The following is a 144,179-nucleotide window of genomic DNA, read 5'->3' as shown; positions in this document are numbered from 1 at the left end:
GAATAGAATCGACTCATTTGGTCCTCGTCCAGTGTTGTTTCTTTTACTCCAGAATGTGTCTGGATGCCTTCAGAGTTTGATTGGATGGCCCCTTGTGAAGAATCCTCTGACCAAGAAATTCACTCTGGCTTGTTTACCCAAAACTGTACTCTTTATAACTTCAAATTCTAAGTCTTTAAAAATGCAACCATGCCTTTTATAAAGACAGACAATTTAAGCTGTGGCCTATCACTAAAAGCTCAGGGTGAAGGGGTTTCAGCTTCCTTAGCAAGCATAGGTTATAAAAGAAGGAGTGAGACCATACATAGTGAGACCAGAAGATCCCTGGAACCCTGGGCAGGGTATGGGCATATGGAATATGGGGAAAGGGAAAGTGAGAATGGGAATAGAAACCTGAGAGACTGGGTTTGACAGCAACAACGGCCGACGCGGTCCTCTGTGATTCTGACGGTTGCTTTTCCAGAGAGGAGATAGGAGAGCTGGCAGCAGGAGGGCATGGGGTAATGGTCTTATCATACACCCGACTTGTCCATGTGCTGCCCCCACCAAAAGCTACGCTGATGACTTTTACAGGGGTGGGAGGAGATAAGATTCCTCGAGGAGGGGATCAGTGGAGTCTCTGTGGGAGGGGACTAGCCCAGGCAGCAAGGGCTGTTCATCATAGACGTTTGACTGATTCTAACCCACAGTAGAATACAGACAAGACATAGAAAGGCTTAAAATCAAATCATGTGTCATGCTGAAGAATAATGGTACTTTCTGCTAGGGATATGTATATATTTTTAATTTCTGAGTGAATTAAGTGCCTATAAAAGGTGTTGAATTGGCAGCCTAGAAAGCTGGAGCCCTTGATTTATGCCCAGAAGAGGAAAGAGGGAGACAGTTACCTGAATCATTCTGAAGTGCTCTGAGCCACCCACCCACACCCATACACTCTGCCCTTTGTCTCACTAAGAATTGTGATTCGTTGCCCTCTGTGCAAGTCCTTCCTGCCATTCTGCATGGGCTTTAGATTAGGTTGAGATCAAAACTAAATGGTAGGGAAAGCAAATTAATGAATGTTGGGCCCTTGGCAAAGTGTTCTGTGACCATGATATATGAACAGATCTAACCACAAACACATGTATATCTCTAAGTTGCATTTATATTTTCAAAGTGCATTTACATATCCTACTTCATAATCTACTTATTAAATATGTGTTCATCAGTGCTTGTTATTGTCATTTTTGTTTTAGGGTGGGAGACTGAGGCATAGAAAATGATAGAATGCCCTGCACTTTGGGAGGCCAAGGCAGGCGGATCACGAGGTCAGGAGATCGAGACCATCCTGGCTAACACGGTGAAACCCCGTCTCTACTAAAAAATACAAAAAATTAGTGGGGCATGGTGGCAGGCACCTGTAGTCCCAGCTACTGGGGAGGATGAGGCAGGAGAATGGTGTGAACCCGGGAGGCGAAGCTTGCAGTGAGCCGAGATCGCACCACTGCACTCCAGCCTGGGCAACAGAGCGAGACTCCGTCAAAAAAAAAAAAAGAAAAAAAAAGAAAATGATAGCATGCTACATCTGGAAGTGATCTTAGAAAAGTAACAGGATGAAAAATAGAGGCTGGATTTCCTGACTTTCTCTGAAAAGTGAAACTCCCAGCCAAAAACAAACAATAAGGCAGCAGTGAAGGGGTGGTGGGAACCAAGGTGTCCTAACACCCTACCCTCTTCTCCATGTTCAGGAATCGGTCATCTTTATTTACTACAGAACATAAAAGAAACTATGCACAGATAACATAATGACAATGATGAAAGTATTAACAAAAACACCTTATGAAAGAAGAAAGTCCCCGCGGTTACTTTAGAGGCCTAGAGGCAGAATAGATGGCGTGGCCATTGAGGGGAGGCGGACCTGGCTTCTTCCCCCAGTATATGCGTCTCCGTGTATACGCAGCTTTTTCTCATAGGACACTTAAGCTGTCTGAGTCTCAGATGCCCCATTAGTGAACATGGGGAAGAAAAACAACCTCACAAGATTAAACACAGCACACATGTGAAGCCATTGGCACTCAAGGTGCTCAAAGCATATATTAGGTCTCCTACTAGAGGAACATTGTTTTTTTCAATTAAGTAGAGATATATGATTATTTTGGGGGAAAGTTTTTAAGGAAATAAAGACAGATTTTACGTTATAATTTTGATTTCTTTGGCTCTACCTTTGATTTCTTTTCTTTCTGTCTTTATTTTCTTTTGTTTGTAAATTAAGTGCAGGTTGTTGACTTAATAGATAAATTAAGCTTCAGTATATCTTCCTTGCATTTAGTCCAAAACAGCTTTCTGGGGGTGGTATATATTGACAAATATATTACAACTGGCTGCTGAAATATGGGAGAGGAAGTAATTCCAGGTGAAACGCTGTTCCCCACATCCATCTCATTCAAAAGGGAGGACTTTTCTTGGGAGAAGATGAGATTAGGGGCCCTCAATTCACAACTTCCTGTCAATGTCAAGAGAACTGTGCACACACAGACACTGTTTGTGCCGGCTACAATAGTCCAGAAACATCCTTGTGCCATTGCAAAGGCTTTTGGGGGGGAACATGGCTTTAATGAGGATGTCTGTGTTTGATGTTATTAGAAATGAAATGTTTATAGAAATGTCACTGCAAAAGTGCGGCACCTACATGGGGCAAGGAAATGTAACTCCTAATAAAAGCTGAAGGCACAGTCATACACACACTCACACCACAGTCTCCCTTTTTGATATGCTTTATAAGTTTGTCCCCTCTAAATCTCATGTTGAAATGTGATCCTCAGTGTTGGAGGTGGAGCCTGGTGGGAGGTTATTGGATCGTGGGGGAGGACCCCTCACAAATGGTTTAGCAGCATCTCCTTGATAATAAGTGAGTCCTCTCTTAGTTCACGTGAGATCTGGTGTGTTTCAAAGAGTCCGGCCTCCCCCTTCTCCCTCTCTTTCTCCCACTCCCACCTTGTGATGGGCCTGCTCCCGCTTCGCCTTCTGCCGTGAGTAAAAGCCCCCTGAGGCTTCACCAGAAGCAGAGCAGATGCCGGCACCACACTTCCGGCACAACCTGCGGAACTGTGGGCCAATTAAACCTCTTTTCTTTATAAGGATATTATAGCCTCAGCTATTTTTCTATAGCAACAACAACGACAACAACAAAAAAGACAGCCTAACACACTCTTTCTCTTCCAGTTTGTGTTCTGCACTTACTAAAGTAGTTCAATCAAAATCACATGTGAAAGTGAACGTAGTGAAAATACAACCAGAATGTTCACATGTTTATTGGTTATTATACTATGCTTTACTCACCTTAGTTTTCTTCCTTATAGGAAGGAAAAGTGAGCAGCAAAATAATCAAGCAGTCACAATATAATCAAATCAGAAAAAGAATGCCTGAGGCCTGCCCCTCAGCATTTACACCACAATTACTGATTCCAGATGATGTCCCCACTTTAGAAAAGCATTGTTCATATTACAGAAGTGCTGAGTGCTTTATTTCCTTTAAATATAGCATAGGATTTTGTTATGTTTCTCTGTCAAGTTAGAGAGACTTAAAGATGTGCATTCATAAATCAAGCTATCAACAAGTGTTATTGAGCTCAAGCTACATTCAGGCACTGTAGTCGGCTCTGTCTGGTCTAGATATTGTGACAATTCACCCCTGCCATCCAGGAGGACACCATGTATTTACTCAGTTGTGGTATTAGTAGTTCAGTACTTATTCAGCACCTACTGTGAGGCAGACACTTTCCAGCTACTAGAGATACAACTATTAGTATTATTTTTCTGTAAAGTTGTTCACAGTTGAAGTGGGATACTGATCAGCAGTTATAATGGTTATTGAATTAATCAAGATGAGTGACAATAACTGACACAAAAGAAAAAACTTTAGAATCTCAGTGGTTTAAGGGAAAGTAATTTTTGTTGTGGTTTTTGTTATTGTTGTTGTTTTCAGCTCATGCTAAGTCCCGTATGGCAGCAGAAAGACCAATTAGCAGGTCAAAAAAAGCTTAGGCAAAAAATGTGAAGGCCCCAAACTAAGGCCATGGCAGTGAGCTAACAAGTAGGAGTTGTGGTCTAGAGACACCTCCTGTAAGGTGCTATGCTGGAAGATGCCTTTCACCAGATACTGACAAATCTTGGGACAGTTTTATTGAACATAATGATTATTATAAAAAATAGTAAAGGAGACAGAAAGCATTTTCTAAATGCCAAAGTGATAGAGATAACAGTAATAGCAGAGTAGAAATAAACCAGTATTATTTATCACTCAATTTAAATCATTATTGATGTGATGGTTTTGTAAAAATAAATAATTCTTAGCATCTTAAACTTAAATGTCAGATACTTTTGACATGGGAGAGACCAAGGGTTTGCTAGGTGGACAGCAGTGGAACAAGAAAGCAGGAAGAAAAGACAAGCTAAAGAATAATGACTAGCTCTACATATTTTTAGAAAAATACATGAATTCCAGCCGAGCACAGTGGCTCACGCCTGTAATCTCAGCACTTAGGGAGGCTGAGGCGGGCAGATCACCTGAGGTCAGGAGTTCAAGACCAGCCTGGCCAACATGGAGAAACCCTGTCTCTACTAAAAATACAAAAATTAGCCAGGCATGGTGGCACATGCCTGTAATCCCAGCTACTTGGGAGGCTGAAGCAGGAGGATCGCTTGAACCTGGGAGGCAGAGGTTGCAGTGAGCTGAAATTGGGCCACTATACTCCAGTCTGGGTGACAGGGTAAGACTCCCTCTCAAAAAAAAAAAAAAAAAAAAAGTAATCCCACGTGTTAAAGATGTATAAATAATATGCAGAAAAATGGAAAGATAATAACTTCTAAACTATTGAGAAGGACAAAAGACAAAAACAGAAATACAGAGAACTTTAACAATACAGCAAAAAATCTGAAACAGGTAAATAAACAATTACAAAGAATGGAACATAAAGGCAGGTGACTAGAAAAAGTCTTCCCATTTTACTACTCCAAATAAATATGACGGAATGAATCTTCTCTATAAAAACAGAGATTTGAAGATTGGAAAAAATATATAATTTATGCTATTTGTTAAGGTACATCTTAAATAATGCAATCCAGAAGCTTTAATAATATGCAGGGAAAATAATAAGAAAACAGATACAATGGTGTTAATATCAAAAGGAACAGAAATCAAGATGAAAAGACTAACCATGAGAAAAACAGAGGTATTAATGGGATAAATAGTGTAATCCACTAAGAAGAAATAATAGTCATGAGCTTTGATGAAATGAACAAAAAGTTATCAAATTAAAAGCTTTTGTAAATGCAAGGAGAAATTGTCAATTCCTCAATTAAAGTAAAAAATACTCATGCAACTTTAAAAAACTGAGAGCACAAATCAGAAAAACACACAGGACACAGTGATATTAGTAAGAAATCAACATTCTGAAAATAATTAAATGAATAAGATGGATGGATGGGTGGATAGATAGGTAAGTATAAAAAACAGACAGAGGGAGGCCGAGGCAGGCGGATCACGAGGTCAGGAGATCGAGACCATCCTGGCTAACACAGTGAAACCCCGTCTCTACTAAAAATACAAAAAATTAGCCGGGCGTAGTGGCAGGCGCCTGTAGTCCCAGCTACTTGGGAGGCTGAGGCGGGAGAATGGCGTGAACCCGAGAGGCAGAGCTTGCAGTGAGCCGAGATTGCGCCACTGCACCCCAGCCTGGGTTACAGAGCAAGACTCCGTCTCAGAAAAAAAAAAAAGAAAAAAGAAAAAAACAGACAGAAACTTACATTCATGAATAGAAAATGCTCAGCCTTTCCAAACACAATGAAATTTTCACAAGCAGATCATCTTTAGGTCAACAAAGTCTGCATACACCTTAACAATCAGAATGCTCTGGGCTCATTCTCAGATTGAAATGCAATAATATAAATTAACAGAGAAATAAGGAAATTCTTTTTCTTTACGCCAAAAGAGAAAAATCCTAAACAGGGATTCAAATGAAAATTACAAATATTGATAAAAGAATGAGAACATTATATATTAAACCTTTTTTATTTTTTTATTTTTATTTTTTTTTATTGTTTTTCAAGGCATGGTTTCACTCTGTCGCCCAGAGTGGAGTGCAGTGGCATGATTTCAGCTCACTGCAACCTCCACCTCCCAGGCTCAAGCAGTTTTCCTGCCTCAGCCTCCCGAATAGCTGGGATTGCAGGCGCCCACAACCACAACTGGCTAATCTTTTTATTTTTTTTAGTAGAGATGTGGTTTCATCATGTTAGCAATGCTTATCTCAAACTCGTGACCTCAAATGATTCACCAGCCTTAGCCTCTGAAAGTGCTGAGATTACAGAGGTGAGCCACCATGCCCGGCCTTATATATTAAATCTCATGAAAGTGACAAAAGGAAATTTATAGGCCTAAATGAAGTTATTAGATGGTAGAAAAGATTATAAATAAATTCAGTAGGCATACATGTCTGTTATTATTTTGTTATATGTATTTCACAAGTAGCAAAATACATGTATATAGTGCCTTAAACAAAGAGAACTAGTTGTTATTGTTGTTTTTCTTCACTCAGAAGTCTGGAGTTGAGCAGACTGTCACTGGCTCAGCGGTTCAGTGGCTAAATGAGAACATTGCCAGTGTTGCTGCAATTCCCTTTGTCTTTGCCTTGTCTCTCAAGATGTCAACTGGTTCTCCAGACATTACATCCATAGTCCAAGCAGGAAGAAACAGAATATGAAAGGATTTATCAGCTTTTCTCCATCCTCTTTTATCAGGAAAGCAAATGTTTCCCTCACACATAAAAATGGTACCTTTTCTTGGCCAGAACTTGCCAAATGGCCAACATTGGCTCTAAGGAAAACTTGAAAATGAATAGTAAAGTCAATGAAAATAACGAATAGCCAGAAAAGAAGAAAGATCTAACAGAAACAAAACAGAAACCTTGATCAATAAAAGTAAAATATAGTTATTTGAAAAAAATGAAATACATAAAATTCAAGCCAGTGAGATCAAAGGAAATGTGTTATCCAAGCAACATTAGAAATAAGAAAGAAGACGTGAATTAAATGTTAAATATTAGGAGAATTGCTGGGTACAACTTTAAACCAAATCTTCTGAAAATCTATATAAAATAGAAGCTTCTTTAGGAATGTAGAATTGCCAATATTTACTCAAGAGGCAGAAACTCTGAGTACAATAATCTTCAAATATATTTCAAAATTTATCTATCAGTATATTAAAAGAATACAATGGAGTTTCATAATGTACAAAATTATGTACAGTCAAAATTATCTTTTACAATTTCTTAGGAGTCCAGGATAGACAATTTGTTTTTCTCCAGAATTGGAAGAGTTCACTGGGTTTATATTGAGTGGATTAAAAATGAAGTACCTTGTTGAATTTAGCAGCCATGTTGCATGAAAACATTATTTTTAGACATTAGAATCACATTCATTTTCACAAAATGCACACAGGAATGGAAGCCAATTGAATGAGCAATATACAACTATCTCGTCCTTACTATGATCTGGAAAATTCTGGAATATAGAGTCTAGAATAAGAGTTGTGCATCTATCAGAGTTTAGTTGATAGTGAAAATGGAATTTTAAATCAGTTAGGAAATAGCCTATAAAATAAATAGTGTTAAAAAATGGTAGCTGTCTATCTAAAAGGGGTAGGGGAGAGAGAGAAAGAGAGAGGCCTCTTAATTTCTTATCTTGTACAAAAAAATTAATTTGAAATGCATTTAAGAGCATAAGGTAAGGAGCAAAATTGTAAAGTGTTTGAGAAAAATATCAGAGAATTTATTTTTAATTTATATACTGGAAGGCTTTCTTAAGAAAGATACAAAACCTAGAATTTATAAAAGAAAAGATTGACAGGTTTTGCTGTACAAAAATTATAAATGTCTGCATGACAAAAGACTCCATAAACAAAGTTAAAAGACAAGTGAAAGAAACACCAGTGCAGTGGAATAATATTTTGATGTAATAACTGATTTTTCTCTAACTTCCTGTTACACCCGCCCCATCCCCACCAACCGCCCCTCCCCACTTGGCAGCAGCCAAGGCATTCTATGTTCATCGCCTTAGAGAAGAGATGACACAGCATTACACAGAGAACAAAGAGGCCATTCACAGTTTTTGAATTTCAAAAGACTAGGACTAAGTGTAGATAAACTATGTGGAAAAATGTGTTTGGAGCCACCTCAATGTTAAGATTTGATTGTCTTGATTCTCAGTCAAGATTCTATTGGCTTAGGAAGAAGAGCAGATGAAAGGGAAATAAAGAGAGCTGAGGAGAAAGAGATTCTGTCCCAGCCCTGGCCAGGTACTGTGCCTGGTTCTGCAGGGGCAGTGTGTTGGGGCAGCAGGGGGCAATGGGTAGCAAGGTTTGTTAGTGACAGAAAACTCAAAAAACAAAGAATCCGATGTCCCTTTTCCAAAGTGGAGCAGCCCAGGGAGGAACAAGCCACCAGTGTTTCCACTCCTTCCCCTCAGCCCAGTGTTATGGGAGAGAAGAGGGGTGGTGTGTCTTGGAGGATGTACTTGACACATTCTCACACATTTCCCCCATGACTGACATGCATAAAAATAGCCAAGTTATCCCAGTACATGCAGTAATGGCACTGAAGTAGCAAGTAAAGTCAACTTGAAGTGGGGCAAGGGCTGAGTCAGCTTTAACTTCAGCACCAAGATCCAGAGGGAATAAGTGTTCCCCAGGGAATGCCAATGTGGACAAAAAGTGACTGAGGATCCACCACATCCTGCCACCAGGACCCTCCCAAACCTGGACCCAGAGCAGGAAAGGGCTGATGATGGTCGTGTCTAAGATTCAGCTTCTGCCACCTAATGGAAAGGGCTGACATCAAAATTGGAGAAAAGGTAAGAGTTTCGCTTCCATGAGTTTGGCACCCATTACACTGCCAGCATTCACTTGGTATCCAGAGTGTAAAAGGTCCTGTTAGGCAAGATGATTATAGAGGCAGACAGTCTGCTGCGGGGCAGAGGCTCTGGGAAGCCGGCTCTGAGATGGAGCAATGGTGCAGGATGCTTGTTAGGGTACCAAAACCTGAAGAAAAGGGAAAAGAGGTAGGATTGGCCAGGGAAAGAGGTTGAGCTATGAAGCTGGCCCAAAAGCACCAAGCAGACCCCATGGGGATCTCTGGAGTTCTACTGTCCGAACAGAGTTGTCTTGCAGGGGCTGAGATGGCCAGGCCATGGCACCTACATCTCAATGAGTCATTGAATATAGTCAGATGTGGGAAGGGTGTGACCCTGGGCAAGGGGGTGATCACCCAGAAGGTGATCCCTGAGGGACTGACAATGCTCCCCTTGCCAGCCAGTGCATTGTCACACTCAGAAACACCCCAATATTAAAACAGACAAGCGACAGACAATACACAGAAAAGAAAAATAATCAAATACATAATTAAGCATTAGATGTTCAAGATTATCAGCAAGCAAAGGTCTTCAAACAACAACAAGATTCGCTACTCCACCAAGTGCCATAGATTGATAATATTTGTAGAAATATTGATAAGATCAAGACTTGTTGAGGATGAAAGAAATGAGTGTTTTTTACCACTATTGGGCAGTGTCAATCAACATTTTAAATGTGCATTCCCATTGAGTCAACAATTCTACTCTTAGGTCCTTTATTGTGGAGAAATACACGAAGACACAAAGAACCATCCACAATGTGTTTACTACAGCCTGTATGTAACTATAAAAACAAGGACTACCTAGATGTCCACAAGAAGAGATTTTCTTTCTTCATTTTGGTTTTTTTGAGACGGAGTCTCACTCTGTCACCAGGCCAGAGTGCAGTGGCGTGATCTCAGCTCACTGCAACCTCCGCCTCCCGGGTTCAAGCGATTCTCCTGCCTCAGCCTCCCAAGTAACTGGGACTACAGGTGCATGCTACCACGTCCAGCTAATTTTTGTATTTTTAGTAGAGATGGGGTTTCACCATGTTGGCCAGGATGGTTTCGATCTCCTGACCTCATGATCTGCCCCCCTCAGCCTCCCAAAGTGCTGGGATTACAGGCGTGAGCCATTGCGCCCAGCCAAGAAGAGATACTTTAAAGTACATGTTTGTTCTTCCATTCTGTGGAATATTATATAGTTGTTGAAAAGAACGAGATGTAGCTCTATGAATTTTGGTATAGGATATGTGTCCTCACATGGAAGTATCTCTGTCCTATTATTATATTTAAAAAATTAAATAGCAATGAAGATAGCATCCCATTTATTGATAAAAGTCAGGTATAAATGTACCTGTATATTGAGAGGGGAATCGATGGGGAATCAATGGACAGACAGCTGTGAAGAGTGGCTTTCATATTTCACTTTGGATATTTCCATATTTCCATTTTCATTTCTTTATTTGAAAATACAATCATCAAATATTTGTATAGAATTGAGAAGTTTGCAAGGAAAAAATAGGCAGAAAATATTTTGCTTTTATTTGATTTTCCTTTTTTTTTTTTTTTTTTTTTTTTTTTTTAGTACTGAGTTTTGTATGATTTCATCCCCTTTGCACTTGCTCCCAGATCCTGGCTCATCAGAATGCCCATCCTGGCACTGAGCACGATGCATGGAGGATGAAATTCCCTTTCTTATTCATCCTCAGGGAGCCATCTCCTGACTGCTGGGAAGGCAGGACAGGTGAAATGCAGGGATGCACCATGGGGACAGGGGAAGCAAAGAGCTGAGGAGTTGTCTGATCATTCCTGGAAAGATTGTGGGCCTGTTGGGCCTGAGAGAGAAGAGAAACAAACTAATAAAGGTGCCTGGTATAGCAGCCCAGAATCATACATGCCCTTCCACTTAGGATTCTGTCTTTTGTCAAGGATCCTTTACTAATATGTCTGCATCCCCATTTCCAGATCCAGTGTAACCTACCAAAGGACACAGTTTATGTTTTAATCTTTGGTATCCCCCAGAACATAAGAAATCCACTAATTGTGCGTGAATGGATTGGTCTATCCCCGCATTGCTTCTGTTGGCTGAATTCCGCAGCATGCCAGCTACCACTCAATTATGTAGTAGAAAGACAAGGGGTTCCTCCATTGGAAACACCTGCTCTAAGGCCCCATCTCAAAGCTAAAGCAGCTGCCGTTCCTAATGATCTTGTGTATCTGCTGCACTGAATTCATTTTAAGAAGTAGTTTTATAAAGGGGATGTTTCTATAAGGTGAGATCTTGTCTCTCTGATCTTGAGTCAGGGAAAACTTCCTAAAGGAGCTCAGTTTGAGAGACAGCAGGTGTTTGAGGAAGTCGGCATGTGTTCTGTGTGTAACGGATGCCTTACAGGCACTCTTTGAGGCATGAATTGGGAATGACATGAGTGGGAGAAAAAGAGGAGATGGACAAAGAGACATTTTGCTGAGCTTTAGCAAAAAGCCAATAGGGGAACACAGAAGAGGACAAAGAAGGAAATCCAGGGCAAAAGAGCTGGCTCTGATAGAGACGAGGAAATGCTAGAGAAAAGAGGATGGTGGGTACCAGTAAACCACGAGGGAGGTCGTTTAGCCCTGGCATGGAATTTTGAAATAATAAGACACAAATGATTGAGAGGCAACGTTGAGACACCCAAAAGATGATTGGGCCCTTGGAGCGATGCCCAGGCAGCTCTGAACATAGAACAGGCTGAATGAATCTTATCCAAGCCCACACTCTGGCCGTTTAAATATACCTTGGGTTTCATTCAGAGTTGCTGAATAAGGGCCTTCCCATGCCTGAGAAACTCCCTGACTATATTGTTGGCTGCTCTGAAAAAGCACCTCAGTCTTCCAGCCATTCTATACAATTCAGTAAATTGCTCTTTCTCTGCTAAGTGAAACTTTGGCAACTGGGGAAAAAACAATGTTTTTACATGGGCCACTCCTTTGCAACTATATGTTCCAGGTACCAGGAAATCGCTTGAGCCCCCTGAAATGCTTTCAGCTATAGAGATGGGCATACTACTCTAATGCTCCCTTCTGCAACCTCTTCCTCTAGACGTGAAGCTCCCTGAAGGCAGGGATGTTTAAAACATGTTGCTGTGCTCCAATTGCTAACACAGTATCTGGAATGCAGTCAGTGTTTTTTGAATTGATCTGAACTTATATATTTCTGTCCCTTCAACTAAAATTGGCTTCCTAAACAAAGGTTATGAAACTGGTGACAACATGACAACCAGTTTGCTTGTACAGAGTATTTCACATTGATCTCTTCTTCCATGCATTCTCTATTACCATTATTGCCTGTATCAAATGTTTGGAATGAAGTTGTGATCCCAAATTCTATCATCCCTGGTTATTTCAAATGATGTCTTGGCTCCATGATCGCCATGTGACCTAAATGGAGTGACTTAGCCTTTCTCAACCCGTTTGCTCACCTGGAACATAAGAAAGAACAATATATATGTCACAGGATTTTTGCTGAGATTAAAAGAAATAACACATGAGAGTCTAGCCATGTGCCTGGTGGAGGGGAGGAGCTTAGACATATCAGCTGATTTTTGCTTCCCTGGATTAGGCCCCCAGACTAGAAATACATGTCAAAACCTGTTCATATCCCACAGTGCCTTGCATGAGGCTCAACACAAAGTAGAAGCATCATAGGATTATGACAGAATTTCATGTGTAAGAGGGACTTAAAAGACATATATATCAATAGGTTTCATGTTGTTTTTATCACAACTCACGTTTTATATCAAGATACATTGTGAGGGGTGTGTGTGTGTGTGTGTGTGTGTGTATCCAAACTGAAATTTTTTATTCTTTTCTATCCTATTCTTTTTTTAAAAAAAATGCTGACTGTAGCTTAATAAGTTAATTTTGTGACCATTAATGTGGCAAGACTTGCAGTTAGAAAAGAGCAATCGAAATTCTACACCAACCAGCCAGGAGACTGTGCATGTCTTCCCTGCATCACCCACCCCATAGTGACGGTCCAGCATCCATCTACTTAGATACACAATACTCGCTACCAAATACTGTGGCACATTTGAGGCATTAAACATAAAGCAATGCGATGGCCACAGAAGACGATGTCAGAGAACATATCCTGCACAGCTGCATGCATGCACCAGACAGCCTGCACACAGGTCCCTCCACTCTCCTGCAGGAGGCACTGGTTTTGACCACTCAATTATGCATGCCTCTTTTGTGAGAGATCCACATAAATGAAGTGGCTGCAGCAAGAATACCCATGAATTCTTCATAAGTGCAGGCAAGGGAACGACTCCAGTCTTCACTCCACAACGCCTTCCAGATGTGTTCTTCATCATTCTTCATGCCCTCTCACTCTCCAACTCTGTTGGGCTGTGTGTGAGAATTGGGGTGTATCCATCACTGCCAATGCATCTTGCTGGCTGAGGAGTGAGAGCTGCCTTATGGAGGGAGACTGAACAGAAAAGATGGGTTTTTATTTCCCTAGAGAAAAAAGGACCCCCAGGAGGTCCTGGAGACAGAGATGTTCATTTGCTCCCAGAACAGGAAAGCAGAAATCCTTCCGGCAAAGACATTTTGCCTCTACAAAATGTAACCTGGTCTGATCTTTAAAACACACCTTCAGCCTTGCCTAAGGTGTAGAGGTTTAGTGATCTGCCATTGGAAACAATTTCAATTTTCCTTCTGAAGAGTGTCTCCCAACCCTCATCCCATTAAAGGCAGAGAGGAATCCAGCTAAAGATGCAGAAGTCAAGGCAGGTTCAGGTAAGATCCTTTCTCCTAGCAAAGGTGTTGCCCTCCTGGCTGACTGAGAGGGAAAGGCAAGCCCCACTCTTTTCTTCCTTATTCAGCCAAGAGTCTGAGGTTGTGACAGCTGGTAAAGGAGACTTACCTGAAAAGAAAAGAGACACCTTCCAAAGGGTTTCTTTTTGACCAGGGCCAAGAATTGCATCTCAGAAGTACCTGTTGGTGTTGCTAATAATGCAGCCAGAGGCCGGGCACAGTGGTTCACGCCTGTAATCCCAGCACTTTGGGAGGCCGAGGCGGGTGGATCACGACGTCGGAAGTTTGAGACCAGCCTGGCCAACATGGTGAAACCTTGTCTCTGCTAAAAATACAAAAATTAGCCAGGTGGGGTGTGCGCCTGTAATACCAGCTCCTCAGGAGGCTGAGGCAGGAGAATTGCTTGAACCAGGGAGGCAGACATTGCAGTGAGGCAAGATCATGCCATTGCACTCCAGCCTGAGCAACAGAGCAAGACTCCATCTCAAAAAAAAAAAAAAAAAAAAAGTATGCAGCCAGGATAAAAGAGTGAATAAGATGAGGCCTGGACTAGGACAGGACCTGGTTCCAGGAGGAGAAGCTCACTCAATTTGAGTTCTGGCAAAGGTTAATATAAATATCAATTAAGATTTTGATTTGATTTGATCATAGCAATGTGTAATTTTATTAACAAATTGTTTTAGTCAATACTTTGTGTTATTCATGGAAAACATGGGAAGATCCTCTAACTTCATAACTTTCCTGGACCCTACACCAGCTCAACACAGCTCCATTAGAGAAAAATATGCAGCTGGCATTAGGCATTTCTGGGGAGAAGGCTGAGTTCCTATGTGCTTCACTTGCATTTTGAGAGCCCACGTTTTCTGGTATGCATTTGCATCTTCACTGGCTGGACATGCGGAGGACATGGATGCAGGATTCCTGGAAGATTTCTAGACTCTGATTGACTTCATTCACCTGCTTTCCAAAATATTGAGCACTGGTTAAAGATGAAGTCTTCAAAAGGAGCATCTCACTTCTCAGCGACTTACTAGGATCCCAGTAAACTTCTAACAGCCAGAGCACCCTGGTCAAGGAGAGAGTTGGCAGTGTAGGGAGATTTTAGAAGTGGGGTTGTCATTCAACCAACATGACTCCTTCTTAAGTGTCAACTGTGAAGTCTGTTCTTGCCTAATCTATGTTTCAGGCATTCAGTAGCCCCCTTTGCTTGGGATAGCTTCCTTCTCTCTTCTTCCTACACAACTTCCTTTCCCTACACACCATCCTTCTTCCAATAGCTACTTTGCCTGAGTAATTAATAACCCTCCTTCAGGTAAGAATTTAAGGTGACTATGTCCAGGAAACCTGCCCTGCTTTCCTTAGGCTGAGCCAGACCTACCGCCCTTGCACCTCTACAGATCCCCTGCTTCTTCCCATCATGGTACTTACCACTTACAAATGTTATTGCAATCATCAGTTTCCTGATCTCTCTTCCAAAACTGATTGTGAACATTTTGAAATCAGGGTTCATGCCTCATTTGTCCTTTTACCTTGTGTGCCTGTTATAGTACTTGCTATATGATTAGTACATAAGAATGCTGAAAAAAGTGAACAAATTATATTTTTCCTTGAGCCCTATCATTCCAGAAGAGATTGATCATAGCGTTTTTACCCAATAGGGAAGTTTGGGGTTGAAGTGTACGTGTGTGTGTTTTGCTGCTGTGGTGATAGGAGAAAGGAAGTCTTTCCTACTTAGCAGTAACTGAAGAATCACTGGAAAGAAATTTCACAAATGAATCCTTGAGATAAGTTGACCAACTATCACTGATAGTGATAAATTTCACTGATACAACTGAAGCAGTCCTAGGCAAACTGGGATGATGGTCCTACCTGGAGACTACCTGATTCTCCACCTATAAGGCTTCTATGATAAACCCCTTCTTGGATCTTTGGCTCTGAGGCTCTCTGTAATTCAGCTACATGGACCAGGCTACCTCTGATTCAGCTCTGGTGGATGAAAAGGTAACCTCACCTTGCTAAGAATTTTCCAAGTCTTCCAGATGCCTAAAATTAATGTACCTTTGCCATTTTCTTACCCAGTTTCCCTTTCCCAGGGGTGCCTTGTTCTCTTTTCTTTCCTACCCATTACCCATTTTCCTCTTGTAGCAATGGAACTCCCTGTGAGTTTTAGGGGTGAATAAACTGGAGCAGTTGCCTTGGACTCAGAAGCAGAAGCCACACAAGCATGGCAGAGCTGCTCCACTAGTTCTGTGCCACTACCTGTGGGCCTGTTAGATGAGAGAGGGATATACTTCTATTTTGTTGACAGCACTGTAATTTAGTATCTCTTTGTTGTGGAGATTAGCACCTGTCCTAAATAATATATTAACCATGTATTATTTTCTAACTACAGAGGTCATGACTATTTAGCTGTTGGAAAAAACTCAGAGATTTCCCCACCTCAGAAACCTCATGGACACCAATAATTACAAAATCAACAATAAACACTACTGTCATTTAATGAGCACTTGCTTAGTGCCAGATGGGACCTCTGTCAGATGCCCTTAGGATACATGATTTCATTTTATCCTCACAGTAGCTTTCTGAGGTGAACTTTACTTTCTTAGTTTGCATATGAGAAAAAATGAAACTGAAAGATGATGTAATTAATCCAGCTCATATATCCAATAAATGGAAGAGTCAGGATTTGAATCTGACCAGTCTTTCAAACATAAGCTATAAGGCCTCCAATTCATCTTTCCTAATACCCAATTCCATAGACACAGAAAAGTTAATGAGAGGTCAGATGAACCTCTCACTTCTTCCAGTTTCCTGCCAAGACAACCATCTTGGCTGTGACATTCCCAGCCTCTCTGCACATGCAACTCAGTCTCTCCCACCTATGTGTTTTCCACATGACCACCAGAGCTATATATGTGTGTAAATGAAGACTTATCAAAACAAAAAACAAATGGGCAAACCAACAACACAATAGAATACCAATATTTATCGAACACTTATTCCATACAGGCAATATGCACTGTCTGTGCCATCTAAAGTATTTCCTTAAATATAGTAGTTGAATTTGCATATCTTATCTCCTTCAATCCTCATAAATGTTCCATGAGAAAAATGTTATTATTATCCTTAGTTTTAAAATAAGAAAATGGAGACCTAGAGAGAAGAATTCATCAAAGATCACAGACTAGTAAGTTCCAGAGTCTAAATTCAACCTGGATCTTGATTCTAAATGTAGACCCCCTTCCATAGAGCCATCCCTAAGCATGGTATGTAAGACCCTTGCCCGGCTGAGACTAATTGCACCTCCTGTCAAGTCCGCTCATTCAGCTCCATCTCACACAGGGCATGCCTTGCCTGCCGCCATTCATTAGGATGTGCAATGCACTGTGCCTCGAATTCTCAATTTCGTTACCATGAAGGCTGCTCCTTCCTCCTTCCCAATCTGTCAGTTCCCTTCTGTTCTTATTTCTTTCTCTATCTAGGCAAAACTCCATGGTCTAACATTTCAACCCTACTCCTGTCAAGTTCCCAAAATGTTCTTGCCCTCTTTCTTTCCATTATATTGACCCAGAAAAAGCTTCAACCCTGGATCTATCCAACTATCATCTCCCTTTCTATATGGGAGCTGCTGAGAGACTTTGGAGAAAATCACAACTCATAAACAATGCCATGGCCTCTACCTTCCCCTGGGGCCTTAATGTTGCATGGCAATACGTCTGTCCTTCCTTAGATATGTCTTTTCCCCATTGTCATACCGTCTTCTCCTCCCTTAGCTGACAACTTTGCCTCCCATTTCACTGGAGGAAAAATAGAAGTCATCATTCATTCATTCATTCATCCATTCAGCAGGTATTTATCGTGTTCCTTCTGTGAGCCCGGGATGCGTCTGGCTGTGAGAGGCTGCTAAGAATATAGTGGTAAACACAACAGACAAAAATCCCTGCCCATGTGAAGCTTCTATTCCACTGGGAATGGACAGACAGTAAACAAATAATCAAGTTCATTACCAAATAATATGTCTGATAGCGAAGCTGTCATGGAGAAAATTGAAGAAGGGGCGGGGAAAGGGCAAATCAATATTTTAAATAGATGGTAAAGAGAGGCTTCATTGATAAGGTGCTGAGTGGGGACTCCAAAGGAACATAACATGAACATTTGTCAAGCTCTTCTCCCTCTTCTAAGAACTCTGTGCCCACAGCCACCTGCCCTGTGTCCCCTCCCATTCCCATCACCGTGGGATCCAGGGTCTCTCTCCACTGTCATTCCTCAGTGCCCCAGATGGCATTTCTTCCTCCTCAGAGACTTCCTTCCATTCATTATATCACCTCTTTCCTCTTCTCCGACTTCGCTTTTCTTTGCCAGGCCTTTTCTAATACCATTTAAACATATCATGTTTTAAAAATCGCAAAACAAAATCCCATTCTCACATCTCTATACTAACAACTCCCAAGTCTCTGTCTCTTGCCAGATCTCCCCCGAGCCCCAGACTCAGATCCAGCATTTAAAGGATATCTCCATTTAGATGCCTCAGGGGCACCAGCATTGTGTGTCCCAAACTGAACTCACTCTCTTCTCCCATCACCCACTCCTAATCCTAATCCCTACACAATTTCCCTAGCTGAGATGACGGCATCATCATCCACTTACTGCTCCTCCAGAAATCTAGAAGTCCTCTTGCCTTCCCATCTCTCTCTTGCCTCTCATCATCTGCCAAGTTTTCTAGATCCTGGTCCCTGACTATCTCCAGACTGCACCCTTTTCTCTCTGTTTGCACTGTCTCTCTCATCTATATGACAACACCTTCTTACCTGCCTCCCTTGTCTCAGGCTTTCTATCTCTTCTTATCCAATCCTCCAAATGCAGCCAGAACGATCACTTTCAAATGCCAAGTTACTTCCCCTATCCCCTCTTCTAAATCGCTTCCATGAATATAGTTGAAAATATAAAGTCCAAACTGCTGGCATAGCACCAGAAGTCTTTCATAAGATGGTTTTTCTTACCTCTCCAGTCTTATCTCCCACTAGTCTGTTCCCCAGCCTGTCCTCCACACTCTCCCTTGTACATACATAAGCTCATAACCAATCTTCATTTTCCAGATGGTCTTGAATATATCATGCTAGCTATTATATTTGAGCCTCTGTATGAGTGTCCCACTTCTTTGATCATCTTCCCTCTCCTTCCAACTTCTCTTTACTCAGGACTTAATTTACATGCATCTCTTCTTCAAAGCAGTTTTTGCTGACCATTGCTCAAGGCTTGCTTTTGAACTTATTGAATGTTTCCTCACCGTATTCTCTGCTTAATTCTATTATACCACAGTACTAGGGCAGATTTAACTAGGATATACTACATAAGAAACAACCCCGAAGTCCCAGCAGTTTATGGGAAAACAAGAATATATATCATTTGTTACCCTTGTTGCATGTTTGCAGATTAGGCTGGCTGATGAATCTCTGCTTCAGGCTGTGGGTCAAGTTCAGGTCTTCTCCATGTATCCCCTTTCCTAGGACTCAAGCCTAAATGGAAGCCCCCTTCTGAGACATGCCTTTCTCATGGCAGATGACACAGGAACGTAAGAGGCTGAGTTGAACAATGCCATAGAATTTAAAGCTTCTGATAGGACATGTGTAGGTTGCATATACTCACATTCAACTGGCCACAGAAAGCTACATGGCCAAGTCCAACATCAATGAGGCAGAAAAACATACTCCTCTCTCAGGGAGGCAAGGCAAGAATGGGCATGCGCACTCCTACAGAGGATGAAACCAATGTTTGTAAACACCATTACAATCCACCACAAGTGCTTAGACTTGAATGCCTTATCATTTGTCTGTCTCTCCCACTAAAATGTAAGTTCCTTTAGAACAAAAATGATTCTGCATCTTTTTTTTCCCTAATGCTTTACATGACACCTGGCACATCATAGATGGTCAATAGATGTGGCTTGGGTAAATACATGCTCACGGGTCGCTTCTTATATGCTCTCCTGATGTTGTAAACCAAAAGAGTTACTTCTTTCTGTGTACTTTTATAGAACAATAGTCTAAGTCTATTCTAGCTCTTAAGACATTGTACTTTTTAAAAATTGTTTATGGGTGAATTTTCTCTCTGGACTAGAACTAGAGAGGAAAATCATCTCATCTCTAGCACCTAGTACAATATCTGGAAGAGAGAAATTCAATAAATGTCTGAATAATTGAATTAAATTATTCTCTAGTTGCAATCAGCATGTGTTTATTGATTGCCTGCTAGGTACTGGGCATTAACGGTCTGGTTAAAAGCTAGGAGGTCCCAGGGGCCAATGAGGTCAAGGGGGAAGACGAAGCAAGGGACAAGAGCATTCTTGTGGTCCGGTGTTGAAGAGCAATGCTTGCCATTCTTGTGGTCTGGCCTTGAAGAGCAATTCTTGCCTCCCAGTGGGGAGACTCAGTGTCACTCCACCCACTGGTCCCTGCTCCTTCCACACCCCCTCTGCCTGCCTGCACCTCTTACCCCAATGGTGTGGCTGTGATCTAATCTTCCCATCCAGTTTATTGCTTTACACTGCGCAGCTCACCAAGCACATTTGCGTTCATTGTGCAATTAGTGCTGAGTACACTGAACAAGATAATGACATGCAGCAAAGGCCAAGGGATGATGCCCTGGCTGTGTGCATTGCTTAATATCTCAGGAGAATGAGGTGCTCCTCTCCCATTCTCTGAGGCCCTGCTGCACTATGTATTCAAACCTGAACCATAGGCTCTCTTGAGAAAGAGCCCACCGGAATGCAGCCCAAGCAGCTCTTCAGATGCAAACCTGGCAATGAGCAGCACCAGTTATTTGGAGCAAAGAACATTGTTTCTTATTGAAATGTAACTGGTAAGGAATTTAGCGAGTGTGAACAATATGCTATGACCTTCTAGGTACTGAGTATGAGGGAGAGAGAGGTGCGACCTTGAATTCAGAGAAAAGTGAGCACTTAGAATAATATAATGGGAACAAGGGCCTGGAAAAACAATGGGAAATTCTGGGTTATGCCTTCCTGTCCTGGGTCAGGGGAAGGCGACTTCTCCTAAGTAGATGAAAAGACTTTCCTGTGATAGATCATTGGGCATAGTTTTCAAAAACCTGGGCCACTACCATCCTTCAAACTATCAATGCCATCTCTCCCCTAAAGGTAGGGTCTCGCACCCTGCCATCCTATTTACATCTGTATAGAAAAGGTAGATTGAAACACCTCTCTCCCTAAACCTCCCTAGCCAGTCCACCTATTTACAAAAAAACTAAGTAGCTTCTGGTGGCAGAAGGAACACCAATAAGCACTCATTCATTCATTCATTCATTCACTTATCTGTTAATTCATTTTACTGATAACTGAGACACAGATTCCCTACAGGGCGCTGGGTGTTCATCTTTGAACAACATAAACTGTCCCTGCTATTGTGAAACTTACAATCTAGTAGGGGAGAGAAATATTAAATAAGTAAATAAATAAATATATAAATATAGATTATGACATATGTTATGAACATTAGTATTTTCTTTTACAACAGGAGTCTTTTCAACTTGAAGCCTTCAAGGTTACATTATTATCTATATATTATTATTATCTGTCTACATATTATTATCTATATATATTATTATCTGTATATTACCTATATGTTATATTCCATCAATATATTATTATTTATATATCATTATTATTTATATATTATTATTATGTATATATTCAAGGGAACTATAGATGGGCTTTTGGGAGTCCATATGTTTCTTAAGATTGTATGTAAAATATTCTATGAATATAGGTCGATGCTTTTTTCTCTGAAAAGTATCCATGTCTTTCACCAAAGTCTCAAAGAGATCTATGACCTCCTAAAAGTCAAGAACTGATGGCTTAGAACCACACCAGACAGGATTTTCTTCTTTTCCCATTCCCCTCAGAACTGATCAAATTTGCTAGTGTTTATGGTTGCCGCTGAAGCAGCCAGCTCAGAAAAGCAGAGCTAGAGAGGCCAGTGCTGTCTCCTGCAGGGCATGCGGGCAGGCTGAGTGAGGGCTGTGCCCAGAGAGTGCCCACCGAGACCTCAACGCTGAATGCCTTTCAGGAGTGGGAAATAAGGTTATGTTTGTATCCTCTCCATATGTGTCTCTGTTGTCTGAATTGTTTACAATAAACATGTTGCGTTTATAATCAGGAAAACTAAGACATTAAAGCTATTTTTACTTGGGGAGAAATTATGCATTTTACTACTTGTACACATCTTCTGTTGACTAAGGCATAGAGATTTATTACGCAAAAAATAGAATATATCAGCAATGTGATTATATAAAAATTTCCCCTAACTAAAGTTAGCTCAGGTGAGGAGATAGATTGAGAAAAGGTTATCTGTTCAGCTATGGACTACAGGGATGGCAGTGGGCTCCTCACTGAAAGCGGGCATCTTGGGCATGTATGGTTCCTTTGACCTTGACTCCACCACATGTGGTTTACACGTCACCAATCAGGGAGCTCATTCAGGAACAAGGCTAAGAGAGCAGGGCCAGACTTCCCTAGCTCACAAGTCATACTGAGAAGACAGTCCAGGACTTAGAGACAAATGATAAAGTTTCACGTCCAACCTCTTCAAATTAAATTTCTTCCTCTTTTTTTTTTGACAGTGTCTTACTCTTTCACCCAGACTGGAGTGCAGCGGAAGAATTCTTGGCTCACTGCATCCTCCGCCTCCCTGGTTCAAGTGATTCTCCCACCTCGGCCTCCTGAGTAGCTGGGATTACAGGCATACACCACAATGTCTGGCTAATTTTTGTATTTTTAGTAGAGACGGGGTTTCACCATGTTGGCCTGATCAGGTCGAGCTCCTGATCTCAAGCGATCCACCCACCTCGGCCTCCCAAAGTGCTCCTCTTCAAATTTCTAATAGCTGATCTGTGCCTCGATTTACTTGCCTACAAAAAGGGCATGTCATATCATCCCTGCCCATCTCATAGGGTAACTGTGAGACATAAACAAGCTTATGAGAGCCAGGATCACATAAAGAGCAGAGAAGAAAGGCTGTGTTACTCACAACATGTCAGCCAGAGACATCATTTTGCATCTAATATGACAATACCTGAGAATAAATACATTATTGAAATGCATACTTTTCATGGATGTAAATAACAATGTAGATCTAGGTATCACTCCAGAGATAGCTCTTATACATTGTTCTTTAACTGTGGGTACATTAGGGAAGGAAGCATTATATACCTAGGCCAGGAGCTATGTTTTCCAATAGTGTATGTCCGGCCCGTGGCTCCAGCCCATCCATCTTATCTGAAAACTTTTATCCCCAGAAAAGTCCACCTGTCACATCACATTACACAGAATACGAGCTAATGATAAAAAAGGCATGAGCATGTAGTAGGTGGCTCATGGTGCAGGGGGCTTTGACGGCAGGAAGGGGGTCTAGAGAATGGCAGATCATTTGTCTGCAGCCCTCAGTCTGTGAGCTCTCCTGCACGGGAAAGCCATGGAGTGATTATTGCTGTTATTTATAGAGCAATTTTCCCCCTCATTTAGACATAGAATCTAGTGAGACACCTAGGCACAGGTAAATAATACCTAACAGTTCTGCCCAGACATTTGTTCTCAAATTTTTATTTTTTTCTGTGCCGTGAGATCCAAACTGAACAGAGAAGCTCAGTGGTGAAAGGAAGAGTATCCCTTTCTGCAAGAACAACGTGGGGGACGTGGCATGAAAACAGGCAGGGAAAGAAAGCCCCGAGTCCTGAACCAAGGTGGGAAGTGGGAGTCTGACAGTGTCATTAAATGGAAAAAGGGTATATTTTTCATGTTTAATGACTTTCTCTATTATGAAGTGAATAAGAAATGAGGAACTTGACACTGAATTTTGTCAAAGTTGGGTTCCAATATGACATGGTTAGACTGGGTCCTCACCCAAATCTCACCTGGAACTGTAGTTCCCATAATCCCCATATGTTGTGGGAGGGATCTGGTGGGAGGTAATCGGATCAGCAGGGCAGTTACCCCCATGCTGCTGTTTTTGTGATTGCAAGTGAATTCTCACGAGGAGATCTGATGGTTTTATAAGCGATTTCTCCCCCACTTCACTCTGCACTTCTTGCTGCTGCCATGTGAAGAAGGATGCATTTGCTTCCCCTTCTGGCACAACCGTAAGTTTCCTGAGGTCTCCCTAGGCCTGCAGAACTGAGTCAATCACACCTTTTTCCTTTATAAATTACCCAGTCTTGGGTATGTCTTTACTAGCAGGGTGAGAATGGATTAACACACAATCCTATACCGTTTCTGGGTCACAATGAACTGAACACTTAATCTCTCTGGCCTATGATTTAGTCTTCGATTAAATGTGAGGTTTAGACTAGCTCAGGATTTCTCAACTTGTCTTCAGCAGAACATTAGTTCTACAGTGTGTTAATGCACATTAATGTGAAGAAAAAAGAAGAGGGTGCTGTGGTCAATTAAGTTTGGGGGATGCTGGGTTAAACAGAGTTGAAAGATTTCTTTACTCCAAGAATTCTCGGAGGTTTTAATATGTTAATGTGACTTCTGAGTGTCCAGCAGCTGACTATAAATAGGAGAAACATTTTTCTCAACTTATCTGGCCACAGGATTTGGGGGTTTTGTATTGGTTTTGTTTTATTTTTGCTTTACTTTGTTTTGTTTTGCTTAGCATCAGCAAAGATACAGAGATACTTTGGGAAGACTAAACTAGATGGTCTTAAATATCTCTTCCAATTCTCCAAAATTATGGGATTCTACGAAAGACCATTAAGTGGCCATTATGCTATTTTATGCTTGGGGATGGGCAAGAGAGACTAGCCTCATGTTGAGTGACAGCTAGAAGTATAACACCATGTGTGTGTCTTTTTTATTCCATCTTTATAATAGTCTAGCAGGGTGAGCCCTATCATTCTAATCTTACATGGGAGGATATTGAAGTTCTAAGGGATTAGGCTAATTTCTCAATAAATGCAGCTTGGATATTGTGGATTCTCTAGTCAAACATAGGGATGTATGGATGCAATTTTAAATAAGATGACATTTAAGCAAAACCTTGAAGGTTGTGAAGGAGATAGCTGTGCATATACTTGGGGAAGAGTGTTCTAGGCAGAAGGAATAGCCAGTGCTAAGTTAAAAGATAGGAGTCTGCCTGACCTGCTTGAGGAATAGGAAGGAGGTCAGCAGCACTGGGATTGGAAGGGGTAGAAAGTGGGGCATGTCGGGCCAGAAAGGTAATGGGGCAGCAGATATCAGGCAGCACCATGTACTAATCTTGGGAGCTCTGGCTTCGACTCTAGGGGAATGGAGATCAGAAGAGTGACATCATCTGGCTTATGACTTAAAAAGATCACTTACTTGGTCTATTGGATTTAATACAGATTCTAGGAAGGTGTGATAGTCATTTGTACTGCCCGCAAATTATTTCTGGTTCTCCTGGAACATGAACGAGTTGTACTTTCTTTCTCCCTTAAAGTTAGGCATGGCCATAGGACTAACTTGGCCAAAGAACTGCAAACAGAAGTGGTAGGTTTCTCTTCCTGGTAGAAGGTTTAGGGGCTTGTGGGCAATTTGGCCTCTACTGTGTGATTGGTGACGAGGGCTGCTTTGTCAGTCTGGGTCCAGCGGAGGCTATGGTGAGCAGAGCTCCTCTTCCAACCAATGCCGAATGTGACAGCGAGTGAGAACTAACCCTAGTGGTTAAGTCACAGAGAAGTTGGTGTGACTTATTTCTGGAGCATAATATAGCCTATTCTTACCAATATAGGGGCAAGAGGAGAAGTATAAGATACTGCAAGAATTTAAGTGAGAGAAGATGTTGGGTGAGTCCAGGTATGAGTATTAGAAATGATAGATGTGTTTGGGTTGTGGATATATTTTTGAAGGTGGAGCCAAGAGTTTCCTGCTGGATTGGTTATGGGGTGAAACAGAGGGAGAGGATTGAGCATCAACTCTATGTTTTTTGGCCTGAGCAATTAGTCAGACAGAATTGCCATCAGTTAGCATGAGGAAGACTAGGTAAATGAGAATTAGGAGTAAAAAAGGTTTGTTGTGCTTTTTACGTTTAATTTTCCACTTCATTCTTTTGAAAATGTTTTATACTTTCTGGTTATCTGCTGACATTTTTCAGTTTAGCTTTTATCTTGTTGGATATAGTATGGGAAATCATAAAAGGTTTTAAGTAGTAGAGTGACAGGATCCAATTCATGAGTCCTTTAGAAAACTAAGTGCATGAAGATAGCATCTTGTTTTGTTTTTCTTTTTCTTTTTTTTGAGTGAACAGACTAAAGTGCCTAGAAAAGATATTAGCAGCATTTTATGTGACTCCCTTTTGGAGCCAGGGTTCAAAACAAACCATTTGGAACTCATTGATTTCAGTTTTCTCTTTATTTTTTTCCACCTTGATTGAGTCCTTTGACTCTAAAGAGCAGATTGATTCTGACTCTTCTAATTTTCTGCCTGCTTGATGATTCTCACCTATCATGTCTGCTTCCTATCTGCAGACAATCATTATTCCCCTTCTTCTGGACACACTAAAATTAGAGCATCTTGGGAGGACACCCAGTCTGATTCCAAATTCCTTTTCTTTTGGTGGTTTGCTCTGCGAGGTTCCACTCAGCTCTCGTGACAATGCCAACATCCCTGAAGCCCTTAACCAGGCAGAGGTTGCAAACTGTCACCCTCGTGGCCAAATCCTTCTGCATGATTCCCAAAGTTTTGTTTGACCCACATAGTGATTTTAAAAATTGTCACTATTTAAAAATAGGAAGACTTTTTTTGGGAATTCAGAAATGTTACCCACACCAAGAACCTTCTTTCTGAGTCTCACGCAAAGGTGTGTTAGAACTGAGTAGCTTCGGGTTCTTTAAAAGGATCAGGTACTCATCGGCACTCCCTGTCCTCACCTGGATAGCTGAACTCATCCATGTTACCTGTGCTGCTCTCTACTTTCAAGATTGCAGAGGCCTTCCATATACATTATTGTATTTAATCCTCACAACCTTGTAAAGTCAATATTTTATACATCAAGAACCCATCCTTCTCAGAGCTGTATTAATTGCACTTTTTATTTGAGTACATGTAAGGTTACTTAAGTGTTTCTATTTGGATTCTCTAAGGGCCAGAATTAAATATTTGGCATTCTTTATTTTCTCTAAACAGACTGCATCCTGGACTTTGCTCAGGAATATTCCTCCTTGGAGGTGTCAGGTGGTGCCATGCTGTGAGGAAAAGCATGAACTTTGGGCTCATGCTGTCTCACGCATGTGTTTGCTGTGTCTCCTTGAGTATGTCATTTAATTATGCCATGTCGTGGTAGTCTCATCTGTAAAACAAATATAGAAAAATAATCTTTAATATTCTCTCAGTGTTTTTTTCTACCTATGCAGTGTAAACTGGAAGACAGTAAGTGACAGGGAATGAGACTGGAAAGAAGTCGAGGCCAGGTCTTGGAGGAGCTTGCCATGGTCACAGCAAGATAGTCTTATTCACTAAGCCAATGACTTTCAAACTTTATGTTTGGGAGCCCTCAGGCTATGTAGACTTGTTTCTCCTGCAAGGCCTCTCCTAGGGGAAAGCAGTGAGTGGCCTGAGCCCCATACCCCCAACCTCATTCTGTTGAAGGATGTGGCAAGCCACTGCACAGTTTTCAGTGGAAATGCACTCTATGGAGGATAGATGTGAGGGGACAAACCTGATGACAGGCAGGAATGTAAATGGGAGACACATGCTTAGTAAGAAGAAGAAGAAGAAGAAAAAGGCTTATGAATGAAAAGTGAGCCTAAAAATGATGACTAATGATTGGGTAGCCATGAGCATCATGAAGAAGAAGGATCCAGGCTGAATTCCACATTTTTTATTTCATTAATGGTTATAAGAAATTAAGGAGTGGGGATCATTTGGGAGCAAGAAATAATTTTAGAGAAATGGGAATGAACATTAGAATTATGATGTACCCATGGAACATCTAAATTAAAGTATTGATCATGATATTGGAGGAAATGTTAGACAGTCAAAACAAGCAGATTCCCCCACACCCCTGCCACTTAACTATCCAAGAGCTTGGGAGTGAGGTGGGGAATGTTGCCTTCTGTCTCTGACCCGATTTCATCATTCACTAAGTAATGCACTTGTGCATTGAGAAGATCAGAGAAGTAATAGACATTCAAGTATTTAAACATCATTAAGTTGTATGTGAATGTTATGTTTTACTTACTGGCTCAGTCAGTAAAAATGAGAAGCAAAAGCAAAAACTTATGGCATTTTGAAGTTGGAAGTTCCCCAGAGGTGGGTCCACTCTACCTTGGAGCTTAGGCAGGACCCACACTATGGTCTGCAAGGGAATCTCTCCACAGCTGCTCAGCACTCTGGCCAGCCTACTCTAAAGGACCATGGGAAAAAATGATGCCCAACCATTGACTCTGGGGCTCTCTGTACTGTCCACACAGAACTTACCTCTTCTTAGAAGTCTTCCTTTGTCAATTAATCATTTCTTGGGCAGCTTCTTTATTCTCTAAAAAAAAAATTACTTAATTTGTGCCTATCTGAGATTTCCTTTTCGGTATCCTTAAGAACACTAAATGAGGAGATATAATATGTGCACACGAAAGCGGAGACTTTCCAGTTATAGAAAATGAGGGGCTATGATGTAACTTCTCCCACTGCTTCCACCCCCCCCCCCCCCCCATTTCTTGATTGCTGCCACACAGGTAGCTATTAAACAGTGTGAGATATGGTAACATGCCATGTTTTATGTTTTATTTTCATCACATGCAAGTGATTTATTAAGAAAGAGCTCCCGAAGGATCCATTGGAGGTAGAGGACAGGACAGGGAAGAGGAGAAACCAGACAAGCAGGAGACCCCAGAGGCTCGCTTTAGCCTTATCTCAGGTAAGGCATTCCTCAGAGCTGTGCCCACGGGGGAGCTGGGCTTCCCTACTCCCACACCTGGTAGTCACTCTCACATAGGTGAATGTAGGCACAAGAGCATTGTAAAATGACAAGCTCTCTCAGCAGTGCTCGCTATGCATGACGAGGTTTTAATGAAGATGTGTGGACTCAGGAGCAGTGAATACACTCGCAGCAGAAACCCAAATGCTGGTGGTGAGTTCACCTGCTGTTAACATTTCTTCCTCTTGCTCTGGGAAAATCTCCTGCTCATAAGGTTTATGCCACAGGTTGGTCAAATGAGGATGCTAGATGAGATCCTCTCAGCCTTGCTGTTCCTTGGGTAGGACACTTGGTGCACCACTCAGTACCTGCCAATGCTCAGCCCCTCTTAGCCCTGTGCTGCTGAAGTTGTGGCTGTGATGTGGCCCTCAGGGTAGAGTGTGCCCTGAAGAGGAATGGATGGGATATTGCCCTCCTTTTCAGACGGACATTGGAGCCCCTGTCAGGATCAGCCAAGCCTAGCAATCCAGCTCCTCGGGTGGCTAGGAGTGGTCCCTCTCTCTGGCCACCCAGGCTGGAGTGCAATGCCACGATCTTGGCTCACTGCAACCTCTGCTCCCTGGGTTCAGGCAATTCTCCTGCCTCAGCCTCCCCAGTAGCTGGGACTACAGGGGTGTGTCACCACACCCAGCTAATTTTTGTATTTTTAGTAGAGATGGGGTTTCACCATGTTGGCCAGACTGGTCTAGAGCTCCTGACCTCAAGTGATCTGCCTGCCTCGGCCTTCCAAAGTGCTGGGATTACAGGCATGCACCACCACGCCTGACCCCATCTTCTTCATTCTAAATGATATCAACAGGAATCAGGGGTTGGCTCTGGAGGAGACTGATTAAAAAACACCCCAGGAAGACGACAGAGTTCCTCCCAACTGCTTTCCTTGACAGCCCTGCTCCCTGTGTCTGCCATTTCTCTGCTGGCTGCTCAGTCCTTCAGCATCCAAAGGAAGATCTAGGGGGTTAGCTCTATAACCCTGCCCGCAGGAACCTGAAGAAAATTGAATGTGGGAAGAAAGGGGCCCAGATGTAAAAGGAGAGAGTTCAGGGGTGGGATTTCTTTCTTTCTTACTCTTCTTTGGTTGTTTCTGTTTGTACAAGATGTGTTTCCTCCCTCAACCTCATCCAGCTGTCCTCCCGGCACATTGAAGAAAGGAGGGAAAAAGCTATTTAAATTTATACTACTGAATTTCTGTAGGACACTGAAATATTTCTGAAGTTAATAGGGGAGTGCTGAATAGTTTGTTTCAAATAATTACAGAAAAAAAGTACATTGAAATAATTAGTAGTTGCTACTAGAACATTCAGCAAAATGAAATGACATCTTTGCATGTCTATTAAGCAGCACTTTATTTTCAGTTTAGGGTGTTTTGGATGAAATTAGATGGTAAACATACTGCATCGTTGAGTGATTAGATGAACTAGTATCATTTAGAGTTAGACTAGCATGATCATCAGCTTTTTTCTTTTCCTCTTTAATAAAAAAAAGTTACTGTGCTCTCCTGTTAGGCAAGATTTTAATAGAAATGGGACCAACTGCAACCCTTGAGACTTCAGCTTAAGTGGCTTAGGTGTAATCTCCCTGGATGCCAGGAAAGGCGTTAAACAGAATCTGATTATTCCATATTTTCTAATTCTGGGATTCTCTTCCTACTCTGCTTAGAGAATACAGAAAAGCTCCCACACCACTGGTAACTTTAAAAAAAATCCAAATTTATAAATTTAGAAAAGGAAAGGGAGAGACTTTATTTCTTATAGAGGGTTACAGCCTGCAAGAGGGCCATCCCCTGGGCTGAGAGACCTGCCTCGGCCAAACCCAGGCAGGCACTTCACAGGAGGATTTGCTGGAGTAACAGCTTTATGCTGAATGGGTTGGCTAAACATACCTGTTTAACAGGTGACAGGAGGAGCTATGAATATTCACGAAGGTGATCCCGACACACACGTACTGAACAAACATGCATGTAACATATGACCCATGTTCACTTTGGGGTGGAGACGGAGCATTTAAATGTATTACAATTAGGTCTTATTTGTCAAAAGGTCTCAGGACATGAAGGCACGCAAGTGCACAGTCTCTGTAAACCAGCCGGAACCACTGCATGGTCAGTGTTCTTACCTGGAGGAAGTTACTGAAATCAGTCCCTGTCTAATGAAAGGTGTGGTCATGGCTGGTGAAACAGGGGTCTGTTAGTCAGCCTCTGCGAGCTGATGAGTTGTGTATGTTTTAATTTTGCTTCTCTCAAGGCCAGGGCTTGTTTAACTGCTGGAGAAAAAGAAAGACCCTTGTGGCAATTGGAACCTAGCTTACGCTTTAAGTCTGGGGTGCATGATTTAACTGCTGCCTGGCACGGCCTTAGGTCCTGTTTATCATTTGAAATCTTGTTGCCACAGAGCGTCCGTTCCATCTGTCTTATGGTCTCTGCTAATGCTGGTTGGTGGTTGTATCTAAACGCAAAAGGGAGGGGACGCAGCACAACGTGCTTGACCTCCCATCTTGCTGTGGCTGGGAGCTAAGTTTTTAAGGTTTTTCTGGGGCCCCGTTTGCCAAGAAGGGGTCCACTCAGCCTATGGCAAGGGCTTAGGATTTTATTTTTAGCTTACACCACCCACCTCTTTACTTTCAAAGCAGAATCTGATTTGCCAAAAACAGAAAATAGTCTAAGTCTAATGAGAAAAACCAAATTTGCCTTTAGCTCCACTCCTAGCCACTTTTACATTTCTCCTCTCTATTAAAAAAAATTCAAAAACTATTGACCAGGAGTGTGATTTCAGGATTTTAATTTATGGCAGGTGTTTGAGCACTAATGCCCTTGCCCCTCTCCCCTCTGTGTTCTGTCTTCCTCTTCTCTCTTTTGCCCCAACCTGGTCCTTCTGCCCCTCTGTGCCCCTTCTTCTAAGTGCTCCCCTTTCCCCTCTTCTTTCCTCACTCCAATGAGAGAAGAGGAAACAGAAGGAAAAACAAACGGACAGACAAGGAATCCAGGTGTCACAACGGTGCCACGCACACTGGAGTGTGTGTACTGCATAATAAAGCATTGTTATTTTTTACTGTTTAATACACTATTTCGGATGAATATTTAGGAGGCAAAATGGACCGAGAAAAATCTATATGAGACTGTTCTACTTTTCTCTGATATTTTATTATTGTGCTCCAAGAAATTTGTCAGCTCGCTGCTTCCTCATTAAAAAAAATTAAAATGCTTGGGAGTTCTGAGATTCCATCTTGTGCAGAGAGGAAAGAGGAAATGGGGGAGAAATGACCCGTGAGAAATGACCCCTGATTCATGGTGGGAAACAGCAAAGGAATGAGACAGCTGGAGACCACGGAGCTCCGTAGTTGACTTGGGGCTGCCATGTTTCTTTTCTGGGGCCCAGCTGTTTGTTCTCATGATGCTGAGCCTCTTTACCAGCTCTGCCTGGCGCTTCCTTAGCCCAGCACACTCACCTCTCCCTGCCTAGGCTCGTTTGTCCAGGGTTACCCATTAGGAGGCGCTGCCTGCTACCATACCCTTAGACCCCCGGGTTGTGCCTACTGAGCCCCAGGAGAAGGGGATACCATCGGCCTTTCCTGCCCTGGAAGCTGAGCTTTCCATGTGTCCTCCAATGGGGCAGCTGAGCAAGGTTCTGATGCCCTCATAAGAGGACGCATTTGCACTCGTCACTTTTGCTTTGTAATATTTGCTATTCAAGTGGATCCCTTCCAAAGACCAGTTTGTTGTTTACCCCAGAAGAGTGACACCAAATTTTACATTTAAGACAAAAATAAAAGGAAGAAAGAGCAAATAAGCTATGGAATTTATGTGGGGGCGGGAAGGGCCTTCCAGGACGCGTAGAGCTGGCTGTGCCATCTGCCTCCCCTTAGCTTCGGTGCCTCCTTGACTCCTTGGCCTGCTATCAGCCTCACCTCTGACACAGGGGTGGTGATGACAAGAGCTAAGGCCACTTCTGCAGCCAACGCTTGGGCCTCCCCGCAAGGGAAGCTTTCTTTGCAACATTGCTCAGCTCTGTGAGTTAGTGGGGCCACTTTCCCCTTCCCTCCAATGCTCCATTTTCTCTTACAGGTCATGTTCCCTTCAACTCTGCCTTCCTCTCATCCTGCACCCGTGGCTTTGGTGGACTGTGCTCCTCTGCTTGTTCTTCCCACGGATAGAGCCCCATCAGCATACGGATTTGTCTTTTTCTTGCAGCGCTGCATGGATGCAGCCATTCCTCTGTATCTCCCCTTCCCTGATCCTACCTATGGTGACTTCTCCAGTTGCCCCACTTAGACAGTGCCTATCTTGTTGAACTTGATGCAGAGACAGTTCAAATCTTAATCACTAGCTTGCCTCCACACAAAAGGCTCTCCTGCAACTCAGTCGCACATTTCCTCCTGGGATAAGCTCTGGACCCAGTAGCTACAAATTCAGGACACTGTTTCCTAAATGGCAGCAAGGCCTCTTGGCCATGCTGGCCTGCCCTTACTGGGGCAAGAGGGTATTTCAGCCCATGATGCAAAAGAAACTGAAACCTAGTCATGGGTGATGCTTGGAAATATCCCTAGAGGCAGTGCTGCCACTCAAAACTGACTGCCTCACTCACTGCTGACTGCCTGCCTCCCCACCCTCAGCTCTGAAAACTCATCTCCACCCTAAGACAGTAGGAAGGTGTGAGCACTTGCCTCTGCCTGTTCCACGACCCCAGCCATGGCTCTGTGGGGCTTCTTTCCCAGCCCCATCAGCCTCGGCTGTGAGGGAAGACAGTGTGGCTCTGCCAGGTAGCAGGTGCTGCAGGAAGGAACAGGATACAATTTTGGTTTTATAGGGCAGCAAATATACTGCAAGCCCTCAGGGAAAAGCCACAGCCTCAGTTCCCAAACCAGGTCAGTTCAGAAGCTTTGTGCTCTGGATTTATAGTGTCTGTATTGAGCCAATTTAAACAATTTCAAGCAACAGGACCCATATGATAAATTACATGTAACTCATCCTGTAAGAGAGAGAATAGGCTTGGATTGAATTTGAGCTTTTAGGGGTGGAGGGTGATCCAAGGAGCCTCAGAGTGTTCTCTCATAGCCATTAAAACCAACAACTAGGCAAAAAAGGACCAGCCTATATGTAAGCAACAGCACCCGTGCCTTGGAAACAGGATAGAGGCAGGTGGGTAGTCCCATAACAAAGGCATGGCTGTGGAGTGCTTGGGGATGGCTCTGTGGATCTAAGCCTTACCAGCAGGCTGGATTTGAGGGAGTGAAGTAACCTCACCAAATGTAATAATAATAATAATAATAATAATAGCATCTATTAATAATAGTATCTGTGTGGTTTTGAGTATTAAAAGACATAAAATAAAATAATACTTAATATTTATTACATACTTAATATGTGCCACATACTATTCTAACTGCTTTATATGTTCATGATGTGATTCCCAGAATACAGTAAGTACTTAATAATTACTGAATGACTTTTTTAAATAATGACAGTCATAAAAACACTTTTAAAGCACACATCATGCGTCAGAGCTCTGTTCTAAATACTTTACATATCGACACACTTAATCTTTGTAACAGCTCTGTGAAGCAGGTACTATACTATCATCCCCATTTTACAGATGAAGAGACCCATGCAGAGAGGCTAAGTTAAAGGATTGCCCAAGGTGAAGAGCTGTTAAGAGGTGGACCTGGAATCTGAGCCTCCGAGATGCCCGTAAAGGCCGGTTCTTAACTACTGGATGTCCTCCAGTCAATACTGACTGAATTCCTTCTAAATGCCAGGCACTGTTCCAAGGGCTTGGAATACATTAGAGCTCCACACAGACAAAAATCTCTTCTTCACCTCCTCGAGAGGGAGACAGACAATAAACAAGTCAAGTCAGTAAAATATCTACCTTGTTAGAAAGTGGTCAGCAGTAAGGAATACAAATGGGGCAGAAGAGGGGAATGAGATGTTTCAACCTGGGGAAACTTTGGAATGTCGGATCAGGAAAAGCCTCGCTGAGGAAGTGGTGTATGAGTCAGGACCTAAGGAAGTGAGACAGCTAGCCCTGCATCCAAGGGCAAGAGCATCCCAGGCAGAGGCAGCCCGTGCAAAGACCGTAGGACCTAGGTTGTCAGAATTAATTACATTGATTGGATCCACACGCCCTCCTCATCTCAAATATCTGAGCTTAGCAAACATCTCAGCACCAGAGTTGAAGGCACAAGGGTTTGGAAGTAGACTTTGAAATGTCCCTTTTTACTTACAAATCCAGCTGGTAACCTCTGCAGGTTAACAGGACCCATTGCTGCCATGAGCACCCATGCAGGTGTGAGGACCAAGTTTGCGTCTTCTGCTTGCAGATGGAGGGTGCGAGAGAGGGTCTAAAGCTGAAGACAACCTTACTTAAAATCACTTTGATCCAAGGATTGTAGCCATTTAGTGCTTATTGATTTTTCTTTCCTATTTTTAGGAAGGTGGGAGCATGCTAATTAAACATTTTTGAGTAGAACTGGCTTCCAGGGAGGATGGCTTAAGAGCCCCAGAGAGCAGAATCTTTTATTTGCTTTCCACCAGAGGCCCGAGGAATGCAAGAGCCAGTGGACCTGCATGCTCCACACCTCCTGGCCGCCCAGGCTCTGCATCAGGGCGGAGGCTCTCTGAGCCCCGTGTGGCCTGTGCCTCGCCTTCTATCCCTGCCTCCTGTGAGGAGAGGCATCAAGAGGATGGGCAAAGAGAAAATGTTTTTAAACAAGAGATGAGGACAGCCCCTCCATGTCTATTGGAACATGGCTCTAGGAAATGTGAGTCTGTCAAGACCAGACCCCTCTAGAACCTCAGCTGACCCCATAAGCTCGACTGAGGGTACCTGGCAGATGGTCACAGTTAGCCCTGCCACCAGCTTCTGGAAGGACACAGGGCTGAATGCCAGGACACTGCTGGCTGGACCATCCCATCCCAAATGTTCTCAGCAGCACAGTCCAAGAAGGTGCCTTCCCCAGAGAACTCTCCAGGGTTCCCGGGCCGAATGAGGCCCTTGAGTGCTTTATCACAGAAGCAAACACACAACACACCAACTTACATTTCTGTCTCCACAGATTTCTTTCCTTTCCAATTTTACATGTATCTCTTATTCTGTTAAGGGTCCAATGGTATTTTATTATACTTTTAACGATAACAGTAACATTCAGCCCGACACTATCTTCCTTCGCTTAATGGATTATTTTCAAACTCTGAAAGGCATATATTATTATCCCCATTTTCCAGATAAGAAGGAAGGCTTATACATGTTACATACCTCATTTAAAAGCAAAAGTTAGTAACTGGCAGAGCTGAAGTTTGACCCAGCTCTGAAGACTCTGCAGCACACACTCTCAGTGTGATATTAACTTTCCTGTGTCAGCTATCCAAGATCTGAAAATGTATATACCTATATATGCACATCTATACATATCAATACAATTAATATACATGTATACTGTAGGAAAAACAAATACTTTTTCATGTTACCACATATTATAAAACAGATTGACAAGAGAAAAGCACACGTATGTATTTAACACAAATTTTATATAACGTGAGAGCCTTCAGAAATAAACACCTCCCAAAACAAGAGAATGCGTGCGTTTTTCTGCTGAGGTCTGATGAAGAGTGGACAGCCGCGGGGAAGTGTGATTGGACATAAGGGTTTGATCTAATGCCAATAAACTGGGGATGGAGTTAACAAGGCCCTGTTTGTTCAGATTCTGCTCGGTGTTAAGGTGTCTTCAGAGATAAGGGTGCTCCTTCCCTCCAGGTAGAGGAAGGGCATCTCTGGAATGAGGGATCTCATGACCTGCTTCAGGGGAAAATGACTTGGGGGAAGTGAAAGCAATCTTCCTGCTTCTGCTGTTTTCTCAAATGCCAGGGTGCTATGTTTTGGAATAGTGTGTCGTTAACCATAGCAGTGCTTACACACACATATACTTGCATGCATGTACGCGCACGCACACACACACACACACACACACACAGAGTATGGTCAGCTATAGGAATGATTGGAAAGAATTAAGAGTGCTATCCGCTGGGCAATGTTGTATGGAGCAGGGTATAGGAGGTGAATATGAGGCATGAAATGTACTTATTGTGGGTGGGGAATGTTAATACCTCGTGCTCCGAATGTCTCACGAGGACCCCAGTAAGAAGGGGTGGGGCTGAGCATCTGTTTGCTGTGGGCCTTTCTGTGCATGCGGGCTGACAATAAAGCTGTTTGCACAGCATAAGCTCACATTAGAAAATGCAGACCACTGGCTGTCTCTCCGAGTGTCTGTGTGGTGTTTGCACACAGATAAGTACGAGGAGCCTAAGCGTGTCTGTCCTGGAGGCGAGCAGAAGGACAGAGGTTGTGGGAACAGAAACATCCCACTCTGTGCCTGCCAGGCAGTGCACCTGGGCTCTGAGCATTTTCATCCAAGCTGGACTAGATGCCTTTGCCTCATCCATGATAGGAAAACAAGCTGGCTGTTGGATAGAGCACCCAAGGGTGGATGTTTCATTATAAAAAGATAAACAAATGGTTCACTGCTCTTGTCCCTTCTCCCTGGTGTTTCTCATGCCTGGACAGCCTTCCCCATCAATGTAAACTCTTCCATTCCCTCAGAATCTTGCTGAAAACGTCTTCGCTCAACCACCTGGGATGCACTGCCTCCTGATATGGCATGGGTTGGGGGTGTCTGTACATTTGTTTCTCTGTTCATCATAATATCCAGTGGACTCCTGCTTTCATAGGCATGTTGTCCTGTGGAATCCTCCATGAACACTCCTGTGTTCTATTGTCTCAAATGATAACATCTACAGAGCACATCACACTGCAGACTTCATCAACACCTCTCACGTCCCCTCCTATCTCTGTGCCCTTTGTCACACTTGGTCACACCACCCTCCACACAGACTCTCACACTTCCCCCTTCTCTTACCTCTCTATCAGATCAATTTCTCTTGTTTACTTATTCATTCAACAACAGAAGTTTACTGAACACCCTGTATATGAAAGGCACTGTTCTAGCACTACGGACACAGCTCAGAACAGAGCAGACAACACTTCTGAGGAGGCAGTCAGTAAGGAAGATAGCTGAAATACGTCAGCTTGTGAGAGGGTCAAGGAGAGACATGAAGTGGAAGGGGATAGAATGCATCGGAGGCACGGCAGTGCCACGTGGGTGTCTGGAAAGGACTTGCCGAGCTGGCAGGTGAAGACACAACTGCAAGAAATGAGCGAGTGAGCCACGCGTTCACCAAGGGAAGAGCCTCCAGCACCAGCAGACGGCAAGGGTCCAGGCCCTGGGTGGGAGCACACCTGGCCAATAGGAGGACAAAGGAGGTGCAGGTGCCGTGCCCAGAGCGGAAGGAATGGTGGGAGAGAAGACAGGCAGGAGGGGTACGGAGCAGGGGAGCTGTCAGTCATGCAGGCTTGAAGGGGATTTTGAGGACTTCGGTTTCTACTGAGTGAGATGGGGAGCTATGGGGGATTTTGACTGGGCATGTGTTAATAGGATCTCTGCATTCCAGAGAATAACCTGAAGGAGGGGGAGGGGAGAAGCCACAAGACCCACCAGGAGGCCACCGCGACACTCTCACTGAGAAACACTAGCAGTGAGGTCCACAGTCCTGGCAGTGGAGGTGCTGAATCCTAAAGGACAGGCCTCTCTATTGGAGAGAAATGGAGCCAAAGGTGACTCCAAGGGCCTTTGAACTGATCAAGTGGAAGAACAGAGTTGGCATTTGCTAAGATGATTCATGATTAAAAATCACTTTCCAATCCCTGCTAGTTTTATCTCTTAGGGATTTCTAGACTCTTTTTCTTTCATCCCTAAGACAATTTCCCTAATTTATCCACCCATTGTTTCTCACCAGGATTAGTGCAGCAGATCTCTAACTGATTCCCCGTCTGCTAATTGTTCCCTAATGCGGCCTCATCACAGAGTGAGCTATGTCAAGTAAAAATCTGGCGAAATTACTCCCAGACTAAAATCACCATCCACCACCATCATCCACTCTGCCTACAGGGAAAGTTCAAGATCCTTCACATGGCTCATAAGACCTCCCTTATCTGGCGTCTACCTATCTGTTCACTCTTGTGTATCAATACAACCTTCTTAGGAATTTGCGCTTAAACAACTTGAGGTCAACCACCCCACCCCAACACAAACACACATACAGCTGCCTGGGCCGTGTCTCATCTCTGTCGTTGCTTCTCTGTGGCTTCTGCTACAATGCTCTTCCTAACTAGTGTTTGCCTGGCTAACTCCTACAGGCCCTTGACAAGACATCTGAGGCTTCACTTTCTTCAAGAATCTTCTTTAATTGCCCCATTACCCAATGTGTGCATCCATACTCCATGCTGCCATAATCACCATGCAGCCTCCATGGTTAGGCTCGCCACATGCTTGCTAAGATGCTATTTCCATAGTTGTTGCTTCCATGGAAGCTGGGCTTGAGGGTAAGGGTCATGGCTTATTCATCTGTTTATCCTGAGTTCCCAGCCCAGTACAAAGTCAGGGATTGATACATAATTGAGAAATGAGTGAATCAAAAATGATTGGCTGGACTATAATTTTGAGAGGAAAGTTTCATATTTGATTTTAATAATTTTGCATTCTGTAATGATATAAAAAATAAATAATTTAAGTTTCAAAAACAAATATTTATGAAGTGCAGCTTTTGAAAATATAATTTCACTTAGCTTCTCATCCAGGAAGTCTCAACAAATCGCCTAATATACTTAAAGGATGTATACTAAGTTTGAATTCTATTTCATAGCTGCTTACATGTAGATTGATAAGAGTTTCTGTATTGTATGAATGTGTATACTTATACATGAGGGAAAGAAAAAGAAAGAGATCTCTCCTCAATTCCAAGCTTCTTGAAGGCAGGAGATTTTGTCAGCTACACTTATCCTACACTGGGAAACTTCTGAATCTACAGAGAGGAAACTTTCAACAAACATTATGAATTACTAGAGGAATGCCTTTCTCACCAGCAGGAGATTTTATTGAAATATTTGCCAAGTAACTTGAAACAACTTAGATGAAAGCCAGTCCACCTCCACCTCTAGAGCTCAGAAGTACCAAAATCTGTCTTGCTGGGAAATCAAGCTGGGAATTTCTTTAAGAATTGTATGCACATTGTGTCAAAATGTGCAAATATGCTTCCAACACAGGAGAGTAGTCTCTCAAACCCAAATTGCAGCCTGTAAGTGTCTCCCTGGGCCAAAGTCCCATGGCAACTCAATTGCTGACTTTATTTAAAAAAACAGGTAAACTTATATAGCAGAAGAAGCATTTAATAAAGTATTAGGACACACACAAACACACACACACACGGATACCCATGTTTCAGAATAGCTCTTCTTGCTGGGTTAATATTCTCTGCTGTAGTTGGTAACACAAATCTTAGCAATGGAAAAAGCAAAAAAAAAAAAAAAAAAAAAGGTCAAAGGGTCAATCTGAAGACATAACAAAAACCAATGTAGGCTAGGTACAGTGGCTCACACTTGTAATCTCAATGCTTTGGGAGGCCAAGGCAGGAGAATAGCTTGAGATCAGGAGCTTGAGGCTGCAGTGGTCTATGATCTCACCACTGCATTCCAGCCTGAGTAACAGAGTGAGAGCCCATCTGCACAAAAAAGTTAAAAATTTAGCCCAGTGTGGTGCAAGAGTCTTGCTCTGTTGCCCAGTTCAGGCAACAGAGCAAGACTCTGACTCAAAAAAAAAAAAAAAAAAAAAAAAAAAGAAGGCAGTAAGACAGAAAGAGAAGTCATGGAGTATCATAAAGAAGCACTATCCCCTTTAAGAGATGAATAAAGACTTTAGAAACTTCAATTACTTTTTAGATGTTGGACTTGGTCTTGAAAAACAATAGAGCTCTGAGGCTGACCCACATAGAGCCTGGGAATATATTCCGTTTGTGCTCTAGAGGTGAGAGGGCATAGGAAGTACAGATACAAGGTTCACAATTTGTATTTTTAAAGATTTGCAGCAGTTTTTTTTTTTTTTAATTTGTTTGCTTGTTTCTGATTCTCTCCTTCCTTCTCAGAAGACAGCCCCTGTCTTTGTTCTACAAGAAGATTGTGGGAATAAAACAGATTCTGTGGGGTCATTTAAAACGTCCCCAATAGTGATGGTTAACTAGAGGGACTTTGACTGAGGTCAAAGCAGAGATACAAACCCAGAAACTTCTCAATGAGCAAGCGGTACTTGTTCCCTGGGTGGAGGCAGCAAAGCCACCCATGGTGGATGCTGGGGCCTTCTTTTTAGAGGCTCTGGTGATTTTGTGATTGGGGTTAAATTTACAAGAGACTGGGCACATTCCTGGGGGCTCCAGCCCACTTGGCAGAAAGAGCTAGAAGACGGTTTCTGACGATAGAAGATCCACTAGTTGCCAACCAGAAACGCAAAAGCCAGGAAGCACAAATGGAGATGTGACCAGAGGGAGAGGACAGAGACAGGAAGAGAAGGTGCTGATTAGGAAAGAAAAAAGGATGAAATGGAGAAAATTCAGAAGCAGCACTTAGTAAAGACTGTCAGAAGCCTAGAAAAGGAGAAAAAAGAGAGTCAGTTGAGGCTGAAACAAAGTTTCTTACAGAAAGTGACTTGGGCAGGGAAGACTTAGGAAGAATGATTTGAACTAGGCATGACCACAGAATCTAGAGATGAGAATTGGTAACCCAGGGTTCAGGGGAAGCTCCAGTTTCAAAGCAGGTTTGTGTCTGAATCACAGATACATGGCTTAGTCATAGACTCTGGTAGGCATAGGTCACCTGGGCATCCTTGTTTTTCTAATTTCCAAACTGTGAGGACATGAGGCATGGAAGAAAATGCATGTCAAGGCTGTGATCTCCAAGTTTGGATAAAAATATGAATACCTGGCCAGGCACGGTGGCTTGCACCTGTAATCCCAACAATTTGGGAGGCCGAGGTGGGCAGATCACTTGAGGTCAGGAGTTTGAGACCAGCCTGGCCAACATAGTGACACCTCATCTCTACTAAAAATACAAAACTTAGCCAGGCATGGTGGCATGCACCTGTAATCCCAGCTACTCTGTAGGCTGAGGCAGGAGAATCACTTGAACCCAGGAGAGGCAGAGTTTGCAGTGAGCCGAGATTGCGCCACTGCACTCCAGCTGGGTGACAGAGCAAGACTCGGTCTCAAAAAAAAAAAAAAAAAAGAACACTCACTTATTCCCCAGGAGGGTGATGACAGATGATTAGCCTCAAGATCATGCACTGCTCTTTTGAGGGAACTCTGATCTTTCAGCCACAGGTATTAGCTCCACAGAGAAGGCTCTGCAAATCACCTTGGTGCCAACCATGAGGCAGCATTTGTGCACTGGGTACAAAGAACCCATTATCCCATTGGCCTCCATGAAGGGACTCAAATGGCAGTCCCATTATTCTGACAACAGCAAAAAACACTCCACTTCCTTGAGACTGGCCTCTTCCTGAGCCTCCTTCATGTCAGCTTAACTCTTTCTTCTGCCTCCTGTGGTTTTTCCTGGAATAATTTTCTCTCTGCCACTCCGAATTCTGCTCTTTCTTCAATAAGCAGAGTGGGCACTGTCTCTTCCTGGATGATTATTAAATAGTTCAACTCCTGACAACATGCCAGTATGGCTTAGGATCCAGGCCACACCATATATTCCACCTTGTTCAGATCTCTTATGAGCAATAGATGATGCTTTCAGCAAATTTCTTAACTCATCTCATTCTCAATTTATCATCTGCAATAAAGGATATCAACAAACCTATACTTTATAGCCACATACTAGGCTGGTTATTAAGTTCCTAATGATTCTCTCAGTGGGCACCCCTACTTACCCGCTTTTTAGGGGAAAATACTCACTTCCCATACCCTTCAGTCTAATGTGTGGCCTGAATGGGAATGACAATCTTCTTATGACCTTCCTTTACTATTCATTGTGCTTAGTCTTAGACTTGTTTAGTCTTTAGACTTGATAGAATGAAAGCCAATCTATGTCTTTACTGAGAATTTTCTTAGAGCTGAGGGAGAAACCTATTACACTGATGGTAAAGATGTAAATGTATCAGCCATGGGCTGCTTTATTTCTTTGTCTCTTACATGTGAAAAAAAAGTTTGTATGTAGTAGATAAGAGTGAGGCAGTGAAGGTGAAATGGAAGGTGGAGAAAAATGACATGGAGAGAGAGACTGAAAGAAGAAGAAGAAGAAGATGAAGAGGAAGGAGAAGGAGGGGAGGGGGAGGGGGAGGAGGAGAAGAAAAAGGAGGAGGAAGAGGAGGAAGAGAGAAAGGAGAGAAAGCGGTGAGCAAGGATAAAAGATGAGAGAGAGGGAGAGAGAAGCAGAAAGAGAGAAGGGAGAGAGAGAATGGAGAATAAGAGAGAGAACAAGAATGAGAAAAAAGGAGAATCCTAACAGTGTACATATCTCTAGTTCCAGTCACTATTGCTGGAGGATCTGCCCTGCATTCTTTCATCTTATGATCTACTTGTGTAAATTCTTCTTTTTACTTAAGCCTACTTCTTACAATCAAGATTCATGAGCACCTGACTGGGTAGTTCTAAACACTAAATTCTATGATGACATATTAAATGGTTAGCACATTGGCAGCCTACAGTTTAAGCATTCAAAAAGGGTAGTTATTTTATCCTTGTCGCCCATCTTTGGGGGAAGCTGTAGAGCATGGTGGTTAAATGCCTGCATTCTGGACACCAACTTCTTAGGTTCCAATCCCAAATCTACTCATTAGTATCTGTGTGATCTTGGGCAAGTTATTTCTGTGTGCTTTGTAGTCTTGTCTATAAAATGTCTATAGATTGAGTAGTTCAATATTTTCCAGGTACTTAAAATATTATTGTTATCATTCCTATCTAAACTATGAAATTAGATTAGTTTACAGTCTAATCTAAACATAGTTTAGATTCTAGTATCCCCTAGATACTAAAGCACACTAGAATCAGAAGTTTCTTTTTTTTTATTATTGTACTTTAAGTTCTAGGGAACATGTGCACAACGTGCAGGTTTCTTACATAGGTATACATGTGCCATGTTGGTTTGCTGCACACGTTAACTCGTCATTTACATTAGGTATTTCTCCCAATGCCATCCCTCCCCCATCCCCCCACCCCATGACAGGCTCCGGGGAGTGATGTTCCCCACCCTGTGTCCAAGTGTTCTCATCGTTCAGTTCCCACCTATGAGTGAGAACATGCGGTGTCTGGTTTTCTGTCCTTGAGATAGTTTGCTCAGAATGATGATTTCCAGCTTCATCCATGTCCCTGCAAAGGACATGAACTCATCCTTTTTTATGGCTGCATAGTATTCCATGGTGTATATGTGCCACAATTTCTTAATCCAGTCTATCATTGATGGACATTTGGGTTGGTTCCAAGTCTTTGCTATTGTGAATAGTGCCACAATAAACATACTTGTGCATGTGTCTTTATAGTAGCATGATTTATAATCCTTTGAGTATATACCCAGTAATGGGATCACTGGGTCAAATGGTATTTCTAGTTCTAGTTCCTTGAAGAATCACTACATTGTCTTCCACGATGGTTGAACTAGTTGACAGTCCCACAAACAGTGTAAAAGCGTTCCTATTTCTCCACATCCTCTCCAGCACCTGTTGTTTCCTGACTTTAAAGATCACCATTCTAACTGGTGTGAGATGGTATCTCATTGTGGTTTTGATTTGCATTTCTGTGATGACACCAGTGATGATGAGCATTTTTTCATGTGTCTGTTGGCTGCATAAATGTCTCCTCTGGAAAAGTGTCTGTTCATATTCTTTGCCAATTTTTTGATGGGGTTGTTAGATTTTTTTCTTGTAAGTTTGTTTAAGTTCTTTGTAGCTTCTGGATATTAGCCTTTGTCAGATGGGTAGATTGCAAACATTTTCTCCCATTCTGTAGGTTGCCTGTTCACTCTGCTGGCAGCTTCTTTTGCTGTGCAGAAGCTCTTTAGTTTAATTAGATCCCATTTGTCTATTTTGGCTTTTGTTGACATTGCTTTTGGTGTTTTAGTCATGAAGTCCTTGCCCATGCCTATGACCGGAATGGTATTATCTAGGTTTTCTTCTAGGGTTTTTATGGTTTTAGATCTAACATTTAAGTCTTTAATCCATCTTGAATTAATTTTTGTATAAGGTGTAAGGAAGGGATCCAGTTTCAGCTTTCTACATATGGCTAGCCAGTTTTCCCAGCACCATGTATTAAATAGGGAATCCTTTCTCCATTTCTTGTTTTTGTCAAGTTTGTCGAAGATCAGCTGGTTGTAGATGTGTGGTGTTATTTCTGAGGCCTCTGTTCTGTTCCATTGGTCTATATCTCTGTTTTGATACCAGTACCATGCTGTTTTGGTTACTGTAGCCTTGTAGTATAGTTTGAAGTCAGGTAGCCTGATGCCTCCAGCTTTGTTCTTTTTGCTTAGGATTGTCTTGGCAATGCGGGCTCTTTTTTGGTTCTATATGACTTTAAAGTAGTTTTTCCAGTTCTATGAAGAAAGTCATTGGTAGCTTGATGGGGATGGCATTGAATCTATAAATTACCTTAGGCAGTATGGCCATTTTCATGATATTGATTCTTCCTATCCATGAGCATAGAATGTTCTTCCATTTGTGTCCTCTTTTATTTCATTGAGCAGTGGTTTGTAGTTCTCCTTGAAGAAGTCCTTCACATCCCTTGTAAGTTGGATTCCCAGGTATTTTATTCTCTTTGCAGCAATTGTGAATGGGAGTTCACTCATGATTTGGCTCTCTGTTTGTCTGTTATTGGTGTATAGGAATGCTTGTGATTTTTGCACATTGATTTTTGTATCCTGAGACTTTGCTGAAGTTGCTTATCAGCTTAAGGAGATTTTGGGCTGAGACGATGGGGTTTTCTAAATACACAATCATGTCATCTGCAAACAGGGACAATTTGACTTCCTCTTTTCCTAACTGAATACCCTTTATTTCTTTCTCTTGCCTGATTGCCCTGGCCAGAACTTCCAACACTATATTGAATAGGCATGGTGAGAGAGGGCATCCCTGTCTTGTGCCAGTTTTCAGAGGGAATGCTTCCAGTTTTTGCCCATTCAGTTTGATTTTGGCTGTGGATTTGTCACAAATAGCTCTTATTATTTTGAGACACATTCCATCAATACCTAGTTTATTGAGAGTTTTTAGCATGAAGCACTGTTGAATTTTGTCAAAGGCCTTTTCTGCATCTATTGAGATAATCTTGTGGTTTTTGTCTTTGGTTCTCTTTATGTGATGGATTATGTTTATTGATTTGCATATGTTGAACCAGCCTTGCATCCCAGGGATGAAGCCAACTTGATCGTGGTGGATAAGCTTTTTGATGTGCTGCTGGATTCGGTTTGCCAGTATTTTATTGAGGATTTTCACATCAATGTTCATTAGGGATATTAGTCTAAAATTCCCTTTTTTTGTTGTTGTTGTGTCTCTGGTATCAGGATGATGCTGGCTCATAAAATGAGTTAGGGAGGACTCCCTCTTTTTCTATTGATTGGAATAGTTTCAGAAAGAATGGTACCAGCTCCTGTTTGTACCTCTGGTAGAATTCGGCTGTGAATCCATCTGGTCCTGGACTTTTTTTGGTAGGCTATTAATTATTGCCTCAATTTCAGAGCCTGTTATTGGTCTACTCAGGGATTCAATGTCTTCCAGGTTTAGTCTTGGGAGGGTGTATGTGTCCAGCAATTTATCCATTTCTTCTAAATTTTCTAGTTTATTTGTGTAGAGGTGTTTATAGTATTATCTGATGGTAGTTTGCATTTCTGTGGGATCGGTGGTGATATCTCCCTTATCATTTTTTATTGCATCTATTTGATTCTTCTCTCTTTTCTTCTTTATTAGTCTTGCTAGTGGACTATCTATTTGGTTAATCTTTTAAAAAAAAAAACAGCTCCTGGATTCATTGATTTTTTGAAGGTTTTTTTGTTTCTCTATCTCCTTCAGTTCTGCTCTGACCTTAGTTATTTCTTGCCTTCTGCTAGCTTTTGAATTTGTTTGCTTTTGCTTCTCTAGTTCTTTTAATTGTGATGTTAGGGTGTTGATCTTAGATCTTTCCTGCTTTCTCTTGTAGGCATTTAGTGCTATAAATTTCCCTCTGCACACTGCTTTAAATGTGTCCCAGAGATTCTGGTATGTTGTGTCTTTGTTCTCATTGGTTTCAAAGGACATCTTTATTTCTGCCTTCATTTCGTTGCTTAACCATTAGTCATTCAGGAGCAGGTTGTTCAGTTTCCATGTAGTTGTGTGGTTTTCAGTGAGTTTCTTAATCCTGAGTTCTAATTTGATTGCAGTGTGGTCCGAGAGAAAATTTGTTGTGATTTCTGTTCTTTTACATTTGCTGAGGAGTGCTTTACTTCCAACTATGTGGTCAATTTTGGAATAAGTGTGATGTGCTGCTGAGAAGAATGTATATTCCATTGATTTGGGGTGGAGAGTGCTGTAGATGTCTATTAGGTCCACTTGGTGCGGAGCTGAGTTCAAGTCCTGGATATCCTTGTTAACCTTCTGTCTCATTGATCTGTCTAGTATCAACAATGGGGTGTTAAAGTCTCCCATTATTATTGTGTGGGAGTCTAAATCTCTTTGTAGCTCTCTAAGGACTTGCTTTATGAATCTGGATGCTCCTGTGTTGGGTGCATATATATTTAGGATAGTTAGCTCTTCTTGTTGAATTGATCCCTTTACCATTATGTAATGGCCTTCTTTGTCTCTTTTGGTCTTTGTTGGTTTAAAGTCTGTTTTATTAGAGAGTAGGATTGCAACCCCTGCTTTTTTTGCTTTCCATTTGCTTGGTAGATCTTCTTCCATCCCTTAATTTTGAGCCTATGTGTGTCTCTGCACATGAGATGGGTCTCCTGAATACAGCACACCGATGGGTCTTGATTCTATCCAATTTGCTAGTTTGTGTCTTTTAATTGGGGCATTTAGCCCATTTACAAGTAAGGCTAATGTTGTTATGTGTGAATTTTATCCTCTCATTATGATGCTAGCTGGTTATTTTGCCCATTGTTGATGTAGTTTCTTCCTAGCATCAGTGGTCTTTACAATTTGGCTTGTTTTTGCAGTGGCATGCAACGTTTGTTCCTTTCCATGTTTAGTGCTTCCTTCAGGAGCTCTTGTAAGGGAGGCCTGGTGATGACAAAATCTCTGAGCTTTTGCTTGTCTGTAAAGGATTTTATTTCTCCTTCACTTCTGAAGCTTAGTTTGGCTGGATATGAAATTCTAGGTTGAAAATTCTTTTCTTTAAGAATGTTGAATATTGGCCCCCACTCTCTTCTGGCTTGTACCGTTTCTGCTTTTAGTCTGATGGACTTCTCTTTGTGAGTAACCTGACCTTTCTCTCTGGCTGCCCTTCAAATTTTTTCCTTCATTTCAACCTTGGTAAATCTGAAAATTATGTGTCTTGGGGTTGCTCTTCTTGAGGAGTATCTCTGTGGTGTTCTCTGTATTTCCTGAATTCGAATGTTGGCCTGCCTTGCTAGGTTGGGGAAGTTCTCCTGGATAATATCCTGAAGAGTGTTTTCCAGCTTGGTTCCATTCTCCCTGTCGCTTTCAGATACACCAATCAAACATAGATTTGGTCGTTTCACATAGTCCCATATTTCTTGGAGGATTTGTTCACGTCTTTTTACTCTTTTTTCTCTAAACTTCTCTTCTCACTTCATTTCGTTCATTTGATCTTCAATCACTGATCGAATCAACTTTTCTTCCACTTGATCGAATCAGCTATTGAAGTTTGTGTATGCATCACATAGTTCTCGTGCCATGGTTTTCAGCTCGATCAGGTCATTTATGGTCTTCTCTACACTGTTTATTCTACTTAGCCATTCGTCTAATCTTTTTTCAAGGTTTTTAGCTTCCTTGCGATGGGTTCAAACATCCTCCTTTAGCTCAGAGAAGTTTGTTATTACTGACTTTCTGAAGCCTACTTCTGTCAACTCGTCATTCTACAACAACCTTTGTACCATTGCTGGTGAGGAGCTGCAATCCTTTGGAGGAAAAGAGGCACTCTGGTTTTTAGAATTTTCAGCTTTTCTGCTCTGGTTTCTCCCCATCTTTGTGGTTTTATCTACCTTTGGTCTTTGATGATGGTGACCTACAGATGGGGTTTTGGTGTGGATGTCCTTTTTGTTGATGTTGATGCTATTCCTTTCTATTTGTTAGTTTTCCTTCTCACAGTCAGGTCTCTCAGCTGCAGGTCCGTTGGAGTTTGCTGGAGGTCCACTCCAGACGCTGTTTTCCTGGGTATCACCAGCAGAGGCTGCAGAACAGCAGATATTGCCGAACAGCAAATATTGGTGCCTGATCCTTCCTCTGGAAGCTTTGTCTCAGAGGGACACCCGGCTGTATGAGGTGTCAGTCAGCCCCTACTGGGAGGTGTCTCCCAGTTAGGCTACACAGGGGTCAGGGACCCACTTGAGGAGGCAGTCTGTCCATTCTCAGGGTTCAAACACCATGCCGGGAGAACCACTGCTCTCTTCAGAGCTGTCAGACAGGGTCCTTTAAGTTTGCAGAAGTTTCTGCTGCCTTTTGTTCAGCTATGCCCTGCCCCAAGAGGTGTAGTCTACAGAGGCAGGCAGGCCTCATTGAGCTGTGGTGGGCTCCACCCAGTTCAAGCTTCCCAGCCACTTTGTTTACTTACTCAAGCCTTTCTACTCAGAACTGTCTTAAATACAGGAATTTTGTCTTAATTCAACTTGGTATATCAAGTCTCTCATGTAAAATGCATAGTAGGCCTTCAGTGATTATTGAATAAATAACTAAAGAATTTTCTTTTATGAAATGCTGTTTAATATGGGCTAGTTTTGCTTCCCAATTAGATCCTTTGTAAGGATAGGTGACAGGTCCAATGCTAGGGACATTGTAGGAACTGTGTAAGTAGCATTTGCCTGATTTCTGGGCCCTATCTGAAGAACAAAAAGGACGCACTGAAGGCATTTTTGAGTCATTGCCCTTGTTGCCTCTCTGCTTTCTTGACAATTCTCTAGCAGTTCCTCAGAAGCAAATGGGAAATGCCACATGGTGGTGACATAGCTACTTACTCCCATTCCCCAAAGCCCTGGTCTTTGGACGCTAAGTGAGGCTGTTCTTAGATTTTTCTCCAAGCAAGTGCTTTGTGAAATACTAGGGATCCTTTGAGATGACAGTCATGGGGCACCCTAGGGCGATCTTACCCTGAAGAGTGGTTATGAGATGGTCCTCCGTGTCCACTGGGGACTGTCAAAGACAGCAGTGTAAAGCAGCTACAGTATCCAAAGGAGGACGAAAAACAGCCTCCCCAGGGCACGGTGCCTCCATGCCATCAGTGAATGCAGCCTCTATCTCCAGCTGATTTCATCTAATGTGATAACACTCATGATAATAAATATCGTTAAAAATAAAAGTCACTTTGGGGATTGAGAATCACTGGGACAGGTGTTCAGAATGAGAAGAGTGCAGTAATTGGATGACATATTCATTATTGGAAATGCCTTTTAAAATCTATTGCATTTTAAAAAACAATACTTCAGATGCTCTCTGGCCTTCCAAAGTCATTAGCTGCTATTCTTTATCTGTTTGTTTTCCTCACTGAAGTGAGGTTTTTAATGTCACATAAGAACTAACTTGACTCGGTGCCAGCATTTCAGAGTGAATGATGAAGCCTTCCGAGGCTCACATATCACTCCCCATGATGTTTCTCCTCCTTAGAGCTCGCAGTCCCTGCAGTCAGGTTAGGGCAAGCAGGGAGGGAGAGAGCGCGATTACAATTCCTGCTAGACAACAAAGTCACAGAGGCAGGGGAGGGGCCGCACTTTCCTCCAGTTCCTACAGTCAGGCTGTTAAAGGGCTTTGAGGGAGGCCTAGGTGTCCCAACCCTCGGTCCACTCTCCCTAACAAGGGATGCAAATAATCAATAAACTGTTTCAGACAGTACCCTCCTCTGGTGTTTCTGAAGTCCTTCATCTGTATTACAATTGGGAAAACAGTATTTTGATGGCAGTAGTCCCATATTGGAAACTTCAAGGACTAAGGCCCCAATAGAAACAACGAGCTCCCAATAGCATGCAGCAAGTTAGGAACTCAATTTATACTTGAAGTTGGCTTTGAAACATTCATTTAACATTTTTAAAAACGTTAGTTTCCAATTCTGCATGAATTATCCATGATTTGAATTTTTAAAGCTGTGATTGCTTCTAGCCATGGGAGAAATCCTCACCATATTATAATGTGTGTGAGAAATTGGATTTGAGACCTTGCTTTGGCCTAGAAAATTTGCTCACCTTCTGCAGGGATCACCTACTATGTTCGTGCTGAGTTTCATCTTTTGAAGTGGCCTCATCAGGATATTTTCTGAGTATCAGGGGAAATGTATGTATGAGTAGGGAAATGTATAGGTACTTTATCTGTATTTTGACACTGCATAAAGTTATCTGAGGAAGTCTTGGGCTAAAGCTCCATTTCTCAATTTCTAAAGGTAAATCTTTGGGTGTTATTTCCTTCTGAAAATACTCCTAGTGGGGTTGGAAGAATAGAGCGAAGGGTAGCTATAATATTCTCCTATCCTTTTGAGAGAGTAGATCAAGCAAGTTATAGCCATATACTAAGGGTAGACACCAAGGAAATGTTGAAAATAAATAGGAAAATATCTCTCTTCCCACGGAGCTCTTAAGACAATGCAATGCACTTAAGACTGGAAACCATAAGATCAAAGAGGGCCTCCTAGAGACCATAAGATCAAAGAGGGCCTCCCAGGATAGCTTCCCCGTGGCAATTCATGTGTGCTAGCCCTAATGTGCCTAGATTTTAGAGATGCAGCAAAAGGACCAACCCCAGCCTGATGAGACACCTGCCATGGAGCAAGCTGAAAGCTGAAAGCGATGACACCTATATCCTACTCTCCCCTCAACCATGAAATGCTCCTTATCTCTTGGCTCTCAATCATCATTCAAAATATATTTTATAACATATTTCCTCAAAGAGAATTTCCCTGGAATCCTCCAGTCTAGATTAGGTCATCTGTGTGTTTCTCTAGTGACATTTATCAAAACTGTAATGAGGTAGACTTGTGTGTGTTTGTTTGTGTACCATCCAACAGGCTAGGGCACAGAGGGCAGGAACCCCGTGTCTCTTGTCCCTACTCTATCCTCAGACCTAGTGCTGTCCCTGGCCTAAGGTAGGTACTCATTAAACACTTGGGAATAAAGAAACAAGGACAGAAAGTGTTATCTCTCTTGGAAATAATGCCAAAGTCAGTACTTAATATCAAAAAGTTAAAAACTACTTGATCTATAGGAAAACTACTTAGTCCCCTTGATTTGCCCCATACATAGGGACCTTTTACTTAAATAGAAGTGACTTATTTACTGATGAGAACACTGTGGGAGAAGACAGTCCATAATGTCCAGAAAGATGGTACATGCAGGTCTTTTGGCTCATCTGTCCTTGTAGTTCAGCTCTTTCCAATTTTCTTCACTAATGGCCACCTGTGGAGGAGGGGAAGGGAGCCTGGAAATGCAGGGCCACCCTCCTCCTCCCTGGGCTGAACTGAAGTCCTCTGCAGCATGTGAGGTAGAGACAGCCAGAGTGTATCTCATCATGGAGCAGCTTACAGGGCAAGGAACTCCCAATTGGCTGCTGAATAGTGTCTCGAATATACCAAAGAGGTAAATTAAATGCATTAATCTCTGTGAGAGTCACAATTGAGGCATTCAGGGCTGCACAGAAATTTCCAACAATTGGCCTCATTTGCTTCAATAACAAATAAAAAGAGGAAGATGGGGGGCCAGGATGGGTATGGGCGGCCGTTTCCTGCTCTCCTTTTCCAGACGGGTAATCAAAATGAAGTTCCTCCCTGAGAATATGCATTTCATTTTATTCTGTACTTGAAAGCAAACACATTTGGCCCTTTCTCCTGTAATAAAGCAAATCCTTTCTCTGTTTTCATTTAAGAACATAAAGATGATGCCAGTGACACCGAGACCCTGAAAGCTTCATTTCAGCTTCCTCTCAGCATAAAAAGGCAAATTTATTCTGCTTGAGATAGTTTTGTCTTGGGTACATGGCATTTGTTCTACTAAACTCGTGGAGGCTGCAGCTATATGGCTCTATGAATGTTTTTATTTCTATTTTTCAACCATTGAAAACTTCCTCCTCCCAAGTCATGCACTATGATTGAATCATATTTTATAGGAATTGAGAGAAAGTTCAGCACAAATCTAACACCAAAATGCATGATTTGGGGTCAATTGCAGAATTTAACCAAAAATATGAAACGGTGGGAAAGAACACAAGACTTACAATCACAAGATCTGGCTTCAAGCTCTGTCTATTTTGGGCAATTCTGACTGAGTCGGTTAATAGTAACAACACGGTCTATCAGAACTTGCTATGAGCCAGTCACTAGTCTTTCCTTCCATTATTTCATTTAAGCTTCAAGACACTCCAGTGGAGTGGGACTATTACAAATTTGACTTCATATGTGAGAAAACAATCTCAGAAAAGTCCAGCAAATTGTCTCAGGCACACAGTGTGTGAACGAAGGAGCCAAGAATTGGACTCAGGTCAACCGATTGAGAAGCCTCTGTTCTTAATAGCTATTTTCACTCCTTAGGGACTGAATTACCCTCTTAGGTATTTGATCTTCTTCTTGGTAATATCTAATAATGCCTCCCTCCCAGGAGGTTGGTAGAATTGGCTCAGAAAATACAAGTCCATTGGAAATTATAAAAACAATAGAAAGGTAAGGCATTATTATTGTTATTATTAATATACAAGATAATAATATACAGGACTTACCAATCCATATACTGGAAAACATTCCACTGAAAGATCACTTTCTAACTATTCATCTGGATATAGGGACAGAATACACTCCTGGAGGCATGGCTGTGCTTCCCCTAAAAGGAATTTGTGTGGCACACTGAGAATCTCTTAGGGAAGAGACTTTATCCTAAGGCAGAAAATTAGGACTCTGGGAGGTGGAGAAGGATGTAAAACAAGGAATGGAGAGGGAATATTTTCTCTCTAGAACCAGAGGTCATTTTTTTCTGGACCCACAGTGAAGACAGAATGGAAACAATGAAATTGGGTTGGAGTGAGCTTTTTCAGGTTTTAAGGGGTTAAGCTCATGTGACCCCAACCACTTGGCAAGCACAGTCATCCCATGAGGAGTCACCTAGAGGTACACAGGAAAATCTGGACCCTCTTCTAAACTCAAAATATGTGTTCTCAAAACTATTGTTTTGGGGGGCACCAATGTAATCTGTTAATATTTGTATCCTAATGTTATGCAGGTGGATATAAAGAATTAACATTTTTAGGGCCCGGCATGGTGGCTCACGCCTGTAATCCCAGCACTTTGGGAGGCCAAGCTGGGCAAATCACTTGAGGTCAGGAGTTTCAGACCAGCCTGGTCAACATGGTGAAACCTCGTTTCTACTAAAAATACAAAAATTAGCCAGGCATGGTGGCACATGCCTGTAATCTCAGCTACTGGGGAAGCTGAGGCCAGAGAATCACTTGAACCTGGGAGGCAGAGGTTGCAGTGAGCCGAGGTTGTGCCATTGCACACCAGCCTGGGCGACAGAGTGAGACTGTCTCAAAGAAAAAAAACGGCAGTTTTAGTAATGTAACTATGTTTTATTTTTTATCTCATCCTTAATTGTTTCGTGGAATAGTTCTTTTCCCAAATGAAAAAGAGAGAGAGAATATATTTTGGAGAGGGGAGGATCATGGATCTGAAAAATGAAATTCTCCCAAGGCTTTTCTTCTCACTAATCCTGAAGAGGAGCTGCAACACTTGGATTTTAATTCAGTCCATTAATAAATGAATTATGCAATTAGTTGATATACAATTAACTGAATTCACAAGGCATGTAGAGCTAACTGGGTCAGTCTGCATCTGTATGACTGTAATGTGCCTAAATGAATTTGCCATCAAAGGACAGGCAGTGGAATGGGGAATCAAATTTGTCTCCGGCAGAGAATCATGCCTGCCAGCTGCCGAAAGTTCTGCAGATAAAGCCTTGGTCTGAGTTGGCAGGAGAAACAAAAGCAGCACAATGCAGGACCCCAAGTGGCACTCTCTCCATTATAGAAGCATTGTTCTCCCCAGATGAGCTTGGACAGAGATCAATACATCCCGAATCCTTCTGGGCAGAAAGCATGAGCAATTAGATTTGGATTGGGATCTATCAATCAATCACTCGCCAAAAGTGGTTCTGGCGGCACAAAATGAAAATCTCTTAGTGCAACATAGCCCTTCCCTGGGACCCGCAATTTTGACTGACCCAGATGCAAAGTCAATCAAAATAGTCAATCCTGTGGTATCTAATTTCAGCTGGAAAATGTAAGCCAATAAAACATTCAGTTGTGGTTTGTGGGTATGACCAATCAATCCATGTCCAGGAATTTGTCTTATAGTCAAGACTTTGGTGATCAAGTTAAGGCTGATATCAGAAGCTCATTGATACCTGGGGTCAAGGCTGGTGTGTGCGTGTGTGTGTGTGCGTGTGTGTGTGTGTGTGTGTGTTTCCCCCACGGGAAGAGAGGAAATCTTATGGGAATTTTTTAATATAATGTACTTAATTTTGGTTTTGAATTCTTCAAAATGTTTTTGAGATTCCCAAGACTTCCTTCATCAGAATCTGTACTTTAACAAGATCTCCACCTGATTCCATGTGTCTTCTGTGAGAGAAATATGACTGTAAAGCACTCCATATTCATAGGAATAATCACTGTAATCAAATAGGGCACTGACAGCTCTTCATGTTCAAGCAAGTTCTGTGATATGACAACTCATAACTGATATAATGATATGGACACTGCCATTCTTAGCTCCCTCACTAGACTGAGAAACCCTGAATATGGGATCTGGTCTGGGCTTCACTACCAATCTGCTACATAAATTGCCCTACCTCTAACAGTTTGTTTTCTTCTTTATACAATGAAAAGGTTAAGCCAGAGTGTTAGTTCCCAACCTGCACTACCTCCATCTATGAATACAGTCATGAGGGGAGGCAGGGTAACATGGTAGTGATGAGGATGGCATTGAAATTCAATGGTCCTTGGGTCAGGTTTGGGGTCAGTCACTTAATAAATGTGTGGTATTAAGGCATTTACTTAAGCTTTCTCAATTTCAACTGTAAATTGCACACATTTCAAGTGCTCAGTTGCATGAATTTTGATGCATGTAAATTCCATGTAACCCAAACCTAATCAAAACACAGAGCATTTCCATCAGCCAACCACTCACTCCTCACCACCATGCTATACTAGCCTACCAATGGTATGCCATGGTGGTGGATATGGTGGTGGAGTGGGTGATGGAAATGCTCCATTATCTTGATTGGGGAGTATTCACATGAAAACATATTTCTCAAAATTTGTAGACTATGCACTGGAGTTCTATAACTGTCCCTTTATCATATGTAAATTGTACCTCAATAAAGTTGATCTTAAAAGAAAAAAAAAGACACTTTGAGGTAGAGGAGTTCTTTAGCTCTCACTCCAAGAGTGGGTTCCCTATTGTAATTCCTAGAGCACAAACCCAAATTGTAGAGGGACAGGAAGAGGTGAATTGAAGTGTTAGAGCATAGGATAGGTATTTGTGAAAAAGTCATTAGATCTATCTATCTTTGTGGTTGACCCTGGCCAGTGCTTCCTGAGTCATTATTATTTTTTCAGAGGGGGAATAAGGTACAACATCTCCCATGACCCACAAATGAAGGTTGTCCTGACTCCCTGTGTGGTGAGCCCTCCTGGGGCAAAGGCATCAGAAGTCTCCAGGCAAAGGTAGAAAGCTCAGTCTCCCTTGCAGACCTGTGTGCCATCCTACAGGCCCCTCAGAGGGAAAACGAAATGAGAGAGACATCTTCAGCACACTTTCTCAGTGCTCTAGAGGACTCACAAACACAAATTCTCACACACAAAAACAGCTACAGATTTAACCCCAAGGGTCAGATGTATAGAAGTGAGCAAATTGCTAAAATGAGTTGAAACACAGCCTCAAGACTTCTTACCTCAAGCTGTTAGTCTCTGACCTGGGTTTATGATCAGATCCAATTAGCAGGTGCTACATTAAAATTATAGAGCTACAAGGGCACCTTAGAGATCATCTAGTCCAGGGACTTCAGATTATTTTTAGCCATCAAATATTTTTTCAAACCAAATCTTATGCAGAGATGTAAATCCATAAAAGAGATAAACACATAAGTAATCCACTGGAAGCAGAAGTGGGGATTCCAGTGTCCCACCTACCACCATTCCACCGTGTTCTCTCTGAGAAATACAGCTCAACAAGCATAAAATCTGATCCGATGCCCTCTTTCGATCGATTAGGCAACTGAGGCTCTGAGAGGTCATAGCTCTCGAGTTAGGCAGTGACAGAGGCAGATCTAGAGAACTCCTGACAACCAGTAAAAGAAAAAACTGCTTTTTCTGTTACACTAAGCTGCCTCGACTAATAGCACAGAAACCCACTACTCTGGGCCAAATGATTTGTTCCGTTCTTAGTCACTCCATGGAGAATCCCGAGAACTCCATGCAGAAGTCAGGCAGCTCAGATTTGCTTAGCAACCATGAGCCATCATTCACTAAGCATTTCTTCCTAGAGTCAGCACCCTAATTTAGAGAATCTTGTACTGCTCAGACTGGAAAGGAAAAGTGTATTTGCATCTCAAGAGGAAAGGGGGCCTGGAATAGGAAAGTGGGGAGAACAGGAGCGCTCCATGATGGAAAATGTATGTGGCCCCACTGTGGGGAGTTAGGGGCAGAATTCAGAGACAGAGTGAGACCCAGCTCTGCCTGGCATCCCAGAATCACCCACAGGGCTGTCTCAGCCTCCCACACTCTATCTCCCTTACACCTAATATCCAAGCAAACCACAAACATCTAGAACCAGGGCCGCCAAGCTGGGTGAAAGCCACTATTACACCTTCTTCACATCCTGAAGACAGCCTCAACAGCCTTCTCCAAGAGCGAGCTCTCAGGTCAGTGTCTTTTTTTTCTTTTAAGATCAACTTTATTGAGGTACAATTTACATATGATAAAGGGACAGTTATAGAACTCCAGTGCATAGTCTACAACTGTGAGTGCGAGCTCTCAGGTCAGAACAGAGCTGAGACACAGGGTTCCTCCAGCGAGTGCCTGTCACAGTAGCCCAGTCCAGCTGGGAAGAACAGTGATTCTATTACTTAAAACCCAGGGACCTCACATCACCCAGGGGCCACTAGCCCTCTCTGATTTCCTTCTTCAACGACACTGGAGGGCAGGAAGTAGATTGCTATCCCTTCAGAGTTGGCTTAACAGCTCTGTGTGAAAGCTGTCTACGGAGTGTCAAAGCTCCTGCCTCACCTCCTGCCATTCCTTACTCTTTATTGAACTTCAAGGTAGGTCACGTACTCTGGAAGAAGGAATAGATCAATCTAAATGAGTATCGATATGTTCCTAAAGTCCCAATTCCTGGAATATTTATTGAAGTGCCCTAATATTTGAACCCTGGAAGATAATAAAGTGTTCCCAAGGAGATGCCTTCAACCTTGGTGTTGCCCTCTCTGTGCCCTAATCTCTACCCTAAATCCCTTTTTTGAGACTGTGAATGCTTGAGCTTTGTCCATCTGTGGTCGGCTTCCCACAGTGCTGAGCTGAGAAGTAAAATGGACCCAAAATGACCCTATGAAGAGATGAAGATGCCTATCTTACTGTCATGGAAGGATTTGGTGCTCACAGAGAATCAAATTCTCATATTTCCTTATAAATTGCTATCTTGAACAAATAGCTAACAAAAGTAGAAGTTCACAAAAAGCATTACAGGATGAGCTAGCCACATTCCAAGGAGCATGGCTGGATTTACTCAAGTGCAGAATCAGCTGGGCCTGATTGGCCCCCACAGCCTTCGTGGTTAATGAGTTTTCTGATGGCAGCAATGGCGGGAGCACAGAAAGCACCAGGTATCCAGACATGTGTTGTCCTATACAACAGCCAAAGCCACATGTTGCTGCTGGCTGCTGCTCTGGACAACACAGATTAAAGTACATCCCTATTATTGCGATAATTCTGTTGCACAACACAGCTCTAGACTTTTGCTTAGTCACTTATTTATCTGTCGACAAATATCGAACACTTATTAGGCAGGCGCTAGTATTCTAAGCACTATGTCAGGTCCTTAGATTACAAGACCTAACTGGGGATGTTGGGAAAGGCTTCAGAGAGGTGATGACTTACTTAACTCTCAAAGGTTGAATAGTAGTTCTTTAGGTTAGGATGGGGTTGGGTAGACAGGGAGTACTTTACAGCAAATACAACTAGTATATGCGTAGGAACTTCTCTCCCTCCCTTTGTTTCTCTGGACTCTGCCTTTGGTCAGTTCTCAGTACTTCTGCTGAATTCTTTTACTTAGCTACTGACTCTGCTCTCCAGATGGGTGACTTTGTTAAGCCTCAGTTTTCTTATTTGTAGAATGGGAGTAAGATACACTGTGCAAGATTATTTTCAGAAGCAAATAAAGTACAGTATAGGGAGGTATATAGTACCATGAGGGACACATATTAGGAGTTTAATGAATATTAGCTCATCTTTTTCTCTTTATCAAATCCAAGGCTGGAGGTCCATGGGTACCACTCTCCACTAGGTTATTCTGCCCAGGCCCTGGCTGCAGAGGGCTATGCCTTGTGGCTGCCTCATGATCTGCCTATGTGCTGGGCTAGAGTGCTACTGTTAATTGCAGCTATTTCCAGACCACTGTGAAGCTTTCTTTTCTTTTCCTTGCTTTGTTTTGCAGCAGGTGGTTCTCATTATTGTGCAGTGAGTTGGTGGCAGCAGACATACTGGCAAGTGCAATGTGATTTACAAACCACGTGTCTCATGCCTAGGGGTTGTGGGCAAACTCTACTAGTCATGCAGTCTGGAATTTTCTCTGGTTAACCTTCAGTCTCCTAGGATTCAGCCTAGTGATGGGGAAAGGGATGGACTTTGAAATCAAAACCAGTATGGAGCTCCAGCTCTGTGATTTATCAGCAGCCTAACCTTGCACAAGTTAGTAATTCTCTCTGTAATTCAGTTTCCTCATCTGTTAAGTTTTTCAGTTTCCTCATCTATTTTGGGCTGCTTTAATAGAGTACCACAGACTAGGTGATTTATAATGAACAGAAATTTATTGGCTCAGAGTTCTGGAGGTTGAGAAGCCCAAGATCAAGAGGTGGTATCTAGCAAGGACCTTCTTGCTGTATCATCATGGCAGAAAGTAGAATGGCAAGAGAGAGTGACAGAGAGACAAAAGGGGGGCAAACTCATTATTTTTTAAAGATCCCACTTCTGTAATAATGGTATTAATCCATTCATAACCATACAGCCCTTGTGGTCTAATCACTTCTTATCAGGCTCCACCTCTCAACACTGTTGCCTTGAGGATTATGTTTCCAACACACGCTTTTTGGGAGACATATGCAAACCAGAGCAGTGGACTACTACTCTTCAGTTTATAAGTCTGTTGGGGGGAGTGATATGATGACATACACAGGCACCTACTACAGTCTAGCACTTTTATTCAATGTTGGTTTTTCTTCCCTTCTGGTTTTAGGAATTCAAAAATTCAAGAGTAGAGACAGCTCTCGAGAGACCATTGTGTGTACTCAATAGTCATGTACCCCTCACCTACTATGGGTCAGCACTTGTGTCTCCTGCTCTCTAGTTCTCACCAGAGACTATGAGAGAGAGATTATCATCTTGGTATGAAGGAAGATGGGGCTCAGAGAGGTGTGGCAATATCCCCAAAGTCACATTGCTAATAATGATGGAGCTGGGAATCTCATTTCCAGCCTCCTCTCTCTAAACTCACCCCCTCAGCCCCTTTCCCACCCAACCCACAACGCTGTTTCATGAGGAAAGAAAAGGGCAGGATGAGAGTGTCTGGGTTTCTCTGCCGCAGGCATGTTGTGGATCCCACACCTAATATCATGGGGGAGCTGAAGAGGATCTTGGGCCACAGAGAGGGGTACTCATAGGAAAAGGCCTAGGTGGGGCCACATTGGGCACTTTAGCCAGACATCCTTCCCAAGGCAGAATGATTGGCTGAGCTATTTGCCAGAGGAGGTAACAGTCAGGGAACAGCCTGGTAAATGAAATGGGAAAAATTGACAAATAAAATGACCAGATGGGAAAAGCTTGATCAGGAGGTAAAAGCACTGTATCCTTCTCCTGCCAGTCCCCTGAGCCCTCTTGCTTAGCCTAGTTAGATATCCAATTGTTTCCCTCCATCCAGGCCCCACTTGATCACCCAGAGCAAATTGTGATTATCAAAACTTTCAGCCGCCTACTGCTGATTCACCCTTCTCTCCTGCATCAGCATAACTGGAGGAAATGCACTCCCCAGAGAATCCTGCCTCCAGCTCCGCTCCTGGAGGTGCTGGTGACGATGTCATGCCTGATATTTAAAGCACAGGTCCTGAAAACTCCACTTTCACATTCTATATATAGTGCCCTTTGTCCAATTTCCACTACGTGCACATCTTATACAACATACCCCTTAGACATAGTGCAATGGCCTGGGATCTAATTTTGTGGGGTGCTGGGCCCCCAAGATAACTTCTTTTTGGATAGAGAAATAGGGCTAATCTTCACAAACAGGAGATTAGAGCAGGTAGCACTTTCAACAATGTGGAGGTTTTCATGGGGGCACACACATATCGATATGATCTATTTGCTAGTGATTCCTTCTCCAGTTTGTTTATCATGACAGGTGTCCATGCACTGTAAATAGTGTGCATCCATTATATTTATCCAACGTTTTACATTTTTTACTTTACATATGTGAATATACAAACACTTTACAGATAGGAATATACAAACATATAAATAGTTTGCATATATGCATCCATCTGTTTATTTAGAGATTATTATCCCCATTTCCCAATAAGGAAACTGAGACACAGGGCAATAGCTGTATAGCTGGTTCCCAGTGAGGCTAGGACAAAAGCATGATGACTGGTCTTCAATCATTTCTTCACTCAACCAATATCTACTGAGTGTCTGCTGCGTAGCAAATGGGAAGCTAAGTACTGGGGGTACAACAATGGACAAAACACTCAAAAATAACAAAACAAAACAAAACCTTTTCTAGAATAGATTTGGGTGAGATGGAAAATGAACACAATAAATAAGTAAACAGCATATTATGTTGGAAGGGGAGGAGGAGGGGCCGGCGAGTGGGAAGTGGGGGGTCAGTAGTCTCAGTGAATATGAGCACAGAGACTGAGGGCTTGGAGGAGGGGTTACTGCTACTCATTTTTCCACTTTGCATTTCCAACCAGAACCACAAGTTGTGCATGGGAACACTGTCGGAGAAGATGAATGCGTGATGTGTCAGAAGCCGAGAATTCCTGGGCTTGCCCCATCCAGCAGCCGGGGTCACCTTGCCGGAGGGTGGCTTCTGAACGGTAGAAGAACAGAGGCTGAAGCTGAGTCCAGGCATCGTTGTTCCTTGTCGGGGACCTGATTCTAGGACTCAGGAAACAAAGGGATGCCTGTGTCACCAGAAGAAAATCATAATGAGAACTGGGAATGCAAGCAGTGGGGCTGAAGTTCTAATTAGTGCAGGGGAAAATCAGAAGGGCTGCCCATTTCATGATGAGAGCAGCCTGGCCAGGATGTGCGTCCCAGCCTCACTTGTGGACCCGATTCCTTGAGTGAAGGAAGTCTGGCTGTGCAGCCTGCCCGCTTTTTACTTCCTCTCACCTCCTGGCTGTCTGGTCCTTCTCTTTCCCTTGACATACACGTGCTCAGATTTACAACCTCCTCTTGGTGCCCTTGGGCCCATCAGTCCACACTGTGGTTTAACCCTTCTTCTTCTTTCTGCCTCCCGTTCCCTTTCAACATCCCCCAACCTTTCTTCCTGCTCTCTTTTTTTATGCTGGGGCCAGGCCCACAGCCTGTCATCCATTTATCAATGCATTGGAACTGTAACTCAGGTATTGATCTGTGTTTGTTGGTTTTTTTTCTGTAAACTCGGGCTGTAAAGGTTTCATTAGCTTGCCTCACAGTCATTACGTCAAGTAATAGGAAACATCCATCTTCCTCGGGCTTCACTTCTGCACCCAATGGAGATCGGTTTGAAGAGCGTTAATCAAGCTATGAAAATCATTGGCAGCTCATTCCTTTATGATGAAAAAGCTGGTTTGCAGCCTCACTGGGTAGCAGAGGCCTGACACCTTAGATACCTACAGCAATTACGGGCTGTGTGGTTTCCTGCTTAGGGAGTCTATTCTTTGTCTAATGCCTGTATGCAAATCTCATTATTTGCTTTAATGTGATTCCCTGAGTGGTGTGCAGTAAGAACGAGGCATAGATAAGGCTGGGCTTCTCTGCAGAATTGTGGGTGAAAAGGAGGGTTGTCGGTTACTTCCATGGATCCCTGCCAAGGCCAGACCTGCACAGAGGTGGGAAAGATTTACCAACATGGTGTGATGCATGCAGGTGAGCGCTTGAGTATCACCCATTCGCCTACCTCTTCCTTCCACCCAGGATGCCCTCCACCCACCCTTCCAGACAGAAGCAAATCTGCTACTTAGTTGGGGTAACAAAATACCTAACTATACACAACACTTTTACATACATCAAGTGTTCAGGGGCCAGAGCAAATCCCTGGGGCAATAAGCACTAGAACAAGTAAAACTGGAGACTGGGAGTGTGAAAATCAGAAAAGAACATGGAAGGCCATGTGCTGGGGAGGTGGGGTAGGGCAGAGCTGCAGGCGGCCTTGGACTATAGGTCTCAGTGCACGGCCCCCGAACCAGCAGCAGCAGCACCACCTGGGAACTTGTGAGAAGCCCCAGACCTTGGGCCCCATTACAGACCTCCTGAATCAGAGAGTCTGGAGTGTGATGCATGGTCTGCGCTTTAAGAGGCATTCCAGATTATTCTGGTCCACTACCCTAAGCATAAAGGAGTCATATGACGGCACCAGGTAAGAAAAAGGAAAAACAAGGATGTTGAAAGGACAAATGTGAACATGGAAAACACAAAATGTGCCTCGGACTGGTCCTATGAACACCAAAATGAGGACAAGTGATGTTCCGGGCTGCCTCACCGAGAGAAGAGGTTGGTTCTGGCAGAAGAAGGAAAATGCCATCCAGTGATTAGTGCCAGGCCCTAGAGCAGCAGTGCATAGGCCCCGAGACTGGTATTGCCTTGTACCAGTTATGCATGATGGGGGAAATTATGCCCTCTGCCTATGATTTATCATCTACAACAGGGAATGATGATAATAATAATACTTCCTTGAGAAGGTTCTTTAAAAAATTACAAGACTTAACACATGGAAAGAAGCCTTTAAATAGTGTCTGGCACAGAGTAAGTGCTGAATAAATGACAGCTATGGGTATCATTTCACACAGCTGCATAGAAGCACATAAAAGACAAGGGAGTAGCAAACAGAATCGATTAGCTGACCAAAATATAGTCAGATGAGTATGTACATTATGTTATATTAGCGAAGCAGAAGAGAGTTCATAATGCCCAAAATGAATCAAAGAAGCAAATGCACCAAGAAATAGATTGTTATTGAATCACAGGTTCATTTATTTATTCACTCATTCAGCAAACATTGAGTAACACTCCAGGGGTGCACTGTGCACCTTGGGCAGTGCAGAGATGCTGAGAAGCAGGAGTCTAGTGAGACCCTAGGGTCATAAAGACATCAAGAAATGACACTAAGCAGAGAGGTAGCTTCAGGTTAGGCCCAGAGATTGATGGGGATACCAGGGGGGCATCTGAGGCAAACTGGGTGGCTTGGCTTCCTGGAGGAGGTGCCAGGGGGGCACAGCAGGTACACAGGGCAACGTGAACAAAAGATACCGAACTGAGAAATGATAGCATGAAAGCAAAACAGATTGGGATAGTGGGAGCTTGGGCTGTGATCAGATGGTCACAAGGGAGCTAGGGCTGCAGAAGCATTGTGGTAGGTCTTACGGGCCAAATTCATGAGCTTGAACATTATCCTCCAAATGGTGGGGAGGAATTAGGAGATTTAAGAAGAAGAGTGATCCGTTCATGCTTTAGCTCTCTTTCTCTGAGCCATGCGGAGGTTGGGTTTGAAAAGAGTGAGGCCAGGAGGAGGGAAATCAGCTAGAGGCTCTAGTTCAGGGCTCACCATCTCTCGCTGGGGTTCCATTGCCTTCTGTCTTGCACAGGAAGTGGCATTTCATCTGGGACTTGAAGGATGTGAGTGGATCAGCCTCAAGGTGACCAGAACAAAGGGCAACTGGGAGAGGGGCTGGCAGGCTGAGTTTCTAGGACAGGAATGTGCTCAGGAACACAAAGAAGTGAAGTGTGGTCCTGGGGAGAAGGTTGGAGCATGAGGAGGAGAGGCAGCCTGGGCAAATGCTGGTAAGGAGCCTGGATTTTATTCCAAGCATAATGCAAAGCCAAAAGAGGGCTGCAAGAGATAAAAGGTACGAAGCTAGTGCAGTTCCTCAAAAATGTGCTGGCTGGACTCTGGTTATTGGAGGCAGGGTGAGAAAGAACAGAAATAGGGACGCTGGCTGGGAGGATGTTGCAGGAGCCCAGGTCATGGTGGAGGTGACTGTGGCCAGCCTGGTAACAGCTCTGATTCTGGGTAGGGCTGGGAAACGTGGGTGGTAGCTTAGAGACATATATCTAATCCCACAATGCTGTGAGGTAAGTATTAGAAACCCCGTTTGCCAGATGAGAAAACTGAGGTCCAAAGAATTTGAGAAACTTACTCCTACTCTCAAAGCTTCCAAACCAGCTTCCCTCCAGATAACAATTCCCACAATATCTTCCCTACAGCCCTGAAGGGAGCATTTGTTTGGTAGGAGGGGCTGGACAGAGATGACCAAGGAAATAGGGGTAAATGTCTGTGTAAAAAGAGCCAAAAATAATCTAAACCTCCTTCTTAACCATCCGTAGCTAACACATTGATCTTCTCCCTGCAAATGTATTTCCTGTATTCTTCCCTTTCCGACTTAAGCTTTATTGTTTATTACCGAAGTATTTGAAATACCTTGAAGAGCAGAGAAAAAAGCTTCTCCCCTCAGGCTGTCAGAGGGGGAGCCCAAAGCAACGCACAACAGAAAGAAAGTTTTGGGAAGTTACCTGTTTTATCTGAAAGATTTATATGAATATTGTACTCTGCTTCACAATGCAACTCTGCTTATTTCAATGTTTAAAACTATGTTTGAAATTGCAGCCAGGTATCACAGGATTAAACAAAAGGTTTACCTTCCCGAATCATGCATGGTAATATAATGAGTACTTTGTATTGCCGCTTACTGTGTACCAGGCACTAGTCTGAGTGTGTCAGATGCATTGCTTCACTATGAAGGTGGGTCTCGTTATGTCATTTGCAGGTGAGGAATTGAGGGCTCAGAAAAGGAAGTGACTTGCCTAAGGACACAGAGCTAGCATGTGCAGACTCAGGACTCGAATCCAGTTATGTCTGTCCCAGCACCTGTGCATGTGGCCGTATTCCTCAGGTATGGTAGCCCAGGGTATTACAGAAAGCTTGGCTCTAAATGTATCTGAAAGTTCATGCACGAAGATATGATTTCTCATGGTTCAGGTGGATTAGCTACAGAGCAAGCTCAGGCTTTTAGTTTTGGGGGCTCTGTAGAAAGAGGATGACAAAGGCTGACAGGAAGAAGTTCATGTGATTCTGGTAGCTGGCAGCTCAGCTGTCCTGTCCGTGCGCCCAACATAGGCACTGGTGGCACGTGCTCAGGATGACAATAGCAACTGGGCTTTCTGGGCACAGGGATCATCCACTCACAATGGGACCTAGCTCAGGGCTAAAGAATGAAGCCCATTTCAGCCCTTGCTGGAGGAGGTTGGTAAGAAAGAGCAGGCGCAAAGCCCAGATAAACAGATCCTGGTTCTAAAATGAACACTAGCTCTGAATGTAAAAACCAGGAAATCCACCCTTCAGATTGAACACCGTGTAGGAATTGTTGGGAAGAAGGAGAGGAGGCTGCAATTTGGTGGGTATCTGGAGTTGCTGGTCTATCCCAAGCTCATCATTGCAGTTTCTTCTCCACCACCCAATGGGCCTGAGCTTGCCATTCCACTGCTGTTTCTAGCCAAGAGGTAGGGAGGGAGGAATACACTCAGATTAGGAAGCATGAGTGGCTATAGCTAAGGGATGCTAAGAAAGACAATGATTGACATTACATAAGAACTCTCCTGTTTTAGGCTGGGCGCGGTAGCTCACACCTGTAATCCCAGCACTTTGGGAGGCTGAGGTGGGCGGATCACCTGAAGTCAGGAGTTCAAGACCAGCCTGGCCAACATGGTGAAACCCTGTTTCTACTAAAAATACAAAAATTAGCCAGCGTGGTGGTGGGTGCCTGTAATCCCAGCACTTTGGGAGGCTGAGGCAGGCAGATCACCTGAGGTCAGGAGTTCAAGACCAGCCTGGCCAACATGGTGAAACCCTGTTTCTATTAAACATACAAAAATTAGCCGGCATGGTGGTGGATGCCTGTAATCCCAGCTACTCGGAAGGCTGAGGCAGGAGAATCGCTTGAACCCGGGAGGCAGAGGTTGCAGTGAGCCGGGATCGCACCATTGCACTCTGCACTCCAGCCTGGGTGACAGAGTGAGACTCTTTCTCAAAATAACAATAATAATAATAAAATCTCTCCTGTTTTATAGCAGAGGAGGGGTATGTGCAGCCTCTTTTTTAACCCATCCAGGGTTAAAACCCCTGTTCCATGGACCAGCCCTCCTGCAATTCTAACTTAAATTACAGTGTGCTCCTGTTGTAATTCAGTGACTGTTTATATTTCTAATGAAGAAAACCAGCTTCAGACAAGTCTTCAAACAATAGCCTTCACATGTAAAACATTGTTTTAAGATGAAAAGAATTATGCCAAAAATCCTAAGGCAATTGGCAACCTTCTTCCTTTTCTTCCAGAATTCTAAAACATCTTCATGCAGGTATAATGGGGACTGACACAGGATAGAGGGGCCCATATCTGAGAGTCTCCCTTCTCCTGACAGGCCTCTTGACATTTTGCCATGTCTTATTCCCTGCTGTCCTCCAAGCCAGTTGAAAACAAAGCTAGGGCCATTTTCACTCAGTAAGTAACAAGGGGCCAAGATTCAGGCAGAGAGGAATGAGTTCATTTGCAACCTCAGGGCTGAAAACAGAGTCTCCTTGTAAATCCAAAACAAATCAAGAGACAGGAGGCAAAGACTGAGAGTAGATTGTCAATAACCATCCTGGGAAAAGGTTAATCTGGAGCTTGGGGTAACTAATGTGAGTGTTGAGATAATTCAGGACACGTTCAATATGTTAAAAGGCCGTCACTGCCCTGAGACACGGAACACCTGGCTCTAGAAGGGATGGAGGAAGCATTAAAGGGAGGAGAAATTTCTAGTAAATCACATAATGACTGCTATTTGTTAATTAACATTTATTAAGTTCATCTCCAATGCCAGCCACTGTGCTAAGTGTTCTTTTGTATATATTTCAAGTGATGTAATACCTCAAAAGCATTGTGAGGGAGGAATTATTTCTGTTTTACAGATGAGGAAAGTAAGACTCAGAAAATAAGTGAATTGCCCAAGATCACACAACTCGGATATGCTGAAATTGGGACTTCAACTCGGATATGTGTAACTATGAATCTCTTAACCACTATATTTTATTGTTCCTTTTTACTGCTTTTAATAACTTTACTATTGTTGTCTTGAGTTGATAGCTAAACCTTAGATTACTCCAAATTTTGCATATGAATAGCTTGGGTTTTCTATCTAGTTATGAGTCACATTAGGAAGAGACAGTTTTATGCTTTTTAAATATCCCCTCAAGTGAAAAAAATGCCCTAGATGTAATAATTTGCTTTTCCACAGTACGTTACAATCTTCAAAACATTTCTGCATATGTATATTTTCTCACTCCATCCCTGTGAGAGGAATAGGCTATTATTATCCCTAATTTATAGGTGAGCGCAAAGAGGCATAAGGAGTTTTACAATGTGCCTCAGTTAGCAAATGGAAGAAAAAGACCTGACTTCTTTGTTCATTTTACTTCTAGGCCAACGTCCTTTTGTGTCAGGTACTGCTAATTGCCTCCCCAAAACCTGGTTCTTCTTGCTAACAGGCAGAATTTTGCCCCATATTTATTTAGGAGTCAGAGGGGATCTTTTGATCTTAGGAAACATAGCTCAACCCATTAATCCTATTTTAGGCAATAAGATGGAAACAGGAAGGGTTTTCCTCCCTGATAGAAGAATACTCTGTGCCATGCTTCCTAACTGGAATGCAGGCCATGATTTCTGGCACTGCTGCAGCCATTTTATGACCATGAAAAGGTCAATAGCATTGCAGACATACTGACCTTGAGCCCTGACATTATTAAGCTGCTAAATCTACATAAGCCACTACCAACCAGCACATCTTTGTTATAATAAAACATAAAATGAACCTCTGTTACCTGTCACTGAAAGATTTCCTGCTGATTTAACTTTGTACTGCACCAATGAAATAGCACTCTGTTGATGTGAGTTTGGAAGAAGGTGATCTACAAATATACTTTGTAGAGCATGGTCAGTCAATGAAAGCCCTACATGAATGCAAGTGTCATTATTATTGTTACTATGTTATATTAAACACTCTTTGATATGATTTTATATTTGCATTTGGATTTCTGGAACTCAACTCCCCACAAGGGAGAGTGAATGTCCTTGACTGAGAGTAAAGGCAGCTCTGATCAATTGTCACCGAGCCAAGTGCTAGGCCTGTGCTTTGAACTGTTATGAAATCAAACCAAAGGCCAGTCTTTCTCTGCCTCAGTTTTGCTTTCTGTACACTAGCATAACAACTTTCATTCTCTCTGCTCGGAGTATAGAGTCAACAGGAAATAGAGATGGGAGAGAAAAGTAAGGGAACAGCAAGAAAGGATTTCAACACTTTCAAAATTGATTATTATGCTTGGGCATTGCGTTTGGCATTGTACTGGAGCAGGCTCACTAACCGACAGCTTTGCAAGGTAAGTATTGTCCTCTCTGAACACTGAGGGACATGCCTGGGGCATGATGGGGAAACTGAGATGTCTTGATGAATCCCACGCCCACCAAGAATTTGAGGTGAATTATTTGGGTCCTCCACCCTTCCCTGCCACCCGCAAGAGCTGCAGAATATAAAAGCAGTGTGAGGAGGACCTCTCTGAGGCGAGGGTGCTAGCTCACAAAAAACAGTCAATGGAATTGATTTCCTGGATGGAACAAACGGGGGTCTTTGAATCCTTACAGTGACAGTGTATTGAATTATAGGCATAAGAGGAACTTTGGGGGAAAATGAGCTCAGCCCCTCAGTTCTGTACAGTCAACAGTTACATCAAAACCAGAATCTCCCTTTCTCTCTTCTAAAGACAACAACGTTTGATCAGAGGAAGCTACAAAATTTGCAGGCACAAGCAGGGAAAGGATTGTTCAAAGTGCAGGGAGAAGAAAAAGAATTTAGAAAAAACAAGGTGAATGTGGAAACACCTTCCAGAGCCCTTGCAATAAAGGAAGTTCAATTAGGAGCTCCACACCCAGCCTTCCACACTCACTCCTCTCAGATACTACGTGGCTTTGAATCAATCCCTGGACCATTGAAAGAAGTGCGTTTAAACCTTCCTCAGAGACTAGTACAGATTTGATATAGAGATGAAGAAAGCATGGCCCCGTCCTCAAAGTGCTCAGTGTCTACTATGGGCAAACCCTTTAATATCCAATGTGACAAGCATGGCATTGCCTCAATGATTTGTAGCTGGAGGCTCTGAGCTTTGCTTACTCCTTTATTAGTAAGGTCTTTGTAACAGACTGAGATATCGCTTCATTTGGATGAGAGATAGAAACATGAAGTTCTTCAAATAGGGCATACTATCACTGAAATTTAGGTAAGGCATAGAAAAGCATAGAAAGCATTGAATGCTTGCCTATTGCATAGTAAGAAGGTGATTGGTTTTCAAAAGTTCAGGCTCTGGAACCAGAGTGACTGGGTTGAATCCTGCCTCTTCCACTTACTAGCTATATGGCCATAGTCAAGTGCTCTGTGCACCTTAATTTTTTTATCTGTAAAATGGGATAATAATTGAACCTATCAAAGTGTCATAGACAGGACTAAATGAGTTAACACACGTAACATTCTTAAAATATGCCTGGCACATAGTAAGTGCTCAGTGAATTTTAGCCATTAATAGAAACTGCTCTTACCTGGCAAACAGTTGCAGTAGTAGTAAGAGTAAGCTGGAGTTGAAAAAGCAGAAACAGATGCAACTGGTAGGTGATTCATTATCCGTTTGGAATACCCAGAAAGTGAGAAGTGTCACAAGCTCCAGAAGCACTATTTTGTCAAGGGAAATGTCTACGATTTGATGAAGCTTGAAAAACTCGTAAATGCCTGATGCTACTCAAATTTACTCCTGGCTATGGCAGCAGATCACTGTGCTTCCAACAAACTCAACAACAACAACAACAACAAAGAGGTGAAAAGGAAAAAGAAAAGGAAACCATTACGGAGCCACAATTTACTGAATCTTTTCAATCACAAAATTAAGGTGAATTTGGGATAGGGACAAGTATTCTGATGTAATCTGAAATGACTTTTCTGTTTGATATAAATCCATAGGGAATGCACGGGGACAGTTTAAAGCACCAGCAAAGTGAGTGAGCTGCATTAAAATGGAAATGAAAAATAACCCAGAAAATGCTATTTATTGTAAAAACTGCCGGCATGCTTAGAGCTGCTTTGATCATCTTTGCCTCAAAGAAAGCAGAGCCAACAAAGTGAAGTTTCAGAAAAGGGCAGCGAAATGATCAGAGACATAATGGGTGAAAGGAGGTCTTTATCCAGAGAAGGAAAGAAACAATTGCAGAAAAATTCTTTGGCTTAATAGAGATCTATTGGATAATGAATGGCGAGGAGCGGCCATTCAGGTGCTGCCCTCTCCCCTGTCCCAAATCACAAGAATGAGAAGGAATTTGAAAGGACTGAAAATAGATAAATGGACATCATATGTTTAAAGCCTCAACTGGGGAAACTGGCAGCCTTGGGGCATTTTTGAAGCAAACAATAGAGAGCCTTTCTAAGAAGATCAAACGTTCTGTGCTTGCCCAATTGCAGCTCATCCTCCAGGGGTGTTTGCTGAAAAACAGAGGGGCAACACTGTGCTAGACCTTCTGGAACACACAGAGCCCTCCCCCATGCTGTCCACAGGGGCAGTCTGTTGAGACGGAGGCAGAGAGGGGAAAAAAAAAAAAAAGACTAAATTTATTACCCCTTAAGGATTTAGAAAATGCAATAGGGTAGGACTAGAAAGAAACTTTCGGATTTTAGTTGATGTGAGGCAAATTTTCCTACCCTCCATTCCCCCCACCCCATTCCTGAAGGAAGAAAGAATTCCCTCTTGGCCTTGGGCAGTCAGAGGTGATCCAGGACCAGTGACACCATCATCCCCACAGAGTGTGTTAAAAATGTAGACTCTCAGCCCATCCCAGATCCCAGAATCTGCATTGTAATAAAACTCACAGGCACATCAAAGTTGAGGGATTTACTACAGTCTCTCTGCAAGCAGGAAAGTAGAGAAAAGACTGGGTGTGCCTCCCTCACAGCTGTGCCATTAACCTCCTGTGGGGACAGTCAGTGTAGTACCTCCAAAGCCTCCATATCTTCATCCAAAAACAAGGAATCAAATTCCCGTGAGTATTAAATTAGACAATTCATTTAAAGCGTTTGGAAATGTATTAATATCTGACATACAGTAAGAATTTAAAGGCATTAGTGTAGGTTACAATGACTGATATGGATAATGACCCAACCACCAAGAAATGGAAAGAAAGATCCACTCAATGAGCCATAATGGAGAACAGAGAAGCTGTACAAGCAGTAAGAAAAAGGGACAAGGACACCGACTCTGAACCTACCAACCTGTGAATGACATGTGTAAGAGATGGAGCAGGGGACAATGGAAGCTTGCTACCCAGCTCCAGAGTATATAGATGGCTTTATAGAAAGCCCAGCTGTGAGCAGTCTTGAGCGACAGGTAAATGGGTTACAAGTTAATTAAGAAAGACAATGCATAGCTCATGTGTGTTTTCCTTGGCCATTTATCAAACATTTTGGTATTGTTTGATTTGTTCTTGTGGTAGTTAATTAAGGTACATTTTTTATTTTATATTCTTCTAAAGAAGCATTATTTTACTTTTTAATTAAAAAAAAAATACTGCAAGGTGGGCCGGGCGCGGTGGCTCACGCCTGTAATCCCAGCACTTTGGGAGGCCGAGGCAGGTGGATCACGAGGTCAGGAGATCGAGACCATCCTGGCTAACATGGTGAAACCCCATCTCTACTAAAACTAGAAAAAAAAAAATAGCTGGGCATAGTGTCAGGTGCCTGTAGTCCCAGCTACTCGGGAGGCTGAGGCAGGAGAATGGCGTGAACCTGGGAGGCAGAGCTTGCAGTGAGCCAAGATTGTGACTCTGCACTCCAGCCTGGGAAACAGAGTGAGACTCCATCTCAAAAATAAGAATTAAAAAAAATAAAAATACTACAAGGTAATTTCTCACTTACTTTACCAAAATTCAACCTGAGACTCAAGTTATTCCTATAATAGATATTCTGTCCTGACAATGAAGAAGAAATAACTCAGCACTGGTGAAGTATGTTAGAGAAAGGCATACATTTCAGGAGATCCAAATACCCAAAATAGTGGTAAGGATACGTCACAATAGTAGAAATGATACAAGTTGCTTTTAGAGTTCACTTTATGTGGAATTCTGGGAGAGGATGCAATTTGAGTTTAGGGGTAGGGCATTCAGGTGACGTAAGGTCTCTTGTTATGTCTGTGCCCACAGCAGAACAGGAGCAGCTGATAACCCATCTATGAAGGAGTCACTGCAACCTCTTAGCTCATGCTCTCAGCCATTTAGACACTCTCTGGAGCATGCACCCCACCCCATCTTTAGTCTTAGTCTAATTAATAGCTTGGGTAATAAACAGAGACCTATTATTCACAGACAGGTGTATACCCTTGTCAAAGGTCTTGGCTAAATCATGGTGATTGTCTATAATAACAATGTTAACGACCCTCTGCATTAGCTTTACATTGTAAAACATCTTTCCTTGATGTTTGTTCAATAATTTCATGAGAATTAGAAACATCTATTACAAACCCTAGGATACTAAAGGGCTCCTGGAACACAGGGCTGTAATTCATGTTGGAGTCTTAGCGGAAACCACAATGACTTGGAGCCCTGCTCTATCAACTCTCAGAAAGAGAGAAATGTGGTTCTGGGCTACCATGAGACTACCTAGAATATTTTCCACAGAAAATATAAAGGTCCACAATTGGAAATCATGAATTTAAATAAATTTAAATGGTTCAATAACTTTCAACACAATGTTTACCATGCCACATAGGTGAGTTTTGTGGCCAAACTACATATTCTGGTACTGAATTATGTATTTGATTAACATGTAGATGTGCAGTAAGGCAAATATAAGAACAATCAAGGTGATCAGGAATGTGGACTAATCAAGACCTTAAAAAAATACCCAAGAGCTTATGTAGGGAGTACTGAGGAAGCAATAAAGTGATTTCTTTTATTTAAAAAATGTTTCCTTTTACCATGCTTAGTGGTCCTGGGACTGAGGGATCCAGGAGGGTGAGCAGGGAAGACAGCCCCTTAAGGGTTTCCTCTCAGAATAATGAACAAATATCTTCTGCTTGTTCATTCAAAGTCTCTTTGAACTTAGAAGGGAACTCAAGTCATAACTAGACTTTTCAAAAGGCAGAACTTTCAAGTTTTAGTTTTTGTTTTCATTTGGTCCAAATTTCCTCCTGCTATATCCACAAATGTCATTCTAAACAGCTGGCATATCTATATAAACTTATAAAATTGGCCCACTCTGTAACTTTCAGGCTGGGGGTAACTTGACATCTTTCTCTTTCAGTTCAGAGCACTGATTCATATCCCATATATTTAGCCATCTACCATAAGTCTGCAGTTAGATTATCTGATATCACCCAATGTTATCTAGCTGAAAATGGTACTCATATTCTGCCTTATTTCCTCCCTCGAACTGTCTTCATTCCAAATACCTCCATTATGCTTCCAGTGACTGACTCTGCTATCAGTAGTACGAGTACTCACAGGCTAGAAACTTTTTACCATGGGTGATCCCTCCTCTCCTTTATTCTTGAACCATATTTATCACTTGGAAATGTTTATTTTCTCATCGTTCTTTTCAGAGTTACCCTCCTCCTTTATTACCAACATTCATTTCCTTATTCATTCATTTAATAATGTGTTGGAGGCACTTGCTATATTCTAGATCTCAGTCAGTATCTTTGAAGGGCTAGATCCTAGGAGTAAGAAAGACCCAGAGGTGGCTTTGCAGTGAGGAACCTTGCCTTTGTTAGCTCACTTTGTGATTGGATCGATGTGTTTTGTTTCTATTCTAATGGCTGCCAGAGAGCAAGGTAAACTGCTCTGTCGAAAGACAACATTAGCCAGAGCCATTTAATTATTTATATGAGATGTCTGATATTTTTTTAAAATACCAAATATATTAATTGACAAAATAAAAATAAAAATAGTAACAGAAAAAAGTCACATATGATACAGATTGGGCTTTTCAAAACTGAACGTAAAATAGTTGTAATTAATATGTTCAGTAAAATGAATAACAAGATGAAGAATTTCACTGGAGAATGCAATCTCTACACCTATCTCTAGCAGAAATTCTTGAACTGGAAAATAAACTCTGAAATTATAAACCCAATAAATGTGTTACACAGCAGATTGAACTTAATTAGTTTTATGAGGCCAACATAACTTTCTTATCAAAACATGACCCAAATATTATAAAAGAGATAAAAGTACATGCCTTCTTTCTCAAAATCAGTTTCACAAATCTAAAACAAAATAATATAATTGAGCACATTGTAGACTAAATAAAAGATATTATTTCCTTAGATGCAAAAGACTTGATGGCATTCAACACCATTTATGATATAAAATGACACAAAATTCTTACAAAAATAGAAATATAGGAGCGCTTTCTTAATTTGATGACAATTATCAACAACAACAACAACAAAAAGCAACTATGGCACTAACATGTAATGGAATTTTGAAAACTTTCCTATGAGTCTAAGAACAAGACAAAGATACCCATTATCACCATCTTTATTCAAGACTGTACTGAAAATTACAGACTATGAAATAGGCAGGTAAAAAAAGGGCATCATAATCGGAATGAAAGAAATAAAACCATCATTATTCACAGGTAGCATGATGGGGAGCCTAGAAAACGTAAAATGATCTACAAAAAGCAAGTATTATAATTAATACACAGGTATAGCAAATCAATAATTACCAGATTAATTACACAAAAATAGTTATATTTCTACATACCACCAATAATGAGATTTTTATAATACTATATTGTTTATATACCATCAAACACTAGGAATAAACTTAACAAAAAGATGTACAATATTTATACAAGAAAACTATAAATTTTTACTAAGAGAAATTAAAGAAAATCTGAATATATGGTGAAATAGACCACGTTATTTATTGGTGACTTAATGATTTAATATTTTAAAGCTGCCAATTCTTCTTTAATTAATGCATAGATTCCATGCAGTATGAATCAATATCTCTGCAGTAGGTTTTGGTGGAAATTGACCAGTTGATACTTACATTATCAGAATACAAAGGGCTAAAAATAACCAAAGCTATCTGGAAAAAGAAGAACAATGTTAGGGGACTTAACTTGCTAAATACCATGACTCATTCCCTGCAGCTATAAAGGTACACTAATTAAGAAAGTGCAGTGTGTGCAGTGATTGGACAGAGAGCCCGGAAATAAGTCTACATAAATACAGTCACTTGGTTTATGAAAAAGTTGGTACTGTGGCAGAGTAAAGGAAGGATAATCTTTCCAATAAATGGTGCTGAATGAATTTAATATCAATGTTGGAAAGAATAAAATTTTACTCTCTACCTCATGTCATATACAAAAGTAAATTTCAGATGGACTTTAGTTTCTAATGTGAAAGGAAAACAAAATAAATTTTCTAGGAGATAGAAAGAACACTAGTTACATAACCTTGATTTATGTAAATTTTTGAAAGGATATAAACAATACTATCCTAGAGAAAAATGGACTGTATTAAAATTAAAAATGTATGTTTTCATACCCTCAAAAGTAAAAATCAAAGCCATAGAGTGGAAAGAAATATTTGCAATATATATAACTGATAAAGAACTCATATCCAGAATATATTCATTATGCCTTTACATCATTAGGAAAAGACATAATTTTGATTTAAAAAGTGAGCAAAATTTTAATTTTAAAAAGTGAGCAAATGTTAGATAACATTGGGTGATATCAGATAATCTAATTCTAACTTTCTGAAAGTTCTGTCTAAAAAGATTTGAATAGGACTTTCACAAAATAAGAACTCTAAATACCAAATAATCATAAAGTGCTTAGTTTCATTAGCAATCACAGAACTATGACTTAAAATAATGAAATATGACTACATCTTACATCAAAAAGACAAATACCAAGTGTCATCGAAGAGACGGAGCAACTGGAACTGTCATACACTGATTGTGGGAGTATAAGTTGTCACAACCACTCTGGAACACGATTTTGCAGTATGTACAATATGTACTGAAGGTAGATGTATGACCCAGAAATTTCTCTTCTAGGTACATGACCAAAAGAAATGTGTGCATATAGGCACCAAAAAATATGCATGATGGTTTTCATAAAAGTAGGATTCATAGTAGACACAAATTGGAAATAACCCAAATGTCTATTAACACTGCAATGCTCCATTAAATTTTATCTATGGAATGAAATACTACACAAGAATAAACAAACTACAGCTATATGCAAAACATGGATGAATCCTACAGACCTACTATTTAGCACTGCAAGCCAGAAACAAAAGAATACACAATATATGATCCCATTTTTGTAGAGCACTCAAACTGGCCAAGCCAATTGATGGCATTAGAGATCGGGCTAGCAGTTACCTTTGGAGACGTGGCAGGTGAAGAGGAAATGATATGAGGGGACTCCTGTGGTGTTGGCAGTGTCTTATTTCCTTGGTGGTGGTTCCATGCATATTCTGACTTTATGAAAACTAATTTATATATACACTTCTAATTTGTGCATTTTCCTGTATCTATATGTATATATTACACTTGAGTCAAAAACTTACTTGAAGACCAGTTTCAAAAAGAAGAAAGTGAATGACAATGCCCAAAATATTAAAGAATTAAATAAACTGAAGAAAGTCAACGTATATGATCTTTTTTTTTTTAGTGGAGGTATTGCTAATCTTGACAAGAACAATTCTAGTTTTCTCATACTAGCTAAGTATCTGAGCTCTTTTAACTTATTTCGCCACTGATACCAGCTGGAAAATTCTCCCTGCTTATAGAAGAGCTCTGGGAAGTGTGATTTTTCTCCCCTTTTCTCTTCTACTTTCAGAATACTTTTCTCTTATACACTTACACACCAGATTGCAACAAGAGAAACTCCCTCAACGGGCTCACTAAACAGGGCAAGGCAAAACCCTTTGCTGGGTCAGAGGTATGATGAGCATGTCAGCGAGTGAGCACCTGCCCGAGGGCACTCATGCCTGCCACTGTTCACCATGCTGTGGGTGTGGAAATTCTGCCCACCTCCCAACTCACCCTACTACGGGTCTGAAAGCTCTGCCTGCCTCCCAGCTTGGAGCCTCCCTCCTGTCTACTCTTCCTGAAGCACCTCCAGGAGGCACCAAGGTAAAGCTCTTTGCTTCCCATGTGGCTGCCCTCTCTGCGACACAGACACAGAGATGCTACTGGAGATGTAACCCATTAATAAGCAGGCTTGAAACCAGGCTCCTGGCTGCAGGCAGCTCCCAATCTGGCATCTATTAGTAGTGGGATGCCCCAGACTTCCACATCAAACCTAAACAGGAGACAGCTGAGGAACCAGCAGATGTGAGCAGAAAACAGAAGAAGGACGCAGCATAGAGAGTCCAGTTCCAAAAAAGCATTGTTCTCCTCGCTGTCCTGCCCTGCGACCAGGAAATCCACCAGTGTTCAAAAGAGCGAGTCTCTTTGCCGGAATGCCCTTCTCTTCACAGACCCCGAAGTGATATGCACCTCTTGGCAAATCTGATATAGAATTATCCTCTGCAGGCATTTGAACACAGCTCTGTGACCTGTTTGCCAGGCCCTGGATGACCAGTCTTCCCTCCAAATATGTGTCCCCTCCCCACCTCTAGCTGGACTCTGGGGTTGACTCCCCACACTGTGTCCTTTCCAGCACAACACAGGCGGTCAATGGAGCATCTGCTATTGTGGCAGAGTGGCAGAGAACCTTGGAGTGGAATTGTATATAAATGAGGAAGTCACAAGGACGCAGCCTCATGTTGTTCAAATCTGTTTGGCATGGCTTTCATCCTGCATGGAGCCTGGACAGCTCCTGGGAACCTCCTGTCTATTTCTTTCTCACCTCAGCCCCCAGTAGCCTGGAGCTCTTTCTCTTGGCCCCTTTGGCACTGAGAAGCTCAGCCCATCCTGCCTATGGCATAGGCCACTCTTTGTTATTCTCAGGTTAAATTGTTTCTCTAATTTTTAAATCACTCAAGGCCTAATTCAGGGGCATCACTAAGTTTTTGCCACAGAAATAGCCTGAATTAAATTCATTTTCCTCTAGATCGCAGCCTAGAATAAGAGGTCCAATTCAGTTTCCTCTCCACAGGGCTCATTCTCACCACAACCCATGCACATCTCTGCTCAGCCTCTCCCCGCTTTCTCGCAAAGCAGTTTTGTTTTCTTTACAATTCTATAAAATAGCTCATGAGAGGACTACTTATTTCCAAGTTAATGTCTTCTCAAGTCAAATTTCAATAAAATTCACTTATCATGGACCGAAAAAGGATTAAAGAATTTTAGAATGTTCGTTGACAGTTTCTTCTAGAATAAATTGAATTTATGACTTGGATGATGTATGTTAAGCATGACCATTTATGCTTTGTTCAACAACTGTAAGAGAAGGGGGACACTTTTCAAAGAGTAAAAAGAAAAAAATGAGAGAAAGGTTTGTTATTTTATCCTGGGACAAACAATTTACAAATTAATATATATTAGAGTTCTCCAAAGAAGCAGAACTAATATGGTGTGTGTGTGTGTGTGTGTGTGTGTGTGTGTGTGTGTGTGTGCAGAGAAAGAGAGAAATTGGCTCACATGATTCTACAAGCTAAGAAGTCCCAAAATCTTCAGCCAGCAAGCTGGAGACCCAGGAGAACCAATGTGTAGCTCCAGCCCAAAAGCCAGGAGGCTCAAGACCCAAGGCGACTAGTGTTTCCGTCTGAATCTGAAGGCTGGAGTAAAAGCAATGTCCTGGCTCAAGTCATCAGGCAGGAGGAGTTCCTCCTTACTCAGCAGTCTTGTTCCATATTCAGTGGCTTGGATGAGGCCTACTTCTATGGTTTGGATATGCCACTTCTATGGTTTGGATATGCCACCGTTTCATGATGAAATGTGATCCCCAGTGTTGGAGGTGGGCCTGGTCAGGTGTGTTTGGGTCATGGGGGAGGATCTCTCATGAAGGCTTAGTGCAGTCCTCCTGGTGATGGCTGAGTTCTCTTCTCACTATATTAGTTTCCAAAAGAATTATAGTTGTTAAAAAGCACCTGACACCTTCCACCCCTTTCTCTCACTTACTGCCATATAATCTCTCCATGTCAGCTTCTATTCAACTTCCACCACGAGTGGAAGCTTCCAGAGGCCCTCACCAGAAGCAGATGCTGGCGCCATGCTTCCTGTACAGCCTACAGACCCATGAACCAAGTCAGACCCTTTTCTTTATAAATGATCCAGCCTCAGGTATTCTTTCATAGCAACACAAAAATTGACAAGGCACTCACCCACAATAGGGAGGGCCATTTGCTTCACTCCATCCACCAATTTAAACGTTAATCCCACACAAAACACCCTCACAGGCACAACTACAATGTGTGACCAGATGTCTGGGCACACTGGTCAGGTTGACAGACAAAGTTAGCCATCACAACAGGATTATTGGGACTATTATGGGCCTGCTCATTCAAAATGAACAGGGCAAGAGACATAGCCACCCCAGTAGGCTATGAGGAGAATGCAAAATTAATTGACCAGAAGGTCAGAATAATGAGAGGAATCCTTGAATCTGAGGATGAGAAGAAAGGGCAGAAGGGTAGCCGTCGGGGGCCTCTGCTGTTCTTGAAGGGGTCAAGTTGGCCAGGGGTGGGTGTCGTCAGTGTGCTTAATTTGGTCAGCACAAGCAGAACATGTGGTTAGGGAGGTGGACAACTGCATAGCCAGAGCACAGTCCCTTAACATTCCAGGAAGTTCAAAACCTAAGTTTAGGAGGCAGATGACTAAAGGGAGATTGCAGGATTGAGAAGTGGGTGCAAACAGCCCACAGAAAGGTCATACAGCTCACTGTCAGTGGAGGTCAGGGAAAGCTGTCACCAGCATGGATCAATGCTATGCCTCAAGTACACAGCACAGCAGATTAAAGGAAAGTTGCTTTTCCTAACAAGACTGAAGCAAATGTCTCACACCCACAGTGCCCTGCAATGTGTGGATATGCAAAGGCAAAAATACAGGAATAGCTGAAAGATATAACAAACACTACTAATAATAACAGCATAACAGTAGCAGCAGCAGCTTTTAAAAGAAAATGGCTGAAACAACATAAATTTGACTTTAATTAGTTAAGAGGGATATTGCAGAGCACTGGTAGCCAACATTCTCTAGAGACATTATTATCACATAAGATGATGACCAGGCTGCAGGGACAAATATGAAGCACCAGGAGAAACCTGTACAAGATAGGACCAACTCTGAGACTTTGCCTGTAGTTGTCCATAGCTGCAGGAATCTGCTAATCCCTTTGTGAGATAGCATCACACCTGTATTATAAATATTTCAATCATTTATATATGTGACTAGGTTAACTATTTAATAAAACTGTCTAATTTAACCATAATCCCTGTAAGTTTTTCTAAATTAATTCTTTAGTATTTAAATTCCCCATTATATAATGAAGTTATTGCTGGGCTACATGGCTTTGGTATCCAAGCAGGATCAACTTCAAGTCATCCCAACAATTCTCCTCTCCCCAACAAAATACTACAACTTACTGATCTTAACTTGTATATCAGTTAGCTTTTGCTGCCTAAAAAATTGCCCCTAACCTGTGGCTTTGAACAACAAACATTTCTTATTTTTCATGAATGCTGGTAGGGTGCCTGGACAGTTTTGGGCAGTTTTTCTGGAATGGTTTGGTTGATCACTGTGACCGGCTGGTGGCTCAAACGAGGCCATGTGTTCTAGGATGCCTTCCCTCATTTGGTGGTTGGGGAAGTCTGCTGGGGCAATAAAGGTGACTTGTTCCTATGTCTCACATTATCCACAGGTTAGCCTGAGCTCCTTCTCATGGTGGTGTTCCCAGGATCCACCAGAGCAGCCAAAAAGGGCAAACCACAAAACACGAGAAATGTTCAGGCTGTTGGGTATGCCCGATTTGCTATTATCTTATCAGCCATCAGAAATTGCATGGGCAGACCCAGAGTCAGTGTGGGAGGGGATTAACCAAGGAAAGTTATCACTGTGTTTTTGTAAATAGTACACTACAACTGGGTGTTGCCAGCCACTGCTGCTATTCCACTGGCATAGCTACCACCACACTGCAACTCAATTATGACACCCTCAATAACCAATCCGTATGAATTTTCAACAACAGCTTATGTATACCATCTTCAACTTTCCATGTCAGAGAATGCTGTCACCCCAATATAACACAGGGTGACTGCTACAAATGTATGAAAATTCCAGTCACTTTAGTACAGCCCCTTTACCTATTAACAGGGCTCTTCTTTTTGGTTACATAAAATTTGATTATGTGAAAACTTACATCCAAAGTCTTCCTTTCTGCTTCAGGCCCTTTGATGACTCAGCAATATGTGGCTAATACACATAAGGGAAGAACAACTTAATATGTAAAATTCCAAACTCATAAAACAGATAAATCAGAAAGTAGAGAGTGATTCATCCCATCACAATAGAATTATTCGCTCTTACATCAGGAGTCTTTAAAACAGCCAACTCCCCTACGGCCTCTAAAATAAAACTCATCTCCAAACTTACTTTACTAATAGATTCTCAGGACTACACCTTGACATAGGGTAAGTTGTGACTGATGATTCTCTCACTGGATTCAACTTGACTGAAGGGGCAGTAAAGAACTAGGTCCTAGGCCTGGCATGGTGGCTCACGCCTGTAATCCCAGCACTTTGGGAGGCTGAGATGGGCGGATCACAAGGTCAAGAGATCGAGACCATCCTGGCTGACAGGGTGAAACCCCGTCTCTACTAAAAATACAAAAATTAGCCAGGCGTGGTGGCGGGCGCCTGTAGTCCCAGCTACTCGGGAGGATGAGGCAGGAGAATGGTGTGAACCTGGGAGGCGGAGCTTGCAGTGAGCCAAGATTGCACCGCTGCACTTCAGCCTGGGCAACAGAGTGAGACTCCATCTCCCAAAAAAAGAAAAAAAGAACTAGGTCCTCCTTGGAAGAGAAGACAAACCAAAGCAGCAATATTATGTCCAGAGAACATTAAAAAAAACACACACACACCATTACATGATTTCAAACATATGAACATCTCATCTCACACCCTCTGTGGAACTGAACCTACGTCCCTTCCCAAAGGGGGAGAACTGAGTTCAACCATCAGCCTTCAGTTGGGACATGGTATGTAGGAGGGCAATGCCAGCCTGGTAGACCAGGGGCAGCGCTGGGGTGAGCCCCCCGCATCGCCCAGGGCACTAGCCCAAGGGACCAGCCACCACAGAGAACCTATATCTTTCTACTCTGCTCTCTTTCCACCTTTGCCACATGTAATGTCCCTTGCTTGATTGACACAGCCCTTAAAGAGCAGGCACCTCCATTCCCATGTTGTGTGTTCAAGTATGGCAATGCAGGAGGCAGGGAATCCATTAAGGAAAAGAATAGCAGGGCCTTGTCCTCTATCCCGCAGCAGGTTCTCATTGGCGCTGCCCCCCGCCCCCCCGCTCCATTCCACTGGGGCTGTTGTGAGCCAGCAAGTTACGTAACATCCCATAGAAAGCTCCTATTTAAAACTCTGATAGGTGACAGCCTGTTTGACAAACAGGCTTCAGTCTGTCAAGCCAGCATCTCCAAAGCATCTGCATTTTCCGGGCTGCTGTTTTCTTGCTTATAGTCCATCAGGGCTGCACTGGGCTATTCAGGCCCTTCCCAGGGATGGAAGCTGCTGTGTCTCAGCAAGGGGCTGTCAAATTGTCCCACTTTCCCTGCCTAATTCATACAGGGGTATCCATATTTATATTGATCTAGGCACATGAATGGCATGCCATGCTAGGCAGCAACTTGGCGGAGATAATCCAAAACACTCTGCACTCACTTGAAATTTAAATTCACCCACAAAATGCATAGGTTTAGCCTGGTCACTGATGTGATTGGTTTCTCCACTATAAGCAGAAATTGCCTCAGTGACTGAATATGTGTGAGTGGTATGTGTGTGTGCGCACGTGTGTGTATGTATAGTCTGTCTTCACGTTAACTATTTAAAAGTTCTGTCCATTGTCCAGTTTTCCAATATCCCCCTACAGTTTCCCTATAAATTAAGTGATTATAGCTCTTGTTGTTAACACATCACCTTAGAGCTGTCATCTAGCACACATTCGGATGCAACCCCCCAATCCTGAGGGTGGTCAGAACAAAACAGGATGGGGAAGAGGGGAGGCATATTACCATCCAGGACTATTGCAGGGGTTGCTACCTGGCTCCTTCCTGCCCTCCACATTTGTCAGTTACCTTTGGGATGTACTTGCCTCCTCTGGTCCTTGTCATTTTCCCCTAGTGTCTTTTGTTGATATCCACCATTCCAGAATGTTCTGTGAGATCCAGGAGCAAACACTGTGCATCCTCTCTGTTTTAGGCACAGGCTACTCCAGTCCTACCTACTCTCTCATCCCTTAGTGCCTTGCTGCAGGCTCAGGACCTCCCAGTTGCTCTTTTGGCACTGGACCATGCTGCACGTATGCTGTGAAGCTGCCCCTGGGCCCATCTGTCTAGCACCTCTCTCAACGCAGACTACCCTGCAGCTAAGGCAGCCCCTGCCCAAGTACACCTGCAGCTGGGAAGGAAGGTAGAAGCCTCTCTGTCGTCCTCATATTAAGCTTATCTTCTTGGATATTCCACCCACCCTTGATCCTAGGATGGGATGGAGGGGAGGGGTCCTATTTCCTGATGTCGTAGCTTTGACATTGTCTTCATATTCACTTCCACACCTCTCTGGAAACCATTGCAACTGGAAAGGGTCACCTCTTCTGGTTGTGTGGAGCCTAAATTGTTCTCTCTCATGCATTTTCCACCCAGCTGCTGGAGTGGCACATATTTTATGCCCTGAGCCTTTTCTTCTCTCTGAAGCCCAGCACTTGCAAATCAAAAACTTTCAAGACCATTGTTTCTGCTGCACATTAAATTATATATTTAATAACACAGAAATTTATACTTTTTAGTATTTATCTAAACTCCCCCAAGGACAGTGCTTACAGAAAGCTAACGCCTAAATCTTGGCAAGAAGGGTCATAGGCACATGAAAACTAGATCTTCTGGGGTAGGGGGAAGAAGAAAGAGTTTATACCTAAAATTTGTATTTACCACATTCTTATGAAAAACCTGCACTCATTTTCCTTCAGCATAAGTAACCCTTGGTATACATATGCTTAGTTATTTACTACCATTACCCACGGTATTTGTTTGTTCTCACGCTGCTAATGAAGACATACCCAAGACTGGGTAATGTATAAAGGCCCCCTGCACATAAAGGAAAGAGGTTTAATGGACTCAGAGTTCCACATGGCTGGGGAAGCCTCACAACCATGGCAGAAGGCGAGACGCACATCTTACATGGTGGCAGGCAACAGACAGAATGAGAACCAAGTGAAAGGGGTTTCCCCTTACAAAACACTCAGATCTCGGGAGACTTATTCACTATCAGAAGAACAGCAGAGGGAAAACCGCCCCGATGATTCAATTACCTCCCACAACATGTGAGAATTATGGGAGCTACAATTCAAGATGAGATCTGGGTGGGGACATAGCCAAACCATATCACCCACTGTCAGTTGCAATAGTAATAATAAGGCATTTATTTAGCTCTTTTGTAAGGATGAAGTGTTCATATTTATCTTAACAGTAGTAACTTCACTAAATGTGCATGTCAGCAGGAGGAAATGCCATGCACAGCATCTACATAGGTGTAGGCAGCTCCTTGGGGCAAGGGCAGGCTCTGTCTGATTTGCTGCACACTGTCTGTGCCCAGCTCTGTTACCACTGGTTGAGTGAATGACTGACTCCCATTCTCTTTGCTGATGGCTCAGATGCTGCTCCAAGGAGAGCAGCATTAAGATATCCAGATTCACGTTTTGTCCACACTGATAAAAATGCACTTGCTAAAAAACACACGACATAAACCTATGACAAATCAGAATGCTTATTGGGTCTGTTGGCAGGAAACGTAAGGTAGCTTGTCAAAATGCGCCAGGTCTTCAGTTCAGAACCCCCCAACCGTGTTGACTCTACATTAACCTTCATCTCCAACTCCATGTGTCTACGTTATCATCTACTGCCTCTGAAATTCTGAAAATTATTTATTCACTGTGCCCTCTTGTTCAGCTAATGGTTTTCTTTAGGTTCTCCAAACCCTTGCCTTCTGGTTTTAAAAAATTTCATCCTGAGAAAATGGACCCAATTTAGAGCATGCTGCTTAAGAAACAGAGAAGGAACAAAACCCATTGTTTCTCCCAAGAGAAACTCAAGACCAAGCATGCCTGTGTTCCAGGATCACCTTAGCCTAAGAGCAAGAAGAAAAGCCGCTGCTAATAAAAACTTGGCCTTCACAGACCATGCCTGGTGCTCAGCTGCAAAACTGTCAAGTAGAGAATTTCAAAAGCAGCTCTCTCCGTGCTGCCTCTCAGAGAAAATACAGCCAGACCTCGCTCCCAACTTCTCCTTGGGCCAAGATTAGTGCGCGTGAATGAGCAGGGAACAGGGAAGCCTCTTTAATAATGCAGGGAAGGATTTCAGGGAAGGGCAAGCGGAAGCATCTTCCAGAGCTCAGAGGCAGCTGGAACAAATGGATCCAAAGAGCCGTCCCGAGGTGTGCCCCAGTTACGCACAATCATAGAGTCCTCCACACTTTGCTCTTAGAATAGCCCTTCAAGCGGAGCAGTTTAGAGAGCCAACACCTTACACACTCAGATCACTAACCTTTCCCTTTCATGCTTAAAAAAAGGCCAAAAACAGGCAGTTCATACTTTTCTTTGCCTTAGCCCTTCAATATAGCTCCAACTTTCTTCCCGTTGTTACCCTTACAATTTTATCCAGCTCTGTAGATAACATGTTCTATAATTTGTGAAATAATTTTTAAAAATAACTCAATTTATATTACTTAGTTTTATGTATTTTAAAAATATATTTATATCAATAATAACGATAATACGTACTCATATCTTGGGATTTCTATGTGCTTTAGAAATAGTAAAATACTTCCTATCTACTTCAGGAAATGGCGAATACCTCTTGCATCAGACTTCCTGAGTCTGAATCGTGTCTCTGCTGTTTCCTAGCTGTGGGACCTTTGGGTCTCAATTTTATCTTCCACAAAATGGGAGTAATAGAACCTTACTTCAGTAAGTTATTGTAAAGATTAAATTATTTCATAAAAATAAGTTCTTTAAAACATTGCCCAGAAGACAATACGTGCTTAATATGTTAATTAATACTGGTATTATTTATCCCTTTCCAACACTTATTCACCACCCCTTTTAGAACCCGAAGACATTTCTCAGGTGCCCCACTGGGCACTGTCAAAATCAGAAGAAATCTGAGTTGGAAAGATACCTGCCTGGTAGTTTCAACCCCTTAGGTCTTAGCTTGAATGTCACTTTCTCAGAACAGAAGCTTCCTTGGCCATCCTGTGTCCACTGTGCCACCCACTCCCCTAAATCTTATCAGAGCCCTTTGGTTCATTTAATTTACCAAATGAAATCTCTAGTGCATACAACAGGGTAGTGGTTTCATTCATTTATTTATTTGTTAAATATTTACATATTGTTTTTATCTAAATAAATACTCATACACACACACACACGTATTGTTTTGGTCTCCTCTAGGTCATAAAGTGAGTGCAAGAACTTTGTCTTTTAATGGCTTTATTCTCAAGGCCTTATGCACTAGCAGTGCATATAACACAGGACAGTAAATATTTGTTGAATGCATGAATAAATAAGTCAATGAATGCTACTGTTTTGCAAACAAGGAAACTGAAGCTCAATAGATAAAGTGCCCTCCCCAAGGCCAGATGGATTCTCAAAAGCAGGATAGTGAAGAAGAGGAGTGCTGATGCTATTGTGACAGGCCACTTTTGCAATTGACTGCAACAGTCGTGTGTTTGCAGAGAACCCTGGGAGTCTTGGACACACTTTCAGGAGACTTTGCGGTCAAAATTATTTTAATAATCATACTAAGAAAGCTATTTCATTTTTAACCTCTGTTGACATTTGCACTGATGAAATAAAGTAATTGTGGGTAAAACTGCTGGCCCCATAGCACAAATCAAGCCAGGGGCACCCAAATTTATCAGCAGCCATGGGGTTCTTCTTCATCGCCACACACTCACAGTGAGGGCAAGAGAAGCCCGCTCACTTAAGCATGCTCTTTGATGAAACAGGAAAAATGATTAATTTTATTAAATCTCATTCCTTAAATACAGACCCTTTTCATATTGTGTGTGGCAAATCAATAAAGCACATATGCTGCTAACTGAAGTACGATGGCTGTTTCAAGGGACAGCACTCGTGCTACTGAGCTGTGCGCTGAACTAGCCACTTTCTTCCTTGTAACACAATCTTTGCTTGAAATAACAAATTCCAGACAAACTGTGGTTATTCAGACTTGGGCATTTGGCAGGCATTTTCTCAAAAATGAGCAAAGTGAGCCTGTCACTTAAAGGAAAACAGCTGAGAGTACTGGTTGCCAATGATAAAAGTTGAACTTCTGAGCAAAAATCAGAATAAAAAAACATGTGTCTACCACGGTGAGCTTGACAGCTTTCCGATACTCAGACTTTTCTGATGTAATCAGTAATTATATTAATAAATGTGATTTTTTTGATACTGTGTAATGGAATGTGTCAGCTTTTGGAAGAGCTGAATAACTCAGCACACTAGTATTTTTTAGTGTCCAGTGCCTGATGTTATGAAATTAGGCATAGGTAAAATATCTATTAAGAGTAGAATATAGAGCCAGACTGCCTCTCTAGATTTCTCCTCACTGGGCAGGTCATCTCTGAAAGGCAGCAGCCCCAGTCAGGGGCTTTAGATAAAACTCCCATCTCCCTGGGACAGAGCACCTGGTGGAAGGGGTGGCTCTGGGTGCAGCTTCAGCAGACTTAAACGCTCCTGACTGCTGGCTCTCATGAGAGCAGCACATCTCCCAGCACAGCGCTAGAGCCCTGCTAAGGGACAGATTGCCTCCTCAAGTGAGTCCCTGACCCCCGGGCCTCCTGACGGGGAGATATCTCCCAGCAGGGGTCGACAGACACCTCATACAGCAGAGGTCCAACTGGCATCTGGCAGGGGCCCCTCTGGGACGAAGCCTCCAGAGGAAGGAGCAGGCAGCAATCTTTGCCGTTCTACAGCCTCTGTTGGTGATACCAAGGCACACAGGGTCTGGAGTGGACCTCCAGCAAAATCCAGAAGACCTGCGGAAGAGGGGCCTGTTAGAAAGAAAACTAACAAATAGAAAGCAATAGCATCAACATCAACAAAAAGGATGACCATGCAAAAACCCTATCCAAAGGTCACCAACATCAAAGACCAAAGGTAGATAAATCCAAGAAGATGAGGAAAAACCAGTGCAAAAAGGCTGCAAATTCCAAAAACCAGAACACCTCTTCTCCTCCAAGGGATCACAACTCCTCGCCAGCAAGGGAACAAAACTGGATGGAGAATGAGTTTGACGAAGTGACAGAAGTAGGCTTCATAGGTGAGTAATAACAAACTCCTCTGAGCTAAAGGAGCATATTCTAACCCAATTCAAGGAAGCTAAGAACCTTGAAAAAAGGTTACAGGAATTGCTAACTAGAATAACCAGTTTAGAGAAGAATTACCTGATGGAGCTGAAAAACACAGCATGAGAACTTAGTGAAGCATACACAAGTTAGCAATAGCCAAATCGATCAAGTGGAAGAAAGGATATCAGAGACTGAAGATCAACTTAATGAAATAAAGCGCAAACACAAGATTAGAGGAAAAAGAATAAAAAGGAGTGAAGAAATCCTCCAAGAAATATGGGTCTATGCAAAAGGACCAAACCTACGTTTGATTGGTGTACCTAAAAGTGATGGGGAGAATGGAACCAAGTTAGAAAACACACTTCAGGATATTATCCAGGAGAACTTCCCCAACCTAGCAAGACAGGCCAACATTCAAATTCAGGAAATACAGAGAACACCACAAAGATACTCCTCAAGAAGAGCAACCCAAAGACACATAATCATCAGATTCGCCAAGGCTGAAACAAAGGAAAAAATGTTAAGGGCAGCCAGAGAGAAAGGTCAGGTTACCCACAAAGGGAAGCCCATCAGACTAACAGCAGATCTCTCTCCAGAAACTCTACAAGCCAGAAGAGAGTGGGGGCCAACATTCAACATTCTTAAAGAAAATAATTTTCAACCCAGAATTTCATATCCAGCCAAACTAAGCTTCATAAGGGAAGGAGAAATAAAATCCTTCACAGACAAGCAAATGCTGAGGCATTTTGTCATCACCAGGCCTGCCTTGCAAGGGCTCCTGAAGGAAGCACTTAATGTGGAAAGGAAAAACCAGTATTAGCCACTGCAAAAACATACCAAAATATAAAGACCATTGACACTATGAAAAAACCGCATCAACTAATGGGCAAAATAACCAGCTAGTATCATATTGACAGGATCAAATTCACACATAACAATATAAACCTTAAATGTAAATGGACTAAATGCCCCAGTTAAAAGACACAGACTGGCAAACTGTATAGAGTCAAGACCCATCGGTGTGCTGTACTCAGGAGACCTATCTCACATGCAAAGACACATATAGGCTCAAAATAAAGGGATGGAGGGATATTTACCAAGCAAATGGAAAGCAAACAAATAAACCAACAAAAAAGGCAGGGATTGCAATCCTAGTCTCTGATAAAACAGACTTTGAACCAACAAAGATAAAAAACGACAAAGAAGGGTATTACATAATGGTAAAGGGATCAATGCAACAAGAAGAGCTAAATATCCTAAATATATATGAACCCAATACAGGAGCACCCAGATTAATAAAGCAAGTTCTTAGAGACCAACAAAGAGACTTAGACTCCCACACAATAATTGTGGGAGACTTTAACACCCCACTGTCAATATTAGACAGATCAATGAGACAGAAAATTAACACGAATATTCAGGACTTGAACTCAGCTCTGGAACAAGTGGACCTAATATACATCTACAGAACTCTCCACCCCAAGTCAACAAATATACATTATTCTCAGCACCACATAGCACTTATTCTGAAATTGACCACATAATTGGAAGTAAAATACTCCTCAGCAAATGCAAAAGAATGGAAATCATAACAGTCTCTCAGACCACAGTGCAATCAAATTAAAACTCGGTATTAAGACACTCACTTAAAACCACACAACAACATGGGAACTGAACAACCTGCTCCTGAATAACTACAGGGTAAATAATGAAATTAAGACATAAATAAATAAGTTCTTTGAAACCAATGAGAACAAAGACACAATGTACCAGAATCTCTGGGACACAGCTAAAGCAGTGTTTGGAGGGAAATTTATATCACTAAATGCTCACAGTAGAAAGTGGGAAGGATCTAAAATTGACACCCTAACATCACAATTTAAAGAACTAGAGAAGCAAGAGCAAACAAATTCAAAAGCTAGCAGAAAACAGGAAATAGCTAAGATCAGGGCAGAACTGAAGGAGAGAGAGACATAAAAAACCCTTCAAAAAAATCAATGAATCCAAGAGCTGTTTTTTTGAAAAGGTTAACAAAATAGACTGCTAGCTAGACAAATAAAGAAGAAAAGAGAGAAGAATGAAATAGACACAATAAAAAATGATAAAAGATACCACCTCTGATTCCACAGAAATACCAACTACTGTCAGAGAATACTGTAAACACCTGTACGCAAATAAACTAGAAAATCTAGAAGAAATTAATAAAATCCTAGAGACATACACCTTCCCAAGGCTAAACCAGGAAGAAGTTGAATCCCTGAATAGACCAATAAGAAGTTCTGAAATTGAGTCAGTAATTTATAGCCTACCATCCAAAAAAGCCCAGGACCAGATGGATTCACAGCCAAATTCTACAAGAGGTAAAAAGAAGAGCTGGTACCATTCCTTCTAAAACTATTCCAAACAATAGAAAAAGAGGGACTCCTCCCTAACTCATTTTATGAGGCCAGCATCATCCTGATACCAAAACCTGGTATAGACACAACAAAAAAAGAAAATTTCAGACTAACATCCTTGATGAACATTGGTGTGAAAATCTTCAATAAAATACTGGCAAACCAAATCCAGCAGCACATTAAAAAGCTTATCCACCACTATCAAGGTGGCTTCATCCCTGGGATGCAAGGCTGGTTCAAGCAAATCAATAAATGTAATCCATTACACATATAGGAGCAAAGACAAAAACCACATGATTATCTCAATAGATGCAGAAAAGGCCTTTGATAAAATTCAACACCCCTCCACGCTAAAAATACTCAGTAAACTAGGTATTAATGGAACATATCTCAAAATAATATGGGCTATTTATGACAAACCCACAGCCAATATCATAATGAATGGGCAAAAGCTGGCAGTACTTCCTTTGAAAATCAGCACAGGACAAGGATGCCCTCTCTCACCACTCCTATTCAACATAGTATTGGAAGCTCTGGCCAGGGCAATTAGGCAAGGGAAAATATTCAGATAGGAAGAGAGGAAGTCAAATTGTCTCTGTTTGCAGATGACATGATTGTATATTTAGAAAACCCCATTGTCTCAGCCCAAAATCTTCTTAAGCTGATAAGCAATTTCAGCAAAATCTCAGGATAAGAAATCAATGCGCAAAAATCACAAGCATTCTTATATGCCAATAATAGGCAGAGAGCCAAATCATGAGTGAACTCCCATTCACAACTGCTGCAAAGAAAATAAAATACCTAGGAATCCAACTTACAAGGGATGTGAAGGTCCTCTTTAAAGAGAACTACAAACCACTGCTCAAGGAAATAAGAGAGGACACAAACAAATGGAAAAACATCCCACACTTATGGATGGGAAGAAATAATATCGTTAAAACGGTCATACTGTCCAAAGTAATTTACAGATTCAATGCTATCCCCATCAAGATACCATTGACTTTCTTCACAGAATTAGAAAAAACTACTTTAAATTTCATATGGAACCAAAAAAAGAGCCTGAATAGCCAAGACAATCCTAAGCAAAAAGAACAAAGCTGAAGGCATCACCCTACCTGACTTCAAACTATACTAAAAGGCTACAGTAACCAAAACAGCATGGTACTTCATACCAAAACAGATATATAGACCAATGGAACAGAACAGAGGCCTCAGAAGTAACACCACACATCTACAACCAGCTGATCTTTGACAAACTTGACAAAAACAAGTAATGGGGAAAGGATTTCCTATTTAATAAATGGTGCTGGGAAAACAGGCTAACCATATGCAGAAAACTGAAACTGGACCCCTTCTTTATACCTTATACAAAGATTAACTCAAGATGCATTAAAGACTTAAATGTAAGGCCAGACCATAAAAACCCTAGAAGAAAACCTAGGCAATACCATTCAGGACATAAGCATGGACAAAAGCTACATGACTAAAACACCAAAAGCAATGGCAACAAAAGCTAAAATTGACAAATGGGATCTAATTAAGCAAACTAGCTTCTACACAACAAAAGAAACTACCATCAGAATGAACAGGCAACCTACAGAATGGGAGAAAATTTTTGAAATCTATCCATCTGACAAAGGGCTAATATCCAGAATCTACAAGGAACTTAAACAAATTTACAAGAAAAAAAATCAAAAAGTGGGCAAAGGATATGAACAGACACTTCTCAAAAGAAGACATTTATGCAGCCAATAATCATGAAAAAAAGCTCATCCTCACTTGTCATTAGAGAAATGTAAATCAAAACCACAATGAGATACCATCTCACACCGGTTAGAAGGGTGATCATTAAAAAGTCAGGAAGCAACAGATGCTGGAGAGGATGTGGGGAAATAGGAACATTTATACACTGTTGGTGGGAGTCTAAATTAATTCCACCATTGTGGAAGGCAGTGTGGTGATTCCTCAAGGATCTAGAACTAGAAATATCATTTGACATAGCAATCTCATTACTCGGTATATACCCAAAAGGTTATAAATCATTCTACTGTAAAGACACATGCACATGTATGTCTATTGCAGCACTATTCACAATAGCAAAGACTTGGAACCAACCCAAATGCCCATCAATGATAGATTGGATAAAAAAAATGTGGCACATATACACCATGGAATACTATGCAGCCATAAAAAAATGAGTTCATATCCTTTGCAGGGACATGGATGAAGCTGGAAACTATTATTCTCAGCAAACTAACACAGAACAGAAAACCAAACACTACATGTTCAACTTATAACTGGGAGTTCAACAATGAGAACGCATGGACACAGGGAGGAGAACATCACACACTAGGGCCTGTTGTGGGGTAGGGGGCAAGGGGAGGGATAGCATTAGGATAAATATCTAATGTAGATGACTGGTTAATGGGTGCAGCAAACCACCATGGCCCATTTCTACCTATGTAACAAACCTGCACGTTCTGCACATGTATCCCAGAACTTAAACTATAATAAAAAAGTATAAAATAAACCAATAATTTTTATATAACACAGTATGAAAGTTTCCTGATATTGTGTCAGATTCCATATCTCATTGGCCTTTAAAAAGCTACTACTACGTGTCAATTATGGGTCAGTGTCAAAGAAGAATAGCCACAGTTACCTGAAAAGTCTGTTAGAGTATTTCTCCCTTTCCCTACTACATATCTGTATAAGGCCAAATTTTCAGATACTTTGGTCAAAACAACTTATTCCAACAGATTGAATACAAAAACAGAAATGAGTGCCTAGCTAAATTCTATTAAATCAGACATTAATGATACTGGCAAAATGTAAAATAATGACACATTCTCTTTTTTTTATTTGTGAAAATATTGTATTCTTTTTTTGTTACTATGTAAAGGAATTTTGTTGCTTTTACATTAATTGATACTCTTGTTTCTTTCAGTTTTTATTGCTAATATGGCAATATTCACAGCAATAACCCACATGTAATATTAATTCCTTTTAAGAACCTCATTTGTTTTTAGTTTTTTATTTTATTCATTTTTCTTTTCTTTTCATGGGGTTTTGAGAAACAGGTTGTGTTTGCTTACATGAGTAAGTTCTTCAGTGGTGATCTGCGAGATTTTGGTGCACCCATCACCTGAGCAGTGTATGCTGTACCCAATGTGTAGTCTTTTATCCCTCACCCACCTCGCACCCTTTCCCCGAGTCCCCAAAGTCCATTGTATCATTCTTATGCCTTTGCATCCTCATAGCTTAGCTCCCACTTATCAGTGAGAATATACGACATTTGACTATCCATTCCTGAGTTACTTCACTTAGAATAACCGTCTTCAATTCCATCCAGTTTGCTGCAAATGCCATTGTTTTGCTCCATTTTATGGCTGAATAGTGTTCTATGGTATATATATACACACCATATATATATACCATGTATATGTATGTTTATATATACACACCATATATATATACCGTGTATATGTATGTATATACACACCATATATATATACTGTGTATATGTATGTATATATATACACACCATATATATACCGTGTATATATATGTATATATACACACCATATATATATACCATGTATATGTATGTATATATATACACACCATATATATACCGTGTATATGTATGTATATATATACACACCATATATATACCGTGTATATGTATATATATACACACCATATATATATACCGTGTATATATGTATACATATACCATGTATATATGTATACATATACCGTGTACATATAAGTATACATATACCGTGTACATATATGTATACATATACCGTGTACATATATGTATACATATACCGTGTATATATGTATACATATACCGTGTATATATGTATACATATACCGTGTATATATGTATACATATACCGTGTATATATGTCTATATATACACATATTTATGTGTATGTATACATACACATATATATACACATATGTATACACATGTATACATATATACATATATATAAAAGGGAACATTTTTACAAATGACTAACATATGAGAGATATATATAAGATATATATGAGAGATATATATCATATATAGGATATATATGAGATATACCATATATAGGATATATATGAGATATACCATATATAGGATATATATGAGATATATATAAGATATATATGAGATATATATGAGATATATATAAGATATATATGAGATATATATGAGATATATATAAGATATATATGAGATATATATGAGATATATATAAGATATATATGAGATATATATCTCATAAGATATATATGAGATATAAATCTCATAAGATATATATGAGATATATATCTCATAAGATATATATGAGATATATGTATTATATATGAGATATATATATCATTATATGAGATATATATATCATAAGATATAGATGAGATATATATAAGCTATATATGAGATATATATCATAAGCTATGAGATATATATATCGTAAGCTATATATGAGATTTATATATCGTAAGCTATATATGAGATTTATATATCGTAAGCTATATATGAGATTTATATATCGTAAGCTATATATGAGATTTATATATCGTAAGCTATATATGAGATATACATAAGCTATATATGAGATATACAATCATATGATATATATGAGATATACAATCATATGATATATATGAGATATATATAAGATATATATGAGATATATATATATCATAAGATATATATGAGATATATATATATCATAAGATATATATGAGATATATATATATCATAAGATATATATGAGATATATATATATCATAAGATATATATGAGATATATATATCATAAGATATATATGAGATATATATATCATAAGATATATATGAGATATATATATCATAAGATATATATGAGATATATATATCATAAGATATATATGAGATATATATATCATAAGATATATATGAGATATATATATCATAAGATATATATGAGATATATATATCATAAGATATATATGAGATATATATATCATAAGATATATATGAGATATATATATCATAAGATATATATGAGATATATATATCATAAGATATATATGAGATATATATATCATAAGATATATATGAGATATATATATAAGATATATATGAGATATATATATCATAAGATATATATGAGATATATATATAAGATATATATGAGATATATATGACATATATGAGATATATATGACATATATGAGATATGTATCTCATAAGAGATATATGAGATATGTATCTCATAAGAGATATATGAGATATGTATCTCATAAGAGATATGAGATATATATAAGATATATATGAGATATATATGACATATATGAGATATATATGACATATATGAGATATATATGACATATATGAGATATATAAGAGATATATGAGATATATATCTCATAAGAGATATATGAGATATATATCTCATGAGATATATGAGATATATATCTGATATGAGATATATGAGATATATATCTCATATATAAGAGATATATATCTCATATTAAGATATATATGAGATATATATCATATATGAGATATATATATCATATAATATATATGAGATACCTATATATAATATATATACACACATATATATATTATATATATCATATATATATGGTAGAATTTCTTTATCCACTTATTGACTGATAAACATTTAGGCTGGTTCCATATTTTTGCAACTGTGGAATTGCACAGCTATAAACGTGTGTGCAAGTATCTTTTTTGTATAATGACTTCTTTTCCTCTGGGTATTTACCCAGAGGATTATCTGGGTCAATGTAGTGGGATTGCTGGATCAAATGGTAGTTCTACTTTTAGTTCTTTAAGGAATTTCCACACTGTTTTCCATAGTAGTTGTACTAGTTTACATTCCCACCAGCAGTGTAAAAGTGTTCCCTTTTCACCGCATCCCTGCCAACATCTATTTTTTTTTTTATTATGGCCACTCTTGCAGGAGTAAGGTGGTATTGCACTGCTGTTTTGATTTGCATTACCCTGATCATCAGTGAAGTTGACCATTTTTTCATATGTTTGTTAGTCATTTGTATATCTTCTTTTGAGAATTGTCTATTCATGTCCTTAGACCACTTTTTGATGGGATTGCTTTTTTTCTTGCTAATTTGTTTGAGTTCACTATAGTTGCTGGATATTAGTCCTTCATCAGATGTGTAAATTGTCTCCACAATCTCCATAGATTGTCTGTGGGTTGTCTGTTTACTCTGATGATGGTTTCTTTTGCTGTGCAGAAACGTTTTAATTTAATGAAGTCCTACCTATTAGTCATTATTTCTGTTGCATTTGCTTTTGGGTTCTTGGTTATAAAATCTTTGCCTAAGCTAATGTCCAGAAGAGTTTTTCCGATGTTGTCTTCTAGAATTTTTAGGGTTTCAGGTCTTAGATTTAAGTTCTTGATCCATCTTGAGTTGATTTTTGTATAAGGTGAGAGATGAGGATCTAGTTTCATTCTTCTGCATGTGGCTTGCCAATTATCCCATCACCATTTGTTGAATAGCGTGTCCTTTCCCCACAATAAGTTTTTGTTTGCTTTGTTGAAGATGAGTTGGCTGTGAGTATTTGGCTTTATTTCTGGGTTCTCTGTTCAGTTCCATTGGTCTATGTGCCTATTTTTATACCAGCACCATGGTGTTTTGGTGACTATGGCCTTATAGTATAGTTTGAAGTCAGATCACGTGATGCCTCCAGATTTGTTCCTTTTGCTTAGTCTTGCTTTGGCTATGTGGGCTCTTTTTTGGTTCCATATGAATTTTAGGATTTTCTTTTCTTATTCTGTGAAGAATGATGGTGGTACTTTTTTTTTTTTTTTTTTTTTTTTTGAGACAGAGTCTTTCTCTATCGCCCAGGTGCTGGAGTGTAGTGGCACGATCTCAGCTCACTGCAAGTTCTACCTCCCAGGTTCCCACCATTCTCCTGCCTCAGCCTCCCAAGTAGCTGGGACTACAGGTGCCCGCCACCATGCCCAGCTAATTTTTTTGTATTTTTAGTAGAGACTTGGTTTCACCCTGTTAGCCAAGATGGTCTTCATCTCCTGACCTTGTAATCCACCTGCCTGGGCCTCCTAAAGTACTGGAATTACAGGTGTGAGCCACTGCGCCCGGCCATGATGGTGGTATTTTTATGGGAATTGCATTGAATTTGTAGATTGCTTTTGGCAGGATGGTCATTTTCACAATATTGATTCTACCCATCCACAAGCATGGGATGTGTTTCCTTTTGTTTGTGTCATCTATGATTTCTTTCAGTAGTGTTTTGTAGTTTTCCTTATAGAGGTCTTTCACCTCCTTGGTTAGATACATTCCTAAGTGTTTTATTTATTTGTAGCTATTGTAAAAGGGGGTTGAGCTGTTGATTTGATTCTCAGCTTGGTCACTCTTGGTGTGTAGCACAGCTACTGATAAATGAATTCAGCAAGGTTTCAGGATACAAAATTAATGTACACAAATTGGTAACCCTGCTATACACCAAGAACCTCATGTTTTTGAAGGACATAAAGGGTTCCAGAGACCAAAAAGTTTTAGAACTACTGGCTTGGAACACACCAGGTGGTGTTCAGACCCTTTCATGCTTGCAGACGTGCAAGGAGTTCTCCTAGGTGGTGGGTCTAAGGACATAAAGCTCATGGCACCCTGTGATCTGTTACAGCTCTGCAAAGCCATGTCAGGATCCCTTCAGAAGTAATAAGCTGTCTACAAAGTTTAAAAAAAACAACAACAACACACATACCTGTACTGATCGGGATATTGGTTAGAAAAAGCATTTCAGGGCTCAAAATAACAAAATTTTATTTTTCACACTTGCCAAGTATACATTTCAGGTCATCTGGGCCTCTGTTTCATATCCCTTTACTCCAGAATTCAGGTTGACAGAACATCTAACATATAAAGTGCTGTCAGTTGTGACGGTAGCAAGAAAGGAATGTGGTAAATTGTCCATATGAAGAGAACTGGCTTCACTTTAAGAGAAAGACCACCCTGAGAAAAACCATGTGGCTCTTACGCTTACATGTTTTTGGCCTAAGCAAATCTCATGACTTTGCCTGACTTCAAAAAGGTCAGTAACTTGCCATCCTACCATGATACCACGATCTGGGAAGTAGGAAGGGTGGGATGTGAAGACAGTCAACATCAGGGGCTCTCGTGACTGCCACAATCCTCTTCCTCCACTCGAAACGAAATCCCCATTGATAAAATTCACTGATATCTGATTCTTAGGTTATTCATGCACAACTTTTCATACTTAATTATTATATAAATGCTATTTTGTATTCTTTCCATTTGGCATTATTTGTCATGTCTCTATAGTTCTCATATGTGTAATTTGGATTTCACTGTTAACTTATATTCTATTAATAAATTATTCTAATTTTAAACATTGCTTGTTTGGGTATTTGGGTAGCAGGTAGCTAGTCTTTCACTATTATAGATGGTTTAGCAATGCACATCAATATATGAAAATACTTTTTAAATATTATTTACTTGTGGTTACTGAGTCAAGAAGTAAGATGGAATTTTGTGATTACACGTTATGTATGCCAACCATTTCATAAGCTTTTGGGAATAAGGATCTGGCCTTATTCATTCTGTATCCCCAGAGCCTAACAAAATATCCAGTTGGTAGGCATTCAATACTTGTCTACTGAATGAATGACTCTTAGCAGATTGCTTTCTGGAATTCTTATACCAATTTACAATGCTGCCAGTACAGAATTCTGTTGCTCTAGCAGGCTCTTTAATAGTTTGAGCAGTGGTTTTCTCTTCACTAATTTAATGATTAGCAGGTTTAAGCATATTTCCAAAATTTTTCTTTTAGTGTTTGTGTTGTTTCTCACTTGTGCTCTACTTAGTAAAGTAAATCTGGCAATTTCTCTTAGGAATTGTCCCCATATATTTTGTTTTTTAAATCTTTGGGACTATTGTGGGGTCATTGAGAAAAGAGAAAAAACTAGGAATAGGTGGAGGTGGAGGTGGTGGGTCTAGCTGAAGAAGTAAAGCATATAATTATATTTACATTATTATCATCTTCCTCTTCCTCATCAACAGATGTCATTTACAGAACACATTTTGCAAATACTATATCTAGTCCTTATATTACTGAAAGGTAGATACAATGGTAACTCCATGATGGGGAGAAGATATTGACACTCAGAAAAGTTACAATTGCCCAAGACCTTACAGATAGGAAGAAGCAAGTCAGGTTTTGCGTCTATGTTTTTCTGCACTTGGAGCCTGAGTTCCTTCTCGCTGCTTCAAGCTGCCTTGCCACACTCACAAGAACACGTGGCGACAACCCGAAGCACAGGGTGGGGAGGACCGTGCTCTTGGGTCCGTGGGGACTGATGTGGATCCACCCACTCTGCGGGCAAGGCGTCTGCAGAGGCACTCAAAGAGATGCTATTCAAATACTGAGGACATCTGACCAGAGGCAGGGCCCTGGTAGCATCTGGGGTTTTGGACAGAGTGGAGTTCTCAAAGGCAGGCGTGTGCAGGAGAGGGGCAGGTTGTCACAGTCCTTGATTGCCAGGTGCCATTTTGGGGCTGGCACCACTCACTGGGGAGCAGGAGGACAAACCAGAGAGCAAGGTGGCAGCTCAGTCAGGGACTTGGCACAGAAGCACACGAGCAGGGTGGGAGGAGCCTGCTGGGCACTGAGAGTTCCCAAGGGGCTTGGACTCGGGACCCAGTTGCAGGCATTCCCTTCCATGGGCAAGAACTGGCTTCCAAGCTGACTGTCAGAGCCTCTTCCTCAGCTCTCCCACAGGCAGCCCTTAGTTACATATGGCTATTTACAGCTATTTACAGCCAAGCGCGGTGGTTCATGCCTGTAATCCCAGCACTTTAGGAGGCCGAGTGGGGCAAATCACCTGAGGTCAGGAGTTCGAGACCAGCCTGGCCAACATGATGAAACCGTCTCTACTAAAAATACAAAAATTAGCTGGGCATGGCAGTGGGCGCCTGTACTCCCAGTTACTTGGGAGGCTGAGGCAGGAGAATCACTTGAACCCAGGAGGCGGAGGCTGCAGGGAGGTGAGATCGCACCACTAAGCTCCAGCCTGGGTGACAGAGACTTCCTCTCAAAAATAAATAAATAAATAAATAAATAAATAAATAAATAAATAAAAAGAAAAAAAAAAGAAAAGAAAAGGCTATTTACATGTAAACTAAGTGAATGAACAAAAGTTAAAACCCTGGCCCCTTGGTCACACTCAGCCACACTAGCTAGCTCTCCAGGCCTAGGTCATGGCAAGTGTGTTGGGCATCACAGATGCAGAACAAGCCACCGTCTCAGGACATGCTGTGGGAGGGGGCTCCAGACCTTGCTTCTCCAGGTGGGCCAGCACGGGCCACAGCGGCAGCTCCTGCTTTGTCAGGCCTCTGAGCCTAAGCTAAGCCATCATATCCCCTGTGACCTGCATGTACACATCCAGATGGCTGGTTCCTGCCTTAACTGATGACATTCCACCACAAAAGAAATGAAAATGGCCTGTTCCTGCCTTAACTGATGACATTATCTTGTGAAATTCCTTCTCCTGGCTCATCCTGGCTCAAAAGCTCCCCTACTGACCAACTTATGACCCCCACTCCTGCCCGCCAGAGAACAACCCCTCTTTGATTATAATTTTCCTTTACCTACCCAAATCTTATAAAATGTCCCCACCCCTATCTCCCTTCGCTGACTCTATTTTCAGACTCAGCCCGCCTGCACCCAGGTGAAATAAACAGCCTTCTTGCTCACACAAAGCCTGTTTGGTGGTCTCTTCACATGGACATGAGTGAAATTTGGTGCTGTGACTTGGATCAGGGAACCTCCCTTGGGAGATCAATCCCCTGTCCTCCTGCTCTTTGCTCCATGAAAAAGATCCACCTACGACCTTGGGTCCTCAGACCCCCCAGCCCAAGGAACATCTCACCAATTTTAAATCAGGTAAGCGGCCTCTTCTTACTCTCTTCTCCAACCTCTCTCACTATCCCTCAAACACTTTCTCCTTTCAATCTTGGCACCATCCTTCAATCTCTCCCTTCTCTTAATTTCAATTCCTTTCATTTTCTGGTAGAGACAAAGGAGACACGTTTTATCCGTGGACCCAAAACTCTGGCGCCAGTCACGGACTCGGTAAGGCAGACTTCCCTTGGTGTTTAATCATTGAAGGGATGCCTCTCTGATTATTCACCCACATGTCAGAGATGTCTGGCCACACGGGGATGCCTGTCTTGGTCCTTCACCCTTAGAAGCAAGTACTGCTTTTCTGGGAAGCAAGAACCCCTCAACTCCTTCTCTCCATGTCTCTAACCCTTCTCCGCTTTTCTGGGAGGCAAGAAACCCCCAACCCCTTCTCCTTCACCCTTAGTGGCAACCACTTTTCTAGGGGGCAAGAACCCCCCGATCCCTTATTTCCACACCCCAGCCTCTTATCTCTGCACCCCGATCCCTTATTTCCATGCCCCAACCTCTTATCTCTGTGCCCCATCCCTCATTTCCGTGCCCTGACCACTTATCTCTGTGCCCCGATCCCTTATTTCCATGCCCCACCTCTTATCTCTGTGCCCCAATCCCTTATTTCCATGCCCCAACCTCTTATCTCTGCACCCCAACCCCTTATTTCTGTGCCTCAACCCCTTTCCCACTTTTCTGGAGGGTAAGAACCCCTGAAACCCTTCCCTCCATGTCTCTACTCTCTCTTTTCTCTGGGCTTGCCTCCTTCACTATAGGCAATATTCCACCCTCCATTCCTCCTTTTTCTCCCTTAGCCTGTGTTCTTAAAAACCTAAAACCTCTTCAACTCACACCTGACCTAAAACCTAAATGCCCTATTTTCTTCTACAAGGCTGCTTGACCCCAATACAAACTTGACAGTGGTTCCAAATAGCCAGAAAATGGCACTTTCGATTTTTCCATCCTACAATATCTAAATAATTCTTGTCATAAAATGGGCAAACAGTCTGAGGTGCCTGATGTCCAGGCATTCTTTTACACATTGGTCCCTTCCTAGTCTCTGTTCCCAATGTGACTTGTCCCAGATCCTCCTTCTTTCCCTCCCGCCTGTCCCCTCAGTCCCAACCCCAAGCATCGCTGAGTCTTTCTAATCTTCCTTTTCTACAGACCCATCTGACCTCTCCCCTCCTCGCCAGGCCAAGCTAGGTCCCAATTCTTCCTCAGCCTCCACTCCTCCACCCTATAATCCTTTTATCACCTCCCCTCCTCACACCCGGTCCGTCTTACAGTTTGTTTCCACGACTAGCCCTCCCCCACCTGCCCAGCAATTTTCTCTTAAACAGGTGGCTGGAGCTAAAGGCATAGTCAAGGTTAATGCTCCTTTTTCTTTATCCGACCTCTCCCAAATCAGTTAATGTTTAGGCTCTTTTTCATCAAATACAAAAAAACCCAGCCCAGTTCATGGCCCCTTTAGTAGCAACCCTGAGAAGCTTTACAGCCCTAGACCCTAAAAAGTAAAAAGGCCATCTTATTCTCAATATACATTTTATTACCCAATCCACTCCCGACTTTAAATAAAACTCCAAAAATTAAATTCCGGCCCTCAAACGCCACAACAGGACTTAATTAACCTGGCCTTCAAGGTGTACAATAATAGAAAAAAGCTGCAATTCCTTGCCTCCACTGTGAGACAAACCCCAGCCACATCTCCAGCACACAAGAACTTCCAAACGCCTGAACAACAGTGGCCAGGCATTCCTCCAGAACCTACCCCAGGAGTTTGCTACAAGTGCCGGAAATCTGGCCACTGGGCCAAGGAATGCCCGCAGCCCGGGATTCCTCCTAAGCCGCATCACATCTGTGCAGGACCCCACTGAAAATTGGACTGTTCAACTCACCTGGCAGCCACTCCCGGAGCCCCTGGAACTCTGGCCCAAAGCTCTCTGACGCCTTCCCAGATCTTCCCGGCTTAGCAGCTGAAGGCTGACACTGCCCAATCACCTCAGAAGACCCCTAAACCGTCACGGACGCCGACCTTCAGGTAACTCTCACAGTGGAAGGTAAGTCTGTCCCCTTCTTAATCAATATGGAGGCTACCCACTCCACATTATCTTCCTTTCAAAGGCCTGTTTCCCTTGCCTCCATAACTGTTGTAGGCATTGACGGCCAGGCTTCTAAACCTCTGAAAACTCTCCAGCTCTGGTGCCAATTTAGACAATACTCTTTTAAGCACTCCTTTTTAATTATCCCCACCTGCCCAGTTCCCTTATTAGGCCGAGACACTTTAACTAAATTATCTGCTTCCTTGACTATTCCTGGGCCACAGCCACACCTCATTGCCACCTTTTCCCCCAGTTCAAAGCCTCCTTCACATCCTCCCCTTGTATCTCCCCACCGTAACCCACAAGTATAAAACACATCTACTCCCCACTTAGTGACCAATCATGCACCCCTTACCATCCCATTAAAACCTAATCACCCTTACCCCGCTCAATGCCAATATCCCATCCCACAGCATGCTTTAAAGGATTAAAGCCTGTTATCACTCACCTGTTAGAGCATGGCCTTTTAAAGCCTATAAACTCTCCTTACCATTCCCCCATTTTACCTGTCCTAAAACCAGACAAGGCTTACAGGTTAGTTCAGGATCTGCACCTTATCAACCAAATTGTTTTGCCTATCCACCCCGTGGTGCCAAACCCATATACTCTCCTATCCTCAATACCGGCCTCTACAACCCATTATTCTGTTCTGGATCTCAAACATGCTTTCTTTACTATTCCTTTGCACCCCTCATCCCAGCTTCTCTTCGCTTTCACTTGGACTGACCCTGACACCCATTAGGCTCAGCAAATTACCTGGGCTGTACTGCCGCAAGGCTTCACAGACAGCCCCCATTACTTCAGTCAAGCCCAAATTTCATCCTCATCTGTTACCTATCTCGGCATAATGCTCATAAAAACACACGTGCTCTCCCTGCTGATCATGTCCGACTAATCTCCCAACCTCAATCCCTTACAAAACAACAACTCCTTTCCTTCCTAGGCATGGTTAGTGAGGTCAGAATTCTTACACAAGAGATGGGACCACACCCTGTAGCCTTTCTGTCCAAACAACTTGACCTTACTGTTTTAGCCTAGCCCTCATGTCTGCGTGCAGCGGCTGCCGCTGCTTTAATACTTTTAGAGGCCCTCAAAAATCACAAACTATGCTCAACTCACTCTCTACAGTTCTCATAACTTCCAAAATCTATTTTCTTCCTCACACCTGACACATATACTGTCTGCTCCCCGGCTCCTTCAGCTATACTCACTCTTTGTTGAATCCCACAATTACCATTGTTCTTGGCCCGGACTTCAATCCAGCCTCCCACATTATTCCGGATACCACACCTGACCCCCATGACTGTATCTCTCTGATCCGCCTGATGTTCACCCCATTTCCCCACATTTCCTTCTTCCCTGTTTCTCACCCTGATCACACTTGGTTTATTGATGGCAGTTCCACCAGGCCTAATTGACACACACCAACAAAGGCAGGCTATGCTATACTACTAGCCACTAGCCCACCTCTTAGAACTTCTCATTTCCTTTCCATCGTGGAAATCTGTCCTCAAGGAAATAACTTCTCAGTGTTCCATCTGCTATTCTACTACTCCTCAGGGATTATTCAGGCCCCCTCCCTTCCCTACACATCAAGCTCAGAGATTTGCCCCCGCCTAGGACTGGCAAATTAGCTTTACTCAACACGCCCCAAGTCAGATAACTAAAATACCTCTTAGTCTAGATAGACACTTTCACTGGATGGGTAGAGGCCTTTCCTACAGGGTCTGAGAAGTCCACCACGGTCATTTCTTCCCTTCTGTCAGACATAATTCCTCAGTTTGGGCTTCCCACCTCTATACAGTCTGATAACAGACCAGCCTTTATTAGTCAAATCAACCAAGCATTTTTTTAGGCTCTTGGTATTCAGTGAAACCTTTATATCCCTTACAGTCCTCAGTCTTCAGGAAAGGTAGAACAGACTAATGGTCTTTTAAAAACACGCCTCACCAAGCTCAGCCACCAACTTAAAAAGGACTGGACAATACTTTCACCATTTCCCTTCTCAGAATTCAGGCCTGTCCTCAGAATGCTACAGGGTACAGTCCATTTGAGCTCCTGTATAGACGCTCCTTTTTATTAGGCCCCAGTCTCATTCCAGACACCAGACCGTCTTGGACTGTGCCCCAAAAAACTTGTCATCCCTACTATCTTCTATCTAGTCATACTCCTATTCACTGTTCTCAACTACTCAGACATGCCCTGCTCTTGTTTACACTGCCGGTTTACACTGCTTCTCCAAGCCATCACAGCTGATACCTCCTGGTGCTATCCCCAAACTGCCACTCTTAACTCTTGAAGTAAATAAATAATCTTTGCTGGCAGGACTATGCTGAATCTCTTTAGGCACTCTCTAATTAGATGTCCTGGGTCCTCCCAATTCTTAGACCTTTAATACCTGTTTTTCTCCTTCTCTTACTCTGTTTAGTTTTTCAATTCACACAAAACCGTATCCAGGTCATCAGCAATAATTCTAAATGACAAATCTTTCTTCTAACAGTCCCACAATATCACCCCTTACCACAAAATCTTCCTTCAGCTTAATCTCTTTCACTCTAGGTTCCCATGCCACCCCTAATCCCACTTGAAGCAGCCCTGAGAAACACCGTCCGTTATCTCTCCATACCATCCCCCAAAATTTTTGCCGTCCCAACACTTTACTAGTATTTCATTTTATTTTTCTTATTAATATAAGAAGACAGGAATGTCAGGCCTCTGAGCCCAAGCTAAGCCATCATATCCCCTGTGACCTGCACGTACACATCCAGATGGCCGGTTCCTGCCTTAACTGATGACGTTCCACCACAAAAGAAATGAAAATGGCCTGTTCCTGCCTTAACTGATGACATTGTCTTGTGAAATTCCTTCTCCTGGCTCAAAAGCTCCCCTACTGAGCACCTTGTGACCCCCACTCCTGCCCGCCAGAGAACAACCCCCCTTTGACTGTAATTTTCCTTTACCTACCCAAATCTTATAAAACGGCCCCACCCCATCTCCCTTTGCTGACTCTCTTTTCAGACTCAGCCCGCCTGCACCCAGGTGAAATAAACAGCCTTGTTGCTCACACAAAGCCTGTTTGGTGGTCTCTTCACAGGGGTGCTAGTGAAATGCTTCACCTGGGAGCCTGTGCTGGGATCAGAACCTCAGGCTCCTCCCAGGCCTCCTGCCCTGGAAACTTCAGGCGACAAGACCCCAGGTGTTGCACCAGCACATTCAGGCTCAGCGACTCTTCTCTCTTCCCAATGGGTCCTGCGCCTCTGCTGTTGTTGCAGGGGGCTGTGTACCCGAGTGAGCTGCGCGTGGTGGGGAGGGGGGGCAATGAGAGAGAAAGACTAACCTTTAATTTTTCGTCTTTACAGCAAACGTTTCCCCAGTCTATTGCTCTTCCTTTTATTTTAGTTTTGTTCATTTTTTATGAATATATTTTTGGATCCTATTAATATTTAAAAGATTGTGATGGTGGGAGCCTGCCTTGGCTCTTACTTGGGAACGAAGCGCATCCCTCCACCCCCCACCCCTCCCGCTTTGGCTCTGTTGCCAGCACCTCTGCAGGCAGCCCTCCCCTGAGAGTGTGATTTCATCAGCTCAGAGACATGCAGTTTCAGCAGCATCACAGAGGGGTGGAGTGGAAAGACGCTGCACCCACCTTCTGCAGAGCAGCTCCACACACTGGGGGAGAGCAAGGAACTTATATCTGCCCTAGCAGTGATCGGGGCCCATCTTGCAAGGCTTCATAAATATTTAACAATGAGCACTTTGTAAAGAAGAGTGTTATTAAGGGTGGTGCCGCCAGCCGCTTCAAATGTGCCTGTATATCAGGAGCTGCTAATGCTCTGTGGACAGAACCCTTTTGCAATAGCCCTAGGCAAATCAACTCCTTATCTTTTAAGGGAGTAGGGAAATAATTTAGAGGAATTTGTAAACATTTCTGACCCTCAAAGGAAGAAAGCTGGATCCTCTCCTAATAGAGAATGGCGTTCCAATGAATCATTTATCTAAGACAGAAAAATCAGTGACCAGAAAGAAAAAAAAATATATACATACCTCCCCCACCCTTGCATCCCCGGGATGCTCACACCGAGCAGCAGCTGCCCGGCCAGTGTTTAGTGAGACTTCTTTTACTCTGGTGCTACCAGATGAATCTCTTATCACCGTGGAAGCCAGTCCCAGGCCACTTATTTCAACACGTCAAGCTTTAATGATACTGGTTCAGTTTTCTTTACTCTATGGATTGGATACACCACATTGCAATTCAAATCACCCCAAACACCACAGTAAGCATGAGGTGATCACATTTCTTCCTAAGTGTAAATGGCTCTCCACAGGGGACTCATTCTGGGAGCTGGGGGCTGGGACAGCATTGCCCTGGCAACTTCTTTTTTCCCCAGATGATCATCACTGGAGGTAAATGCTTGGAAGATTAAAGTCTCCAATCCATGTGGCACAAACTCCTGTTAGCTCAGGAAAATATCCTCCATTGACCAACTTTAGTACAACCAATAAATCACAAGGATTGTAAAATGAAAGGTGTGTGTGTATGCATATCATGCTTATTACATTTTCCCAGTAAAATTCTGCTTTCTTTTATCTCATGATAACCCTCCTTGTGAAGAGTCTGAAAAGTTAAATTGAGTAGTTTAAGGTTACCCATATAAGCTCGCAAAAGAGCACTTGGGTGTTGGCTATTATAAGACGCTTCCTCCCAAGGTCTACCAGAAAAGAAATTGACTTCAGAGCCCTTCTGTAGATTGTATTTCTATAAGAATAACCATTTCCGTGGAACTCACCTTTCACAGGATCCTAGGACTATGCACCTGAATGTGAGCCCCTTAAGTAAAGTAGGGGTCCATCTGCCTTGTCACCAGTGGTTCTGCATCAGTAAATTGACCAGAGCATGACCAATTGCCATTTGTTTGCTGAGAACAGGTAGGAGAACATAGAGAAAATGCCAGTGTGCTAGCTGAACCGCATACCAACTTACCCCACAAACCTAGCCTACATATTCATGAGCAAGCACTTTCCAATGTATATGCTTTGTTCCAAGTTGTAATCAAAAAGTTCATTTTTAAGTTAGTTGCTTGGGACCTGGAATAAACTTTCCCATAGAAACGATGTTATAAATAGTGCTCTAGCCTAGCCCACAAATGCACATCTAACTCAAAATGTGCTACTGGTATTATGGAGTTGCAAGGAAACTTTGTAGAAAACAACAGTTCAATACCCATAATTAAACCAAACAGTAGAACAATAAAAATGTTTCTCTCCCTCTCCCTGTCTCTTCCTCTCTCTTTCACACACACTCTTTCTCTCTCTCTTTCTCTCTCCGTCTCTCTCACATACATACACACACACGGAAGTTCATTCTTGAGGAAAGTAAGATTAACTGGACAGGAATGAGGAGGTAGTGGAGACGGTGCAGTGCTCTTGAAGGAGGCTTTACGTTATGTCAAGAGCTGTTGAGGCTGATGGTTCAGGCTGCTGAATGCGCCTCATTTCACTTCAAAGCTTATGCCTTGCCTTTTGCTTGATACAGGTATATAGCTGGCACTACTTCTACTTATCCCCCGTAATTAAAGTTGGTTTTTGCTTTTCCCTTCTGATTGAGAAAGGGAGCAAGAGAAACAGGGTGAGGCAGGGAGGAAAAGAAGAAGTTGAGAGGCCAGGAAGACAAAAGAGGGGAGACATTTCTTGAAGCAACTAAGCAAGGGATCCAAATGAAGGGGAAAAATTAGAAGTTTAAAGAACATCTGTATTTGTGAGTGAAAGATCATCTCAGAGGTGTCAGATGAATCAATCACAAGATGGAGAGTGGGGAGAGAGGAAGAGAGAGAAGAAGAATATGTCTACTCCCATGAAGAGGGGGCGACACCTTAAGTAGTGTTTTTGCAGGTAGTTAGAGGACAGGATCTTTGCTGTTGATTGACACCAGTGAGACAGGGGACCACCTTGGGGTGAAGCGGAGTAGGTAAGGATAATGAACAGCTGCCCCTCCGCTCATAAGGGCCTGTGCTAACTTCAGAACCTAAAAGACAGCTCTGATGTTACTGGAGGTGAATTATTTCTTTGAGGGTTATCATCACCATCATTTCTTCCATCATCTAAGCATGCCCCAGTCATCCAGTCTTCCTGAGTGGCTCTCTCCTGTTAGAAAGTCCAGCACAGTCCTCCGGATTTCCGAATCCCCTGGGCTCTCAGTCTCCCTCTCGTTCCCTCCGCCATCCTAGCTCTGCATTTCTTCACCTCAATCTGCTCCTCATGCCCCAAAGATCCATTTTCAAGGATGGCTGTTTTGGAGAAAAGAGGGAAATGTTAGGCTCTAAGAGAAACTGTATCAAATTTAATTCCAGATGCCACTATTCCTAAATAGTCGCTGATTTGTCTCGGAGCACAGGGGCTCCCCTCTCCCCTGTCTTTGGGAATTGCCCTGAAGCCACAGGGCATGGTCTTGTCCTGTCCTCTATCCCCAGAGCACCTATCATTGTCAGACTACCTAGGCTCCTGGGGTGCCCAAATTCCATTCCTTTCCATGCAATTTCCAATAACTTTCAGGACAATACCAACTTATTACTATGTAAAAGCATATAATTGTCCCCATCATGCCCATGTTGGGTTCAGCAGGTGCATGTTACCAAGCTTCCCCACCTTCCTCTGCTCACTAGAAGAGAAAAGACAATAGCCATGTGAAAGAATTCTCAGAACTGCAGTCACCATGGAGGACAGATCATGCCCTCCAGGGCCCTTGCTCTGGGGGCTTGACCCATTAGTAGGAGGTCCTGCAAGATGGTGGGAACTGGGAGCGAGATGAAGACGGACTTTTATCTTCCAAGCAAGATGGAGACGATGACATGGGATGGTTTGTATGAAAGAAACAACCTTGGAGGAAGGAAATCTAGAAGCTCCCAAGGGTCACTGAGTGCTCAAGCACCTTGGGCTCTGTTGAAGATCTGCCAAAGACCTGGAATTCCAGTTTGGACTGTACTGCTTTAAATGTGACACAGCTCTCTGGTCCAGGTTTCTGTTTTATTATGCAGAAGGATTTAATTCCTTTTTGTCTCAATCCTCCACTGCAGACTGGGCTTTGGAGCCTAACCCAAAGGCCTATTAATTGCCTTTCCTAAACAAAAGAGTCATCTTCCCTGAGATAAAACCTCTACTCCCTTATAATGCACAAGTGGATGAAGTCATTTTTTTTAAATAGCGATCTTTTGCCCTCAGCTTACACTTATTCTCTGTGTTCCTCTACAATTCACATAGAGCTCCCATATAATCTCCCCCGATAACCCTCACCCCAAAAATAGATTCTTATTATTCAGGTAGTAGCTGCTTAATAGTAAAAATATTTTAATCTCCACCAAAAGAAAGTAAAACAGGAAAGTATTGCCCCCTGGAATGCTGGATCAAAGCTGAATGACAGTTGTCTTCCCATGACTGGCAGTTACACCTGGGGAGGGTGGGAGCAAGCAGGAGGCAGGAAGACTAGGTACCTGTGGACTGGACACACAGGGTCACCTGGAGCCGGGCTCAAGTGCACTAGGAAATTGACTGTACCTGCCATTGTTAAGAACACAGAAAGTGGCAGGTCCTCTTGGCAGCTCTGCAGACCCTCCCTAGTCTTCTTATTCTCTCCCGCCTGATGTCCTGAACCTCCAGCCTGATCTCCTGAACCATGGTGGGTCCTTTATTTTCCTGACTTTATGGCTTAACTTGGCTGTGTTATGAACTGAATGTTTGTGTCTCCCTCAAAATTCATGTGTTGAATTATGACCACCAGTGTGATGGAGGTGGGGCCTTTGGGAGGTGATTAGAGCATGAGGGTGGAGAACTTAGGAATAGGATTAGTCCCCTTATAAAAGAGACCCCAGAAAGCTCTCTGATCCTCTTTTGCCGTGTAAGGATGCCGTGAGAAGACGGATGTCTAAACCAAGAAGCAAGAAATGGACCCTCATCAGAACAGAGTCTGCTGGCCCCTTGATCTTGGACTTCCAGCCTTCAGAAGTGTGAGAGATAACTGTTAGTTGTTCATAAGCCACCCAGTTTATGGTACTTCCTTATGACAGCTTGCAATGACTGACAGCTGCCTTCCCTTTTCCTCCCCTTCCTTCATACTTAGCTTGACAAAGTTGGGTGTGGCGAATAATTTGGGAGTGGGGATTTTTATCTTGAACTTCCCTGACCCTCCAAGTCCCATTGTGGTAACTGAGCAGAAGGCTACCCAGTCTCCTTTTTTGGAATATCTACTTTAAGATTTCATTTGTGAAGACTGAAAAGAGTGAGCTGCAGATTTCATTTTGCTGTTATTTTAGTAGTGAATCCTAAATATAAAAGGATTATTCTGAAACAAGTTTACATGAATTTTGTAAAGAAAAAAAATACAACAGATCTATTGTCAAGAAAGATATAATTAAGTGATGCAAATGCAATTGACGAATTTGAAATTAATTAATTTGACCTGGCTTACAATAATACAAAGAGTTACAATGCCCCAAAAAATTCCGTTATGTTTTCTTCATAATCACATGTAACTTTAAATGCTCTTCACAGAGTGACAAGATAGAAAAATTGAAGTTTTAGCAGAGATGCCAAGATGCAGTAGGTAGAAAATTCCAAAGTAAGTGGTCAGACAGTGTAGATTACACAAGGAAATTAATAAAAACTCTGTACGGTGCTACACTTTTCCTGCTTTCAGGACATAAAGGGTCAAGGGAGGATATGATGAGTTTTCCTTTACCAATAGCTATCACTATGCTTTCAGACTCAGCCCCTGGGGGTAGTGGGTGGAGGGGCTTCCTTCTTTTCCCAAGAGAGGTTGTAAGGCTGAGTTTCTAGTGGTCAGTGTCAGGGCAAGTGGCCAGAACCTGACTCACAGGGAAAGGTGGAATAGGAAGGTGGCCCCCAATTAGCCTGCACTCCCAGTTAGTCTGAGTGAGCAATTCTTCCTACACTCAGGCATGGCCATGCCAGAGCAAGAGAACTGGGCCTGACCTCCTTTGAGTCTTGCCCAAGAAGGCTCCCGCCAGAGTGTGAGAGAAATACAATGGCAAGCAGGATCCGTGGGACCTCATGTTGTTCTTTTGTCATGAACATGCACCTTTCCTCAGCTGCCAGGGCCTGATTGCTCTACAGGGAAGGGAAGGACGCCCCTGTTCCTGTGACCATCCTTCCTCCTAGGTTCCTCTGCCCAGCCCCATCAGAGGCTGTCTTCAAGTTCCAAGCGGGTTGGGAGGAAGGTTACTGTCACACTGCTGCAGGGTTGATTTAATGTTAAATTCAGTTCAGAATGGTGATGAAAATCCTAGACTGCATATTCTAATTTCCAAACTCAGATTGCATTTGTAACTTAAATAGAAGATCTGTTGCTTAAGAACTAATCTGATATTGAACCAGCCAGCCACAGTCCTGTCACAGAGATTGCCTACTGCCTGTGTTCATTCTGACTGGCCAGTGTGTATACCTGCTTAACAGTGAGCAAAAATGTCATGAGCCTGTCAGGATTTTCTTCACATACAGGTAGAGATTATAATACTATAAGGAAAAACCTTTTAAAATATTGAATAAAATGTGAGATTTCAAGCTTTTTAGACCAACTTAATGTACTTCAAACTTGTTTGCATGCTCTTTTGTATTTTTTTCATCTGCTCTTTAATCTAGGCTATTGGTGTCACCATTCGGATTTCAAGAAAATAATCCAATCAAGCATATGCTGAAATTGGGTAGGAATGAAAGACCACTAAGAGACAGGAGTAATTCAGGAGTTAATAATCATTTAAAACAGTTTTTCAAATTATCAGTTATGATCCATTAATTAGCTATGAAATAAATCTAGTGAGCTATAGTTGAGTGTTTTTGTAAGTGAAATTGAATAGATGAAATAAAATAGGAAGAGACAGATTAGAATATAAAATGTCAGCGTACATCCTCCATCTTAAGATTAAATGTTATTCAGTGATTCTTTTGTTTGTTATGTGAGTATGTGAGTGTGTAGTTCTGTGTGTGTTCTGAGCTGAAGCTATAAAATCTATGTCATACTGGGCTTCAGTCAAAAAAATGTTGAAAGCATCTGAATTCCAGCGTATACAAAATCCATAAAAAAAAAAGTCAGGAATCAAAGGCACAAAGGCAGCATGAGAAATAGCATAGAACAAGGAAGAGGGAATAATACACGTAGGGATCAGACAAGTTCCTGGTTTCTGCAGCCAGCCCATTTTCATTCAGGTTTTCTAGAGTAGAAGGTAGTGCACTCACCCAGAGCTCCTTAAAAAGCATCTTACTCATTTCACCTTTGTCAACAGAAGGAAGAAGGAAAGGAGAAAGAAAGCGAAGGATAAAGACAAAAGAGAAGGAAGAAAGAAAAAAATTAAAAAGCAAGAGCAAGCATGTTAGTGAAGACAGGTGGGGAAACTGTCACCCCCATCCCCCTTTTAAAACAATCTCCACCTGCTCAGGATCTGGGGGTGTACCTATAAATGCCCACTTTCAAATGAAGGAAGTTCCAAGTTACAGTTAATGAACAGTGCAAACCACTTTGCAGTGTTGTCACACATGACATATAAAAGGTTGTGATACTAACAAAGTGATTGCACTATGTGGAATGCCCTGGTAATTAACCTTACACGCTGTTTTATTGAACACTCCTCTTGTGCTGATCGAGGAAAACTGACATGTTTCGATAGAGTTTGCAGGAATATTTCGCTACACATGGCATCTTCCCAGGGTTTATATTGACTGGAGAAGACACTATCATGCAGGATGAACTACACTCGGGGCCGCCACTTTGTGCCGACTTTAGGTGGCACCTTCCCAGTGTACGCGACGTGAACGGCACTCCCTGGAGTCCTGAAACGCGGTGGCCCGGACTACGCACAGCTGGGGCTCCAGGGCTTCTGCTACAGTGCCCCCTGACGGCCAGAACCCCATCTGCATCTGGGCATTGAGTGTTAGGTATTGATTTTTGCCACTGCAGGTGGTCCCAGCTTAGTCTTCGTGTGCTCCCACCATGGCCTTCTCCTGGGCTGCTGAGGTCTCTTGACTTCCAGGTAGTGAGTATGGCCTCATTTTTATAGTATCCCTAAGTCATCTGGTGGGGCTGATTCCAAGAAAATCTTTTTTTTTTTTTTTTTTTTTTTCCAGTACGCTGCCAACAAAAGCCTCATCCTATCTCCTCCCTCAAGTGTACTTTTTCAAGGGCTGGGGAAGCCTCCAGAGCATCTGCAGTCAAACCCTTTCTAGCGCACTCAGCTCTCATTGACCTTCCTCTCAGCACTTAGGTTTTTGCACCACCTAATTGAGCTCTCATTAACTGCTATCTGTGCTGCTCACTGTAGTCTCGTGTATTCCTGTTCGTCTTGGCTCCTTAGAGTGTGAATTCCACAGTCTTTGGTATCCTTTACAGCAGCCAGCCCCCTGCAGTGCCTGAAAGTACTAGCCACACTTAGAGGTCAGTTGCAAGAAATTAGCTCTTTGAGCATCCTCCTCTTTATGTGTGAAAAGTGCTTTGAGGACCAATGGATCCCTTTTGGAGAACTTATGAATGCTTTGATCATGGTTTCTGAAAACATGAAACAGACAAAAATAAAAACAAAATATATATGTGCTTTGCACACATCGGTTTTCTTAACACTCACCATAACCCTATTTGATAGGTATTTTTTCACCACAGTTTAACTGAAAAAGAAATGGAAAACCAAAGAGGTTAATTTCTCCAAAGTTGTAAATCTAGCAAATAGCAGAGCCTGGACCCCAAGTCTGTATTCTTCAAGAAAATACTGTCTCTCATGTAGGTTATCCCTGTCTTAAACTTTAAATAACTCAGATGGATTAAAAAATGCTTCACCTCTGCCAAGGAGTCATTCCAGTCCTCAGGAAGCCTGAGGGCATTCCTTCTACGGAACTATTAGCTAGTTATCCAGGAGCTAAAGGGCTTCGGGCTGTGTCCCATGGCCTCACAGTGGGCACTGGTCTTTCATAAGAAAATCACCTACAACTATCAAGATGCCAGAGAGGCAATGGAAAAAGACATGATTCAAGTGAGTCACAAAATCTGGGGGAAAATAACAAAGAAATCCAGATTCAAAAGATTTAAACAAACAAATGAAGATACAATAGTAAGGCGAAGTAATTGAAGAAATACACAAAGCAGGTCAGAATATACGGACAGCTTTCTACAGATCTGATATTCTTTTAGAATATCAGCACTTAGGTTCATTGCTATGGGCTCATTGCTACAGGAAACAGAACTCAAGGATTACATGGCCAGAAGGTTAGGTACTGCCAAACCCAAGTGAAGCTACAATAATGATTTTAAAATTGTATTGAGCACATATTATGCTCAGCACTGCATTCAACTTTTAATTTATGTATATTACCTAAACTAATGAAAACCTGGTGAGGTTGATTGCATCAACAAATCGTCATTGGTCTTCTAGCCAATAGGAGTAGAGCAGTGAACAAAAGAGACAGCACTCTCTTTCCTGTTGGAGTTTACATCCTCATAGGAATGCATTATTAGAAGTAGGATTATTCCTATATGACAGATAAGTAACCCAAGGCTTACAAGGGTTAAGCAACTTGTCCGAATCACACAGCTACTTGATTGCAGAAGCCTCAGATTTAAATCCAAATCTGTCTGACTCCAAAGCCCAGATCGAGGCCCACCCTCCAATGCCTGCAGCTGCATTTGGAGTACATTGCCAGTTATCCAACTATAAGATCCCATTGTTAATTATCTTACTTACTGGAGCATTATACACACAGTCTTTATTGTCCATTCTGGCCCTTGATCATATTGTCATTTACTATTTTCTAAAAGTTTCATGGATGTAAGACTCGCTTGCCCACCTAAATTGAAAATTCCTAGAAGGTTGGACAAGATAATATATTTTGTAGTATTTCCCAGAGGACCTAGAATCTTTTTTTTTTTTTTTAATTATACTTTAAGTTTTAGGGTACATGTGCACATTGTGCAGGTTAGTTACATATGTATACATGTGACATGCTGGTGCGCTGCACCCACTAACTCGTCATCTAGCATTAGGTATATCTCCCAATGCTATCCCTCCCCCCTCCCCCCTCCCCACCACAGTCCCCAGAATGTGATATTCCCCTTCCTGTGTCCACGTGATCTCATTGTTCAATCCCCACCTATGAATGAGAATATGCGGTGTTTGGTTTTTTGTTCTTGCGATAGTTTACTGAGAATGATGGTATCCAATTTCATCCATGTCCCTACAAAGGACATGAACTCATCATTTTTTATGGCTGCATAGTATTCCATGGTGTATATGTGCCACATTTTCTTAATCCAGTCTATCGTTGTTGGACATTTGGGTTGGTTCCAAGTCTTTGCTATTGTGAATAATGCCGCAATAAACATACGTGTGCATGTGTCTTTATAGCAGCATGATTTATAGTCATTTGGGTATATACCCAGTAATGGGATGGCTGGGTCAAATGGTATTTCTAGTTCTAGATCCCTGAGGAATCGCCACACTGACTTCCACAAGGGTTTAACTAGTTTACAGTCCCACAAACAGTGTAAAAGTGTTCCTGTTTCTCCACATCCTCTCCAGCACCTGTTGTTTCCTGACTTTTTAATGATTGCCATTCTAACTGGTGTGAGATGATATCTCATAGTGGTTTTGATTTGCATTTCTCTGATGGCCAGTGATGATGAGCATTTTTTCATGTGTTTTTTGGCTGCATAAATGTCTTCTTTTGAGAAGTGTCTGTTCATGGAGGACCTAGAATCTTACAGGGCTGGGCAGATGCATTTCACACAGGTTTTAAGCACCTGTTCATCTGCCAGGGCATAGTATTCAGCACCATGGAGAATTTTTTTAAAAATCAAATAAAATATTGTCCTTGCCATCCACAGTCTTATAACTTAGTGGACATGTCATTAAAAACTGACTGATGGAATTGTAGTTTCAACAAATCCTGTTTTTGAGAATTCATGAAGGACTGGATAAGGTTTCCAAAGACAAGAAACAAATAAATGCAATGTAGGTTTTAAAAAGGCAGGAAGGCGACTTGGAAAGTTAGAGATTGATAACAAAACCTGATTTTCCTATGAGAAAGACTCTCAGGGCAAATCAAAAGAGAATCAATTGGGAGACAGACAAACCGCAGAGTGCTGGGAAATACCAGTGTGGCTTTGAAAGAAGCACATTGTTTCTGACCCACCCAGGTTACTCCTGTCTCAAAGAGGAAGATGATTCTTGTAGAAGTGATGACACAATAAACATATTAGAGCTCAAGAACAGGAAGGTTGTTGATTCTGCCTATGTGACATCCTCATAAATAAGCTAACCAAATACAGCCTAGGAGACTGCCCTAGAAGGTGGGTGCACTCAAATGATTGTGATAACCAGCCAGCTGTTGGCCCAAGAAGACAAGAAAGAGACATTGGGGAGGAAAGTGTCCTGAGTCCTGAAGCATGTACAACTTCCATTGATGACATTGGTGACAGGAGCAAGGAAGGGCTTATTAAGTCATGGGTGGCACTGGAAGTGGAATGCAGGCAGCTTCCTGTTGAACTGGACTGGAATTCTCTATGGCTCAGGCAGGTTATTAAAGAAATAGTTGAAAATGGGAACAGGTTAAATTTTAATAAAGAAAGCATGTAGGGAAAATTTAACTTCTGATCCTTCTCTTTCTCTCTCGATTTTACTCCTGGGAGCCAAGTGCGAAGGAAGCCTTCACTTGAAGCCAGGGACTCAGACGTGCAAGCGTTGCCTGGCTTTCAATTGGGGGCTGCTGTACTGGGACCTTGGTTTTCTCATCTGTGCAATGGGGTAACAGCTGGCCTGCTGCACAACCATCACCATGTGTGGATTAGCTCATTACTGATCATTTGGGACCCTAAAAATGCAAAGTGTTGCATAAATGCTAAGTATTATTATGCTTCACATAAAGGGCAAAGATTTTGACTTGGAAAGAAAATGGGAGGAAAAATTACAGAAGACAGAACAAGAACACACAGGAGAGAAGCTATTCGCCAGTTTAGGGAGGACAACTGCAAGGGCTTGAGAATCATAAAACATCTGTGGTCATTTCCACTCACCTCTAGTTGCCGTGAGGGAGAAAGCAGTCTGTTGTCTTTAAGCAAAGAATAAGGAAAAGCAAGAAAGTGAGCATCTGCCCTTGACAAGGTCAAGGAAATCTCTCAAATGTCATGCAATTTAGGATGTTCTAAATGAAGAAATTACTTAATCAACCTGGGGGACTGTAGCTATTACATAAACCAACGTAAACAAGCCTCCAAAATCCAGCAACTAAGGATGCTTTGGCTCCACAGCAGACAGCTTGAAATTGACAAGTTTCCTAGGCTGCCCTTGAAACTCAATTTTCTGACACTCAGTTCATCCCAAATTAATGGAGACCCCGTTCAACACCCAAAGCTGCCCTTTTGCGTTGCCCTCAAGAGCCCTTCCTGGGGTATAAAGAAGGCCATAAAGACAAATTCTAAATGTTCTAATATGATGGGGTGACGCCAATTAAATAAAATGCATTGATCTCAGTTAGAGGAGGGGAAGGGACACTATAAATAAGTATTCCCCTGTTGGTCAGCTGAGCTACAAAAGGGTCAAAGGGATTAGGGGTGGAAGTAGCTTCACAAGCCAATGCCATATGCAAAATAGAAACACTACTCCCCCATTTTTTTCCTCCCTGGTACCAACCACCTGCTATCTGAGGCATCCCTCTAATAAATTAAAAGAGCCTTGTCAAGTAGCTGACTCTATTATTAACTAGACATGTGTCTCTCCCAGGCTTCCTGGCAGATCAAGAAGACTGTCAGCCTTCTCCACAGGGTCCCAGGGCCACTTAGCTGAGCTCAGCAGCCTTCATGAAAGAGGGACAAGGAAGATAATGGCCTTAATTTGGCCAAGTAGCCCAGAAGAGGTCCAGTGGTAAACTGTGTGATCACAGTCAGCGTCGTCTTGGTGCTGTCCCTCCCAGGCCACTCAAGAAAGCTGGTGCTGGCTGTGGGTCTGGGCAGTGGGTGAGTGGAAGTGATACAATTTGGGCCTTAAATATCCTATCTGAAGACCCATTGGACTTTTTACCTGACTACGTAGCTCTGGAGACCTGACTAATAGAGAATTAACTTTCTGTCCTTGCAACCGAGTTGTCACAGGATAATGCAGAACAAATTAGCGCATGCCCAGGCTGCAAGGAAATCAGGACAGACAAAAATGAGACAGGCAGGATTCTAGACTACTTTTTTGAAACGTGACCTCTCCTAAGACAGTTTCATGGGTCATTTCTCGGTACTTTGGTTTAGAAATAAATGTCTATCTTCTTATATCATGTTGGCAGGAAGAGAAAGAGGAAAGAAACAGTCAAGATGTCAGGAATCAGAAATGAATGCAGATGGGAACATTACTCATATTAACTCAGTGACACTTGAGAAGCCCAACCACTTGAGCCCCATCTAGTCAGCTAAAGGAGCAGAAAATAACAAATATAGAAAGAAAAGAACTTTAATACTTACATGTCTGAGAACACTGCCCTCCCCCACTAAACTGGGAGCATCTCCAAAGTAGTGGCCATTGAAAAAAATCTTTTCTGAAGCTTCCAGCACGGCATCTTACATGTAGTAGGCCTTCCACAGATGCTTGGGAATGAGCAAATGGTTAAATGTAGACTACAAAATGCCCAGAAACTCAGCATAGTAACCTAACAGTTGTTGAAAAAATAGAGGAAATCACGTTCTAATTTCATCAGTGCAACTTAAGCAAACCTACTAACAAAGGTAACCTATGTTAGGGCCTTGGAGCCCTCTCCTTTAGAAGTCAATTTCCACAGTCCCCCAGTCGGGGAGGGCACAGTGTGGAGCTGACAATAGCTGCTCCTCTCTCCTCCCTACTCATGTCCACTTCTCAGGAAATCAAAGATCTGTGCAGCTGCTTAGGCCACCCTGAGCATAATTCATGTTGGTTTAGGATTTAGGCTTATAAGATTAGACTGATGATCATAAACCTTGCCCATTATAAAATTCTAAAATCATTAATTTTAAAATGAGTATAAAACCTTGGGCAAAACCAATAACAAATGCCTGCCAACTCTAAGACCAAGAAGAAGCCTAAATCCTGTCTAATTTGGAGAGCTCAGGCTGGAGCGGATTATGGAGAGAGGCTAAGGATGCTCCCTCCCTGGACAGGATGAGGATGAGGATGAGGAAGACAGCATCACTGCTTCTGCCGAAAGCCAAGGACTGGTAAGGATCCTCCGGGCAGCTCTCTAGTCTGCAGCCTGAAGAGAGGACTGGGGGAACTACTGTAGAATCAATACTACCAGGCTGAGGAATGCCCAAGGGAAAAAAAGGAGCTGGGACCAAGGACAGAACCCAGGGAGGTGAGGGCTCTGTGACTCTGCTTAGTTACAGGCCTTGCAATGGCTGCTTGCTTTTCATAGAGTGAAAGGTAAGAAATGGAAGAAAGTCATACATTGGCATTCCAAGGATGAGGAATATAATCAAATACGAAAGTTGCTTCCAACAAGATGGAATGTGAATTTGCCCATGCAGACAAACAATCCAGTGCTGGCACACAGAGCAAGATGCAGAAATGAAGGGGAGGAGAGGCCAGTCTCAACTAGGGGTCTGTGATTTACAACTGAAGTTCAAAGTGATGGTAATACCATGTTTTTACTTTTTAAATGGTTTTATCCTATTTTTCTAGCCCATAAGGAACGCACCTTGGTGTCAACAAAACCCCTTTGTCTTTGTAAGCTATTTTGAAGCAAAATATCAGTAAATTACTTCCCAAACCACCACACAACTAGATCACGCTGAGAAAATGGGCTCTGCAAGAATGCAGTAAATTGTTTCTGTCACAGAAGAAAATACAACCAGTAGAAATCGTTATGGATGAGTCATTATGAGAAGGGACCAAAAAAATTAACCTTCATCCGTTTTCTTTGTCTTTGTGCATGTAAGAGAGGTGGGGGTGTATGTGTATGTGTTTATTTGAATTCACCAGCCACATTTAGGACCGGAGCTGGGAAGGATTTTAGAGAGAAGCCAGGCCAGCCCTTTTGCTGACGAGGGTGGAGGAGGGGGAGGAAGAGAAAGAGCTGACTCCAGAAATGATATTGCTGAGAAGATACTTAGTATGATTGAACAAGTGGCTCTGTGATTAAAGGAAGAGAGAGAAGAAAACTTTTATTCTAAAATATTTATTGACGTTTATGAAGTAGCACCAAGCACAGAATTAAATGCTTTTATATGTTTGAGCTTTTCTAATTCTATTTCTTCCAAGGCCAGTCCTATTGGGTAGGACCCCCATTTTATAGATGAAGACATTGAAGTTTAAAAAGGTTGGGTGACTTGTCTGAAGCCCCATAGCCTTGAAGTGACTGGGGCTGGGATTCATGTCATTATGGTCTGATTTCAAGCCCATTTCTATTAGTCCATTTTCATACAACTGTGAAGAAATACCCCAGACTGGGTAATTTATAAAGAAGTTTAATGCACTCACAGTTCCACATAGGTAGGGAGGCCTCACAATCATGGCAGAAGATGAAGGAGGAACAAAGGCATGTTTTACACAGCTGCAGTCAAGAGAGGGTGTGCAGGGAAACTGCCCTTTATTAAACCATCAGATCCCATGAGACTTATTCACTATCAGAAGAACCACATGGGAAAAACCTGCCCCTCGTGATTCAATTACCTCCCACCAGGTCCCTCCCACAACACATGAGGATTATAGGAGCTACAATTCAAGATGAGATTTGGGTGGGGACACAGCCAAGCCATGTCACCATGCCTTCCAGAATGACACTGTTCCTCCTCGGGTGAGGAACGTGCTGTGTGAAGCCTACCATGAGCAAAAGCCAGCACTAGGCAGGATGGCTGGAGAATGTGAGTGTGAGCCGAGGTGTACATCTATGAGATTCAGAGGAAGTGATTGGCATTCCCCAGATTTGCACATGGACTTTCAGAATTTTCCAGTAAATCCGCACTCCACGTGCAGCTTTCTCAACCTCTTCAGCCACCAGGAGCCCCGGCATAGGGACTTTGTAATGTTCCCTGGGGCATTCTGAATTCACTTCACTAAGCTCCAGCCTCTCCTCTCTGCCAATACAAAATCCATTGCTGGTCACTTGGTAATGATTCCTCATGTCCCCTCTATGCAAACAATGGTAGAGAAAAATGCTCCGTTAAGGTGTTAAACATCCGCTAATGTGTGGTAATTGATTCCATGTGTGGAAATCAGGGACAGGGCAACACTGGGAGACAGTGGATTTGACACAGGCACTGTCTGATTTGATGAACACAGCTGTAAGGTGCTGGTTTTTATGAAAGTGTTAATCATCTGGTAGACCTGGCCAAAAGGCCTGCTTCCATGTAGCAGTGCCCTAGGTGGACAAGATAGGACACAGAGGGCCACCTTTGTCCCTGTCAGTAACTATTTCATTTCAGTAACTATTTCATTTCAGTAACTGTATCAGTTTACAAGCCACATGAATTTGAGGGCTGTGTCCTGCTCCATAGATCTGCAGCATGAAGTCACCTCTGAAGTCAGCCAGGCTGGGGAGACACCCTGAGGCAGATGGAGGTCCACACAAGTTGCCCAGGGAGAGTCAGAGAGGAACGGAGGTTGCGGAAAGCAGCAAGTGGGGAGATGAGGACTGACAGCAAAAACTGTTCACTGCTCACCTGCAGCAGTGCATCTGGAAGTTAACGTGTAGATCTGTGTAAAAGCCAAAGGCAACAAGAGACATATGTATGTATGTTGCTGTATAGCTGACAAGGAGCTTCCACAGACATGATCTCAGTTTGGATTTCCTCATCAATCTTGCAAGGCTGGTATTTTTGCCAACATAGAGAAAGAACTAGATTACTAATTCTCAAATGGGGTTGCATAGTTACCTGGGAAGCTGTAAAAGAGAAACCGATACCCAAGACCCCTCCTTCCCACCCCCAATTCAGATTCCTATGCTTAAATTCTCCCAAGTGATTCAAACATATGCTAGGTTGAGAGCCACTGAATTAGACAAACGTGTGTAGATGGATGGATTGAAGACAAATATATCCAAAATGGAGAAGGGCATAAAATTTAAATAAATAAATTTAGGACATAGGAGAGGAAGGACTAGAAACACAAAAACCTTTCAGTCTGGCTTGGTCTGAGAGACAAGGCTGAGGGATATGGATAAAGCCGTGGGGCTAGTGCAAGGTGATCACATTCTGCACTCTTATTAGCAGATGCTTCTCAGGTGACGTGCGAGGACCCAGAGTCATGCGTCCCCAATCCATATGATTTGGAGAAGAGAGGAGACAGGCACCTCCTCAGATGGAAGCTGTGCTCAGACCAAAGTCAAAACATAAGCACAAAAGAGGCCTGAGGAAAAGACTATTTTCTGTCCTTGCTTTATACTCCATAGACTGACTTGAAACAATTTTTAGAAGTGTCCTTAACTCCTAGGGGACTCATTTAACAACACACCGCTTCCTCTAATGAACTATGAATTGTGCTGATATTCTCATCTCCAGGCAATGAAGATACTCTCTGCAACTCCTAGGTTTCAACAGGAACTTGGACAACACCTACAGATTTTTCTGATGCGTAAGCAGTACAAGCATAATAATGATGATAACAAAAATAGCTGCTGTTTATTGAGCACCTACTCGGTGCCATGACTTCGCACTGTGCTTTAGATGTGTTCTCTCCTCTTTCCTCTTTACCTTTTCTGTTTTCTTTTCTTTCTTTCTTTCTTTTTTTTTTTTTTTTTTTTTTTGAGACGGGATCTCACTCTGTCACCAGGCTGGAGTGCAGTGGTGCAATCTCGGCTCACTGAAACCTCCGCCTCCCGGGTTCAAGCTATTCCCCTGCATCAGCCTCTCCAGTAGCTGGGACTACAGGTGCGCACCACCATGCCCCACTAATTGTTTGTATTTTAGTAGAGACAGGGTTTCACCATGTTGGCCAGGATGGTTTCAATCTCCTGACCTTGTGATCCACCTGCCTCAGCCTCCCAAAGTGCTGGAACTACAGGCATGAGCCACTGCGCCCAGCCCCTCTTTCCCTTTTCCTATACACCACCTTAGACGGTAGAGACCATGAAGTTCCCCTTTTGCAAATGAGAAACATGGGTCTCAGGGAAGTATGGTACTCAATGTCACAAGTCTGGCAGGTCCAGATGGGATCTAGACACACCTGGCTCCAAGCCCTGGTGCTTACAGGTGCAGAAGTGCAGCAGGAACTGCTACTTACCACCTGGAGAAGGAAATAATTAATAATGCTAGTTACCCTTTCCTGAGCACTTCTTTAAGCCTGGCACTGTGTTCAGCCATTTACATATATTATTTTATTTAATGCTCACAAAACCCAGAGAGGCAAGTATTTTATCCTTAATTTACTCTTGAATCATTTGAGCCTCAACGATGATGTAAGCATGCTGGCAAGGAGCAAAGGCATCCCGTGGGCCTTTGCCTACCATTTGCTGTTCTTCACCTCGGCCCCGGTGCACACAGGTACATTCAGATGTTGTTGCTTTGCTCTTCACAGGACTCTCTCTCATTAGCATCACTTCACCCACCAGTGAAGGAGTGAATTCTGTCCGTTAGTTGGGGAAGGAAAAATATTCTTGCCCTATCCAAAGTCAGATAAATCTTCAGTTCTGGAGGACAGAAGAAGCCCCTCATTCTTAAGGTCCTCCCAGTCGAGGCCATTCAGGGACCACCATTCCTTTTGCATCAGCCCATGGCCTGAGGAGTGCCTAACCTGGACAGCAGGCTGCATCAGAGTGGACTGGTTAAGAGCGGGGCTTTGACAGTAATGTATTCTGGGGATCAAGTTCTGGCTGTGTTGCATGAATTGCGTGAGTCATGTTCCCCATGAGCCTCAGTTTTCTCATCTGTAAACTAGTGATTAGAATAGCAACTTCTCAGGGTTGTTGAAAGATTATAAGAAATAATGTATGCAAACACATAAAATGCTTAGCCTAGTGCTTGATTGCTTGATTAATGGAAGCTATTATTACTCTTAATGGCTAAGGGCACTGGGGCTGAGACGGTTTTCTGGCTGCCTCCAAGCAGAAGGAGAAATGGCATGCTCCCCCATGCTGATCGTACATTTTACCCCCGTTTCCAGGTGTGGGAAAAGCTCCATCACAGCTCTCCCATCGATAATAGTCGATTCCAACCCCGAGAGAGCCCAGCTGCAACTTCCAACTTGCAGTTGGAAGGATGCTGAGGCACTAAAGTAGGCATGGAGGGAACCAAGGACGTGTGGCCCTCCAGTGCGTGGTAGAGCCTTGAGTTCAGCAGATCCCTGCACATGCCAGCATGTGTGGCCCAGGCAAACCAGCCTGCACGAGGCCAGCAACCCTGTACCCTGTCAAGGATCCGATGTGTGTCCAGGATCCCTGTGGAGGCAAAGATCCTGCCCCTCTCTCCATCCACCAGCACACCACTCCCACGTGCGTGCACACACATGCACACATGTGCACAGGCACATGCACACGCAGACACATGCACACACACACATGCCTCCCACACAGACACACACAGCAGTCAACATGCCCTGCAGAGAGACCTCCCTGGTCAGGCGCTAGAGCCTCCTTGGGGGCAGGGTGTCCTCTGAGGCGCTTGCAGCTCCTCCATGGCTATAGAAACTCACTTTCCCCTCAGCCCTCTTTCTGCCAGTCACCTTCTGTCAAGGAGTGATTATGCTCCTTTCTGTCAGGAACACGGAGTGATTGTGGCAAGAAAATTGCCTTCAGCGATAGGGATTTAAGAAACGCTTTTCCTGAAAATAGTGCTCAAATTAATTAACTTGGAGGAAAGGGTTGCGGTTTTTTTTTGGGGGGGGGGGGTCTGGATTTATTTTTTCCCAAAGAGTTTTTTGTTATGTGATGAATAGTGAGGAGGGTGTTACCTCCTCAGACATACACCTGGAGTCAGGGAGGCATTGCAGGCCCCCATCCTGTGAGGCACCAGGGATGTGCTCCTCCGAGCGCAGCAGGCAGGGCAGTGGGAGGGACCAGCCGGAAGCAGGATGTGTTTGCAGGAGGTAGTGGGTGTCCGCAGTAGGAATGTAAGATAACAGTGGCAGTGGAAAGCACACGGGGTAGGCATACAGCTGCCTGGGTGCTGGCACTGTCCCTGACACTAACTGGAAATGTTCACTCGGCTTCTCTACAGTAGAGATGTGATTCCGATTGCAGCTGCCAGTTGGGCTGGTTGCTGGGAGGACCAGATGAGGCACACCTGGGGCTGTATTTTGTGCTCAGTTCTGTGATTCCTTCGTGGCCCCTGACAGGAGGGTGGTTCAAGGCCACGGGGCAGAAGGCAGAGGGCAAAGAAAAAAGGCTTTCTGAAATCAAGACCAGTACCACTGTCACGAGCTGCGTGATCTTGGGTCAGTAATCTAAACTCTCTCAGCTTTTACGCCCTCGATGTAAGATGGGGGTAAAAAATAAACACGTCAGCATCACTGTGAAAAGCAATGAATCAGTTAAAAGACTCAACCTGTAATTGATTGATAAATAGTAATTCCTTTCCCCACCCTAGTCCTATGCAATACACTAATAGGCACTCAAAAAATGTGTGTGTATAATATATTTTGAATGGACAAAAGTGATTAAATATTATACATGCATTAATTTTTAAATAATGACTTTTTTTCATGCACACTTTGAACCCTGTCAGGCCAGAGTGAAAACGATTAAAATATCACATAAAGGAACTCCCAGTGTCCGTAGAACTTCCAGTTTAAGGTGCGGCAAATCACCTCTGTGACTCACCCACCTTTCTGAGAGCTACCTTTTCTAGGCCTTGTCCCCCACTTACATTCAAGAAATACAAAGATATTTCTTCTCCACCTTGACCAGCATTTCTTACCTGGAGTACATGGACGGGCTTTCTGGGGTCCACAATCCATACCTGCATTTGATTCATTGAGTACGCTTGGGGATTAAATCCATAGCTTTCACTGGGGCAGGGATGGGCACAGCTGTGACTACACACACAAACGCACGAGTGCGCGTGCACGCGCGCGCCCACACACACACACACACACACACACATCCCCCAGTCCTGATGCCCCCACCTGGCAGCTGCACACTCCCGAGGACTGAAGAGCTGCGCTCCTGCAGCCTCTGCCTCTCAGGAGCCTGCGGGTGTTTCAGAGCATCTGACCAGCCTGGCTCTAGGCTGGGTGTGCACAGTTCGCAGGTGAAACAAAGGGAAGGAAATTATCTTGCCCTGAGACATGCAACAAGAACATTCCACTCATCTTTGACTACTAAACCGTCATTGAGAGGAAGGCAAGAAGCAGATCTCATGCAATCAGGGTGACTGCTGAGGAGTTTTAAAGCCACCAGAGAAACTCTCCCAGTGGGAGCCACTGGGGCTTAGGCCCACCTCAGGGATGTAGCCCTGAGATCCCTGCTCCGAGATCCCAGCTGTGGTCAGAAGCAGAATGGCAGGCATGCAAACACCATTTCTGATCAAAGGCAAGAGGGAGGCATGCATGATATCTTTCCTACTTTCAAAGAATTTTAAAAGAAAGGCCATGCTATGAAATGTGTTTAGCGTCATTTTCATATAGACCACAGGACATCTTTCAGGTGGACATAGCCCAGGACCTGCATTCAGCTACTCCTACTACTACTACTACCATTAATAATATAAGTATTACCTGATTTTCCTGATTAGTTTCTGTGTTCATACAGTAGTCAAACACCGAATGTAGGAGGCCTAGGAAAGCGAATGCAGAAGTGGGTACCCAAGCACATTGTGACATGGATAAATTAGCCCTGTTTCAAAACTTGGAGGAGCAATTAAAGACAGATGGCGAACTGCTGATACGGACCTCGGCTTCTATTTCCTCGCCTCCCACTCACTGCCTAGCACAGAACTTTACATACAGCGAGCACTCAGTACTTGTGTGATATCAGGGAGTAGTCACGATTTTTTTCTCACCTTCATCTCAAGAATAATGACAGCTTTTATTCATTTAAACTTGGCTTCTCAGAGTGCAGTCCGTGAACCTTCCGCTTCAGAATCACCTGGGGACCTTGTTTAATATGCAGCTCCCTGGCTCCTTTCTCAGATATCCTGAGCCAGGCTCTTTAGAGGTGAGGCCTGGGAAAATGCAGTCTACTAAGCCCACCAAGTGCGCCTTAGGTTCTTTGAAGTTTGAGAAATACTGACTTAGATAAATGAGTGTTTGTTCAGTAGTTGCTTTAAGTCCTTTTCAGAAGCACTTAGTAAATTTACTAAACCATGTATAGAGGCATCTCTAAAATCACATTCTACAAAGCCTTTCTTCTGACTGATTCAGAATTAAGTATAGGAAGGTTTAAGCAATAAAGTGTGGGGGTAAATTTTTTTCGTACTTCCAGTTACTTCATTAAGACTGTCGGCCTGCATGTCAGAGAGGATGATCCAAGAATGTTCTTAGCTCCTAACTCATCTTCCTAGCTGACCGAATAGGCACCTGGGGCCAGGAGAAATCTGCTGGCCTCTCTCACTGGGTTTCCCTTGGTTTGTGACATTACAGATGGACTGTGGTCGTCACTGCTATTATCTTGATAAAACATATTATGGGGCTGGGCACTGTGGCTCACACCTGTAATTCCAACACTTTGGGAGGCCGAGGTGGGTGGATCACTTGAGGTCAGGAGTTTGAGACCAGCTTGGCCAACCCCATCTCTACTTAAAAAATACAAAACTTAGCCAGGTGTGGCGGCACGCACCTGTAGTCCCAGCTACTTGGGAGGCTGAGGCAGGAGAATCACTTGAACCTGGGAGGCAGAGGTTGCAGTGAGCCAATATCGCGCCATTGCACTCCAGCCTGGGTGACAGAGGGAGACTCCATCTCAAAAACCAAAACATATTATGGGAGGCATCAGATGCATGAAGAAACAGAAGGAGATGAAATGAGTGAAAATGAAAGAGGAGAAAAAGAGAGGAGAGGAGGGGAGGGAAAGGGAGGAGAGGGGAGAGGAGGAAAGAGAGGAGAGTTGATTATCTAGTTGGAATAAAGCCCTGTTGCCTTGAAAGTATTCTGCGTCAGCAAGGCCTTTAATGGAGTGGGGATTGAAGGACTGGCCCAGAGGAACAAAAGGAAGGAATAAAGAAAGGTGACAAATCGAAGAAAAGAGCAAAGAGAAATAAGGACTGGCAAGAGCAAAAAGAACGTGCAGTACAAAGACTCCAGAGGATTGAGGGTTTTTTTTTTTTTAACTTTGCAAACACTTCATTTTACTACACTTAATTAATCATAACACAGGAACATAAATGTTTAAAGGGTGAAATAAAATGTACAGAAATATAGTCATACTCAACAAAAATGAGAACACATCAATTTCACATAAGGTTGTCATCCCTGCAGTCTCCAAGCTCACGGGAGTCAGCGTCTCCACTTCAATTCCTCCAGCCACAAGCAAGTTCATAGTAATGAAGCTCTTTCTTCGTTCTGGCTGAAATCAGTGAGTGAAATGCAGGAGGAATGAGAAAAAAATGTTCCAAAGAGAGAGGAAAAGGGCAGAGAAAAAAAAGCAAGTATGACAGTGACAGAAATAACTTTATTCTCTCATGCTGGTGCCCTTCAGGCCAGGAAGTCCTCTGACGTGTCTAACTCAAATATCTCCTGCAATTCCAGCCAGTTTCATGCTTTCCTGGGTCCAGCCAATAAAAAACTGTGACAATTTACTGATTCAAAATACTGCAACATAAAAGAACAAAAATTTAAATAAAGTTCGGCAGACCCTCTTTCTGAAATCTTGGATCTCCATGAAAGCAAAATAGAGGCAGAGAATATACCAAGAATGAGAAAAATCTCTCCCCTTTTCAACTATAAAAACCATCTGGATTTTCTGTCTCCTGGCCCCAAGCCTTCTGCCATCAATATCTGGACATTTTGATCCCTCTGCATGAATCCACAGTGATTCAGGCCTGTGTGGGGGGAGTGGAACTAATACAGTCCTCTGTTGGGGGAACTGAGGGATCATCACGTGACATCCTCAAGCTGACCTTATTCTCAGGCTTTCCCTTCTGATGGTCTGTCTTGGTTCTGGTAACTGAGGTTTTGGGGAGCTGAAGGACACCATTCTCTAAAATCTGAACTCTGCCCATGTCTCAGCTTCCACGTTGGGGACCTTTTCACGCCAGGCAGGTTGCTGTTGCTGTCCCAGAATGATCGACCAGATGGACTTCTAGGACCTGTTTACATTTCCTTATAGTATTTTTCCTCCCCTGCCTGCTGTCATACACACAAGCTCTCTTTCACTGGACTCGTGTAATGAGCAATTCTTCCTCTATGAAGCCCCAGGGAGCTTGTCAATCTCCAAATCCCACCTCTGTAGAGGCTTTTCGTGCATCTGAGCCCCGAAGCCTGTTCTACTGGCCCCTACAGACACCCTTCTTAGTCTGCCTGCATTTCAGTGGGCTGAGTCCTCCTTGGTTGACCAAAGCACATTGGGAAGACTACAGGGGGTCTGTTGTGCCTTCAATGGACTGCAGAGGAAAGTGGCTCAGGTTCATGGCGTGCCTGTGATTTAGCTATGGCTGCTTCAACCTTCCCTTGTATCCAAAGTCTGTGCAGTTCGTCCACCTTGGAAGTTTGTGTTTTTCTCTGGGACAAACAAAACGAACCCCTCCCTTTTCCACAGTTCTCAAATCCTTACAAGGCCATAGAGTGTTAGAAATGGTTAAGGATATAAATTTCAGTGTCACATATCTGAGCTATATACTGTCCCCTGTGGAACCTTGGGCAACAAACTTCTTTCTCAGCTCTCTCTAACACGTGGCTAGAGTCTCACAGGAATGGGGTAAATGTTCATAATGATTGCATGACATTCTTATTATGGTGTCTAGCACAGAGATACTGCGGAGGAAAAGGTGATGAACAGTTTCTGCCTTTCTGAAGTCCCCAGGGTTCCATAATTGTTCTTTGGAAGCTTTGTCATTGTTATAGAGGCAAACCTCAGAGAATGCCAAGGTAGGGAGAACTTCTCCCTTGTCAGGAATTCCACCCCGCCCCCACCCAGTCTCCATGGCTCACCAGTGCTGACTCCCCATGTTCTTTGATCCTGGGAGGCCACTCCTATGGCCCAGTGGGTGAGGACATCATTCCTGTATCAGCAAAAGCCTCACCATACCTCACAACTTCCAGTCCCCATGCCTTCTGCTTCTTTTCTCCAAGACTATGGGAGAGCATACACAAAACGATTTTATGAATGCTTGGAATTCAGACCCAGTGTGTGACCTAAAGCATTCAGCATCCTTTTATGCCATTCCTGAGAACTTCTATTATTGTAACCACACCTATTATAATTGATAACCTCAAAACTAACAGAAATACACTGTGTCTTCACCCAGAGAAGCTTGGAAGACCCCACGTGCAACCTAAGGCTGCTTGTCCTATGTGGGAGAACACATTTTCCTTGACAAATGTCTGGCTGTAATCTGCTTTTCAATAGGTAGTAGATGCTCTCGGGCCTTGTAACTGGGCCACAGTAACCTGTGAAGGGTCAAGATTTATATCTGAGAGGGTATGGTCACCACCACCTCTAACCACCAGTGCATGTCCTGCACCCTCTGAAGGGGCTGTGGGACTCCTGAGCCACCTGCTGTGTGTCCATAATTGTAGTATTGAGTGATAGATTTCAACACATAAATCCAATTCTGAAAGATTCTAAAAGCCACATTCGAGTTAATGAGCAGAGTACACGAATCAATTAGTTGTGTCTATTTTGGTTACTTGAAGGAAAGGGGCAATATTTCATCAGCAGTCCTTAGGGTAGGGACGACAAGCACTAGCATCTGGAATCTGAGATCATCCTGATATCGCAGAGAATGTGGAAGCTCAAGCAATGAGCCAGGTCCTGGTCAGCTGTTTCAAAATGGCCCCAATCCTTTCCCTTTCTTTATCCATTGCCCTTTCAAGTGCAGCACACTCCCCCACTCCTAGAATCCAGTCTGGTCCTGCAGTAAGAATGACCGCATCCCAGTTCCAAGCCCAGGCCTCGAGAGGCCTTGCATTCCTCTGTGTGCTCTCTTGGAACCCTGTGACGGTCATAAGAACAAGGCCAAGCTTGTCTGCTGGAGAATAGGAGACCACAGGGACTGGGGCCAGACCATTCATGAGAGGCCATCCTAGACCAGTTCCTCCCAGAGAGCCACTAGCTGACTGCAGAGACATGAGATTCCAGCCCAGAAGAGTTGCCAGTGAGCTAAATGAATGTCTATTGTTTGATGCCACAGGGCTTTGTGTTTGTTTATCTGCTTTTCTTACACAGCATTATTGTAGCAATACACAACAGATAAAAAAGACAGCACCACATTATATCCTGACGAATCCAGCCGTAACTACTGACCATGACCTTAAGATGTTTTTTCTCCTTTATAAGTTGCTCTTCCCCCATGTAGCTGATTGGGTCCAAGGCTACTGATTCTCTAACTATCTGTGGTCAAGGACCAGCTTTTTATTTACATTTTCTTTTGTCCTATTTTGGTTTTGTTTTTACTTCTTATTTGAAATAATTATAGATTTATAAGAAATTGCAAAAAAAAATCAAATAATACAGGGAGGGCCAAGATGTTTTTTTCTTTTTGTTCCCCCAATCCATTGTGGATCAAATACTTTTGTAAAATCGAAAAAGAAAGGAAGAAAGAAAGAAGAAAAGAAAGAAAGAAAGAAAGGAAAAGAAAAGAAAGAGAAATAAGTTATCAGGAATATGAAACAAAATCTTAAAAGATGTGTAAAGTACTAGTCCAAATTCTTTATGATTAGATTAAAAGGAATAGACATAAAGTTACAAACATTTTTATGAAAATTTCTAAATGCTTATTTTTGGTTTGTCCATGTAGCTCATGTTTTGTGGCTTGGCCCCAGTCCACAGACCACTTCTAAGTAGTGTTACTTTCAACTTTTCTGGAGATGAGAAATGGAAACTAAGCTTAAGTACAGTGGGAATAATTTTGGTCTCGAATGACCTTAAGGTGTTTCACAGAGGATATTTTTACAATATCTTTTACCCTAAGTGCCATAAAAGAGTGCTTTTGTGGTTATCTAACCCTGGATGATGGGAAGAAAAAACACAAAATACATTTCAGCCTTTATACAGGAATTTTCCTTACTGATTTTCTTTCTTCTCTTCATCACTAAAACAAACAACAAAAGGAAAACACAAACACTGGCCACGCACCGTGGCTCATGCCTGCAATTCCAGCACTTTGGGAGGCCGAGGTTGGCAGATCACTTAAGCTCAGGAGTTCAAGACCAGCCTGGGCAACATGGTGAGACTCCATCTCCACAAAAAATAAAAAAAATTAGCATATAGGCATGATGATGTGCGCCTATAGTCCCAGCTACTTGGGAGGGTGAAGTGGGAGGATCACTTGAGCTTGGGAGGTTGAGGTTGCAGTGAACCTTGATGGCACCACTGAATCCCAGCCTGGGTGACAGAGCAAGACCCTGTCTCAAAAAACAAAACAAAAGAAAAAAAAACCCACAATGCAAGGTCACACCAGCATTGAGGTTCAATATTCAACATGCTTGGCTTCTCTACTTGACAACTCTAGCCTTGCACTTTTGACAAAACCAGTGATGCATCGGTTGTCAAAACAGTGACCACCTGCAAAACTTCTGAAATATCCTCTGTAGAGAAGCCCCAATATGGCTGTGTACCCAGTGTATATGCCCTTTTAGAGACAGCCCCCTAAAGTATCTTGTTTGTCAAAAAAGAGACCTTCCAAAATGACTCAGATGCCTTGCTCTTTCCTTCACCATCAGGACACGATGAGCACCAACTCTAGGTCCAGACAGTCCCCAGTCCTAGCTGCTTCCAACATGGAGGAACTAAAAGACAAAGTTGAACGGATATTTATTCTTTCAGCTACAACTTGCGTGGCTGCTCAATATTTAAGTCAAAGGAGAATCCCTACAACATGCATCAAACTTCAATTACTAGGCTTCATTTAGAATATCTGCTTATACACACTAAACCCTCACCCAGAAGCACACCTCCTTTGTCCCTCATAGTTGCAGTCCATTCAAAATATATACCATAAATGTATTTAAAATAGTGTTAATGTGGAAATAAATGAGTGTAATTTTGAATTCATACTTGCTATTGTCATTTTGAGTTTTTAGTAAAAATTACTTTTTCAATAATATTTCTGCCATGTGATATAACTGGCCAGTATTCAGCAGAATGTTTTCCCAATGTATTTTAGTGAACATTAATTCTCCATTTAAAAAAATCAGATTACAACTACTATTTCTGTATAATCTCATGATGTCAACCACTACTGAACCTAGAGTAGCATCATTCCATGAAAAAGGTCAGACATCACCAAACCTACCAGGATTCTTTCACTTATTACACATCTATTAGTTAGAGGCTTAAACAATTAGCCATTTTGTCATAGAAGAATATATTAAGAAGCTGCATGTAAATATACAACAGGGATTCTCTTGTGACCGCTCCTTTTTGGAGGGCTGAGAAGGCTGCTGCTTCCTGCCATGATGGGGTAACAAAAATTGGGCTTAACTGACCATAATAATAATCAGAAAACTCAACAAACAAATGTATGAATACTAAACAAAATGTATGAATTAACAGTTTTCAGACATTAAACAACAAAAACAAAAAATAATAATTGCTGAAAGAAGAGAACATTTCTGGAGGAAATTTCTAAACTGCATTCAGGAAGGGTAACCCTAACAATATGTAATAGCCTTCACGAATCAAGGAGAGAGAACAGAGTTCAAGAAACCTGTGGCAACTGAATGTTGTAGGACAGAGTTCCAGAAAGGAGGAAACTAGCCTGGGAATCCTAAAATATTTATTAGCTTGTTGTTTAGATAAAAATTTGCCAACCCTTGCCATGGAAATAAAAACTGCAATTTATAAAGTAATAGTTTTACTGGATGAAAGTAACAACAGATTAGACACTGTGGAAGAAAAGATCAGTAAACATGAAGACGATAATAGAACCTATCTAAAATAAAGCATCCAGAGAAAAAAGACTGCTAAGAAAATAAATAGAGCCACAGTGATTTGGGGACAATATTTAGCGGCCTAATATACATGTAACAGGAGTAGTAGAAAGAAAAGGAAAAGAGAATAAGGTATAAAATTATTTTTAAAATATAATGGCTCAAGTTTTTAAAAAATTTTATAAAAACTATAAACTCAGACATGAAATAAGGTCAATGAACTCCACACAGAATAAACACAAAGAAAACCTCGCTGAGGCACATTGTAATCAAATTGCTTAAAACTGGTGATAAAGACGAAATAGTAAACAAATATTAAACACTGCTGGAGGAAAAAGAAGTCACTTTATGTAATAAAAATTAGAGCAGGGAACTATGCAAGCTTTAAATCAATAGAATAACATCTTAAAACTATTAAAAAGAGAAAAAGACTACATTCAGTGAAAATAGTCCCTAAAAATGAAGACAAAATAAAATCTTTTGCAGACAAGCAAAAACTGAAAGAATTTACTACCAGTAAATCATTCCTATATGAAATATTGAAACAAGTTGTTTGGGCAGAAGGAAAATAATGACAGATGGAAACATAGACCTACACATAAAAAAAAGAGCACTTAAAGAGGCCAATATTTTCTTTTTTCTTTTTAATTTCTTTATCAGATAAATGAATGTTCAAAGCAAAAAGAAACCAATGTATAATGGGATTTTATAATATATGTAGAAGTAAAATGTATGATCACAACAGCATAAAGAATGGGAGGGGGAAATGTAAGGACATTCGTTTCATTTTTTACATTACACAAGAAATCATATTATTTCAAGGCAGTCTATGATACCTTAAGTGCATATTATAAACCCTAGAACAACCATTAAAAGAAAAGTAAATAAGATATATAGCTAATAAGCCAACGGTGGATATAAATGGAATAGTAGAAAATCTATCTTTTATCCAAATAGTAGCAGAAAATGATGAAATAAATCTAAAGAACACATGAGACAAATACAAAACAAGTAGTAGGATGATAGGCTTAAAACCAATTATATCAATAATTATATTAAATGTAAATGGTCTAAATGCACAAAGAAAAAGGCAAATGTTGTCAGACTGAATACACAAGCAATACCAAACTACATGTTGTCTACTAGAAATCTTTTAATATCAAAAAAAGATGTGCTTTAAACATATGTCATGCAAAAATTAACCATAAGGAAGCTGGAGATGCTATATTAATATGAAAAACAAAGTAGAACCAAAGATATTACCACGAATAAAGAAGGGCATTTCAAAATAAAGGGCTACAGAATTATAGATTTTCAATTCCAGCCCAATTAAAATGAATTTTCATATGGGATTCCTATTATCAAACATCCCAGCTGATTAAAGTTAAGCCCTGTTTCAGCAACTTTGGACTTGAATTTTTAAAAACTAGAAAGTAGACTACGTACTCCTTTCCTGTTCCAATCCTTCCTTCCAGTATATACAACTTTGTTTGCCCCTCTTTATCTAATTTATTTATCTAAATTTCTCTTTAGTCCTTCTCTTTTATTCTTCAGTTGCTATCTTGATCCAAGCAGATTGATATGTTAATTTGAGTTCCATTTTGTCTTACTTTACTTCTACCTGTGGCACAGCCTTCAAATTGTACACCAATATCACTTTATCCTTCTTCCTTTAATAGCAGAACTCCTGTCTTTAGTCTCTGAACATTGGTACCCAGCGGAAGGCTGACTTTCCAGCCTTGCCTGGCTGTGCGGCCATGTGACAAAGCTCTGTCATTTCCTGGTTGTGCTTTAAAAGGAATCTGTATGTGAGCTCCATGCTTCTGTCCATCTTCCCATTGGCTGAGAAACACTGTGATAAAGTGGCTGAGATTTCCATTTTTGTTTAAGCTCTATATTACTGGGTGGCTTTCTTTGTAATAGTAGCTTACAATAAATCCTAACTAATACTGTATAGTACCTCTTTAATTTTCTTTGCCCAAGAGAGCTGATAAATTTGCGTAGTAACTCAAATTTCTCCTGCAATCCCTGTATTATCCCTATTTAAAGAAAACAATGAGAAATTGCTGTTACTTTTTAAACTGGGAACAAGGACTCTGGAAAACAATCCAGCCCCTACTTTTACTGTCGCGAACTTTATCCATGATAGAGTCCACTTACTTCTTTAAAACACATGCAGTTGATTGTTAGTCTCTAAAGAAGTGAAGACCCCCTAGGGAAAGCTGTTAATGCGGATTTTCAGTAAAAGAAAACAATAGACATATATAGATTCCAGTGTCAATTTGTTAGGCTCAGGGTGAGCCCCTCATCCTTCTCAACCTCTGCAGGCTGCCTCATGAAAGGGGAAGGGTGTGCCTGTTCTCCATACTACACAGGCTTTCCTAAGCCTGGCCCCACACCTAGCTTCTTCTGGGCTGCAGATTTTCTTGCCTCCCAGCTTCAGCTGCTCCTGTTTTCCTGTTTCTAACACTCTCCTTTTGTCCTCAGGAGTCATTATGGAGACATAACTAACCTTCAGTCTCTGTATATTAGGATTAGAATAATTAAGATCATATGAAGGGTTGGAGTTTGGAACACTCAGCAAAGCTGCATTGGATTCCTACTATCAAGTTATTCGAATCCTTTCAAACAGCCAGTGGTATAGCCTGTAGAGCCTCCCAGCCCCTGCCTAACTTCTGGAAAAATCTTGTCTCAAAATAAACACTATTGCAGATTAAAACCAAGATTCTCAGGAGGGACTGCTTAGCATCAACATGTTGCCTTGCTTATGTTAAGCTATCCCTGCTCTGGTGCCGGGATGGAGAATAATTGCCAGGATTGTGTGGAGGCCCATCATTTTGCTTTCTCTGAAGCAGCTTTATCAGGAACAAGCCCCAGGGTGGCATTACTTAATCAATAGCAGAGATACAGAGAGAGAAAGAGAGTTCACAATAAACTGATTGCTGCATCTGGTTTCCTATGAGCAGTTACAAGACCAGTGAAAGTCCTCTAATCTCATCAAGCAACCAGACAGATTGATTTTGAGTTCATTAATAGTTGCTGGGGTGAAGAAGAGAGAAAGGAAAAAGAGAAAATGAATACATCATTGGGATCTACACCCTTAATGCAGATCAAGAAGCTCTTTCAAAAACCATTCCTGGCTAGTAGAGAGCACTGAGCACAGATCTGGTGCCTGGCCTGGAACCACAATTAACACCCAAGGCCTGAGAGTAACATCTTCCAACCAGGAAACCACATGTTTTCAATTCATCTGCAAAGCACCCAAAATACAAGTGAAAAGAAAACTCCTGTGTTATTTATGCAGATATTTTATTTACATAATCTCAAATAGCTTTCATCCAAATATTTGACACCACTTAGATTTATAGAGGTGCTTTAGCAAACTCAGAGCTACCTATCAGCCTTACCTACCAAAGGAAAAAACAAAACAAACTGGGACTATGCCTGAAAAGAACATGAAATAACAGTAAGTCAATCTGACTTTGGATGTAGGTGCTTCTAACTCAGCTAATTCAGAATTGGTAGAGGGCCGGAATATCAAGACTACATTGTCCCTCCAAGCTCCTTTTACTCCCTTCTCTGATAACCAACATGCTAATATTCGGAAGAGCTAGTGACCCATCAAAAAGTGGATATTTTTGATACAGGTGTCTTGTTGTTTTATAGAACAGGTATATTCCTTGAAGGCTGTATACAAATTGATTCAATAGTAAAATACACGGAAGTGGCCAGTTTTGCTTAGAGGAATCACAATCCTCTTATGAATAGACAACTGTCTCCTAATATATCAAGTTTTTAGTACTAAATTTGAAAATATTGTGCTTTCTTGCAGCAGTCACAACTATTTCCTGTCAGTGTGAAGTTCAATCAAAGGCAAGCAAGGTGCTTTCAGACAGGCAGTTAGAATTTTACAGCAACATTTTAGTGGGCGACATTTCTCTGAGCTCTTTTTCTTTCTCAGTAGTCCATGGTAACTTACGAGACTCCTTTATTAGCTACACAAATATTTATTGACTATCTATTATGGGCTCAGCATTGAACTATTATTAGTGATATAATAGACATCGTGTGGACATGGTTTTTCACCTGCAACGACTCAAGACCGCTAATGAGGGTTGTGAAATGTGTTAGCTTCAAAAGGTATGGGCTGTTAGAACTTGGATGAGGAGGGCCTGCCCTGGGAAGGAGAGGTAAGTTATTCTAGCAGAACCAACAGTTGAGTACAACCTGAGGGGAAAGAGCAAGATGTGTTTGAGGAACTCAAAGATGTATGGTAAGAGTTTAGGGAGAAAGGCAGAGAGCAACCGGATTTGTGGCCAGGAGATGTGCAGGGGGACAGCAGCTGCAGCTCTCACAGAGAATGTAGATTGATTTACATATTCCAGAGAGGGCGAGGAACGCCCAGAAGACTTCTTCACAAAAGTCTTAACACGTGAGGGTTGAGAAGATATCTTTTTTTTTTTTTTTTTTTTGAGACAGAGTCTGACTCTGTCGCCCAGGCTGGAGTGCGGTGGCACCATCTCTGCTCACTGCAAACTCCATCTCCGGGGTTCACGCCATTCTCTTGCCTCAGCCTCCCCAGCAGCTGGGACTACAGGAGCCTGCCACCAAGCCCGGCTGACTTTTTTGTATTTTTAATAGAGACGGGGTTTCACCGTGTTAGCCAGGATGGTCTCGATCTCCTGACCTCGTGATCTGCCCGCCTTGGCCTCCTAAAGTGCTGGGATTATAGGCGTGAGCCACCACGCCCAGCCGAGAAGAGGCCATTTTGATGATAGACTGGAGAATCCATTGTGGGTGGAGCATGGAAAAGAAGAAAGTTGGAGACCCGATGGAAGACGCTGCAGCCGCCAGGGAGATGCACAATGATGAACCTGCGTGCAGTTGGCTCACATCTTTTGTGGTTCACCTCACCCACTTTGTGCTTCCTACTGCTCAGAGCCCATTCAGGCTTCCCCCATCCTGACCCAGCTTGGTGAATGAGCCGGGTCATCAGATCCTCCCACTCTCCCATTTGCGAGGCTCTGTTAGGAAGGCAGTGATGTTGCTCGGCCATTAAAAAGGTAAAGACAGTAACAACAACCGTGAAACTAAACCAGGTACGTTCTAAATCTTCTGTGAAGTAGACACAGTTTTTCCTTGTAGAGAGGAAAGTTTTAAACAGCAGAGAATCAGTAAATAATTCAGCCTATGACCTTGATGCTTATTGATTCCTGCAGCTGTTTATCTTTCTCTAGGCTACCCAGGAAAGAAAAAGCCCTCCAAAAAAAACAGTTACCACTTAATTATAAAATTGCTTGGCTTCGGAGAGCCTTCTGGTTAGTTTCTGAACACTACAAGGAGGTTAAGTTAATCTCTGTAAACCACCCAGCCTGACCAAAGCTTCTGTTTAAAAATTTTAAAGACAAGCTTCATTATTCTCTGGTACGGATGAAAACATAAGAGAAAGAAACACTCAGATATTCTTCTCATTTTCAGACATGTAGTATATTCGGCCATTCAAATGACTTGAATGGCTGGTTATTTCTCACTTATGGGATTTGAATACAGGTTGATTCTAGCCACAGGGGCGCCAGATGTATTAAGCACTTGGGGTGCATATGTGAGACGCAGTAAGCCCTTGATCCATGTCTGGGGATAGTAACAGTGACAGTTAGAGGGAAATGGTAATAATTGCTGGGGTGGCTGTAGTGGCAATGCTTCAGATTGGGCCGAGAGGGCAAAAGGAAAAGGACGCGTCGTTGTTTGTTGTTGCGTTTTTAACACAAATAATTTATCTTTCAACCTCAGTTTGGATAAAAGCTAGGGTCCTAAAGTCTGCCCTGGTTTCCTGGTTTCACCAGTCACTCCTTTCTCAACATGAGCATCCACAGCCACCCTGAGCATGAGGCTTGATCATGGTGGTGAGTTGGTGAGGAAGTCACCAGCTGGAATGTTGGAGTCTGAACAGATAAACTCTTAGCCCAGCTTGGCCTATTTCTTTATACTTATTACCTTAGCTCAGTGGTCAATAAAAATGCTTGGCTAGCAAACAGCCAGCCATATTAAAAAGTGGACAAAGGACTTGAGTAAACATTTCTCCAAAGAAGGTACGCAAATGGTCAATAAGCACATGAAAAAAATGTTCAACATCACTGATCATTAGGGAAATGCAAATTAAAACCACAACAAGACACAACTTTATACCCATGAGGATGGCTACTATGAAAAATAATAATAATAAACAGAAAATAAGTGTTGAGGAGGATGTATCGATTTTAGCACCCCTGTGAACTGCTGATGGGAACGTAAAATGGAATAGCTGCTTGGAAAACAGTATGGAGCTTCCTCAAAAAATTAAAAATAGAATTACTGTATGATCCAGCAATTTTCCTTCTGGGCATATACCTAAAACAATTGAAAATAGGGATCCAAAGGGATATTTGTACACCCATGTTCACAGCAGCATTATTCACAATAGCCAAATGGCGAAAGCCACCCAAGCTGCATCCTTTGACAGCTGAATGGTTAAACAAATATATCTACAATTGAATATTGTTCAGTCTTAAAAAGGAAAGAAATTCTGACACACATTGCAGCATGGATGAATGTGAATACACATTACAGCATTGAGGACATTATGCAACATGAAAAAAAAGCCAGTCACAATAAGATGACTACTGTATGAGTCCACTTATATGAGGTGCCTAAAGCAGTTGAAGTCAGAGACATGAGGTACCTAAAGCAGCTGAAGTCACAGAGACAGAAAGAAGAGTGGCTGCTAGGAGCTGGGGGAAGGGGGAATGGGGAGGTGATTAATGGGTGATTAATGGCTTTCAGCTTTGTAAGATGAAAAGACTTCTGGAGATTGGTTACACAACAATGTGAGTGTACTTAACACTATTGAATTCTACACTTAAAAATAGTTAATATGAAAAATTTTATGTTACGTATATTTCACCA

The 144,179-nt window shown here is 42.1% G+C and overlaps 1 long non-coding RNA gene across 1 annotated transcript; it reads right to left on the bottom strand.

Moving 5' to 3' along the window:
* Window positions 1-26,788: 26,788 nt before the first annotated feature.
* LOC117975076 (uncharacterized) lies at window positions 26,789-108,686 on the bottom strand. The gene is made up of 3 exons (XR_008620303.1): window positions 108,620-108,686; window positions 28,177-28,234; window positions 26,789-27,046 (listed from the first exon to the last, which is right to left on the bottom strand). It is a non-coding gene; the product is annotated as an uncharacterized LOC117975076 (long non-coding RNA).
* Window positions 108,687-144,179: the final 35,493 nt, after the last annotated feature.

The sequence above is a fragment of the Pan paniscus genome, chromosome 9, assembly GCF_029289425.2.
Source record: "Pan paniscus chromosome 9, NHGRI_mPanPan1-v2.0_pri, whole genome shotgun sequence".
NCBI classification, from domain to species: domain Eukaryota; kingdom Metazoa; phylum Chordata; class Mammalia; order Primates; family Hominidae; genus Pan; species Pan paniscus.
The sequence above is the reverse complement of the archived record's forward strand: the minus strand, read 5'-3'. Positions and strand labels throughout refer to the sequence as shown.